A 131347-nucleotide genomic window follows, 5' to 3' on the forward strand; every position below is an offset into this window, starting at 1 on the left:
AACACATTTTAGGTAGGTAAATAGCAGTGAAGGCTTAAAATTTAACACGTGGTCAAGTCAGGTGTTCAACCAGAGTGTCCAGAATAAAACTACGGTTACAATTCCCAATTTCATCTTTCACATATCATGGACAAATTGTATTGCTGTTGCTTGAAAAACAAACAAAACAACAAAACACTATTAGGGAACTAGAGCACTGAAGCTATAAATTACCTACTGGGTGTTGCTGTGTATTATTTCTTGATTTCACGGGAAGGATAGAGCCACGAGAAAAAAAATGAAAAAAATATATAAATATATACACTACATCTACTTTTGAAATAGCGATATCTAAAGTTAATATGTAATCATGGACACACAAGAATAGCAGAAATTTAAATAAACTTGCTTACCAAAACAAAGCAACTGAAGCTTTATTTCTCTATATAGAAAGATGAGTCCTTATGTGCATTCTTTTAATCTAAGGAAAATGAAAAAGCCATGCAGCCCTTGCAAGAAATGAGTCCTAAGGTGGTGTATATATATACGTACATACACACACACACAACGTTTCCCCTTTAACAGATGATTCCCCTCAACATATTTCAAGTCACTTAAGAAAGCAAAAGTCATGACTATTAATTACTTTATAGTAGAATATTCTACTACAATTTTTTCAGTACAATAGCAAAATCATTGTATCAGCCACCATATTGCTCACATCAGTTAAACAAGAGCAAGGAACAAAACTTGAGCAGATAAACATGTATCTGGAAATCAGACTCCTTATGCAAAATACGCGCAATGAAAAGATATAGAACACATGAAAGGAGTTTTCTTCAAAAAAATTATCTTTCAACTTTCTGCAACATCATGTGTCATATGGCTTTTGAATGGAGGCATTAGTTAAAAGAACTTTCCCACCCATAGTCAAGTATTCACTGTATTTAAGTACAGCAATGCAAGGACAAACAAGTTCAAATTTAGTAAACTGTATTACTTTATGTAATACAGCATTAAAATTCCTTTCTCTAAGGCTACAAAGACAGATTTACAGTAATATGAGGTACCAGCATTTATGGCAGGAAAAGTAATGGAAAAGAATTATACAGCATTGTCATCAGACATTTTTTTTTAATCTTTCCCTTTTCTTTGTTTTTGCCTTTTTTTTTTTGCGCTTTTTTTTTTATTTAAACAAAATACATGTCTTGATGATCACATGCTTTAAGCTTATGCTCATTTATTTATTTATTTATATATATATATATTATTTGTAGGGGCAATTGAGAGAGAGTCACAAATAAGGAAAGGACACTAAGGTTTTAATAAGGGCAACAAAAAAAATGTTTTCACCAGAATAGATTCACATTACAGTACACCAATATTGACAGCATTCTCTTTTGTCTATTTTTGGTACATAAGATGGAATCTCTCTACATAACCTCATAAGGCTTCAGTAACTAAAAAGTAAAAAACCTATTAGTTTACAATTTATTTAAAAATTCTGAAAGACACAGCAAGTTCTAAACTTTAGTAGTGCTACCCATACACAACCATCCGGTTTAAGAACCCAGTAAAAGAGTGTCCTTTCAAGGGAGCTTGCAACAGCAGAGTTGTGCAATATGGATGTCTCTTACTACAAGAAAAAAAAATTACACATGGCACATTCTCATTCATATTTTTGCAATGTAAAAAGTTACAAACATACCTAATCAAATAAATAATAATAAAAAAAAAAGAATCTGAAATGTGTTTGTTATGTGTCCTAAAATCACTACGCAGAATAATGGAAACTTTCACTCACAGATTATTTACATGGTAATACCCAGGTGAGGGTACACACTGCTACAAAACTCATAAAACAAAGGGTAAACTTGAAATGTTCTCCATAATAAAGGTCTAGCAGCATGACTATATCTAATGCTGTTTGTTTTCGTGAATGTTTTTGGAAGTTTGTTTTAATCAATGTCCTCATCCAGTTCATAATTGTCTTTTTCATAAATATCTTTTACTAAAAGAACCCGTACAAGCATATTTTCCAAAGTGTTGCGGTCCAGTGAGGTGGAAGTGTACCAGATAGGACTATCCGAGGAGACAGAGCATTCTGGTTGCAAATAGAACATGTCCGTCCTCTGATTCAGATTCTGTGGGCTACAAGGTGGAAAACAAAGGGAGTTAGAATAACAGTTTCACAGAATGTATTAATACATTAATATTTCTGACATTGTGTGAACGAAATCCTATGTGTATTTAGGCAAGTTATGAAATGAAGATTAATGTGGAAAAATACTAAAATTCCTTCTATTTTACTCAGAGGGTTGGTCACTAAGCCTTAAAATCCCTTAACACTTGACCTGATATATTTTGGAGTTCACATACATGCTTAATCCAACTCAGATATACCCTCTAAACCACTAGGAAATTCTAGTAATTTGTTCTTTTAAGCAAGTCTTCAGAAATAATTTTCAATCCTGCATATACAAGTGCTCATTCGTGCTCTATCCTTCATAAATGGATGCCCCACTTCTACAGGCATTCAAGACCAGGCTGGATGAGGACTTGGCCAACCTGATCTAGTGGGTGGCATCCCTGTCTACGGCAGGGGGTTGGACTTAGATGATCTTTAAGGCTTCCCACTTCTCCTTCCCACTTTTTGGAAAAGCCAGCGTTTTTATAGGAACAAGCAATGGTATATTGTGCACAACTGTGAATGAGAGTATCCCTCAGGTACCAGTTGCAATTGTCAACTGTTTGGCAAGTATATTTCAACCACAGTTTGGCAAATATATTTCAAAAAGCTGACATTACCTTAAATTTTGCAATATTTCACATACAATAGATTTTAAAGTGTTAAATATGTTAATTACATGATTTCATCAAAGATGCAAAGTACATGTTGTTAGAATTGGAACCAGGAAAAGCAGTCTGCTGCTCTAGACAGCAGTGGTGACCAATATCTCAATATCTGCAAGACAGTGGGACCCTAAACAATGTTCCAGATGGACGTATGTGAGTTCTTTTTCACAAACTTCAGAGTTTTCTACAGAAAAGTGATTTGATCCCCACTAACCCACAGTAGATAGTGGAAAGGTGAAAAAAACAACAATCCACCTCACAACACTCACAACTGAATTAATGAAAAATGAGGTGCTTGCATTAACAGACAATCACAAGTTTCATCATATACTTTACTTCTGTCTACATCTTTCTTCATTTTTAAGAGTAAAACATTGTTTCCTAACACATCAAGTGTTATATTTCCTTTGATCTACTGTCTACTTTTTCTTCTCCTGTATCACCTGCCTATTCCACTTACAGTTACATAAAAACTCTACTAAAATCCATTGCTGTGGTGGCTGGTCCAATTAATGAAAAACATTTTCCATGAAATCCTGTTTTCAAACACTTCCAAAACATTCAGCTACTAAATTAATTTATTTTTTTTAATTTTCCGTATTTCTTTTAATGTATTAATTTCTGAGTGGACTGGAAGGAAACAAGCTATTTCTAAATAATGGGTCACTGCCAGTAATATTTTTTCTTCTACAAAAATACTTTAACTTACTTTAAGGTACCTCAGAAGTATCTACATTTCAAATTCCTGATGACTTAACATGAAGCAAATCTATTGTCTTGACCAACTTCTTACTGAAGAGACACTGACCTCACAAACACCCTCAGCAGCAAAACCTACCAGATTCCTTGTTGAATCTGCAGAGATGCTTGATGTTGCTTGGTTAAGAAGACAATCATATTATCATTCCCAGATGGAGCCCTTAACAACCAATACTGAAGTACTCCACTGCTCTTTTGCAGGTATTGTCTGTTTACAGGAGTGGAAATTTCCATGCCTTCATTTCATATTTTTTAGAAGAATTCAATTCATTTCTTTTGCTTAAGCATATTTCATCATCAAAAAGTATCCCTTTTCTATCAGGTCTACTCTGTATTACCATTTCATACATACCTTTTAGACAAATAGCACTCAAACATTTTCACAGGACACCTAGCTGGATCAGACGTGTTTTCAATTTGTTCAAATATTGGTTCATCGTCTTCATGTTTCCTTTTTCCAGTAGTAATTTTATCTTTAAGAAGAAAACAAAGAACATCTAAGCCATAACTTGAGGTTATTGCACATTTTTCAATAAAACCCACCAGGTACTGCAATTCAATCACCAGAGCTATGTATATCTGCACACTGGAAATGCAACCCATAGCCACAACAACATCCCAGATGTAGCATGTAGACCAGTGAGCTGAAAGGCATCATTTACTGCAGATTATTACTGTAGTCTCCACAGACAACACGCTCCCATTAAAGATCCAGGAGCCAAGAGCTGCTAAACTCTACGCAATGGCAGACCTCTGGCTCCTGGCAAGGTGCCCAGATGTCCCTCAGATGAGTGAAACATGGATGCAATGCTTATATACTCCTACAATACTTATTCCGAAACTGTCATAGTACCTTCACTATCAGCTCTGCATAGGGAAGACACTTGATATCGAAGACAAGCTTTGCTTTCCATTGTTAAAGGATTTTTCTTCCACTGTCTAAAAACAGTGCCAAAAGAAAGTCTTAAGTGCTGCTCCACTGTTTTCAGACCAAAATACTTGGTGTTAAAGTAGAACAGTGTATTCAGAAGAGCAACTGGTGAATGTGATCCTAGCTGTTTAATCCTCCATAGATAATCTTCTTCAACTCGAGAGAATATCGACCCTTCAGGAAAAAAATTATTAGAGAAAATGGATTAGCCCATAAACTGTCCAGATGTAAAAGAATAAAGTTCTTGCTTGATGTAAAATTTAATAAAATGCTCATGAGAGAAGCCTCTCATATTTCATTATACACCCAAGCCCACAAAAACCACCCAGTAAGCACACAAGCACCCATTGTTTCAGGAAGAGACAGTCCATAAGGAATATAAGTATATGCAATTTTATACAGAATACATTTCTTTAATTATTTCAACAGTATTTCTTACAAGTGACTCCCTCACGTTATCATATAAAAGCAGATGTTCAAGGGGCTAATCTTAGTCCCTTCCAAAAACCATATTTTTTAGTTTTCTGTATTGTGCTCACACAAGGTTTCTGCATAGCTGCACCTTCATTCTTATTGCTCATGGATATCTCACTTGGAAATTATTTCCAGGGCATATGTTTGCATAGGGAGGGCCAGAAACAGAGCCCTCCAAATCTATACAGAAAAAGAAGACAATGTCAAGTAGAGAGAGGAAAGGGGCTGGTAAGGAGGAGCCCTCACTCACAAGAAGATTGTGGCAGAGATGGAAGAATGGATTCTGCAGTTTAGCACCAAAATTGATCTGCCGGGAAAATTTTCCTAGAATACCACACTTCTGTTTCCTCCATGAACCAACAATCTTCCTGAGCAAAAGGCTCAAAACTGAGAGTTCTCCCAGTCTAGTTAAGCCTTAATATATAGCTCATTAGCCCAGTGCCCACCTGCCTGTTTCCCATTTGAGAACTCACTTGGGCAAAAATAAATCCAGCTCATGTAAAAAGTCGAAAACAAGCTGCTTTTTCTGTTTTCTCTCTCCTGAAGATGGATAGCCAATTTAAAATTAACAGGTGGTGGCAAAATCAACTCTTGCAACATGGATTACCAAGAAAAAAAGGTAAGAATTACAGGTACAGTCTTAACTGAAATCTTAGATGAAATCTTGGTGATTTTTAATCAATGCACAGAATGTTTCTATGTAACTACATGCTTAAGAAAACAGAGCTATTAAGAGAGAAAAAACATACATGACCAAAAAGAAAATTACCATCTGGAAGTATGCTTGGTTGCCAACTTCTAAGGATTTTACTCAATTCCTGTTCAAACGTCTGGTAGACTGGATCAATAAATATGTTGTCTTTTCGATTACTTCCATATAAATACTACAGAGAAGAGAGTAACAGACAATATTTACAATGTCAGATTAGACCAAACCCTGTGCACTACAGGGTTGTTTGTCAGTACAATATTTGCACTCTTAAAAAAAAAAAAAAACTATCTGAAAATAAAATGAAAACCTACTAAATACTGGAAAAGTTTTAAACTCCAGTGCAACATATATTGTAAATTTTTAACTAGATATGAATCATAGATTAATTACAACTCTAACATTTTTCTCTAAAATGTTCTTGTATCCAACATTGTATCAGTGAATGGTGAGTCACTGAAAAAATAATAATAATAATTTATCTTTTCCTCCAGCTATGTCTTCAAAGAAAAAACACATTTAGCAAGAAACTGCCATTTTATTCATGAAATCTGGTCAACCACAAAAGTATCTCCAACACAGACATCAGAGAAAAAAAAAATCAGCAGTGCAAGAAAAATGATAGGTTGATGCAAGGCACCTGCCTATTCTGCTGTCTATCTTCACCCTCCTGACCTTACAAACAGAAACTCTTTTGAACCTTTACCAAGAACTCATGGCTGAAGGCTATGCTAGTGTTTGACGTTATCCTCTCTGGAGACATTTCTAAGAAATAGAGGATTGGATTCTTAAAATTTCCACTCCAGTGTTATCTTTGTGTGAACAAGCCTGTTAGTGAACACAATAAACGTGACAGACAAAAAACGTACTCAGTTCTGGCAATGGCATCTATTTCTGTACACATACTTAAGATAATATTAAACAGCACTCATTTTTATTAAACAGTTCAGCATATCTTGATTTGCTTATCTTTGCACTTTACTTTTATAATAAGGAAAAATGAATTAACACACTTCTTAGAAGCTTCCAGCACATCTTCCTCCAGGTAGGTATTCTTCAAAGTACAATATTCCCCAAAATGTGATTGTTTCTATACACATTGGTTTTGATTTTATAATGCAGTTCCAAAGCAGACAGTACTGCTTACTATAAGCATCACAGGGTTTGCTCCTCTCTCCCTTGAACGTTTTTCCTCCATGAGTTTCCCTTTTCTCTGTATTAAACACTCCCATAGGTCTCTATCAAACACTGGCAGCAATACTGAAATCAGAGCAAAAACTCATTTGAAACCAACTCCCACACAAACCCAGTGACAGTTCAACTAAAAACGTTTCTGTTTTCTGATTCAGAATATGTTTGGCTAAACCCTGATGTCCCCTGTAAAAATCAGTGAGACCATTAATGCTGCAGGGTCTACGCAATAACGCCACAGTAGGGTCTTCTCTGCTACACAACTACCAAATACACATCATCACACCTTCATTTCTATACCATAGTGCTGTGCTCTGCTACGCTGCAAGCTCTGGAGGGGACACGATTAGCATTAGCAGCTTCCAAGTGAGATGGTGGTAGGGTGATGGTTGGAACAGATGATCTTGAAGGTCTTTTCCAACCTTAGTGGTTCTATGAGCTCTAAGGAAACCAGAGCCACCAGGAAGGCACTATGGGGCATGCTGCTTTCTGCAATGGAAAACAGCCTGAATTACAGCCCAAAGCACATTCAAATACCTGCTTAGCAATATCAGCCTGAATTTTGCCCAAACTATCCCATTATTAGACTTACTATTAGATTATGGACTCTTGTTTCACTAGCATTTTGCTGAGAGTATGCAGACATAGATTTATTAAGGGGTGGAGGAAAAGGTGACCAACTGAACTGGCTTTAATTCCACCTCTCCCAGTGCACCAAGATCACTTTTTATGCAAAGATATCCCTGGAAGTCTTTAAAAGACGTTTAGATGTAGAGCTTAGGGATATGGTTTAGTGGGGACTGTTAGCGTTAGGTCAGAGGTTGGACTCGATGATCTTGAGGTCTCTTCCAACCTAGAAATTCTGTGATTCTGTGATCTGCTGCAAATACCACACTCTTCCCCTCAGTGCCACACGTGCAAAAAAACATCTTACACTGGGCAAAGAATGAGGGCCATGATGCAGCAGGAGTGCAAGGCAGGCTAACACCTTTTCCACAAGACTCCTTTCTGCTAGATAGATGCCCACCCCATCATGTGACAACCTTTACTTTGAAGTGTTGTATTTTTCAAGAACGGTACTTCAAAGATGCCAAAACCTCACTGAACCAATTCTGGCCAGAAGCAGAACAACTTCAGCTGCAAATGAACCAGAACTGAGAAAATGTACTGGTTTGATTCTAGGACTAGTACACTGTGACAGATTTTTCAAGTGCTTCCTTTAAGAAAATAAATAAATAAATAAATTACACAGTCAGAAAGACAGCTGAAGACTTGATGGACTCCTCAGCACTTCCACTGTGCTACAACCGTGCCACTGCCAAGAGGAAAAGCTGCAGCCTGAGCCAGTGCCTCACCATAGTGAGTTTGGTAACTTTGATGGAGGAGGAGAGTGCTCTATTTCTGACTCACGTCTTCCCCATTCTCTTTCTTTGATGTATTACTCCAAGTTAGTAAACTATTGCTGGTCTCTGGCATAATTTTATCCTTATCTGGCATCATTTAATGTTCTGAGCCCCTTCTGAGTTAAACAGAGCCAATAACTTTTATACAGTAACAGGCAATTTATCCAGTCTTTCAGGGGTACCCATAAAGGGGTTGTCAGATGGAAAGAAGGGGTAAGGACATACCAGAAGGCAATGTGTTTTGTGGTAACTACACTGTGTTTAGAGTACTACTAACTTCTTTAAACCTCTTTCTTCAAAAGAGGTTTAAACCACATATACAATTTGCATTAGCACACAAATGGCTGCAACCTTTGCCAGATCACATGCTTACATGTTTCTGCTCCTCTTGCCTCTGTGAAATGCAAGCTCTTCAGAAAAAGGGCAAATATGCCTATCATTCTGAATACCAGTGGCACAATTGGGCCAGACAATGAAATGGGGCTGTTAACACCACCTATATTAAATACTGGATGCTAAATATAAGCAATAATTGCATAGTCGTATGAGTACTAGTTATTACTTTAATGTTTCAGCATTGTACATGTGTTAGAGCTCCTGATATTTGTATTGTACAACATAAGCAACTGGTTCTGATGAGCTAAAAAAAAAAAAACTTATTCTACGTATAATTAGCTTTCACAATAGGCAAAATAAACATTGTCAATGGCACAAAGACAAATTGAAAAAGAGAAAAGCTATTAGTCAAGTTCCATTTTATAAACACATCGCTCCTCTATGTTTATCAGCTCAATATGAGTATTTTCTATTCAACAGAAAGATACAGAGAGACAGTAGATCATGCAAGTGCAGTGGCAGAAAGCTAGCTGAATTTGAAACATGCTTTGTAGCAATATTGACTAAAATGCCAATGAAGGATCACTTCTGAAATTTCAACCATGAGGGAACGATATCAACTAACTCTTTAATTTTGTATATGGAAAAGTTACTGGAAGCACTAGTTCTTTTAAAAGATTTTGATTAAAATATTTGATTGAAAGATTTGTTGAATATTTGTTATTCGAGTACTTTGCTTTAAATGTAAAAAAGTTTAAGCAGGATGACAAAGTTTTGTGAACATCTTGCTTTCTACATCATATGCATTTTTATTGCTTTTTTAAATTAAATGAAATTTTCTGTGTTCTCAGCTCTGAACATGGTTTATTTTATCTATGATTTGACTTATATACCAAAAAAATAAGACATTCTCTGCTTAAAAGATAAGCTGTGGAATAGTTTTCTTTTCCATATCTAGTGATGTGTTATTGCCTTCACATAAAATACATCTAAACTGACTCCCTTTTGCTTTGAAATATGATGTAATTGCAATTTGGGGGTGGAAGGCAAAAAATACAGCACAGTTTCTTGCATTCCAGAAAAGAAAACTGGAATGCTTTTCTTTTTTTTTTTCTATTCAGTAAATTAGGCTCTCCCAGAACAACACTTCAAATAGCTTGTTTCCACTATCTGCTAAGTAACTGAATTAGTAAAACCTTTACAGCTCATTCCTAAATTTCATTCTTCTTTTACATTAAGCCATCTTTAGCAGTCAAATGAAGCACAGCATTTGGAAAAATTATGTCATTTTAGATTGCAAATTCCTTGCTTCACCCCAGCAAAAAGCTTAAAATTGTAATATACCAGCTTACATTTGAGTTTTCTGCATGGGTCTGCAAACTCATTTTCTATACAGACAGCTTTCTATAATGTGATATATACTGCAGCCTCTCTGTGTTCCAGATCATAGCCATTATATTAAGAATAGCTCCTAGCCTCTTCTCAGCCAATAAATCCACATTATCTCCATTCTCCCACTGAAATGGATTAGAGTGAAATCAACAGCTCCATTTCCCATCTCTACAGCCTCTACTAACCTCCTGAATCCCAAGACACAGATAATAGATGCTGTCAGGTGCATAGTTCTCTCCATTTGGCCTTCGAATTTCATTGACAAAATGTGCCAACCCATAGTTTAACTCAGCTGAAGTATGTGATAATAGATCTTCCTTTAATTTCACAGACTTTGCTGTAAAATAAAGAAAAAACGCTACATTATACAACAGTATTATTACATGCTTGGGGTGGGATGGGGTATTTTTGGACTGAAAGGGGAAACCTGGCTTGTTGTCCTCTACACTAACCAATGAATGAGTCTGGATGTAACAAGTAGTTCAAGTGTTAGGTCTATATTGAAATAGGCAAGGCTACCAGAGTAAAGTCTAATTAACTAAGTGCAGCATCACCCACTGAAGAATTTACAGTCATGCACAGCTGAGGATGACACAGAAGCAGAAGTAGCCCAAGATGCTGAAGTGAACACAGTGTTGTAGAGGGAGACCTTCAGGGGAAATGACAGTTTCCAAAGATCCAACAGCATAACACAACAGTGCTAAGATGCATGCGGGAACTGAAGAACAGCAAGAGTACCAGCAGTCCCTCTTTCTCCCCTCAGTGTAAATAAATGTCCATACAGCAGAGCTTTGCAGAAAGAGAAGCAGCGCTCCACAGGAGTGAAGGCCACACTGTATCAGAACTCCAAAGCCTTGTAATGCCAGCCTCTGTTGAAGATCTCTTCATCCTACAAAAAGTAGGATGCCCCCCCTTGCAACTCAGAAGAAGCACAGAAAAGGTACAAACTAAGGCAAGTTAGAATACAAGGAAAATCAGGATGCAAACAAAAAATTTAAATGGTCACAAAGAAAAGGTGAAAGGTTCTAGAAAGGTTCTGTCCCGGCTTGCACTAGAAGTGTAAGTCACAGAACATTGAGCCAAGTAGGGAAAATTTCTTTACTAAAAAGAGTGTGGCAACTCTGTGGTAAAATAATCCCAGTTATTGTAGGAACATTAGGGACATGTGAAAATTTCTAATAATAATTCCAGCTGAAAATCAGACACTATCAGCAGTTCTCACTACCACATTAAAATCTGGATGCCAGATTTTTGGAAATACTTACTTGATTTCAGTTCCTCTAATTCTGGCAGCTCTTCGTTTAAGTGCCGAGACTTCACCCAGTGCTTCCACGCATTTACACCATATGCATATTTAAATGGAAAACTACACTCTGAGTTTTCAGAGCTATCATCATGAGACTGGTACTCTGAAACCGCTTTCCTCTTCACTCCCTGCCATTGAAACAAAGTGGTTAATGCTACTAATAGCTTCTAACAGGAATAACAGAAGCTGGGCAGAATAAGCAAGCTGCAGGCCAAATTATAAACTAAAGGTTCAGTATAAAGGAACATACGTTTCCTTCAGCTAGAGCCAGCAGGTAGTTTCTGTGTTGAATATACTTCTAAGAGGAGTGTTTACTTAAGCTGACAGTCATTTCTAATTCACCTTTCAAACTGATTTCTAAAACAGACAAAAGATTTTTGATAATGGATTTGCTGCATTGGTTATATCATATTAAGCAACAAACATAAGGCACCCAATAATTCAGTGTGTTTTTAGGATTTCATTTTGTCAATGCATAGGATGTTAAAGATGCTATCAATCTGTCAGGTCAACTTTTAGGCTTAGCTGAACTCATCAATGGGAAAGCCAACACGGGCCCAAAATTAAAGCATGCTTAACAGTTAAAGGGATAGTACCATTAGTACAGACTCGAAATCTAAAACCAGATCCATTCATTCTTAGTAAGTTTTATTACCAGCTTTGCACCAGGCATCAGAAACTCTATTGCCTGTTAGCTTCCTTCTAAATAAAAGAATAGGGCTAATTCGTTTGCAATGTCTAAACTAGCATTTTAACTGAAAATAAAATCTAGGAAAATTACAAGCAAATAAAAAAGTAACTTCTTTTAACCATTTTATACAGTAGGTGCTATTGTCTCCCTATAAGCCATGGTAATGCCAACATTCTTCTATTTGACTATCAAATTAAATCATGAGAGTTTTGTTTAAATTCAAGGTAGAAAAACATTATTGAGAATACAGTAAGTATATAAAACAACAGGTGAAGCACTAACTATATCCACAGATCTATTGATGTGAATCCTTTATAGCAAAATTTAGAAAGCAATTTTAAATTCTTTACAGCAGAATATAGAAACTGCACCCCTATTAAATCTAACAGTTAACTGTAACAGTCGAGGACTAAAATAAAATGCTTATTTTAAGTATCAATTTACATCAAAAAGATAGGGTCCTACATACCCTAGGTACATACGCAGTAAGAGCCTACGAGCAGTATGAAAATTGAAAAAATCATGGCATATTTTTGCCCACTAAAATTTTGTGCCTTTTTAATAGCATTATATGATTACCTTCTTTTTGGAGCGAGGCCTTGGCTGTTCCTCATATTCTTCCCCAAAAACGGGAGGCAGTAAAAATTCATTTTCTGTATCAAGCTCCTCAGTTGCTGAAAATATATTAACAGAAACCTAATTTTTAACTCCTTTTGGAAAATACTGGTTTGAAAAGACAATTAACTATATCAGCATGCATTAATATATGGGGTCTACAAAAGGCCACATGAAACGTTAACGAGGACAGGATTTTACTAAGAAGGAATAAGCCTATTCTTACTTTAAAGGTAAGGCAAAACTACCAAAATGCTTTTTCTAAATAAATTGCAAAGTACACGATGCTGAATATTTTCAAAAACTATCTCACATCGCTATGACAGCATTTCTTCTTATTCCGGTCTTTCACACAATTTTTCCTGCCTAGGCAGTCTTTGGTATTAATAAGTTTAAGTTATGGGGAAAATGAGCAACTATGAATGGAAAAATACAAATTAACTTAACACAAGCACTATGTTCATTGACTGCTGTCTTTTGTATTCATGTTTTGTATTTTATATAGCTACTGTATGTGATTAAAAATGCATCAAGAATGTCAGTTCTTTCACAGAAAAAGTTCTTTCAGAGACTGGTTTTAGTCTATATTTACAAGGTGGAGGCCTAGCTTGTGACGGATGATACTATAATACAGGTATACAGATAAAAATGCATTACAATAAAATACTATTTATTTAACATTTCTGGGTTAGGATGAAGGTCTATTACATCAGGCAACACAGCAGAATGAGAGAACATACAAATAGACTCAGTGGTGTAAGTTCCAAATTTATTTACTTTACTGAAGATGGTTCATCTCTCATGCAACTATCAAACAATGACTTCATTTGAAACAATGTTCTTCTGAAGATTTCACAATATATATTAAAATTACATAAAAAATACCTCTGGGAAAGTCTATTTCAATATCAAGGTCTCGTTCATATGGAACATCTGGCAAGCTTCTCTGTGCCTCTGTTTCTGAGTTTAGTAGATTTGACTCAACTATCATACCTGTAAATAAAATAAACAAAGAAAAAAACAAACAAACAAACACATTTTAACTAATGTGCATTAGTCAAAACTGGACAGGTTTAGACTGTTATAACCTGATTGGTTCTAAAACTGCATTTCTGCTCATCACAATATCCTAGATTTTGTTGGTTTGGAGATCTCAGATTTATGTCTTCAATCTGATTTCCTTTAAACAGGAAAGATACTTATGATCCCATCTGTCCCTCTTCATTAAGATGAGTCTCAGTGTATAGAATACCAGATACTGGGGAATCTGAATCATATCAACCAATCACAGAACACAGATAGGCTTGAAATATGTAACTACTTTTCTACACACTTTGGCCAGCAAACAGAACAGACTTTCAAGTCTGTGAAAGATATCCTTCAAAAGCAAACAAGGAAGGGAGGCTGAGAGAAACAAAAGCTTGACACAGAAGCGCTGCCTGGTGCTGATGTGTTACTATCTTCAGAGAGATGATACTTGCATGTGAGGATCAATCAAGAGCCAAAGCATCATTAGGTAATCTGGTTTTGTTGACCACAGTTCCACCTCTGAAATGTATGTTTCTCTAAGTTTTAGCAGCCCCCTGCTTCCACACACACAACGTAAAACGTGCCTAGTAAAGTATTACCACAAAGAGAATGGGCCCCTGCTACATCCCACCATGATCAGAGGCAGCTGTTCACACCCATGTGAGGTGTGAACCTCAAAGACACAGCTATGGAGAACACTTCCCCTAAAGCTTTGACTTGAGCGTGTCTGGAAGGAAGAGTGGTCTGGTTATGACTTGTTTTGAGTTACACTCAGAAGAAAACCTGTGAGTGCAAACATAGATGACTGCTTGCTATCAGCCCGGATGCTGGTATAAGCAAAGAGAACGTTTATATTTTTAAAGACAAAGGTAAGACAAATGACTTTGCCCACCAAAGTCATGCAAGAGACTTCAGAAAGTTTTTTGTACTTTAAATGTATTAAATGTTCTAAAGTATTTAAATAATTAAGATTTCAATTTAATATAAGAACTCAACAATAGCACCGTTGCAGTGAAAGAATATTCCCCTATCATCAAAAAAAAACTCCATTTATATATACCCCATCACTCCAACGAGTCAAATACATGGTAACTAACTCACTGGCCATGTCAGGAACTTCTGTTTTTCCATCATGTTCAGGCAACATCCCCGACAAAGTCATTAGCTCAGATTCCAGAGGATTTGAGGGCACTTTTCCCCTCAGCTCTTCTATTGCTGCAAGGATTTTCTCTGTGCTATCCAGAGTAGTGGGCAAGAAAACTGGAACTGGCACCTGTGTAGACAGGAAGGAAGAGATGATTAGAAAAAAATTTCCCGCAACAAAGCAACAGCAGCAACCAGCACAGGAACTCCAACTCTACACCCTTCTAGAAGACCGAATTAAAGTGGATTAGAAAAATATCACTTCAGTGTGGGTTAAAAAAAAAATTGCTGACAGGTTAAAAAAATGAATACAGATGATTCAGAATGGAAGGGCGAACAGGAAAGGACACAAAAGTAGATACAACAAACTATAGTGTGTCAAAATCCGAACAGAAGGAATTTTGGAGCTCTACACCTCATTCTGACTGTAACTTCAGACTAACTGTTTGGACAAATCAACATCCTCTTTTCGTGACTTGTTTGTGAAAGATGGAATTTCAGGAATTCCTTTTTTTTTTTTTTTAACCACTGTTTGGATGAGATTTGGTACATAAATGATAACAAATTTAACTTAGAGTTATTTTCTTTTCCCAGTACAAGATTCTTTTTTTTTTTGTTTTCTTTCTTGCTTATCCTGCTCTGCCATCCCTCCCTAACGCAATCTTTCAGTTTCTCTATCACAAACAACAACAAATCTAGTTGTTTAATGGTTATTCAGCAAACAAAAACATCACTCGGAATTGTTTCTAAAATGTTCAGCAGTGCAAGATTTTTACACAAGCAGGCAGATGGGTCCTAAAGAACAATCGGGAAATTACATGCCACTTGCCAGATTTCTGATCCCAATTCAATAAATAGCGCAGCAATATCCTGCAGTCATTTAGATGGAGCAGAATGATAACAGTCAGCAGTACAAAGTGGTCCCTTGCATGCATGTGAATGGATGCCAATTTAAACATAAAGCTGGTCTGACTTACCGGAACAGGAACTGTTGTAGGAACAGGAACATTTTGACTATACATGTTCATAGGCACCGGAACATAGACAGGTACAGGAATAGGCACTGGGACATACTCTTTTTTCCAATCATCTTCTATTAAAAGAAAAAAGAAAAAGGCAAACACTGCCAGGTACTTAAATATATTTTACACCTGCAGGTTAGGGAAAAAAATCAAAATATTTGCCATATGTTCCAAGAGAGTAACATTTTTAAAAAAGCCTGTAACAAAGAAAAGAGGTTCAAGAGTTACCTGTCTGACAAGATTTTGTCTGCATATGAGGTTTACAGTATGTGGCTTTCGTCATTGTCAAAGGTTTGCAAAGAACTGCCTTGTTCTTCATTTCTCTGTTAGGAGTTGGAGAAGGTGGTGGCGCTGAGCCCTACAGGCAAGCAAATACAAAAAAACATATTGAAGTCAACGTAGTGCAACAACACAACGTTTTTTGATGGAATCTATCAGTTGATGCTTTCCATGCACAAGATACTGAAGAGAAAGCTCAAGCACACAACAGCATTAATTATTATTCTTTAACTGTGTGTTATTCTGCATTTGTAGTAATGAGCTGCCACTAAAATGGATGTAACACGGCAGTGTTTTGCTCATTCTGGGCTAGCACTTCAACTTTTTTTTTTCTTTCTTGTATACATGGAAGTAAAATGTAAGCTATTTTATAACATTAAAATAATTTTAGCTCTTAAAAATAATTCAAAATGAATAGCAAAACTATTTTTTGGCACAAGGTCTGATTTTCTTGAAGTATGCTATAATCCAAAAGTCACTTTAAAAATGAGCATTTCTAGATAAAACATTATCTCTAAACAATTTTAATACTTAAAGTATAAACTTTGAGCTCCCCCTGCTGGCTCTATAATAGCGTCAACAAATACTTGGGCATATCACAATGCTCAAATTGCATTCTCACAGTCAAAAAGAAAAAAAAATCTTGCTCCAAATGTTTTTTTTGTCCCCTGGCACCTGTTTTAGAACCTGATTTAAGAAACAGAGACTGTCACTTTTACTTGGTCATATGTTGTAAGACTAGCCCCACGTGTTCTTTTAAATATGGAAAGAATGTAAAATCATAACAGGCAGAACACCTTCTAAAATGTAAAAAATAATTGTATCACATTTATTTATTATTATCATAGCTTTTATATGATCTTTTAGAAAGTTATAGACCATATTAATATATTTGGAAGCTATTAAACATAAAATACCAGATGTTTTTAATGTGATGGTTTAGCTTGCTAGTATTTCCAGTTACCCAAGTTCCAGTTAACTATTCCAATTATTATTACCTAGGTATTCAGTTATTTTCTGTGTTTTTCATTAATGTGTTTTATAATGCCATCAAAGTACTTTCACTTAAAACTAAGAATTGCCTTACAGAACCATATTTTCATTAAGTTACTTCTTTCACAGAAAAGTGAGAACTTGTGACAAAGCAAAACCACGTTTCAAATCAAATACACTAAGTTCAATGAAAAAAAAATATTATTAATAATGGTATTTGTGACTAGTTGACAAAAAGTGATAAACTCAAAGTAAAGGCTACTGCTCCGCTCATGATGTCCACCCTCACAGACAGCAATCCTGCAAAAGGTGGTGCTTCCATACTCTACCACTGGTAGCGAAGTCAGTCAGGCCCTGTGTACCAATTATTCTACTCTTAGCACTTAGAATTTAAGAACTGATGCTTTGTTTTCAGCCCTTCAAAGCTGAAATACAACCTTAATATTCTAATTGATTGAGGAAATACTCTTCCCATTCTGTACTCATTAATATACCTAATTAGTCTAAACACAAAAAAATAAGACACACTTATGGAGTAACTACACTTTCATGCAGCACAGATGTGAAATAAAAGGTTTCAATGTCAGAAGACATTGAAAAGATAAAATACGAATATTTAAAAGTTAGTTTCAACTACTGATGTGACAAAGACTAAAAAATAACCACAAATTTAGATTGGTGTCATTCAAAGATACTAGTTTGCGGTATTTTGAACAGTATCATCTTTAGCCACCAGGATCTCACATTTTAAATGCCTCCAATTAGGTTATATGTATGTTAAAAATATGTACTTACTGTTATTTTTGTTCGAGGAGTTTGACAGCCCTGATCTAAAAAATGCAAAAAAACATTTTTAGATATTTTCCCCCTTTTTCATGATCATAACAGATTTCAGTAAGCAACGCAGACAACACGTATCATCAGGGTGATGTCAAATTAACAGCACTGCTTAGCGCTGTACCCCAGGTGAGAACTGTACTCAACTCTGCTTCATCACAAACACCGCCCAACTCTGGCATCAAACCTTACACAAAGCCGAAAGCCAAATCAGTCTGCTGCAGTCAGATGTGACTACGACCTCATTCATAAAAGTATATATTGAAAAGTTCAAATATGAAAATGGCCATACAAAGAAGCTGTGTTGGTATAGTTACATTAATTGAAAAGGTGATTCACTTGCATGCTGATGTGCAATTTAGATCACTATAAACCATGTGAACATGCATTCTGCCCCTATCAGAAAACATATAAGGTACCTATTGCCAACAGGGGGAAAAAAACAAAAGCAGTGCATTGCTCACATCTGCATACTTCTCATTTTCTTTGAGTTTCCGTCTCATTTGTTTCCTTTTAATTCAATTTCTTCATTTCCTTTTAATTCTGAGTGCATTTATCTGGTCTCTTTGACCAAAACATGTTTTGAAAAGAAATGCTTCCACAGAGCCAGTAACAAAACACTGGAGCACAATGAAAGAGGAAGCCACTTTCTATCCCCGTAAAGGCAAAACACTAAAATTATGCTTAACCTAAAAAGATTTAGTTTTTGAAAAAAAGTGATTGCAAAAGCATTTGATTAGCTGAAAATGTTTCAGCTCTCAAAAGAGCATTAAAATACAGAGTTAAGATTAAAAAAAATACCTAGCAACTCAATAAATTATGCATCTGGTGATAAAATAAAAAAGGGCAGTCTCTAACACAAGCAAGTTTATTACAACAAATAAATAATTCAAGCAGCTTTGAATTTTTCACTTAAAAGCAGCATTTTGTTTGCCATTTAGCAAGGGTAAGGCAGCACGTACCGTATTGTAAGTTCTCAGGTCCTTTTTGGGTTGCCAGATTTGGTTCATTTTGTTGACAGTAGAAACGGAGCAAACAGTGCTGATCACAGAAGTGTTTCATTTCTCCACGCCACTGCACCTTCTCTTTGAGATTTCCTTGAGACTTACAACAGTCACATCGCGCAGCCTTAATGCAAAGAAAGATTGTGACATTTTAAATAAGCCTTGGAAAAAAATTACTTCTACATTTTAAAAGGTTACATTTTTGAAAGTACTGAAAAATCGTTACTGCTACACAGTTAAGTCTCACTCATGTAGGCTCTATATTTATACAACCCTCTAACCCACATTTATACACATATTAGTCACTTTACTTTCAAGTGTTTGCTGAGGGTTAATACCCAGAATTAATATAATTAACATGCTGTGTTTCAATTAAACTCTAAGTCCTTTAAAATTGCTCGTTTTTGCATGTTCAGAAAAAAAAAAATCCAACAATTTTCATTAATTCCACTAAAATCTTCTGCAAACAAGAGCAAAAAGCAACACTCCTTAATGACTTGCTTGAACCCAGGACAAGTAGGATACTTCCCTCCCTTCCCACCCCCCCCAGTTTGGTGTGTTATTTTTTCTTTTTCCTTCTGTTTGTGACTTAAAGAAAACAAAATCACTTCTCTAGGTGTCAGATCATGGCCCTTTGGTGTAGATAACTTTTCTATTTTCATTATTGTGGTAGTTTGACAAAAATTTTAGATTCCGATTATTAATTAGTTCCTTCAAATTTCTCCTCTCACTATGATTTAAAAGCAACAAAACTAGCTCTCAACCTAAAGAGAATTCCAGTTAGCACACAACTTGAAACTCAAGACTTCGTTATTCACCAGACTACAGGATAACTTCACGAGGCACCACTAATAAAGACATTTTTCTACTAAATTGGTTCCACAGAATTTAATCAGCTGTGCTATAAAATATTATCTGAAGAGTACTAGCCCCAGCTTCAGATCTTTAGTAAGCGAAGAATTGTTTGCAATGTTGTTCCCCTTAATATTTTCTTGTAATCTCCATCCCAAAGTGGTCTTTAAAAATAAGCCAAAAAATAAAAAATAAAAAACAATTTATGGATGCTTAGGAATCTCAAATAACTCAATCTAATAGTATAGCCTGAGGAGGAGGAGGGAAATTATGATAGTGTGCAACATAAAACATTAATATACAAAACCATACACAACACTGCAGTTATGCACAAGGCTCTGATGGCTGAATAAAATGGTCCAACTGTAGTTCTTACAATTCCAAAAAACATACCAAAAGGCCAATTAGTTCAAATGTAAAAGGTAATTAAATGTTAAGTCCCTTCACCGTACTTGACCAGTCCAGCACCATTCTCTGGCAGTGCAGGAAATTCAGCTTTTAGCTGTAATTTTCAAATATTCAGAATGATATACTGAGAGAGTTGATTCTAACAGTATAACCAGCTTTAAGTATAAATACATATACATGTATTTCCTTTAAATAAACATGTTTCAACCTGCCTGGGAGCAATTAAGGCAAAGAAAGCAATTAAAGGTGCCATGGAAAGGGCAGGTGCTTCCCTTCCCTGGTGCAGGTGCCAGCAGTAGTGCTCATGCACCTGCCTGGCACACAAGCAAGGGCAGGGGCATTGCAGCATTACCCCCCCATCCCTTCCTTTTGCTTACATTTGTTACTTTGACTTTCTGCTGATGATGGCCCACAATTCATTCTGCAACATAAATGTTCTCAGAGGGACAAAAGAGCAAGTAAATTGCATTCTTGTAAGTGAGTGGGGAAGCAGACGAAGCATGGAGTGTTGTCAAAATAGCCTAGGTGTTACCGGTTTAGGGAAACTGTGAATTCACAACTTCAGTGCAAATGCATCTTTACAAAACCACCAAAAGGCTGAAATACCAGTAGGAAAAAATAAAATACAATTGTGTAATTCACTCTAATTTTAAATCTCAAGCCCCTCTAACAATGGTCATTAAGAATGACAGCTGACCCCCACACAGAAAAGCCCACCTACTCTCACCTACTGCACACAGCTTGGCTACCAAAGTGCCATTTTCTTCTGTTTTCTCTGTCCTTCAAAGCAAGAAGGTGCTAAATCTTGTAAAAAGCAGCAACTACAGTCTTCCTGCTATTAATTGCTTTCTCCCTCTATTTTCTGCTCTTTCATTTAAGCCTTTGAATAAGTGAATTAATGCCTCCCCTGGATTGCTACTATGGTATTTAGCTGAAAAAAAAAAAAAATCAGTTTCCTCAGACATGGTAAGCCACCACTCCTTAGCAAACCCAATATTCCTCTGTATGGCTGTTTCAGTTCTCATCTCTGCATTTATTACATTAATTCTAAATATTTCCATAACCATACCCGCAGTCAATTCTATAAACCTTCCCATGCACTGAAGCTTCCTACGACCTGCTTACTCTCCCACTTCCCTGACCATGAAATTAGTGAAAGGAAAAACCAGAAATCATGATTTTCTGCTTCTTCCTTCCTTCCCATTTGTTTTCATTTAAGATACTGGAACTACTCATGAACTGAATCACCAAAATCCTTGCCTTTGAGTCTGTTCTAACACTGTATGTCTAAAAGATCTACCTATACCCTTAGTGCTCCATTTGCACCTAACTCCTTTTCCACTCATGACTGCTTTTTGGTCCAATTCCTTCCCCAGGTCTGACTTCAACATGCTCAAATTGCTAGCACCCACCTAAAAATGTATCAATCAATTCTGTTTGCCCCAAAGTTGGTTTGAAATATAAGTTTCCACATGTGGGGCTTTTTATTTACATTTTTACTCCTCCATTGACCTGTTCCCAATGTTCTCCAAAGATCTGGGCTGACCTTAATTTGGCCTTATCTTGGCTGTCTATTCCAAGCTACTTTGTTTCCATCTGCAAAAGTAGAAAGCAAGAGATGTTTCCAGAGAGTGCCTGATTATACAAGGGTAACTGCTTAAAATTGCGATGTTTAACTATACAATGGCTAAATTTGGATGAGATAAATTTCAGAAGGGTGTCTTGCTGCCTTTACCATCTAGATTAATGTTGGATCCATCATCTCAAATTTTACCATGCCTGACAATCATTGTTATTTGCTTATGCCTCAGACTACAGCTCCTCACCTCCAACTTCGTTTTGGCTGTAGACATCTGACCTCCACTGAACACACAATTATTACCATACATGTTCAATCCAATCACTATTCCACTGCAGGCTGGAATGACCTATATTTGCACTTGAGCTGTGGTATTTTCGGCAATGCTTCACAATGTATATTTTAAGAAACCAATTTCTGTACTGTTCTCAAAACTGTATAATCTTTGTCGAGATACTTTCAGTTCGCTAGTATGAGAAACATCAAATGATTGAAACTGTCATCAAACAGGCTACTAAAATATTTATATTGAAATCTGAAAAATGACTGTGAAATTATGATGCAAACCACAGCATGCAATTAAAGTTTACGAGGAGGAGCTCTAATAACATAGGGAGCTAGCCTCAAGACACCAACTTTTTTGCTTCTCTTCTTAGAAGTGCATTGGACACCATACTACAAAAACGTCCTCAGAACTTAGCACCAACTAATTTCAGCTGTCATTCACCAGATGATGATGACTGAACTACTCTTTCACATTTCAATCCCTTGCATTAGGTTTGAGGAATACTTCTAGATAAGCCTGATGTGCTTCTACATCTGCTATCTTTTCCTAGCTTTCCATAAAGAGAACTTTTGCGTTCAGCTAAACCCTCCCATAAATACTTAATTATTTTTTAAATGTTAAGATGTTTTCCAGATAAAACTACATGAGAAAAATGTGTCCATAAAAGAAAGTAGACAAAGAAATGGAGACAAACATTTGTTTAATGAGCACAATGCTGATGTTAAAACATTACTAGGTTATTACTACTTATTTCTCTTTATGTATACATTTAATTGAAACTCCAAAATAACACTAGACATTACATAAATGAGACAACGCTCAAACATATGTATCTATTCTTTCAAGAAGCTAACAGACAAAACAAGAAATGAAGTACAAATCAAGGGAAGGGGCCCATATCTGTTCTGTCTCTCCGTATTTTGATCATCACCTATTTATGACTAGGTAAGAATGTTCACTAACAATGTGCTACCAAACCTAGAATACCTGGAATGACTTTTATAAAGAGGGGGAAGTTACCAGCAAGAAAGTAAAGGAAAAAAAAAAGTCAATTTTAACAAAATACACATACCCCAAACCTAACCTAGTACTTGTCTTCTCTATGTAGTAAATCCCAAACTTCTATAACCAGAACTTTAAAAAACACCAGCTTCTTTAACCTGAACTTTAGGCAAAGGCTTTAAGAAGTATTTGGAAAAAAATGACAATCAACAATTCAACATCATCTAACACTAGTTCCACAAGGACAAGATTCAGCAAGTAAAAATACCTAACAGTTCAGTGTCATCAGAAGTATCAAAAGTCACTAGTTGCCAGTAAGTCTGCTTGAATTACTTTTTCATGGCATCATATCTTATTTTCCCATTCCACAGTATCAACGCCATTTCTTAAGCAGACTTAATGTGCTAATTCAGTTATTGCTTTATCCCACGGATCAGAAGGATAAACTGAAGTCAGAGTTTTCAAGTGTTTCCCAAATCTAAATCATAGTACAAACTTCCACAGAAGTTTATTATATGATACCAGTTTGGTACACTCATCCCCAGACTGTTATTTGCTGAATCATCAAGAGGTTTCTAAAGCACACCAAAGCTTTATTGAATTCTCTATTAGGAGGCATTTTTTAATAAGGGATAAACTTCATCCCATACCTGAAGTTTTAAGGCATATTGATATAATATAATTGTATGAAATAATATTTTAAGTCTAAGAACTTTGCAGCCAAACTTCATCACCCTATTATCACAAGAGACATAAGAAACTGATACTGGTCTTCAGTAGTTTTCTTTCAGAAAATTCTAAAAGGACCCTATGTACATTATTCAAAATAAAGACAGTGTTGGGCTGTAACACTTCTGGAAACAGCCATTCCAAAATATTAGATATTTCTTCAGGTCTTTTATGGTAGATAGATCATCTTGAATTACAGGACTTTGATCTAGCCCTCTAGCATTTCAAGCTTTTTATTGCCTTCCAGGCTCTGAACAGAGTTTTGGTAAGGTGACGAATTTTGTATTGTCTTTTTTTTGCAATTGCATCCACAAGTATAGTCCTTGTTTTGGTATTATCAGTGTAGCTTTCCAGGATGTTCACAGAGACCAAATATTTTGTCCGTGGTACTAATTGCAGGTTAAACCCAGTCCAATTTCACCTTTACTTCTTTCAAAAAAATGAAAGCAAAAAAAAAAACTCTTAACGTGAACTCTTTGCTGGTTGTGCTTCACAAGGTAGTTAAGCTTCCAGAGATTTAGAAACAGATGCCATCACATTTGATTTAAACTTTTATTAGACATCCATTTGGTCTTGCTTTTCCCTTTGGCATCCTTTCCATTGGGAAATAATCAACAGTGAAAGCCTCTGCAGTTCAAACTGTGGGAGAAGGGAAAAGGCAAAAAAGGAGGCAAAAGCAGGAACAGGATAAACTCGGCCAACCTAGTTTATCATCAGTAAACTTAAAGTATCATCCAGCTGCTAACTAACAGTGTTTTCAACATTCTGAATACATATGTAAGTAATTTTGACAAGAAAAATATAGTATCAATTGGGAGGGGGGAATTAGAATTGTAAAGTAACAAATACATAGTAGGTTGTTTTTTTTTTTCCTGTGACTCAAGATTGCTTTGCCAAATGAATTAATAAATCAGATCATAGAAATGCTGCTCTATGTTCTAAGAAAAATTCAAATGATGTAATTAATACGTTTGCTTTTCGTGTAGCAAATGCTTTACTGAAGTAAGCCGTATTTGCTGCACAGTCCTTGAGATATCCTCACATGTGCATTTTTGTTTTGTTAAACTCTGGAGCTCTTGTCAAAAATTCTGAGTTACTTGCCTTGTAGTACCAGTCCTGAAATTTTTTACAGCACTCTTCACTGCAGAAATCTCTCACTACACCATCAAGTTCCTTAGTTGCTCCCTTTTTGCACAGCTGCGAGCAGTAATTACAAGTAACACATCTCAGTCCTAACCGTCTTGCAAAGTCTTGTTTATATAGCAGCTTGCAGCCTGGAAACAGATTTTAAATATTAGGAACAAAGTAATTTTTACAGAGAGATATCACAATTAAGAGTTAAATATCGAAAACTAAATGAATACAACAACAGCTAACAATCGGGGCTTCAGACAAATTCAGGTTGCACAATACACTATATTTCAAGACATTTTTACCTGAATACCTTTCCTTCACAACCCTATGGTTTATGTGGTGTCTGCATCTCTCTCAAAACACTATGCTTAAATCTATACTTATCAAATCCCTGAATAAACAGACGAAAAAAAAAATGCATAATTTGTTTTTCATATAGACCCCTGCAGAAGCATTGACTTGGAATTACATATCCTCAGAATGCTAGATAGCCAGATAATGACAAGCAGAAATTGTAAGCCAGGCAGCGCTGTTCTCTAAAACAATAGCTATCTTCAAGGATCAACCTACTTCTATTACTACTTTCATTCATTTAAGTACAACAAACCACTTAGACAACTCTTTCATTTTTAAGAACACTAATAGGTACAAGATCTAAGAACTGAAGAGTTCTTAAAAAAAAAAAAAAAAAAAAAAAAAAAAGAAACAACTACAAAGTAAGCAATGAAGCGAGCAGTTCTGAGAATGATTATGCAATGATAGGAGCTTACATATGAAATTTGTGTAAGATCTCTATCTTAGATCTGTATCATATTTTTTTCCCATTCACATAAGGTGGGTTATTTTTTAAATTGTATTCGCTATGCAGTCATAACACCAAGGTCATCATAATGAGAGCTATATTCTTCAATAATCTGATCTTCCCTCAAGCAAATTAGAGAAGATATTCTAACGCATTAAATGCATTAAAAAATGAATACTCTAACTATTACATAGGCTATTTTGAGAATATAATGTATTTAAACTATCTCAAATCCGGTGTCTATTCAAGCTGATGCCTAAATCATATTCCATACATCTTTATAATTGTGCTAATTTTATAGAAAAGAACAGTATGAGTAGATGAAGCGACTGTCCATATAAAACACTGAAGAAAAACACTGAAGAGACAAGATAACATCTACACAGACTATTAATCTAAGATACTGCAGCTGTTTTTACGATTTCCCAAACCACAGAATCACAGAATTTCTAGGTTGGAAGAGACCTCAAGATCATCGAGTCCAACCTCTAACCTAACACTAACAGTCCCCACTAAACCATATCCCTAAGCTCTACATCTAAACGTCTTTTGAAGACTTCCAGGGATGGTGACTCCACCACCTCCCTGGGCAGCCCGTTCCAGTGCCTCACAACCCTTTCAGTAAAGAAGTTCTTCCTAACATCTAACCTAAAGCTCCCCTGGCGTAACTTTAGCCCATTCCCCCTCGTCCTGTCACCAGGCACATGGGAGAACAGGCCAACCCCCACCTCTCTACAGCCTCCTTTAATGTACTTATACAGAGCAATAAGGTCACCCCTGAGCCTCCTCTTCTCTAGGCTGAACAAGCCCAGCTCCTTCAGCCGCTCCTCATAGGACTTGCTCTCCAGGCCCCTCACCAGCTTCGTCGCCCTTCCACAGTAGCACCAAGACCTGAACTCAAGTCTTCCTAGTACTTGCCCTGCTTGGGTATATTGCCTAGTATGTGCAGACTTCGGTACTTCTGGTAAGTTAGGAAACTCAGTATGCAATATATACTTCCTCTGGAATACACAATATGGAAATAATATAATTGTAATAGACCCAGTAATTTCAATTAACTGTCTTGTGCTGTTGTCTATTAGGGAAGAATTTGGTATTCTGAATTTCAGTTAAACAGACTCTAATTTTAAAAACCACTAAAAGCACACAAATACAAGTGGAAGCTGCAGCAGACAGCATCTTCCAAAAACAAAAGGTTATTAAGAAATTTTAACTTGCAACATTACAAGTTCTGCTAAGAAATTAAATTTCCTAACAATGTCAAAACAATACAATTACAGGATATCATACAAATGAAATACATGTAGGTAATAACTGCTTTTAATTTTTTTTTTCTTTTAGTCTCATCTCTCTGATTCTTTAACAACAGAATGAAGAAAATTACTAATACAAAGCACAGAGTGCAAAAGGTAAGGGCCAAATGAAGCAAACGTCCTTGGAGTGCAACTAATTTGGATGCAAAATACATTGCTCTGGAGGAAGTAATAATCCTGAAGGTACCAGTGCGTGCAAGCTTCAAAGTACTGGTTAAAGCACTGAAAATTTCTTGCCAGTATTTTTTCTGATGGACATATTTCTCATTATTGTATGTGGCTTTGGATTCTTTTGACTTCTTCACAGTTCCAGAGACAGGTCAGCACCACAACGTATCCTCCTCTTGAGCTGTGCCTTAGAAGAGCCATTCATTGCTGTGTCCATCTTTTAAGACCAAAGCTAGTAAAAGTAGTCTATCACCAATCAGGTAAGCTAACTGGCTAAATAGCCTACTAAATAAACTGTTAAAATTTACATTTTTCTTGGCTGATAAAACAGTAAAACCGAAGAAGATACTGCTGTTACATAAAAAAATCAAGTAAGAAGTTTTCCATTCTACAGTCAAACATCTCCCACATCTCTGTGACTCACAGAAAATAATGAGCAGTGAAAAATAAGCAGGGAGAGAAAAAGTCCAAAATTCAGAATCCAGAATCCAGCCCTTGAGAGCAAGTGCCTGAAAAACATATTTGTTTGTATTTTATAAATCACTGACTGCAGAACTTCTTGCTGAAGGATGCCTCTACAGAGGATTCAGAATCCATCTTCATAAAACTTCAGATGTTGATAGAAGACTGTTATATCCCTGAAGACTTTTATAATGGAAATACAGGTTTTTCTTTCTGCATCATCATGAGAAAAAATCTTCAGAAATAGATGTCTGATGCTTTTTGATGCTTTTTTTTTTTTTTTTTTGGTAATGTCTTCGTAATATGTAACATAATCCACTTGACCAGGGAACCTTTGGTTGCTTCAAGATCACGTTTCAGACAAAGGGAAACAGAATGCCTATTTAAAGAGCTATAAATACTTTTTACAGGATGTATTTTAATTAGGTCCTTGGTACTGTGTACATACCTAGGATATAACTTCATGGAAAGAAGTTATGGTTTTGATTGGAATGGTAAGACTTTCTTTAAAGCACAGAGAAAGGTGTTCACCTTTGGCAAACATATCGAGTTCATTCAAATAACTTGGTCTTCACAGTACACAATGCAAACCCCAAATCAACAGAGCAGTAGCTCCCTTGCTAATTTTGTGGATGTGACCAAGAAGTGGGCTCTAACTGACAAAACACTGTAGGTGAGTAATACAAAAAGCACTGGTTGTCTATCATTCCAATATCAACACTAGAAACCTAAGGGCTTGGCCAACATATCCACCCTACAAATTTGGGCTTCATGAATAAGCATTGTCTGAGACCAACAGCTGTCAGCCCCGGAATTTTGAATGAAGATACACAAGTAATTCCTAAACTCTTCAGAATTTTTGCTATTACAACACACATACCAGCTAAAGTATGACCAGATAGAAGCCTCTACTGCTTTAAGTGATTCTAAGAGATTAGCTGCTGGTCAATCAAAAGAAAATTGTACATGTAGATCATTTGGTTCCAGCTACACAGGTAACTGAATATATTCTTTAGTGAGGTTTTAACACAGGACCACCCTGTGAGTCCATTACCTCAAAGAGATCACTAAGAAGCATTTTAAGATGAGATCTCTCCAATGCAAAATTTGAACCAGGCAAAAAAGAAGTTGCTAATATCTGCTAAATCAACCTAACACATCCTCAACTAAGCTATTAAAATTCTGGCTTCCAAACAAAAACCATTCCAAAACTCATCCCTTCTTGCAACCCTAATCCTTCCCACATCAACTAGAGAGAGAATAAGCCTCTGAACACATGCAACACAGGCTTACTGACAGGATGACACAGAAGCAGTTCCTCCAAACCTTCACTTCAAACAAGCTAAAGGTCAAGAGTTTCCTTTCTTTCAGCAGCCTCTAGAACTGCCAGATCCAGCCCTGCAGAGCTATCCATGACAGAAAACATGTTTCACTTGATGTCAGTAAACTAATGCAAGCAAGCTACCAAGAACCTGGTCCTATTCTACCAGCAGCACCTACCCGAATTACTAGAAGTTCAGTACACTCACACATGCAAAAAGCCACGAAAAAGAAATGCTGAACTAGAAACACTTCCTGAGTCATTGCCAGTTTCTTATTATCACAGACAATAACATCTTTTATACAACACAATTATTCCATCTTAAAAGCAATTACTTTTTTTAATTGCTGAAAGGCTGTATTTATTAGATTATCTTTCTCCTTCTTCAAGCTACATACCCAGACTCACTGTTCTATCATCCTGTAGTAACTTCAACAGTTATTTGTAACAACTTCATCTAGAGAAGAATAGCGACAGGCCTTTAACATCACAAACCTGTAATATCAATAGGTCTGCAACATCACAAGCAAGGTCTTGATGAATTCTGGAATTATGTTCCAGTTCACATCATTCTGCTGTCATCTTCTGTTCTCTCTGTATCAATTCAAATATAATAGCCACCTTTTCCATACCCTTGCTCCTACCGTTCTCTCTGTCTCTGGCTTCACAATAAACATCACTATCCTTACAAAACCAGATGCAAAGCATCCAGTGTTGAGTCCTGGTTGGATTACCTTTAAAGTAGATCCCATTTTCTCTGTGTAATAGGGAGGTCGTGTATCTCACTTCCTTCCTTGTCTTCTGCTGAGGAATCTTTTATTACTTTACTATGCCGATTCAACTCATCTTCTTACACATCCTAAGTTTATCCTGATAAAATTTCAGATCTCTAGGTACTAGCTCTTTCCCTTCTCTCCTCTTACCTACCCACAATCCAGTTACCCAGTTCCTTCTTGTTCTTATTCTCCAGTTGATTATTATCTCGGGTTAATAAGAAGCATCTTTATAAACTTTCTTCCTGTTGTGACCATAATTTTAGCACCTTAAGTTATCACCCCTTATCTGCAACAGCCAACACAGTCTTTGCATAAAGAACTGGTTAAAACCTCTTCAAAGACATAGAAGGGGAATTAACACTGAAAAAAGCAAATTTAATGAAGACTGCTATAGTCAACCAATGGCTCGGGTTTCAGGTTTCACTTCTATATTCTTTGCCATTTTAGAAATTATATGATCTAAAAATTTCAGACTCAGCACAACTTGTACTCAAAATTCAAATGGCTGTAACAGTATCAGTGTTTTCCCTCTGAAGAGCGATAGAAGATTACAGAATCATAGATGTCGGAAAAGACCTCCAAGATCACCTGGTCCAACCACCCCTTATAGTGGGTTTACATGGCAAAGTTTTGGTAGCAGGGAGACATAGGGGTGGCTTCTGTGAGAAGAATATAGAAGCTGCCCCATGTTAGATAAGAGCCCTGCTGCTGGCCAGAGCTGAGCCAATAAGCAATGTTGTTTGCAACTCTGGGAGAGCAGATTTAAAAAAGGAAAAAAAAAAAAGAAAAAAAAAAAACCAACCTGCTGCTACACAGCAGCTGGGAGAGTGAGAGGAGAGACAGCCTTGCAGGCACCAAGGTCAGTGAAGAAGGAAGGGGAGAGGTGCTCCAGATGCTGGAACAGCACAAGTTCCCCTGCGGCCCATGGAGAGCCCCCGCAGGAGCAGGCCCCGGGCCGGAGCTGCAGCCCGTGGAGAGGAGCCCATGCAGGAGCAGGGGGGCTGGGGGGAGCTGCCCCCACCCGTGGGGGACCCGTGCTGGAGCAGTTTGCTCCTGGGGGATGGACCCCATGGGATGGAGCCGTGTGGGAGCAGTTCCTGAGGAGCTGCAGCCTGTGGGCAGCCCCCGCAGGCTCAGTTCGGGAAGGACGACATCCATGGGAGGGACCCCACGGGGAGCAGGGGCAGAGAGGGACTGCGAGGGAGCGGCAGAGACGAAGCGCCAGGCACTGACCGCAGCCCCCATTGCCCTGCACCGCTTGGAGGGAGTGGATGGAAGAGGGTGGACGGGGGGAAGGCGTTTTTGGTTTCTTCTCTTTGTTTCTCACTTCTCTAGCTTGTTGGTAATAGGCAATAAATCTTAGTATCTCCCTACTCTGTTACAGTAATTGTTGAGCGATCTCCCTGTCCTTATCTCAACCCTTGAGCCCTTTGTGTTGTATTTTCTCCCCCTTTTCCTTTGAGGAGGGGGAGTGAGAGAGCAGCAGTGGTGCAACTCAGCTGTCCACCTGAGTAAAACCACCACACCCCCCTACCACCAACATCACCCTAAACCATGTCCAAGATAAACATAATAATCTCCTCCTCAACATATCTCTAGCATTCAACATTTTTGACTATAAGAATGCTGTCAGAACAATCAAAATCCACAGCAATATGTTAAAATTGTCAAGTCATTCCAGAAGCTATGCATACAGCCAAGCACTAATTGGAAACTACATCTACACAACCAGACTCTCCCACTTGTGGCATACCACAAGAAACAAGCCTTCAGCTTTTCTGCATGCATTTGTCTAGAATGTGCAGATCTGCTTTCCTTCAACACAGCCAAGAGCCTTTACCTGCTACTTCTGCAGTGAGAGCACTTCTTAAATATTTCATAAGGGACTTCTCTGATTTCAATATGCTGTCTTTCCTATCTTAACTCTTTTTTATTATTATTATTATTTCAATCAGCTGAATAGTATCTTAGAGCTTTTACAATAATAAAATCTGTAATAGTTGTCTGCAAATTAAAGATATAATACCAGACGACTAAATAAGAGCTCTTTAACAAAAGCTGCCATGACTCAATGAGGGACGTTCCATTACGACTTATGTCCATAAACGTCAAAGCACATTGTATTCTTTCAGTGTAACTCAGGCACTACAAAATCCCTCTGAAGATGGCTTCCACTTTTCTATTAACCTGATTTGTTGGAAAGAAACATTTTCCCTCATTAACAACACGATTTGTACAATTGCAAAAGGGGATTTTTGTGCATCATACATTTTACAGCATTTAAGACGTTAAGCTTTTCATTTGTTCCATTTTGCCATGATATTCCAATTCATCACTGAAGAAATCCTCAAAAGCAAGCCACAAGGAAACCAATATTTCAGGTTCGAATTTATCTTAGGGGGGTACATTGTACATTGCCAAAGGAAGCAGCCAAAAGTAAAAGCAAACTAACGTGGCTGGCTAAAGATGAAAAGGCACCACACTGAGCACAAGTTATTTTGGTATGGTAGGACACTGTCAGAGCTGCAGAGAGGGAGATAACAGCTCTATGAAGCACAAACCTGAGAGCTTGCAAAAGAAAATTTTTATTATACAAAGTAGTTAGTGATATAAAATTTTACATATGCTAAATAAGTATCACTTTTTTTTCTGTCACTACAATCTATACTACTCAGCAGTGCTTGATAACTTTATGAGGTCCTATTGCCAAATAGCATGCAATTAGGAAGTCAACATTTTGTCATAAAAACGTGTGCTTTACTACCGCCTGAAGAATTTTCTATACATTAGTCCAAATTCCGTACATTGTACTTTTTAAGAGGTGTATCTATATCTCTAAAATAGATAGCTGATAACATAAACTATTAAAAAAAAATCCTTTAAAATAGTTTCTGTATGTTTAAGAATTAAAGCAAACATCAGCAATGAAAGGGGCACAAGCAGGCTTGACCCACCTAGGGTATGATGTTCAAGAACAGGGTATGTTGAACAGGTGATGTTAAAGTTCTAGGGTATGCTGTGCAAGAACATCATACCAACTGCTCCTCAGTGCAGCTCCCCACCTACTGGGGAAGCCCAGCAACTCTAAGCAAGTCTCCGTGATGTTTCATATCACTTAACATTTTGGAAATCCAACTGTTAATGTTTCCAGCAATAACAGGAATCTCTGTAATTTCAGGTTAATTTCTAAATTGGTGGTGAAACATTTGACTGTAAGCACTTGTAAGTAGTTTAAAACACTTGTGTTTAGGCTGTTCCCAGTATCTACAATGTTTTCTTATAAATCTAAAAATCAGCTAAGCATTTAACAGTATACTTTATCTAACGATCTACTGTCCAGAAATGATTGAAAAGATGTCAATCTACAATACGCAATGCTTTAACTAAATACTTATCTTTCCTAGACATACTAAGATTGAAACTCATGTAATTTCCTAAATTCTTTTTCTACTTGTCAGCTCTATAATATTTCAAAAGGGGTTAGATTCTACTTAGATGAAATATCAGAACTGTTTAAATTTAATTTACAGCATCTTGTACTTAGACCTACATTTCTAGAAGCATGTAAGCATCCTGTCAAGATCATAATATAGTTGCTGCTTTCGTAGTTGAACTTTCTGTATTATCTATTTGAAAGGAACTTCCAAGCTACTCCCAAGTATCAAATAACTGAGTTACTCCACAGCTTACTGACCTTCTTCCAAGAAGCAGACTACTGCTGCATATGAATCAACATTACTAAAATTCACACTACAAAATCATTACAATGCCTGTATTATTTAAATTATAGCACTTACTTCTATTGGGAAAGATTAATTATATGCCAAATGAAGAAAAAAAGTGATGGAGATACTATTCTAAAACAGTTCCATTGCTGGATTCCCAAAGACTGACTACTTTTGTACATGAGACATGAAAAATCCCAAACTCAGGATCTCAGGAATAGCAGCTTGCACAGCCTATCCTCAGTTGTCACTCATGTGACTACATATATCTAAAATTTCACAAGCAACTCTGACTATCTTGTTTTAGCATACATGACATCCATTTTATTTAATTTAGATATTGGTATTTTGGTATGCCTCCCTAGTCATAAAATGCCAGCACAGTATAATTTCCTAAGTCTCAGCACCAGGGGGACAGATGAACTAGTCAGTTCAGGTTGCTCATCCTCCACATAGGATCTGAGTTTTGGACAAAAACAGAAAAAGCATACTGTATCCCATGAAATAATTAATAGCTAGCTTTAGCATGAATCATTTCTAATTATACATTATTGCAACAGAAATTTCAGCTGTTCACTGCACATATTTTCAAATAGCTCGATAGACATACTAAGAAACAGAGTTGGAATGAAACTCCATAGAAATACTAATCCCAGAGAATTCAATGTGGGTTGTCAGGGTTTGTCAATTTTATATGTGTTTTTAGAAGTGCGTGCATGTATAAAAAAAAAATCAAAACAACAAAAAAAAACTCAGGTCTGAAAAATGTGAGCAGAAGAATGATGGCATCTTCATTACTCCAACTAGGTAAGCGTAAGTAGTCAAGGGGTATTTGTGGTTGATCTTATATATGTTATCCATAAGTTTCCTTAAAGATGAACAAATAAGCATTCTTTCTGAAATTTTAATACCTGTTTAATTTCTACTGATTTTTACTCAGGAGCCTTCATTTATAAATAGACACCTGAAATTTGCCAGTATTTTCCACAAAGAGTTTTATTTCTTCCAGAAAAAACAGTATCTTTTGTAACTTAGCACCTCTGGTATTACTTCTCAAATCATAGTATATTGTCTCCTGGTGAAGAAAAACTACATCCTCACCAAAATGGTCTATGTTGGTAGAATTTCTTGAAGAACAGTTTGCAATATCAGAACCAGCATGACCCCCATATCAAATTAGTTTCTTCCTACATCTACTAGCTTTTCTACTTTATAAACAGTTGGGCAGGTATTTCTGGAAAAAGGCTATGAGATCAAAGAAAAATTAGGGTTGTTTGGGTGCCTGGAAAGTGGGGAAGAGGAATTTATCACCTCTGATGATGGAACCTTTCATTTGTTTACCTCCACTCAGTCCAGCTATAGACCTTGACCCCTTTCACCCACATCATGTTCCCACTTTTAACTCCTGGATTCCAAAATTTCTAGAGTAATCTGTAACAATTGTTATTTCTCCTTTAAAAAAACAGGACCTAGGACCTGTTTCTACAGAGCTTCTGTGCAGATCAGCAAGTCATTTTCATCAGGTAACACAGATTATATTTTCTTTCATATGCATCACAAAGCAGGCCTAACCTTCTGCTAGCAGATGTGTGCCATACTTGTTCAAGCTACATCTTATTTAATGGTGCTTTTCACTACCGTCTCTCTGTTATTCAGTGGTTCAGATCATCACACTAAGACCATAAAATTCATTTTAACAGTAAAATTTGATATATTCACCCTCACAAAGATCACCTCTGCTCTCAAACTGGAATTCCAACACATGCAAGCTTGGGACCCACACTAAGACTTTTAGCAATGGATTTCCCCCACTCAGTAACTGTATTCATGCAGGAAAGAGTATCTCCTTTCCTTCCTCAAATTTTCCAATAGGAATTACAAATCCCCTCATGCCAAGCCTCCTCATGAAGAATTGTCTCTGTAATCTAATATGGTATAGTTTACATTATGAATCTTCTTGATTTCACTGTGACAGCAGCCAGGATTTGAAATGAGGAAGTCCAAAGTATCCACAGTAATACCAGCATACACTGCAATCTCCAGGCTCAAAGAAGTTTGCTCTTGTCTTTGAACATATTCTGTGGAATTGTTTATTCACAGAAACAGTATCTAGCTAGATGTTACTGAGTGTTGCAATATACTGTAAAAACTCTCCACCTATCACTTTGCAGTCCAGAACACAAGAAAGTAATGATGGTGGAAAAATCTACGCCACCACACTCCATTCATCAGAAACAAGAAATTCCAAAGTCCAGAGCTACAAAGGAATATTGTGGAAGAAAGGATGCCTCCAGCCACACACTCCACTCCTCTTCAAGCTAACAGGACCCTGATTCAAGTAAATTAGTACATTTGCTGTTTAATCTGCTTGAAAGCAGATTTAACATTTATCAAATGATAGTGAAAGCATTATCATATGAACTAATAAAGAAAAAATACATATATATACTCAGTACATCCCCCAAATATAGGTCATCCAAACTGGTAGTTAAACTTCTAAGACTGGGATTAAATATCAGTTATCAAAGGATAGCTCACCAGAAGTGGAAGACAAGACCGTACTTTTCTGTTTCTATTAAGATGTTCAATATTTTAATGCAACTTAAAAGAATATTATGCCAATATACCACTTTGCATAGCTTGTTGTTTTTTTTTGTTTTGTTTTGAAAATTCTAATCATTGATCAGGAAAATTACAATGACTTTAAGCAACATATATCAACAGGCATCACTGGAGCTATTCCTTGAATGACCTTTTTAAGCTAAAATAGAAAGAATTTCCATTGTTGTATTAAATTTTGAAAATACTAATCAAACAGAAAGCTTGGTATTCCTCAATGCAGGTAGTGTAGGAATAGGCTTAGCTACATATATTTTTTATTTTTTTAAAAAAGAAGAAAATATGTAAAAAATTTGTGCATATGCATACACGTGTATGTATTTACACACACACATTGAAGAGAGATGTCCAGTTCTCCTAACCTGAAGTAAGTGGTCAAAAACTCAACAGAAGACCAGAAAAGCAACTCTGATGAATTAACAGGCATATGCATTAATGATGAAGAAACTTGTGTTTCAGCATCAAATACAACAGAATGAATGGGTACCTTAAGCTTTAACATGAAATATGAACACAGTATGTCAGCTGCAGTAAAACTACAATGACCAAGACCTCAGAAAAAACAAACACATACATACCTTCACTACAAAACGGTCTTTTGATGCCAGAGAAATTCACCGTCTCATGCAGCGTTTTTTCCTCTTGACAGTATTCACAGTATGTAACTATGCAGTGCAGTTTCTTATAATCATCAGAACATGCTCTGCTGCAGAACTGATACACTTTGTTCTAAATGCAAAATTGCAAAGCATCATGAAGAGGGTTAACATTAAGTTTTAACATCTGGGAATTGCAACTTTAAATAATAGTTTGCCTTTAGGACAAAACTGTTACATGCCATGTAAATAGATGAGCAAGCACACAATTAAAGTATGACTTCTGCTGCTAAAAACAAGTAACTCTTTCTCAGGCTCATAGTGAGTCCTACAAATATGCAGACAAAAAGTCAGCATTTCATATGAAAATGCAAAATATGAAAATATGCCAATTGACTTATCCAGAAAAATTATATTGCAGTTATAGGTTTAAACTTTTGTAAACACTTAACCATTCTAAAAATAGTGGGGGAAAAACAAAACAAAACAAACAAAAAAACTTACCTCCCATTCCAGTACTTCTGGCTTTGAACAAAAAGAACTTTTGCAATAATTGCATTTCAACTGAATATCAGTGGGAGAGACAAACTGACCATTTGTTGAAGACTGCACACTGAGAGTCTGAAAAACAAAAATATATACATATACATCACAAAAAAAAAAAGTTACTTTTAAAATGTGGGTTTTTTTCATTTAACCCACATTGTTTGAAAATCTAGGAGTTTATAAATAAAAGTCAGCAGCATTTCTAGGCAAAAGCACAGCAGGTTAGTCTCTTCCCTTGACATCTTAGATTCTCCAGTCTTGAAACTTCACCCTCTCTTTCTCAGTATTTCTTTTATCTTACCTTTCTAATGTCTGCCATTTGAGACAATAATGTATAAATAGAAAAAAAAAAAAAGTCTCCCAAAATTGAACACCTGTTAATCACAAAAGATGTATTTTCAGAAAACTATAATTCACAGCTTGCCTTATTCTGGTCACAGAATTTCAAACAAAGACCTACAAAAAATATTTTCAAATCCAAACCTGACCAAAACAGATTATCATCATCTTACCTAATCATATCACTTCAAAATACAAATACTAAAGTAAAAGGCCTTCAGCAATAATTTGAGTAAATGCAGGGTTTAAGATTAAGAAAAAAACTAGCTAACAGTCCTAGCTGGCCTCAATCATTGTGGCTGGAAGATGCAACCATTTAAATACCTAAGCCCTAAACAAAGGTTTTCAGATCAAGAAAAATAATATAGATTTCATGCAGGAATGAGAATTTAATTCTGTAACTGAATAATTCACTTAATGTGTTTCTGCAGCAATCAATAGAACACAATTTTATTGCACTTGCAGTCTTCCAGTAGGTTTTTTATAAATCTCCAAGACAATCTTTTGCATATCCTTAGATCAACCAACTACTGGCATATTACCCATGCAACTTTCAAGACAAGGTCTGAATAAGTAGTGATCACGGATGCCCAAAGAACCCAGAATATAAATTTCTTATATTCATCTTCTCTGCAAGCTTTGCAACAAGACATATTTTTAGAGACATTCTCTTCACATGAGATGAAGAGGTAGTAACAAATCTATATTAGTGAAAATATAAAACATTTCTGTTACAAGGTACTTTGCTTCAGGCTGCTGTGTTACTAAATCTTCATCTATACTAAAAAAATAAATTGTGTTAAGACTGGTTATTGATGTAAACCTTCACATAAGCAGGCCAATACTGCTGAGTGTTAGCCTGCAGAGCCAACAGTATTGGTTTATGCAGATGCACAACATCTGCAAACTGATGCAGAAGTAAAGTAGTCATACACATTTCCCAATCATGGCCAGAACCCTGGAACTAAACAGCAGAAAACACGTCACATTTATCCCAATGGTCCATTATCCTATAACAGCTTGAAGTCTGATGCCTACATACTGCATTTACTGGTTTTATCCCTCTATATCCTGCAAACTTCTCTGCTGTTGAGAGAGATTTACTAGATTTTGGCTGCTCTAAATAGGTTGCTGAAGACTTGTACTAACACAGGAGCCACAAAGGCATTTTGACATCAAAAGTCCAACCTCTGTATTTCTCCATTTGTAGGTTTCCCCAAAAAGCAAACACCATTCTCAACACATGCTGCCATATGGATTATGAAATTGCAATGAAAGCCCTAGAAGCTCTAGTTGAAAACAAAGGGAAATCAATAAGCAAGTACACCCATCACACCAGTTTAGATACGAAGGAAATATTTAAGAACTAGCAGTTGTGACAACCTGTAGCACACTAAAGATAAAGGGAAGAATGAAGATGAAATACATCAAGCGCTCACAAAAAGAATAGCAACTGTATTTTTCCATGTCTATAGTTGCAATTAAACGTAGTACTGCAAAACCCTATCTAGAGGGTTACAGCATAAAATACTGGGTTTTGCTGTTTTCTGATGTATGGCACTTTCAACTTCTTTTCCCTTTTGCTGTGGTAGAAATGTAGGCCCTACCAAGTCTAGGAGACTGGTAACTGAAGAAAAACAAAAGCTGAAGATAAGAGAAAATGGAATTTTAGACTGTTAAAAATTCAAACTTGTTTTAAAGAATATTTACATCTAATTATAGATAAAAGCTAGCTATGTCATTAAGCATTACTGCTTCTAAAACAAAATCAGGTTTGTTGTTTGTTGTTTTTTTAATCATAAACTTCTATAGTCAAACATTTTCTACATAAATCAGTAAAGAACTGAATTCACATTACTGGTAGCTATAAAACAAGCAAAAAATAGCTGTTAAACCAAGAGTTAATCACAACATGATTTAGTTGCCTTCTTAAAGTTCCCATTATGCTGCAATTAAAGGCTGCTTCTGCATAGTATTTTAATGAGTCAAGATGTCATGCATGTAGCATCATCCTGTCTTGCCTCTAAATTACAAAATGCTTAGAATAGAGAATATCTTTAGGAATTTTCTGGAAGCATTCTTACACGAAAGAATTGATAAGATCACAAATTTGTTAAAGTCTTTCACAGATCACCTTGAACATCAAGGATTTATTGATGTTATGCTTTACTAAAGATATATTTGAGATCATGTGTGCGCGTATGTGCACATATGCACATACATCCTTAAATGGAATCTTAAATTCAATCCCCAAATAGTTATCTTTAATTTGGCTTTTCTTGAGTCTGAACAACAAGAGCATGGAAAGTGCCAAGCAAGATTAAATATCATTATAAAGCCGTTTTCAGGCTTCAATGCAACCACCACAAACTGCTCTAAGCTATCAAATTACAACTGAACGATAGACAAACACAGCTCAGAACTCTTCTGAGCAGACCAGTGCAGAAGCACAGATTCTGGCCTGCCCCTGTCATTACCTGCAGCAATAAGTGACAGAGGTGGTATCCTTGCTCATAGCAATACAAAATCAAATTGTGGAAACATTTCTGTGTGTAAAGGTGTAATAGGCAGCCAAACATTTTCCTTTTACTAGTTCAGGAAAAAGAATTTTGTAAGAATTAAATTGTTCTTTGTTAATATGAAGAAGAAGCAAATATATATGAGGCAGGCACCCATATGGACTGTATAGACACCCATATGGCATCATATGAACTGTGCCACGGGGAAAGTTAGGGGCAATAAATTAAATAGGGAGGGAACTACACATTCCCCTTGCCCTCACAACACACAGAACTTCAACCACCGCACGGAACCCTCAAATATTTGTTATTATGATCAGATCTGAAACATTATTTCTCTAAAAAGCATGCCAAGCATCCCCCACATGCTTCCCATTTCAGAGAGACAGAGAGTGAGACAGAGATGTAAGGAATCTGAGAAAGAACACTTACAGACATCATAATGACGGTAAGGGAGAGATCAACACAACCATGGAAAAACAGAGAGTAACCTGCTAAAAAATGTACTTTTAATTCTTACACATACTGGTTCTGAAACTCTTCAGATATATCCATAAATTGAAAAATAAAAGCTTTAACAATAGTATTCTGAGAACTTTGTATAGACTTGTGGTTTGGCAAGATAGCTTGCGTTTTAAGACATTTATACTTGTACTTTTGCTAACTTGGGTAAGACACTTGTACCACAGCCTCCATGTTCACAAGAAATAAATTAGCAGTTTTATTTTTCCTGAAGAGACAAGTTCAGCACAAGATCTTCAACTGACCCAGTAAAGTTACTGACAGCAAAACTGGATTTAAACAATACAGTTTTGGAGCAGTTCTGTACTTGAATCTCCAATAACATCTTCCAACATGAGCATGAAAGAAGACAAGATACAGTCCCACTACTCTAATACCAACTACCAAACAGCAATCACATTGGCCAGGCTATTTTCCCTTTTTTACTCTCTTTATTACAGGGATGAATGCTCTTGCAAGTTGTTTGCACAACGAGGAATACAGATATAGATATAAGTTGCACAACAAGTACCTCTGCTGAATCTCCCAAGCGTTTGAATAGATTAAAACAACAATTATCTAGAAACATAAGGTTATCCATAAGGTAAAACAACAACCAACCCAAAAATACTGCAACCAAATTAGGGATTTAAACACTCCAACCCATCTGTAAACCAAAAGGAAGCTTTTGCAGAAGGGAGACACAGAGCTCAAACAGCAATTATTCTGCTGTGAGAAAGGCAACTTCTAACAAAGAAAAAAGTACAGGAAAAACAGGCACAGTAAGAGAAAGGGATGAATACAATGCCAGAAAAAGTACAAGAAAAAATATCTTCATTAGTAAAAAGTGAAAAACGTGGAGAATCATGATAAAGCAGTTTTTGTTGTTGCTGTTGTTTTATTTTGTTTTCCTTTTTTCAAAAAGATCATTGCAGAAAGCATTCCAATGTGACTAAATGGAATAAATTGTGATCTCAATTTAGGTCCAGTTCCTATGTGTCACTCAGGTATAAGCCCCCCCCACGGGAACACAGAGTCCAAAGCACACATTGCAGTATACTGTCCCCTCCATCTAAATACTAAACAAACAGAAGAAGCAGTTCTTATATTACCAACTCTTATCTAATAGTGAATATAATTTTATTCTTCTAGACAGTGAACACATGAAAACCATCAAAAATCAGAATCAAATAGAGAAGATTAACCAAGCGACCACCTAGCTGTCCTTGGTGCTGCTGAGGACTCACGATTGTACGCTACAACTTTGAGGAGAGACTTCCATGTCTTACTGAAACTATCAAAAAAAGTATTAGCCAGGTCTCAATAAGACCAAGAACCCACAAAGGCATCACTGATCTGCTGTTATATTCAACAGTGTTGCTAAATATTGATTTATCTGCGAATCCAAGAAGGCCCAGGTTGTACTTGTCATTCACTACCTTTATTTTTCTGCCTCAAATAGCAGAAAGTTTTCATTTTGAGCACTCTTGGAGCTGCAATCAATTCTAAGACCACGTAGAATGAAGTGGATGCTGAATGAGTTTGCAAGAAGTCCAACAGATTTGTCATTACCTACTAACAATCCACATCTATTTTGTTAATCAGTTCCATTTAGGTCGCACTGACAGACATCTACTAAGTTGGTTAGGATGAAAGCACAAGAACAGGGCAACATGTTGGAGGTCCCATCCAGGGAATGTTAAGGAAGCAATTAAGAGACTGATTTGCTTTCCAGTAAACTTAGAAGTTTCATGACAAATGGGTTAACCCTACACGGGTGTAACTGCTTCCTCACATGGTGTTGAACAATTACCAAACAGCACACATTTGGGGAAGCTCTTTTTACATACACAAATTGAAACAGTGTCTTTGAAACATTCTTTGATCATTTAGACATTAATCGCTACAACTCATTTTGCAAATGCTTTAACTAAGTCATATTAAAAAGATGACATTTTTAAAAAGCGTATCAGCCTCTTACAGCGTGCCTACCATCAGGCTTGCAACAATCCAATTTCTGGACGTAATTTAAACAACTGGTTTCATCCATAAAAGTTGTAATGACTTAGAATATAACTTTCCATTTCAGAGAGTCACTATTCCCCATGTCACAAACCTTTTTTCAGCACAATATCCAACATGAGAATGTTGTTACTGTATTTAGCATAAAAGAGGTGAAAATTGATGGTTATCAATGCACAGCAGCAAAACTCATCTCCATATAGAGGCTGGCATGGGAAAAATAAGATGAGTAGTGGTATTGCTTCGGGTTCACTTACAGCATCAAGGAGAAATGGGTTATTATTATCCTGTAAGTTTAAGATAGTAACTAGTGTTATTATTATGAAACAGCACTTTCAAAAGAAATGGTTATGAGCCAGAAGCATCTGCTATGTTAATCGTAAGTCATAAGCACGTACGTAAAAGCAAGCTTGCTTAATACGCAAATATTTAACACAAAGACAGGTACACAGATATTTAGGGAGGAAAATATTTAACACAACAGCTAACCTGAAATTTAGCTACACAACTGGAACTGCAAAAGTTGTACAGTTTTCCATCAGGCATTGTGGCTTGATACTGAGGTAAAGAGTTTCGTTTACAAAAGTGGCAAATAATTTCCATACCTAAAAGAAAAACGTAGTTTACAAATAAAGTAAGTATAAAATAGTAACACAAAAAATACTGGGTTACAGGTCAGCTTTTCAATGTAAAAAGCTAAAATTTTTCTGTTTTCCAGCCAGCTTCAGTAAGTCACATAAAACAAAAGAAATTGCTTTTTTTTTTTTTTTTTAATTCTGCCATTAAAGCTAAGCACTGCATGTGAAACAGCAACTTCTACAACATTCAGTAGAGCATTTTCATCTTAAGTTTGATGCATTAAGATCTATGTCTGCTTTGCATACTGAAGAACATAAGTTTTGAATTGATTTACTCATTCCTTTCACCCAGATTAAACAGTTTACCTAGAGAATGTTTCTATACAGTATAACTACCTCTATCCTTCTGCAAAAGAAAAAAATTATCAATTATTGTTTGAGGAGATAAAATGGGGTGGCACGAAGACAATAAAATATTATTTCACGTGTGTGGAAGTTGCATTGCCATTCTGTGGCAGAGAGCACTTTACGTTGCAACATTTTTTTCCCCCCTCCGGAGACCTTAAGACAGATGAACCGTTTCAGAAATCAAGCAAAAATACTAGTGGGGAAAATGACCCCTCATGGTTCCATCTACTAGTGTTCAATATAAGATAGTCTTTTCGAAATCTACATTTAAAAACCTATTAAGACTCCAAAAATCTGCAGAGATTCATTCTACAACAAGTTAACCCACCCCCACTGTTCAATCTTGGAAAAAAAAAATCAGGTCTACTCTTATCAGTGACGAAAATCCAACATCCTTGTCACTTACTTTGTGATTTTGGATATTTTGATTTTTGTGTATTCATGCATGCAGTTGAGCAGTATGGCTCCATATATCCATTAGGTCCTATGCACTGAGTCATGTCAAAAAACCTGCACTGAGCTCTGCAGCCAGTACAAGATGTTAATTTGCCATATTTCTAAAACATAAAACAAAGCAAAACAATGCATTAGTTAAAACCATGTTCGGCTTTTGTTTTTAAATTAGAGTATAACAAACAGAAACTTATTTATTTCTGCAGTTCTCTCCCCCATCAGAACCTTCCTATACTGTCATTTTCTCAAGCGTAGTCAGCACTTGTTTCTCCCTCCTGGGACCTGGCTAAAACTACATTTCTGTGTAAAAACAAAAATAAATAAATATTTAAAAACTACCCACCACCTACAAACTGTGACAAGAGTATATGACAAGTTCTGCTGAGTTGGAGGGCTTGAAACTATGTTGTTTCTCTCTCCTTCATGGTTATACGGACAATGGTTTTATGACAAGAAATGGGAGTTTGGCATGAGGAAGGATAAATAATGGTGCTAAACTTGGAAGAAACAAAGTTGTACTCTCCCCCAAATAACATCCTTAATGTTACCATGTATGAGTTAGTTGCAGCACTTTCTTGGTAACAGCACTATTTGGAGAACTTCTCTAGCTTCTGAAGTCTTCTAGTTCTAGTCTACCAGGCAGGGGAAATACACTGCAGAGTTCCTATACTCCTCATTTGAGCCAGTGAGGAACCACGACTCCCATTAACCTGAAAACAGACTCAGTTCTGACATCTCTCAACACAGCAGTCAGTCAGTCAACAGTGTCCCACAAAACAGAATAATTGTTATATAAAAAGCATGGAGAAGTTGCACTGAGCAGAAATACCAGTGACGAAGTGAGTAGACAAAAATTAGTAGTTTTGACCTGCCACATCTATTATTTACCTAACAGTGAAGTATGTAGCCTACGCACCATAAAGCCAGTATCAGTAAAAATGTCGAAACATCTTCCCTGGCCACAGAAATTTATAAAGGCTTTGATAGCAATCACAATAATTCTCAAATTTGAACAATCACGAGTCTCAGATCAGACAATCTCTTCTTATTGGGTATTAGAAAATACCCTTCTGACACTCTGGCATGAAAGATTTCTTCCTGCTTTCTGTTCAGGAATGATTTTGGCATTGCCTCTCCTCTTTTTTTTTTTTTTCAAGGTTTAAGGGGAAAAGAAATGCGAAGAATCTTTCACATCTGCTCCACCTTGATCGAAGTAACAGAAGCTTAAGTGGCTATCTTTAGTCTTCCCACCTCTACTTACATTTGAGAACTAGCTAAACCCAGTCTCATAAACACAGAAGACACTTAGGGTAGCATAAGATGACATCTTCCCTATATTAAAAATGCATACATGTAAACATACAAGCTTATGCCACAGATTGGGTGTAGCATCTTGCATAGACTAGCAAATTTTCAAGATACCTCAACAACTTCAAAATTTGCACAACACTTTGATGAAATCTTTGCTGTGGATTTCCTCCAAAAAGGAATCTGTGCCAAGCTAGCAAGCTTCTACCTAGAGAATAATATTTTATATGGGTCCAGGATCCTTCTTTCCCATTTTTTCTTTAAAAATGTTCCCCAGTACCTGCTAATCAATCCTCCTAATGAGCCACAATAATGGAAAAAAATCACACTAGGTACCAAGAGCTAAATGCACTAAATGCAACCATTGTACTGTTCTATGAGCTGCAGCTATTCCACCAATATTCACTCATCTCCTCTGGCATGCTGAGAAGACACAAGTAGAAAATTGAGAATCCTTCAAGTTATACCATATATATAGGAGATCACACTTTACATAAGACTTCTCTTGAAAAAAGTTCAATGAACAACCATCAAAAAATCTGCACACACATATAGCCTTGGTACCTCTAGAACAAAACGAAATATAAATCTAGAAGCACTGGTACAATATGCTGACATAGCTTAACGAAGAGCAATAAGGAATATGATCAAAAAACAACGTACAGGCAGGTGGAGCTCTCACAAGTTCTTGGTCTGAAATAAAAATCAAAGCCATAACAACTTTATATCAAGATGAAAATATAATATATTATAAAAGAATTTATAGTAAGCTGAACAGAGTGTAACTGGACACGATTCACTGTATCAAAGTACTTCATGTTTGGACAAAACCCCTTGGAAGTAGAAAAAGCGTTTGCTAACCAACATCTCAATACATCAGAATTTAACTGGTATCAAGGAAGGCTTATGCACATGAAGTACAGTGCACTACCACGTCCGTTATTTCTGAATTTCAAACATCCTTGTAATACTGGAGTTGTTTACTGATTTGACACTAGATCTTCCAGATGCTTGTTGCTTTTAAGTCTATTTTACTATCTGTTAAAGCTACCAAATCTAGATCCGAAGTATCAATTTGCTTATAAATATTCCAAAATTAGAAGGGCAGGGTTTTTTACCTTTTTTTTTTTTTTTGTATCTGCTGAGTATCCATAGAACCTTAAACTACGCTAGCAGTACAAAGACCATGAGTTTCACCAAAAGAAAAAATCAAGAATGCAGAAGATTCTCACACGATTATTGTTACAGCACTTAAGAGAATTTAAGCATTTCTGTATTACTAGCAATTTCAACATATGTTGTTACAGGAGTGAAGGGGGGACAGCTGTGAAGGAAAAAATAAAACTTAAAAGGCTCCAAACCTCTTCAAATTTATCACTCCCAAGGACTCGTCATCGTGTCCTTCAAGCTGAACTTTCGGTGTATTCTTTTTAGCATTCCTCAAACTTCTAAATTTGAATATTAAAACCATTCAAAAACTAAAAAGTACAACACTGCTATAAAAGAAATTAAAGCAATGATAAAATACCTGAAAGTACTAATCAATCACCATTATACAGCTGCATTGCACTTTTTTTTTTTTAGTAGTCCAACAGAAACGCTTTCCCCATTGACAATATCAACAGGCATCCTTGCATTGTCCCATGTTTTTAGACAGCCATAATGCAAAACAAGAATTTTCTCCTGTTCTCAAGTGTGAAAAGTCAAGATGAGACTCTCCCCACAGTTTTGTACTCTCACATTCATCTCAATAGAATCACAGAATGGCTTGGGTTAGAAGGGACCTCAAAGATCACCCAGTTGCAACCCCCCTGCCATGAGCAGGGACACCTCCCACCAGACCAGGTTGCTCAGAGCCTCATCTAACTTGGTCTTGAACACCTCCAGGGATGGGGCATCCACAGCTTCTCTGAGCAACCTGAGCCAGTGCCTTACTAACCTCTGAGTGAAGAATTCTTCCTATCCTCTAATCTAAATCTCCCCTCTTTTGGTTTAAAACCATTCCCCCTCATCCTATCATCATCTGACAGACATAGTTTGTCTTCCATCTCTAAGAATTTGTAGTATTAATTTTAACCCATAGAAAAAGTAAAATTTGAGAATCCTTTCTCTGGAAGTATTCTTGAAGCTGAACTAAAGCAAACAGAAGCTTCATGGAAACTAAGTAGAACTACATTAACATATTGGGTAGAAGAGCAATCACGAGGCATGGATTTATGGCCTGAATGCAAGACAAATTATGGTAACGACTGATCCACAGAACCAAGAATGGTATGAGGGTCACTACGACTCAGCTGTTGTCTTGTCCAAGATGAGAACTACAGGAAGTCATATGAAGTTCAACAGAACAATAGTAAAACAAATGGAAGGAGATTGTTCTTCACCTAACAAGGTCAGCAGAACTTCTTACTGAAGAGCGTCATGGATGTTAACACTGTACATGTGTTAACTGCAGAAGCACTCAGGTTCATTTTAAAAAGTGAATGGAAAGTTATTCAAGTTTTAAGTGATCCCTCGATCTAAAATCAGAAGTAAAAAAAAAAAAAAAATCATTTAGGACAAAATATCATAAATATACCCATCCTGTTCTTACTGTTCCCTGTATGCCCACCTACATACACTGCAGGCATTGCAATTCCTACTCTGAACCAGTAGTTGTTTTCATTCTCTTACTACGTAAGATTTTTCTTTTTAGTTCAACTTGAACATTTTAACTCTTCAAAAGGAAAAATGTGTTCAGAAAAAAGGAAATGAAGAAAAATGTAAAGCTGTGTCAATGTTGTTAATGTGTCATGGTCATGAGACAAAAAAACTTTACTGGTAGAAAGAAAAATGAAACAAGGAATACCAAAATCTTCATTATTGACTAAGAGGGAAGGAAACACAAAATACAAGACTTCATGATTTTATTTTGAACATCATTGCTTCATTCCTCATTCCAGAAACACAGCATCATGAACGGACCTCCAAAGATCAAGTCCAACCTGAATCTCCAGCATGAAGTCCAAAGCAAAAGTGGAAGCCTGAATATTCTTGTCTTCTTCCACTTGATTCCAAAATCACTCACTCTTTCATGACATTTTTAAACCCTATAACAGGCTTAATCCTATAAATCAGATCTACTTCTCATGGTAAGTAACTAATAATAGAAATACAATAAAATACTTCAATTCTTAGGAGTCATTAATTCAGTATGCATTTCAAGTCTTCATTCTGTCCGCTAGGATAGTATTAAACTCCAACTGACAACTACAAAAATGGCTATCAAGACACAAGACAAAACAGTAGAATTAGATATATTCCAGAAATAATGGTACTGTGGCAACAGAAATCCAAATTCCTAGAAATAAGAGAAAATTCATTTGGAGGCTTTCTGAGGAATTTGCTCGTGTCATTATTAGCAAAGGTGTCTACTGAAGGGATGATGAAAGCTGAAGTCTGGAGCTCTTCTTGTACATACCATAACTAAGAATAAAGATCAAGCCCAAAAACAAGAATCAGACCAATACTACAAATTCATGGTACTTCAGAAATAATGTTCACTTCTGTTTGCAAACTATAACTTATTACGGTCTCCTTTCTTGAACCTTCCAGTTGCAGGAATATCTTAATAAAGCTATTAATGCCTAAGATCTGGGTACCTGCATTACTAGCTTTTGTTCGCCACTGGGAAGAGCAGCATGGCCTCTTTCATGTTCCTTCAAAAGGATGACAGACGTATCTGCAGCCTAAGAGCATTCTTGCTACAATCTCTCCCATGCAAAGACCAGTTGATTAAGAACATGAGACCAGCTGATTGCTACAATGCTATACAGCAGCCCAAAGATCTGTTTAGAGCTGGAGGAAGTCCCTTGCAATTCAACTTATAGAGTCCGCATAAGAGACCTGTACATACTTCTCAATCCAGGCAAAAGTTTCTCTCCACTATCTTTACAGAGTAACAGTTTAGAATTAGAAATATGATAAAAATAGGGAAAACTTCCAGAAAATATTCAGTGACAGACACACAGACAACCTTTGTTCAAATAGAAAGTAAATGAGAAAGAAAATGGAAAATTTCTGGAAGTAGAAAAGCTGAGATATTCACTACATGGAATTCTACAATAACGGAGATGCACTAGAAAGGCAATCAAGCAAGCAGCAGCTGAACTGCTTCAGATTTATTTGAAAGGATGGTCCAGATGGATCCAGAAGCAACACACGTCTAAGAAAAGAACCAGATGTCAGCAGAATCTGTAACAGTAAAGAAAGAAGAAACCGTATTATTTATTGAGCCTTCTGAAATACCACACCCATACCGTCTCTAACCCAAAGAATAAACTCTTCCCTGCTCCAACTTAAGGTTAAGATTAGTGACACGTCAAAAGCATTTGCCCATGTCTTAAGAGCAAAGGCTCTTAAGTAGTTGCTTTTGTGGTTCTTGAACACCAAGTAATTGGCGTTTCAGCTGAACTACACAAACAACCAAATCATTAACACGTCCACTAACTTTCCTCTGGCATCTCCAACTTCCAGTGCTCCCTCTTCTTGCCAGTTTCATTCCTACTCCCCAGACATTTATCTTCATGAATTTAAGGAAGGAAGAGATTAAGAATCCCTTCTTCCCTTACCTCATAAAGGTTACTCTATCTATATGAAACCTCTTCCTTCAGTTTCATGTTTATTCCGTTTCATGTTTATTTTGCCTTTTCTTTTTTCCCCTCTACCTCCAATCATTCGAGGTGCAGCAGTGCACTGACGTGGTTACATCTATGTCAACTCCAATACCTACTTATATCCCCTCCTTGCTTCCTCTTCATAACCACTTCCTGTGCTCCCATACAGATTACACCTCACAATTATGCCTTAAGTATTTTTTCTTCAGAAGTACATGGCTGTTTTAACATTTCTGATGAACCTACCTCATTCTATCTACTAAAATAGGAGTGAGACAGAATGGGAATATCCCTAACAGTTACTACTAACAACTCTGGTGCTTCAGTAGCCTGGTTATATAGTTGTAAGGGTTTGTTTATTTTTTTAATTGGAGAGCAACAGGTTCTACATGTGGGGAAAAAAAAAAAAAGAAAAAAAAACATTTAAAGCAGAAATGGTTATTAAATGGTTCCAGAAACTCAAGTAAATAAGATTTACTTATTTCTAGAGGGATTTGGCTTGCATCTGAGACACAAGAAACTGGAGGTATAAATATTAAGAGGCTTCAAAGAGAAACCTCACCCCAAACAGATCAAGAATGAAAGGAAGTGGACTGTCTTGATTGGTAAAGATTTATTTCATCTAGACCATGAGAGATAAATGGAAATAGCTAGATGCTACTTTTTAGTCTGGTACTAAGACATAGTACGTGAAGACAGACAGAAGTAGTTTACTACATGAGGAAGAAGTTCTGTTATCAAATCACAGTTCAGTTGAACTGGCTGAAACCTCAACATGGTCTCTTTGGAGAGACCAGAAATAAAAATTTAAATTGAAATATTAGAAATACTGACTTTTTTTTTTTTTGAAGAGGCTGCTCAGACCTCACAGTTACTGCTTTTATCAGCTGTGTTTATTGAAACACAGACACTTGCAAAGAGTTTAAAAAGCAGTAACTACTGCAGGAAGCAGGAGATTTCATAGCTAACTGTACTACCAAAAAAAAAAAAGAAAAGAAAGAAAATAGGACAGATTCATCTTAATAACAAGAGCACAGGGAAAGAACAGACACTGCATGGGACAAGTTAAAAACCCTGAACACTTCCACTGAAGCATCATGCAATGAGACATTCTAGCACAGCATTCTGTATAAATTTATACTAGTAGATAAGATACTTCTTGTGAGAGTAAATCCAAGCTCTATATATAGTAACCCTAAATTGCAGAACTGACATGCACGTCATCGTATACAACAAAGGTTCCTAAACCTCTGCATCCAGGTAAAAACACAATTTCACAAAAGAAATTGCTAAGCAAGAAGTAGAATGTGAAACATCACATTTGAGTCACAGCTGCCTATGTTGGGCTTTTTCTATTGCCTGTCTGTGAGCAAAGAGCTTGTAGGGATGGCATAGCCTTGTTAGTCTTAAAGGACATTCAAGGAGTCTTCATCTAATCAAGGAAGACAACCCAATGGCCTTTTTCATAGAATCATTAGAATCACAGAATTATTAAAGCCGGAAGAAACCTCCAAGATCATCTGGTCCAACCATCCCCCTACCACCAACATCACCCACTAAACCATGTCCCCAAGCACCACGTCCAACCTTTCCTTGAACACCCCCCCCCAGGGACAGTGATGCCACCACTTTTTTTTTTTTTTTTTTAAAAAAGTGCAGAAGGAAAATTAACACTAGATGAAAAGACACTGCAGCATCCTCTCCAACCAGGAAAATACCCATTTGATTTGCATTCACCTGGTATTCAACTTCATTCCAAAACTATTAAGAAATCATGAAGGGGAAGGAGCTCTAGCCGTTTCTTTTTTGACAGCAGATGAAGACCATTGCTTTTAAGAAGAACCCGAAGGAATCAAGTTCAAGGACATTCTAGCAATTATTTTGTTGAGGGATCAAAAAAGACAAAAAAGGTGAAGCATAAAAAAAAAAAATTCAACTAGTAAAGTGTTAAACATGTTTCATGCCAGAATCAAGAAAACTGTGGACTGATCAGGCCAGTAAGCAAAACAGTTCAAAGACTTATCTATAGAAGAATATGCAACCAGACTCAGCCTTATCTTAGTTGAAGAGCTGAAAATTAAAACTTATGGCTGGTAGCACAAGTCAAGTCACAGACTTCACTTGATCCTTCAAACAAGGTTGTCAGGAATGTACCCAGCTCGTTGTACCCAACCAGGGTACAACAAACATCGTAACTGCCTTGAAAAGGAAATGGGCTTATTTTGTGGATATGGAAAATATCCAATAGTAAGTGCAGCAAAAACTTTGAAATGATGGTTGTAGCTGCTTTGGATAATATCTTCATGGCAGGCATACATGGGGTTTCTTTCAATTTGTTGCATATACACTGTATTTTTATGTGTAAATTCTCATTTTAATTATGAGATGCCTACACAAAGAAATCAAAATATTCTAGGATTTCCAAAATTACATAGGCAATATGGTATCTGACAAAGACATGACTACCTAATTCACCTCTAGAGTTGTGTTTTCTTTACTTCTTTTGTTCAGCATCATTCTTCAAGTCCTTCTTGCCCCCCTAGATGTGAAGAGTTCGAACTGCAGTGCAATAGGTAAAGAATTTACAATCTAGAAGTAGTAGTCACCTTCAGGTTTAAAAATACCTGCTTCTTGTACGAATTTTCTTCTGATCTTTTTATCTGAACTGTCACAATGACTTCGGTTTTGGAGGAAGGTTTTAATGTTATTTTCTCATTATTTTTTAAGAGCTTCATTTGCACTTAGCTGTCTTGATGAATGGCTGTTGTACTATCAGGATAACTAATTTTTTTCTTCAGAGGCTACGCCTATGTAGTTTTTTTTCTTAAATTCTAACAATTTATTAGTCTATTTATCTTTCATAAGTTTCTTTTACTATGACAAATTTAAGCTCTGTAATTGTATCAGTTGTAGATAAGAAAGAACAACCATTAGGAAAGCAGAACACAGGACATAATATTCAGGATCATTTGTCTCAGTTTTAAAGCAGGTTCTGAAAATAGTCCATAGAAAGCTATGTGCATCCATCACTTTCAAGTGTGACTTAGGCACTTCAGAAGACCTACTCCCCATGCACTCCCATATCCCATAACACTTGCTTATTTCCCTGCCTCCCACCAACGCAGTCTAGAGCAGAGGAAAGAAACCCTTCATCAACAGTGGATTATTTGCACTCGGTGGCCATTCCAAGAGCCACAGTAATTTTTTATTGTGCACAATTTTCATTTCTCATTCCAGGAAGAAAAAATGTCCATGATAAGTTAATGAAAATTAATTGTTCAAATCAGTGTAATATTTATTTAAAAAATATGGATGAAGTATATAGATAGGTACAAGTAATAAAAATCAGTTTTCATTTATTACTTACTACTACAAATGTATAGTGATAAGCTTATGACATTTACAAAATAAACTGCTTAATACAAAGCTCGTACCAGTAAGACCTATTTATTTTACAATTTTTTGTAAGAAAACATTTGCTAAAACTGTTATGTCACACATGGTAATCAGTTGCACAACACAACGTTGTAATCAAATGACACATCAACTTTTCCTGTATTATTGGCTCCAGTGTGTTTATTTCAGCATGTAAAGTCTCCCGTATTGTCTCCTTCACTAGTTCTCCTTTAACAGCCATATCTGAATCAAAGATTTCCAAGAAAACATTGTTACTACTGAATAAAGCAACCTGTGATTTACCAATTGTTGCCCAATGATTTACCAGTGACATTTTCCAAAGTCTAAACTTCTTTTCAAAAATAGAATTCCTTGAATATGTTCAGTTCAAAAACCTTAATGAAAATGCAAGTTCAAATCTAAATAAATCTTGCTAGACAACTAGTTACTCTAAAATAATTGTACCCTGAGCAACTTTGACACCTACAACAACATACACTAAAAAAGCTCCTAATTTTATAGTTCTCTTAATATCAAAAATACTCCCAAAATCCACAGAACTCCAGGAACATTTGCAATCTGCCAGCTATGAATTACATTTAATCACCAGTCCAAACTAGATGCCCATGAGCACTAGAGTTAAGCTTCTCACAGCCTATTACAGTTCCCCAGTACCAAATATTTCCAAAAAACTTGTTTGAATAAAAACTGCAAACTGCTATCAGAACTGAATACACCAAAACAATGCATGTTTCTCAATTTGAAAAGTTCTCTTAAGGATCCGCACAATAATGTACAACATCCACTTACTATTTATGAAGATTTCCTGGTACTGCAAACTGCTCCTCCTCCCCAAATCAAACTAGCATATACAACTTGCTACCCATACCTTTCTCAAGTACATATCTAAACACAAAATACAGAAATATCTAAACAAATAGCGTACAGTCTGTAATGAGTTAAGTACAGATTTATCATTCAACCTCTCAAAATTCCACGTTCATTTCTTAATTCCATATGCAGTGCATGTTATACTGGTTGTGTGGGAATGTCTCAAGTTCAAAGTTAATCTCATGCCTTTTTGTTTCTTCGAGAGACAGTATTCAACGTTTCTTCAAGTCTTGCCATGGCTTCTGGGTATGCCTATGTTTTTAGTATCTTGGAAACCTATCCTGTCCCTTTTGGTTTCGCTGTGACAAAAGAACAACGCTTAAGTTACGTTTTCAGTTATGCTATTTACATATGCACGTTTCCAGAATTGCTCTTTGCACATTGCATATACACAAGAACAGCCAACCCCAAAAGTAGCAAAACTGAATGTTCAAAGAGAAAAAACAAACAATGTTAACATTAAGCAACTTATATAAACATTCAGTGCTGGGCTCATTGATTTCTCAAAAATGGAAAGAGATGAAGGAAGAACCCAAAGCAATATTCAGCACATTCAGCACCGGGGCCAATCACATATTCAAGTTAATTAAAAAAAAAAAAAAGAAATTCCTTGCTAGTAAAATAGCGATTTTGCATTTCATAACACTATCCCTGAAAACTCAAAGCAATGTGGACCAAACAGTAAAACTAACAAAATCCCCAAATTGCTCATTTCCCAAAACATTTAACATTTCACAACTATGAAATTGTTATCATAGCATAAATACTGTGATTAATGTTTAAACCTTCCAACCAGCATTAGGAATGAACGGTACTATGTAAAGTGCATCACTACTCGCCATCAGATTCTTGATTTGAAACCATTTTGAACCACAACAAGTATTAATATCTTAACAATTTTAAGAATAAATAAAACCCAAACCAAGTAACGAAAACAAAAACACAAAATTTAAGACATGAAAGAATGAAAGTAACTATCATTTTCAAAATCATATGCTGTACAGTGAAGAGACATAGTACAGGTACATAGGCAACATGTAAGCATATTCTCACAGCAATGTCCAACCTACACATCCTGTATATGTTTGGATGTTTTAATCGTGTAAAAGTGAGCTTCTAAATCAAAAAAAGTTATCACTTATGAACCAGTAAGCTTGTGTGTCAGCCTTGCTTTTACCATACTCCTAAATGATGTACCCATTACGAATGATGCACCCATTAGAAAAAAAGAAATTATTAACAGAAATGTTAATTGCAATGATATTTGGTTCATAACCAATAAGTATTGTTATTACAGTAACAACAAAAAAAACAGTAGTAAAAGGCCCATTTGGGTTAGTTTGCCCACACTTGCATTAATGCCATATTTTTAGAAGTCTTTGTTACTTAAGTCTTCTAATAAAGAATAAAACCACATTATGAGTAAGAGGATAAATTTAAAGAGTATTAATGCTTATTTAATTTATAGATTAAGAAATAATTACCTGCTTGTATTCACCAACGCAGTTCTGACAGCAGAATCTCTTCTGCTGACCATCAATAGTAAGAATATTGTTTCCAGCTCCTTTACTGGGTAAATACTCCCCACAATGCTCACAGCAATTCATTATTAAACCATTTGCCATCCTGTATCTATTGAAGCAGTGGTCACTGCACAGCTTATGAGTCATATTTTTAAAGCTAACTTCATGACGAATCTGAAAAATAAGAATAAAAGTATTCCATCACCACAAAAATACCAACTTGCCTAAGACTACTAGAGAAGTCAAAAATCTTGCATTCAAACACAAAACTATATAAAAAACACCACCGATTTTACTAGCTGAGTAATTCAAGGACAAATCATGTCGTATAGAAGTTTCTTCTGTTTCCAAAGTTATAAGCAAAATCTTGGACCCATTTGTTCTTGCAGCCTAGAAGCCAAGATCACAGGGAAGGATGTAATAATTGGGTACTAGAACAGAAGGTCAATTTATGCAACTGTACAAAATAAACATGCAAAGACTGTCCAGACACACACGTACCAAAAAATGTGTACATTAGCCTGAACTATAGTGTCCCCATTAATGGCATCAAGAGGAAATACATTAATGAGAACTTAGAATGAAGTATATGGTATGCATCTCAAAATGTTGGTGTAATATTTCAAAATATACAGTAAAAACTAATTCTGTAAATTGTGACTTTTTAATGTTAATTCTTCTGCTTGGGAGATCCATGTTATAATTACAAGAAGCAATGCTCAACAAAATTCTTGACAGTAGCTACAAAAATATCAGCAAAGGCACTTTCTTAGAAGTCTAATAAAGTCAACAAGAGTAATTTTTCTCTCTTGTTTCTTTATTTGCTCTTCATATATATTAAGCCTATCTCAGTGTACATAAAATGCTGAATCATTTTAAATTTCCTTTTTTTTTCAGTTCTCTTAGGATATTTATAAACCAAGATTATTCTGACTATTTTCATTACGGAGAACAAGATGGAAAAAAACAAATCAAGCAGACCTCAGTTAGTTTACCACAGATAGTGCATCTTGATTTATTCAAAGCTCCTTTTGAGGGATTCTGTTTATCTTCATAGAATGATAGACACGATGTACTGCAAAACTCCTGGAAAGACTCACTTGAATCAACTTGAGCAACAATGGTACCTTTCATTGTTGTTATATCTCTGAAATAGAAAAAAACATCTAGAGTGTATGTGTATAATTATATATTTAAACAAGAACACTTTACAGCTTGTAACATGCATTCTTCGTTTAAATGCTTGTATTTCATATTTCAAAACAGCTTTGTGGGTGTAGAATTGTTAGTCACATGTCAAACACTAAGTTTAATAAATTTTTCTATGACTAATGTCAGCACTCCAAATACAATGTTTCCTGCATAAAAACATATTCCCCTCCACTCCCCACCTGGTGTTATTTTTTTTTATTATTATTTTTTAATTACATCATTCTAGAACTACGTAACTAATGCATCATTGAGCTTGCCACAACTGGTACTTAATCTTAAACCAAAAATGAACATGGTGAATTTAAACTAGCTCTTTGGCAACTTCACACAAAAGCTGTTCTTAAATTTCATACGAGAAATCCAGAGCTACATGTAATAGAGAAGGTTGTTTTCTCGTATTTAGAAATGTAATCAAAATTATTAGAACTACACCACTATAAACCCTAGTTTTATCACTATTTTAAATGTTAACACCATTAAAGTCCCACAGCACCTTAACAGTTAACATAGTTGCCCACGAAGCTGCACCAACCTAATGCATAAAACCAGACAAGTAACAACCAATAAAATTAATTAGAAGTAGAGCAAATCCTCTTCTTTTTCCACTAAAGTGGAAACTTTAACTTTCCTGATCAAACTTTCTAAACTTCTCTGATCTTCAACTGAGTGCTGCACACAGAGCAAACTGAAGATAGCTACCACCACATTCATCAGTCAGCCCTTGGATTCAGGTCTTCCAAATTTGTAAGACCATCTCACTGGTGGTTTCACTCAATCCCAAACTATCATAGGCTGTAAATTAAAAGCACTAAGGAGAAGAAACAGAAGTCTCCCTGTCTGCCTATTACGTAAATAAATAGTCAGCATCCAGGAAGTGCTATTAGACAGAATAAATAAAAAACTGATTGGGCAACTCTGGCTCTTCACTGATATTATGATCGATCATCAGCTAGAAAAGACATCTCCCAGACACTCATACATAGGAGCTCTGAAACTAGGATGAGTGAGAAAGTGCTGTATGGTCCCTAGACAGGAGGAAGTTCTTATGGTGGTGAGGCCCTGGCACAGGCTGCCCAGAGAAGCTGTGGATGCCCCATCCCTGGAAGTGTTCAAGGCCAGGCTGGATGGGGCTTTGGGCAGCCTGGTCTGGTGGGAGGTGTCCCTGCCCATGGCAGGGGATTGGGACTGGGTGATCTTTAAGGTCCCTTCCAAACGAAATCATTTGATGACTCTACAAAATAAACTTGTACCACCCCTGTATATTATTAACATTTGCAAGCCTGTCTCCCATCAAAGGAAAGTCAGCAGATTTTGGCTTGCCTTTTGGCAAGATAGAAGGGATTTAGGCTTGGGACTGCTATCATTTCTGATCTGCAAAACAAAGCCAGAGCTCCTGCCCTGAGCAGCTTACAGTTTCTGGCTGGATTCCATAAGGACTTACAAACACTTGTAATTTTCAAAGCGTAGGAGTCTGAGGTCAAAAAGAAGTAACAAAGTCAATAAAACTTGAGTTTTATAAACACTAAGGAGAATGCCAGGCATTTCTTACACTTTTCTTCTTACTAACATTCCTATGCTATTTATCTAGTTTCAAAAGGGTTTATTTCTATAGAGTGTTATTTTAAAAAAGATTTACAATAAAAAAATGTGGAAGCTTTATTTCTGATGAGGGTGTGTATCTATATATCTATTTTTTCTTCAAGTCATCTTAAGCTTCACCTTTTCCACTTACTCTACACATTTGAAGATAAAATTGAGCATTACCTCTGAAAGTCACCTGTGACATATCAACTACTATCATTGCTCCAGTCTACATTCCACATCTCCTACATTTTGCTAGAGTTGACATATTCTTTCACTAAACTGCAATCTGACAATACCATTTCTGCATTAGTAGGAAAGGAATGCAAACACAAATTCAGAACAGAGTACCTGGTTTGCTACAATGGGGTAGCAAAAACTCAGCAATAAAGCAAAAAAGCTGGATAATATTGGCCTTCATAATAAAGCCATACTAGTGAGGAACCATTTAGTTCATGTTCCATCTTCCATCTAAGTGTGACTGAATGAGCAGCTGAATGCTAATGGAAGAGTGAAGATCAACATCACCTCAAAAACAGTCTGAAGATGACTTCACAGATGTTCTCTAGAAATCAAACACTATACAAACTATTTTATAAGCAACGAAGCTAGAAATACTTTCTCATCATTTTCATTTGTATGTATCCACTTAAAACTCACTGGCAAGTACATCCAAAGACACAGTTATAAGAAAAGCATTGATTTATCCATAAGCTTTCAAGATTTCAGTCAGGAAAAAAATAAATATTAATCTTCATCTTCACATATGATACAGCTAGTGGAGCATTTACCATGCCAGATCACTTCTAATAAAAAGAAACAGGCATACAAACTGATAGAAAGAATACAGAGTGCTCTTAGCTAGCACTAGAGGTAAAGGGTTGAGAGAATTTGAGGTTTTATATGTATGTTTAAGAAGAGCTAACATGTTAGATTTGAAATATTTACAGTGTACCAAGGTAAGAAAATGCAGGATATAAATACTTCCTATAGTTTAATTTTACTGAGTCTCAAGAGAAAGACAAAAAAGAGAGATCTGGATACAAGCCATTCATCCACCTCATTGCATATTAATATAAAACTTTTACTAGCTTAAATCTGTGATTAAGCAGAAATAATCCTCTCCAAAACATGTATTAATAAAGGCAGTCCTTAGTGCAAGATATTTTTTTTTGGTTCAGTAAAAATTCATCATTTAATTAGTGTCAGTGCAGGGTGTACTAGACTGAGGGACTTTTCTGGAAAAAAAAAAAAAAAAAAAAAAAAAAAACACACAAACAGTCCAAATACCTCAGTTATCAGTATGCCGAAAAAAACAAGATAGCATAGCTAGTTTGTACACCTAACACTACAAGAATGGTATCATGGAAGGTACTTCTTTGGCAATTTTAAGTTTTGGAAATAATGAAAAATTGCAAGTCAAACCTACCCAGTAATTTAGAGTAAGCCTCTTAAAAGTATGCTTATTACTCTTCTACTATCTGCTCAAGTTATTTTCAACTTCCAGTGTTGCCATAGTTGCACCTATTCCATGGGACAAGCCCAAAGCACCTCTTCCCTACAGACTACCAACAGTGGAAGAACTCCACTGAGCTCCAGCTGCTTTCAGTTCCTACCCCATTTTCGATGTCTTGATTTTATATCTTTTGCTATCAAAATGAAAGCTTTTTCTTTTAACATAAGGTCCACTTTTTAAATGAAAAATACTGTATCTAAGGAATCTATCTTGGCATGGTATACAACTAGACACCTTGTCTTAAAAAAAGATCTGCAATTTTTAGATTTTACCTTTCATAGAAAATCTGCCCTACTCTGAACTCGAACACTGATAGACTTGTTTTGTTACAGTGTACACAGTGAATTCATTTCCAAACATTAAACTGACACTATATAAAGCACTTGAATAGACAGATTTTATATCATTAATAGAGCAATTCTCATAAATGCATGAGAATCTCAAGTATTACTGGATTTAGCTGCTAATATGAAACAAAATAAAAAAATCCCTTACTTTCTGCACATAACACAAAGTTTCTTTGGAGTGGGTTTGTGTGAGAATGATGAGAGGCAGGTAGTAGAACAAAAAAGGTGAGCTGATCCTTTCCGCTGATACGCAGTCTGTCCCTTTTGTAAAGGCTTTTTGCAGTTTGCACATGTGACTTTAACCTGTTTAGAAGGCTGCTGCTGAGCAGAAGGCTGGAAAATCTGTTTAGGAAGTGATGCTACTGGTGACAAAGAATCCACACCTGGTTGCTTCTGATTCCTAGGGAATGAAGCTGACTGGGATATCCAAGAATCTTCAGGTAAAAAAAAAAAAAAAAAAAAAAGGTTAAGTGAACATACATGTACATTACATAGAGAGAGAATAATATCCATAGATTTTTTTCTTATTGGAACTGACAACAGAAGATAAACGGTATTTTAAAATTTGAAGTTTAAAATAAAATGCACTTTCATTGTACCACTCTCCACTGTTGCAGAAAGCTTCAGAACACCCATTAAGTCTCAGGATGGTCCCATTCTACACCTTGAAGCAGGTTTTGCAGACCTCAATTCACTTGCACTGTGTTTGCAAACTGGTAATTGTATCTCCAGACAAACAAAACTGTAATTACCAACTGCAATTAAAAAGAGAGACCAACAGAGAACATGGAATTTCAAAACCAACGTTTGAGATACAAACTTCTCAAATGTATCTATAAAACCATGAAATGTTATGAATTTCATTAGTTATTTTGTACTAAAGCAAGCTTTTAGCAACTGATGTGTTTAGCCTCAGGTATAAGTCCTAGATTTGGGGTTCCCCCCGACTTGTCTTTTAGTCTTGTCTCCAGACAAGAGAACTGTACTGCAAAGCCAAGCAGAGTGGGTCCACATCTGGGATCTGCATCTACGTCAGTGGTTATTGCAGGAATTTGTTTTTAACCTTTTCAACGCAGTGAGTACCGCTTAATCTACAAGATGGCATAGTCGTGACTGTTTCACGTCTTCCTCAGAAGAAACCAATACACCTAAAAAGTAAGTCTCCATTACGTTCATAATTCCATGTCCTTGTGCTCCAGACCTGATTAGCCCTCTACTTGCATTTTTGTACAATAGACTACTACAGAACCATGCCACTTTTAGCCAATCTTTTATGGCATAACATTTTGCAGAACAACTTGTATAACAAGAACTTAAGTAAAATTTGCTATTGAAAAAGCAATGCATCTAGAAATATCACATGCGTCTGTTAAATTACATGTTCAATAATCTGGTTTGGACCAGAAAATACAGTTCTAATGAAAAAGAAAACAAACAATACAGCCCTTCAATAAAATCGAATTTCTAGGCTTTTTGTTGGAAATGTAAACTTTCATTTTAAGTAACTACCACCACAATTCAGGAACTTTTAGCTTCTGAAGGATGCCAAGAGTGATATATTATGTAAGAATGAAAGAAAACCTGAATAGAAACTTCTCTCCGCTACAACAAACCATTTCACACATTTCCAAAAGCATATATCAGCTATCCCAAGTACCATCAAAGCACTTGGGACTTACCTTTCAAGCCTGTTACTCCAAACATTTACAATAATATTTCACTACTGCATACTGTTTCACCTCATAGCTACAACTGTATTTGGTAGTAGTTGTGCTACTATTTTTAAGTTTACACTGAATTTACCGTAAATAAATGTAGATAAATAAAAAGTCTGAAGCCTTTAATGTCCTACTGCAGCAACTACTTTAATGTCCTACTTCAGTATGTTCCTGCACTGCTATTAAACTAGTAACGACAATGAAATAACAAAAATTATTTCAAATCCTACAACTTCAGACAACAAAACCTTAACCTACAGACTCTAGTAACCGCCCATAGCTTGTAATTAAGGGACATTATCTCAGTCCATAATCATTCATTAAACTATATGAGAAGGTGTCTTCTATTTTTTTTGAAGTATTTTTTTCACAAAGGTTTTTAAAGTTATTTTATTGCATAGCTTTAAAAAAATTGTGACAAACTTTCAAGATCTCATTACAGCAACAGATATTCTTCAACAAGTGGAAGATCACTTCCCAGCGTGACTTTGCAGCTGTCAAGGCTGTCCTATTTCTCAGACATGTAATACAAGTTGGAAATCAACTTGTTGCAATGCTTGAGGGTAAAGAGAAGGGGCTACAACAAAGAAGTGGGGAGAAGAGGGAACAGAAAGAGAACAAAACACATTCCTCTTTAAACCATTAAACATGTTTACTTTTTAAAGCACAAGTCTTTACACTGACTATCTAAGTTATGCTAGCACAGTGCTCAAGGTAAAATTCACCTGAGTGCGCTCTTCAAATTTTTCTATACTGTTACGTGAACTACCTCAGACAGCTGATTATATCCTGACAGCACCTTAATACCTCACAATATTTTCAGACCCTCCTCATAGAAAGAGGTTTCAGGTTGGAGCACATAGTTTGTGTCTCCTCTATCAGGAACACATAGCATGTGCTGTAAAATTACATGCGCTTGTAGTTCCAGTAAGCACTCAACTTCCACGCACCAAAACATAAGCTTGCTAGGCCCATTTGGGTTTGAAACTTTTAATCATGATTTCCTAGTACCTCTTTAAGATGATTTTACTATTTGCTTATTATCTTACCCTTCAAAAGGCCTCCCCTAGTTGACATCTTGTTGCATTCCTCCTTCCACAAACATGTCACAAGAACAGGTATCTTATTGCTTTCTCTTTTCTTACTTTCACTTTTTCCATATCACTCCTTCATACGTAACATTTTTGTCTTGTGACTTTTCCTCATGTTTCATTTTAACCACATTTCCTCCTCCACTTTGCATGCTCTACAAAAGACCTCTAAAATCTGTCTTTCATGTCCTTGAACTGAGAAGTGTCACACTTCCTTAGCTGATTCCTGATCAGTTTCCATGCCCCATTGCCCTTATGTCTTCATCCTTCAGGTTTCTATCTGCAGCTCTCTCCTCTAATGGTCACGTTTATGAGACCGTACAGTTTCATGTTCAATTTCTTAACTATAATGGCTGTTCAGGGTGTTCCCATTCTTCTTCATTTGTTCCTGCTCTAAATTGCAATAAAATTACTCCTTACCCTCACTCACACCCAATACGTTTATCTGTAGAGCCATCTTGAAAGCAAAAAGGCTCAATGAAATGCCTTTAATTTTTTATTTATTTATTTATTTTAGAAAGCAGAAGAAACTCTATCAGCACAACTTGGGGCAGGAGTGAAGGGGAAAGTGGTTATAAAGCTTTGTAGAGGTATGCAGCTCTTGAAACATACTCAACTACCTCTGCACTGGTTCAGATAAGGACGATTCTAAACTGCAGCCCTCAATTTGCTGTGTTGGTTCTGTTTCTGGAGCAGTTTTGATGCACAAAAACAAAGTTCTGTTTCTCTGAATGGAATCCAAATTTCATCCTAAAAGCATATGAAATATATACTATAGCCTTTACTGGGGACATTAGGATCCGAATTAACGTGTGAGACACAAAGTTCTCTGTTATTTACCTACCTCTTCCCACATAGTGGAGGCACTTAGCTCAGGGAAACAGACTAACACTAACCCAGAAGAAATCTTCCAAACAACCTGTAGTGCATTTGTCACCACATACAGTGTTTTTTTGAGGAGCCTCATTAGCAACAAATTTGATCTACTATTTTTCTAATATGTAGATGTCACATGTCCTTGTTCCTTTGCTAATAAGGATCAGGAAAAATAGTGCTCTTGGTTTTCATCTTCAAGACTTCAAATCCTCCATACAGGAAGCAAACAAAATCACAGTATCATGGAATGGCTGAGGTTGGAAGAGACCTCAGGAGCCCATCTAGTCCAACCCCTGCCCAGGCAGGGACACCCAGAGCAGGCTGACCAGGCCCACATCCAGGCGGCTTTTGGAGCTCCCCAAGAAAGAGACCCCACAGCCTCTCTGGGCAGCCTGTGCCAGGGCTTCCTCACCCGCCCAGCACAGCAGTGCTGCCTGGTGCTCAGAGGGAGCCTCCTGGGTGCCCGGCTGTGCCCATGGCCTCCTGTCCTGGCACTGGGCACCACTGAGCAGAGCCTGGCTCCGGCCTCTCTGCACCCTCCTGTCAGGGATTTGCACACATTGATACTTCTGCTGACAAGCACACGCTCAGTCCCTAAAAGAAAAGAAGGCAACTTCTGGGAAAAAAAAATAAAATTGAAATACGTATCTTGAAAATCTTTCCTGTACGTGTCTGTAAGTACGTAAAAACTGTAAATGATCCAAACCTACCATTTTCCAGGCTTTTCCTTGAATAAAAGCCATTCCCACTATAGCTGTCTTCCCTCTTCTCTCCTCCTTTTTTTCCATGTTCCTGGTCATTTTTCTCATTTCTCTCCCGCGTTGCATTTTTCTCCTTCCTTTTTACCTGTGCCAGCCCTTCCTTTCCAGTTTCCTTTTGAGCCTACTACTCTTTATAAATATTCACATACAGAGACCACAGGCATAAGAAATAAAATCCTGCATTTACACACCTTGAAATAAATCACTCCTACCCTTTCTCAGGAAAAGTACATGCTTATTTTCTTAATAAGTACTTTCCCTAAAAAAAAAAAGGGGGGGGGGGGGGACAGGACACTATTTTAAGGTAACAAAAACTACAAAAACTTTAAGTTCTCATCCGCAACTACTTGACCATCTGCTGTGTCATAATAATCATACCCCATGTCTGAGGAATCAACTATCAATAGTGAGAGTATTAGTTTTCAAAGATGAATTTTTAAGTTACTCAGTGAGACATCCAAACTACAAAACTTTCCCAAATTTCGTCTCCAAAAGTCAAATCTTGAAGTTAGTTTTAAGATGAATACAACAAAAAGAACACAATGTAACATCTGATTTAAAGGATTAGTTTCAATACTGGCATTTCCATAGTACAACACAGAAGATATTAACACTTTTGCAAAAGTATATTTGGTGATTTATCACCAAACTGAAGATCTATATGATTTAAATATTTCTTGAAAAGCATATTAATTCACAATTTCTTAACTTGCTAATAAGTGCCTCTTGCATCTGGATTCTAATTGTTTTAAATTTTCCTTTTAAGATGACCCTGACTAGTCTGAAGCCGAATCTTTTGCAGAAGTGGTAATTCTCCCTCCTCACTCCCACTTCTAGCCCAATGGGCCAGCGGAGTATCAGTATACAAACGTGAAAGATTTTAAGTTAAAAGCTTAAATGTGCAAGCTTAAGTTCTATAGAATAGCAATTCAATAAAACAACTTACAACTGCCCCATGTTATTTTTTTTTTTATCAAAACCTGTTTACTCGCTAAAACAAGAGACAATATACTGTAATTTACAGAGATACAGAACAAAACCAGCCAACTCATAAACGTAATTAATAGCGTATAAAACAAATGCATATTACTACAGGTGACAAAATAGCAATTATGATGTGCATATAACTTATTGGAGAAATATGAAAGACTACAAGATTTTTCCCATTTTGTTAAGCACTGTAAAAAATGAGAACTGCTCAGTATGCAATGAATTATGACAGTTAACTACTTTTGACTTAACATCAGACTTTCAAATTTGTTTTTTTGCATGTCAAATTATATTCAGATGGCACAACAACAGATCAGTAAAATAAATCTTATTTAAATAATTTTGATGCATTATACTAGTTATAGAACCACACAAAAAAGTGTAGAAGTTCTATAGATACACTTACCTTTTTTGTGTGAATTAAAGGACACTGAAGTCATAAAGAAAACTTTGCTCTTTAAATATTTACATCTCAAGACATCTAAAAGCATCACTACCTGCTAAACTGGGATACTGTACCTACGCAACATATCATGTTATCAAGCATGTTTTATTCTAGAGTCACAGATAAGGTTGTCATAGGGATGAAGAGAACCAAGATCTTTCACAAGAATTAAACTAAAACTAAAGATCAACTGCCAAAAAAAAAAAAGAATAAAACATTCTATTATGTATTTTCAGATTTTAAGGAAATAATGAGAATTGTAACTTACCAGGATTATGATGAGTCACAGATTCTCCATTTTGAAATACATCTCCAGCCACACTCATTCTACCAGGATTGAAAGGTCCTACACCAGTCTTGGTCTGTGAAGTTAAAGATGGGGTGTATGTTTGCATATTAACACCAAAATTACTTGACTGCAGTCCGTTAGAAACATCTCCCAAGTTGGCATTCTGCAGTGATGTTACATGTGTAATCATTAAGTTCATGTCACGCCCTTCAGTATTTTCTAAATGACCATCACTCACAGAGCTCATAGCACGTGTTTCTAATGTGGTAACATTAGCAATCTGAATTTCAGAGTCTGGTTCTGTGGTTATACCACTACCACCTATTCCTGAATTTACCTTACTTCTTGAAAAACTGGAAGCTGAGAAATCCATATCGTTGGTTCTATTTTTACACTCTGGAAGTCTTCGCTCATTAAAACTGGAAGCATTCTTCTCTTGTCCTTGATTTGTTTCAATATCTTCTTCATCATCAATAATAATAGTTTCACTTATGCTCCCCTTTTGTGAATTTAAGTCTTTTGGAGGAGGAAGCATTTTGCAATCTTCCCCTTGAAGTTCATCATTTTTGGATGATGTAAACGCAGTGTTCCTTTGTTCTGTTATCAGTGATGTAGAATTTTGAGGAGGTTGTATAGGTTCAATAAAAACTACATCATCATCATCTTCTATAGGCGAGTTTTGGAATTTACTAGGTCTAGAAACTAAAGAACTAGGTGGACCTCCAAATGTATTTCCTACATTTGCAAGGCCAGCTGCCATGGCGGTATTCCCTAGTAGACCAGGAGTATGTTCAGACAGTTCTAATCCTCCCAGAGAACTTGTGTCCATTCCAGATCTGCTGTTTGAGGAAAAACAAAACAAGACAAAACATACCCAGCTTCAGAGTAAGATATAACTTTCCAGTAACGGTTAAAAAAAAAAAAATACAAAAAAAAAAAAAAACTACAGCATTAATAGTTTCAGCTTTTACTTTGTTTTCTTCCTATATGGAATCACACAAATGAAAAAAAAAGTTTATCTTAAGATACTCTTCGGAGTATCTTAACTTTCTAATCCTGTACTAGCAAGAGATACTGCCATTCCTAAGATTTTGCACTAATAGCTACACACTGTTATGTTTAACAGAAAATGCGCACACACGTCAGAAACTGAGTTTTTGTTGGTATTTATTATAAAATCTTCATTTCTCGGTCCCTCTCTTGAGGGACTCCTTCCACCCACACATACACACAGTGATCCCGTAACACTGTTTTTGCTAGACTGCAAAAACAAGATCAAGATCTAGACAAGCAGAAAGAAAATTTAAATTCCTATTAAATTTCATTGCTATTAGAAATGTTACAAAGTTACAACATTAACAGATTTATACAATAAAAGACTGAAGCCAGATCAACACAAAACAAGTGCCTAGCCAATAAAAAGAAAAAAAAAAAAAAGCAGAAGCAAAATCATTTTGCATATTAACAACTTTGAAAATCAACTGATGTTTCCCCACCACCATACACCCAAGCTCCTTACATGGCCTCAGCGTAAGGGGCAGAAAATGAAAAGAGATATGGAACTGCTGCACACAATGAGAATAGACACATTACTGAGGGTGCACAGCAACTACTCCTTTCTAGCCACTATCAGAGGTGGCTCATCTGAGGTCCTAACTTACTACCTCAAGTTCCACTGCAGCTTTCAACAGCTTTTATCTCCTTTCTCTCTAACAGCAAGCAATGTTTCTTCAGGCTCCCTCCCAAAGCTACTTTGCTCATGGGTTTCTGTTTGCATGTAGGGATCGTTCAGTCTGGGGAATCTCCTGTTTATAATTGTCTATTTTACCATGAATTCAAAACTGATAAAAGGCAGCCTGGATATTTAATTTCTGTACCTGTAACTCCAACTAAGTGTTAAAAGAATTAAAATCTCTGTAAAAAACATGTGTATACCAAAGTGATCTTGATATATATGAGAAACACAAAAATAACATGACAGAGCATGTCTGAGAGTATACACTAATGCATGATATCACTGAGCTTTTGTGAGAAGCTAGACGTAGCTTTCCATGATTTTTTTTTTATAAATCCTTTATATACAGCATATAGAGGAAGTTGAAATATCCCACTCATCAATACTTACCCATCCAGAAATCCACTGCAATCTCTTTACCTTAATAAGTTGCTCCAAGACCTTTTATTTCCTTTCTTGTGAGGAACCTGCACTTCTTGTATCAACTTGCTGCCTTCTGCAAAAGCAGTTTTCTGAAATAGGGTTGAAACAAATATTAGATACCTCAAACAGTTTCTGCATCTCAGACCTCTTGTAGTGAGCTCTGATTCATTGATGAACTCTGTTCATTAAGCTGAATTTGCAGTTTAAGTTCAAACCTGACTTTTAGCACTGTTGTTCTATGCCAGTAGAGAATGTTAGTCTAGACAAATATTGCCATGAGCAAAGCAGCAACAGGACTGTTTATTCTACATTTTCTAATCTATGGCACTACATTTCCAGAATCTTTTGTTTGATGCTTTATAGGTACATGAAAAAAGTACGTCTCTTAAGAAACAGACAGACATGGCTCCAATTACATAATCAAACACTGGAATTAAAAAGTGTATCTGTAAAAGAACATAAAAAGAAATAAATGGTTCAAGTAAACCAAGCTATTGACAAAAGAACTGATAAGTTTCTTTGCTTTTTATGGTGTCAACCTTCCCAGTGCCTGTAGCAGAATATACAACATTAAAATTCAGACATGGCAAAGGGAAAATTACAGAATGCATACTGCAAATCAATCTTACAATGCAATACAAACCCTACATTGCTAATCATTTTCAAATTGTATATACGCACTGCAGTAATACTGAGCACAAGTTCAGGCATCCATAGCTTATATTAACACATATGCCCATTTACAAGGGACTGAAAATGTTCATAGCTCAAGTCTGAATTTATTCCTCAGGTTTTGCAACAGTCATTAGGTTTACCAAGCTTGGCAGCATTTTTACAATGCAGTATCAACTTAGTATACTGTTTGAGAACTGCCCTTAAAATCCCCAGAAAGCAAAGAGGCCTGAGGGAACAAAGCACAAAAATTCTTCTAAGCATGTACAGCATTATTCAAGCCCTCGTGTCCATTAACTGAAGCTGGCAAAGCAGAATCCAAACAGCAAAGCTGTGAACCAGATTAATCCTAGAAGAGCGGCAACCACCTTTTAATTCCTTCATATGTTAGCCTTACAGCCAAATGCCATTATGTAAGAGCATCTGAACTGTAATAAAGGTAACATTCAATTGCAATGAAGAGTTTTCTTACAAAGAAAAATTATCAATGCAGTTGGCTTGTACCTCCCTGGAAATCCGTCAGTTACACTGAAGATTAATTTAATCCAATATTCTCTTTTACCTATCATTTTTTTCCCTCTAGGGCTGAATAATTCAAAAGTTAGATTTCCCTACATCTAAGCTTTTGCTGAAAAGCATGTATTCAGTTCATTGACTCTTTAAGTTTCCCAGTTTTATTTCATATATTTTCTTTCTCAACAAGGAGAAAAGCCTATCAAGCATATAAAGCTTTCAATAAAGTTTTACATATACCTGAACAGATGGGAGCAAAGAGGAAATGAGAATATGCCAAGACAACACCTCAGGTCTGACTCAAACCTTTGCTATTCCAGTAAATAGCAAAGTAAAGACGCTCAGTAAAAAGGTAGAATTGCACATAATATACCGCAAAGGTAAGCCCACGTATTATAACATAGCCTGAAAGGTATCTTTTTGCCTAAACATACTTGTTTTTTCCACACAGGCTCTTTAAAGGGTTTTGTGACCTGTACTATTACGTATGACATAAAAGAAAGAAAAACTTATGAGCTTAATCGTTTGTGGACAGTAATACCTGCATGTATTTCCTCACAAATATCAGCTTCTAACTCTGCAAGACTCAGGAAAAAAAATCAAAAAAAGTTTTAAAAAACTTGGAAAGTGAGATAGCTAGTGCTCTAAAAATGCCAATATTGAGGAGAAACTCAGAGACTACACAGGCAATGTTGTGGTCAATTATTTCTAAATGAAAAATACCAAAAAAGTAATATTCTACCAGGTGAGAAGTATAGGCTTAGAATGGGAAAATAGGAAAAACTCCACACTCTGTAACTTGTTAAGCATCTCCCACTGCTACCATAGAAGCATGATTGCTAAAAACCTCTAAGATTCATTCGAGTGATGACTGGATGAACTGTTAAGACTCTATAGAGAAGGATAAAAAATAAAAACAAAAAAAATAAGTAACAGAGAGCCTGGTGAGGCCTAGTCTGCAGGCAGTGTGCGGTCAATTCTGCTGTGCCATGAGCTCAAGGCTTCGTGGCAGTGCACAGGCACCACGACTATAGCTGGATAGGAACGTGGGCATTACCAACATACACCAGCCCTTCCTGAGCCAGGCTTTGCATGTCCTCCTTTTAAATTAGGTTACATCACTCACATATAGAAGTGTTCATGCTGAAATAAATTACAATCCCATGGCTACATTCAAGACTTAATTGCTGAAGAAATAAAAGGCAAAATTTGGGCATTTCTTCAGAAAGAAGTGACAGATACGACAGCTTTTAAGACAGCCAGCCAGGCAATGCTTCATAAGCCAAGTCTTAATTCCACAGTTGAATAATAAAATAGTTTTAAATTTATTAGAAATTGAAGAATTTTTGGAATGGGAGGAGGGTATACCTAAAAGTGATTAACTAACCAAAATCTGGAGTTTAAAAGCCTTTACTGGGTGGCATTGATAACAGCTGGGATGCAGGTGACAGGTACGGAAGAACACAGCCATGGTTATGCAGCCCTCGATCAAAGTCAGAGCAATCAAAATTAATCGCTGAAACCCCACCAAACCAACATCAAAGCACTTGAAACAGACACCCAAACCAAGACCAGCATGTGCAAGTGCTTCCATATAGAAGGCTAGAAGCCTAGAAAGGTAAAAGAGGAAGTTTTTCCTTTCTAGGCTTCTAAACATTGTAAAGGAAAAGAGAGCACATAACTAAGAGATCTTCAACACTGAATGGATGAATCAAATCCTAGGGGTAGCGCTATACCAGGGTACAAACACCACAGGAACAACAACAGAATGACTCATTTGCCCCCACGAAGGAATACTACTTTCTGTTAGGAAAACCACAGGATCTTAACTAAATTATTTACCTCAACAGGTGCTGTGCTAACATTTACATTCTACACCCAAAATAGAAGAAACAGTGTATTAATGCCATAATATCAATCACTTCCACTTGACGGCATGTGTGAGATAAGAGGCACAAGAAAGACTGCAAAAGCCAGACGTGAAGTGAACGGAAAAATTCAAGCACTGTTGTGTAGACTATGGGAAAAGGGCAGACAAAAACCAGAAATGGGGATGCAATGCTGCCAACTGCAACCAGCTAGGAGACCAACAAAAGGAAAAACAACACGTGGTAATTCTGAGCCATGCAACATGGTCAAGATGCAATTATCGGAACAGCACATTTAAACTCCCAAGGGAATGAAAAAATAATGTTACTTCACTGCTCGTCTTCAAAATGAAGAACAACCTAGAGTATGAGGAACCCAGTAGAGGGAAATGAAATGGAGCAGCTAGAAGAACAAAAAGCTTTTTGACAGCATGAAGGCTATTTAAGAACTCACCATATTAAGCATACAATCAATCTAAAATGACCCCCAAAACCATAAGGACTACTACCAAAAAGTCCCTGAGATAAGAAGATGCTGTAGTTGTACTAGGGGGAAGTCTCACACAATTGTCCAATTCGTTACCTTGTGCTAGGCATGGCTTAAGACAAGCCACTGAGCTATGTCAGAGCAAAGGTTTGCCTAACACACCTCTTCTTGTACAACAGTACAGTTTTCCAAAACAGGAAGAGTACCCAAGAAACCTGAACCACAGCAGAAAACACAGAATAAGGTGTTAGCACTGATGTTCATGAAGGAAAAGATCAGGGAAGACCACATCAAAGCTCTCTTTCTAGGGGTCAAGTCAGACGAAAGACATCCTATCAAAGTGCTACCAGAAGAGACTTTCAGAACAAATCACTAGGGCCGCATGACATTCACTTACGACTTCCAAAGACAGTCGGCAATTTTGTATTTATGTATCTGCAAGCAATTACTTAAACAGAAGGTGATAATTACCCAGATAATTACAGATTACAATCCTATATCCATCACTAGACAGATTGATGGAAACTACGGCTGAATAAATACACTAAGGAAAAAATATAATGAAGGGGAAAAGAATTAACAGGGATTTTGCGAGAGGAAGTTAACATCTCACAGGACTACTGTAGAGGTCTTCTGCAGGGTTCACATGCTCATTGACCAAGCCTAATTAAACCAGTATACAGCACTCAAGATTTCCAAAGACATTCAAACATTTCTCACTGAAGACTGCAGTAGAAATTATCCATAATTAGATTCAAGATAGGGTCCTCACAAGGATTTGCAATTATTTGAAGAGAAAGAAGTATTATGTATCACTTGCTGTTATCTCAATAAAGAGGAGTTATTAATGGGATCCCAATATAAAATAATACAGGTCAACATTCATAAATCAACCATAAGAGATGGAGACTACCACAGGGACGTTTTCCTAATTGTGCAAAATTATTCACAGGATCTGAAAGCAGAAGAGTATCACAGTGCTGAACGATCAGACAGTGTGATAGGCAAAATTCACTTGTGATAAAAATATGACAGTGAACAGGGAGAAAAGGGTAACACCACACAGTGATTCCTCTGAATTAGAAGTCAAAGATCCATTCCTTCAAACCAAATCTACTCAACCACCAATGACCAAAGAGGAAAAACCAAGTATGTTCAGACTTTCTAAACAAAGAATCAACAATACAGATATCTGTATTGAGATATCTGTCGCTGTAAGGAAGATGCTGGTGAACTATGGTTGGGGGTGGGAGGTTTTTGTTGTTGTTTTTGTTTTGTTTTTTAATTATGAGATTTTCAGGTCACCCCTTTTCAGAGAAATAGAAAAACAGGTGAGATGCTGAAGAGTTTATACTAAAGAAGAGTTTTCTCTTTGGAAGACACAAACAAAGGAAGATAACTCAGGAAAAAAAAAAAATTAAAAAAACATGGAGAAGATCGAGAGCTACACCCAGTGTCTCATAACACACAAACAAAAAGACACCCTGTGAAATAATTATATAGATTTAATAATCTGTTGTGCAGGAAACATTTTTTTCCCCTCAACTGTGAGAACTGCCATCATATAATGATGGAGGCCAGAAGCGCAACCAGTTAAAATAAGGATTGGGCAAAGCTGGAAATAAATACACTGATGACCATCAAACACAGTAGTTGAAAGACAACTACAGAAGTACTTAGCCAGGCAGATACTGAAAATCAGGAGAACTCACCTGCAGAAAAACTGTGCTGTAACTGCCAAGTTTCTATCCCTAGACATTGCTGCTGTTAACCAGATTACCAAACTGTCTACTACCCTAGTACAGTAATTACTTTAACCTAGTAGAGGAGCAATTCATTATTAGATCATCATTATTAGATGTACAGGAGATGTCACTAGCCCTCATGGAAGTCTTAACCACTTATCCACATCTGAATTTTGACCTGTGGCTGTTAGGTTGACTTCAGTTTGAATGGAGGGGGAATAAAAAAAAAAAAAAAAAAAAAAAAAAAATCAATATTTAAGCAAAATAAGGAGCTACAAGACTAATCTGAACACATCTCAACGCTCTGTGACACTGTATGGTTCTACTGATTAATTCCTCACCTTGGTGCTTGTTTGACCATAACTTCATTTGAATTCCTCAACTCAACTACTTCCTGGAGTTCATACCCTTCCTTCCAACCACAACACCACAGAAATTCATTTTTCATTACCACTTGACTTTTTGTAAGTCTAATTATCAAAACCTCAGCCTGTTGTGAGGACTGACTGCATACAGCTACGAGGAAGCTGTTTCACTAGCTTAGCAGGATGCTCTAACTTCTTGCTGTAACTCAGGACCACTACATCCCCTACACAAACAGGTGCAACCTACACCCCATGGTACAAACTATCATCTGACCAAGTGTGTGCCAACAATCACCCCCAAAACAAAGTAAAAATCATTTCTAAGTGGCTGTTTTACTCAGCAACCAAGATAGTCTGGCCCAACTATACCCAGACAGGAAGACTGAAAGCGCTAGAAGAGCAGCAATAATCCAATATACTTTAAAGGGTTGCAATTTAAACCAGCTGTAGGCTAAATCTGAATGCTGCTACTGCAGACCCGTCTCAATTTATGCAGTGAATAAAATACAGCGTGTATGGACAGCCAGCTACCTATGTGAGCAGAAACCCGCATTGGGTAGGGTTGAAGGGCCCTTCTGAGTCATCGGATATAGAGCTCCGTTACCGCAGACGACCACAATAAGATCATTTCTGTGGAACAGCCTTACTATAAACATTCAGCACTTTTGTGTTTTCTTCTTACATCCTTCCTGAGGGCTATCTAGCCAACAGTCCTAGCATATTAAGCAAAGATATGCCTCATACACAGTGGCCCTGAGTTACTGTCAACTTTTACAGGTTTGACCTTACCAAAAACTGTAACATTACTGAAGGTCCACAGGCTCATTTCATGATGCTACCACACTCATAACCAGACAAAAGCTGATCCGGCTAACAAAGACTTTCCTCCTAAAGTCCTTTCCAGCCACATCAGTTCCCAAAAACAAATTCTCTGCACACCACCACTAGCAGCTGTGCCAGACTGTAACAAGGTTGGTCAAGGCCACTTCAGCGGATAGGATAGGGAGAGGAAATTGAAAGCCACAACTGCATGACTCTGACAGCAAACACATCCCATACTGAGTGAAACACGCTTGCTCCGAAATGCACATGCCATTTGACAATTAAGTGAGTGAATACTAAATTAAAACATGTGTATCTACTGATAGCAATCAGTAGGGTACTGGAAATCTGTAAGTAAGCCTAACATACTACGCCGAGGCCACAATGACAACTATTTAATTAGTCAACCAGCTTCACACACAAATCAGGCTACTGAGTTCAACATACTTGCGTACTTAGAGCTAAAATAAAGTGCAAATATACCTAACACCAAAGCAAAACAAGGTCTTTCTTAAAATATTATTCAAGTTGGTTATAAAGATTAACCAAGAGTCCGAACAACATGTTACAGTAACCCATCAATGTGTTCACGTTGCAGTTTCTCAACCACAGGTAAGAATTTTCAGGGACAGGATACTCAGTTTTGACAGATTGTATTTACAAGCCTACAGTCCAAGTATCATCATTACAAAAGCCTAAGATCTCATTTCTTCAGCCTAAAGATGGTATTTCAGAAGAATTTATTTTCCAGTAGGTTTAGAGCTGCCTCAAGTTCCATTTTTTCTTACAGATCTGAAAATTTGAGGGAAACTTACTGAAATTCATTATATAACATCCAAAATGTGTTTGTTACACGTTTCAAAAAATTGAGGAGAAAAGCATATGCATGCGGAGACCTGCATTCCAGCAGAGACAGCAACTAAAAACAGTAAGATGGCAAGAGTTATGCAGTGAAAGAAACATTTTGAAGCAGCTGAATCAGTAAGTTGTTTTTCTTCAGAGGAGAAAGTATTTAAACACAAACTAAAGCTTACTGAGAAGTGACAGGTAGGGACATGCAAACTTCAGTACCTCCTGAATATCTTAACTGTACTGCAGCCATCAACGTCAAGTGTGAATGCTGATATCTGGTTTCCATCTGACACTTCCAGGAACATCTGAATACCTTTATTTAACACAGCCTCTTCCCTTGGTCTTACTAATCAACCAGTGCTGAGAATTGCTCCCTCGTATGGATGAACAGCATCAAAATTCTGGATCAATCTCAAACTTGATCCTATTCAACATCAATCTTGAATGGAAGAGTATCCACACCAAGCACCTTGCATTTTCAATATTACTCACAGGGGAATAAGCAGCACTTGGCATAGCTATTCATGGCAAATCAAAATCATACTGTTGACAGTGTAGAAGTTTTAGGACAGCCATACTGACACGTATCCCACACACACTCAACATATTTCATACCTGTTTAATCCTGAAAAGGTGCTGATCAGCAAGAACCCAGTACTGCTTCTAGCCTTAAAAGCCATGATGTGTAATGTGGCAGACAAATTCTCTCTCTCTACTAAAGCAGCAACATGTTACTTGAGGATATATGTTGTTATAAATGGAATAGAAAGGTGAAACAAGACAAAGAACCCAAGGACCCACAAAAGGAGGTATGTCTAAATGCTTATCTGTTACATCGAAATACGTATCTCTTTCCAAGAAAGTAACACTAGACCACAGCAACAGACTTGAAAGCTGACCTAAGTCAAAGGGAACGTTACAGTAACAGAAGAGAAACACTAAAGATATGGAAATAGCAAAAGGACAAGCACAGTGCACACACGAAAGAAGAGTAGAAGTGTACCATGTCAACTGACACAAATTAATTTTAAAAGTACACATAATCTAGTTGGGTAAAATACATACTCAATGCCTAGATCAGAAACAGACCTCAGATTAATAAAATTATTTAGATGCCTAGACTAGGACATGGAATATAGGCTACTGATTACTAAGGATCAGTGGGTCACAGCACTCATTTCAAAACCAAGCCTCACACTTGCTCCACAGGTACCAATAAAGATGATTAATCCAGATTTTAAATCTGTCATGTCCCTGTATTTTACTAGCATTCAAAAAAATAAATTGAGTTGGTAACACACAAAGTGTATAATCCCTTTAACACACCATTTAATTATTACAGGTTTGAGGAAGCAGAGTGGGAAGTACTTGGGTAACATTATGTAATATTCGGGTAACAGAGTCGTTACAGCAAATGCTACAGATTTAAATGTAATACAGATACTAATGAGAAAAGGCTACAAGTAATAATCTATTTCAATATATTTCATACAAAGTATAGTCTCCCTCCAGCCTCTTCTTCCTTAGGGTGAGCAAACCAAGTGATTTCAGACACTCCTCATACGTCTTGTCCTCCAGACCCTTCATCATCTTTGTAGCCCTCCTTTGGGCGCTCTCTAGTAGTTTTAGGTCCTTCTTACACTGTGGTGCCCAAAACCGTACATAGTACTTGAGGTGAGGCTCGAGTAGAGACTGCTCTCATCCCCCAATCCGTATATATAGCTAGGGCTGCTCCTTCCTAGGTGCAGAGTCTGGCTCTTGCTCCTGTTTAAACTTCCTATTGTTGGTGATTGCCCAGCCCTCTAATTTGTCGAGATCTCTCTGCAAGGCCTCTCTACCCTTGAGGGAATCAACAGCTCCTCCCAGTTTAGTGTTGTCCACAAACTTGCTTAGTATGCACTCGAGTCCCGCATCCAAGTCATTTATAGAAACACTGAAGTCGGCCAAGTTCGTAACATTAAAAAGAATTGGGGGTACAATCAGTCATGTATAAACCACTGAAATCTGAAAAAACAACCAGGGACGGGAAACAGGAAAAGAAATCTCAGCTGTGGAAGGGTGAGATCTAGTAGATTACTGTATCCTGTAGAACTACGCGTTCAGAAACAGACCGATTTAATAGAGCAATGTTAATTCTCATAACAAGTTAACCTTCCCTGTATTTTTTTTAATTTAGTACATTTAAGGTGATTTTAATAAGTTTTTAAACCATGCTTCACACATTTACGTTATCGATTTTATCTTACCAGCATCATTTTTTGTTATAAAAAAAAAATTAATGTCCAATATAACTTACTATAAAGCCCTGCTTATCAGTTGAGAGCATTTTTTGTCTCTAAATGATATCGGACTTCGCTTAAACGCTTCAAGTTTAATAGAATCATAGAACAGCAGATTTCAAAAGGAGATGATGGATATCACCTTTGCAAATTCACTCCAGCTCAGAAGGGTGTCAAATTAGAAACAAGACGCACATCTGAAGTTAAGTCAGGTTTTGAGGGTTATATCCAACGTAGTCCGGAGTATCTACAGAGATTTCCCAACCTGTCTGGACACTCTCTTCTAGTGCTGTCATCTTAGCTATTCACAACTTCCTGGTTGCAGCCTGTACCCATTACCGGCCATCCTACCAGCGTGTATCTAGCTTCATCTTTACACTTTCCCACTAGCTATCTGCAGACAGTTACATGTCCCTCTAGCCTTCTCTTCTTACGGCTCAATACACCCCATCCCTCTTGGCCCCCGTTTGTTACATGCTCCAACTCCAAGCACATCCCGGTGGCCCTCTGCTGGACTCAGCTCAATATCTCACTACCTTTATCATACTACAGTCAACCCCAAACTTGACCGAACACTCTAGATGTCGTCTCAAGTATCAAACCGCGTGGAACAATCATGATCCTCAACCTGCTGGCTATAGCCTTGCTTCATTCAGCCCAATATGCTGTTTTTGTTCATCCCTGCCAGAGCACATTACTCATGTTCAACTTAGTGTCCATCATGATTCCCAGCTCCTTCTCTGCAAGCTGCTTCCTCTTAGTTTTTCTTTTTTTTCCCTTTTTATAATTATTTTAAAACTAGCATGCAATCTACACTTATATATGTATTGCCCATGATACAAATAACTCTGGACAGGTAACTGATAAACATCATATCTTATGGCACGCCCAGTTTTTCAGAGCCTAGGCTCACAAACATTTTTACTACAGCTTTTAAAATCCATTTTTATTTTTGTATGTGCTCAGGATGAAAAAGTGCCATTCAATATAGCTTATAAATGAAAAAGAAGTTTACAGATAACCTATTTTCCTCTTGTCTTTAGCAAAAAGATCAACTAGCAATCTTGAACAGATTTTTTTCATCTGAGAAATACCCAAGTTCAATTAATAACCTACTGTTTTGTGGCTGGGTATGGACAAGCCTCTTCAACACATTACCTTCAATGATTAGCATTCAACGTATCTAAGCAATTCAGAAAAAGGAAAAACTGAATTTGAGGTTATATGAATACTACACTAAATATAGCAAAGAAACCCACTATGGACAAAGCGCCAATTAAGCCAGTGTTTCAAAAGAAAGAAAATCTTAACATTATGCAAGATTAAAAAAGAAACAGGAGGAAAAAAAGTAGTTCAAGTTTGATGCAGAGGTAAGGTTGATTGGAAATGGGATCCAAGGCAAGAATGGATATGGTGAGCATGGCTAGCATGGTAAGTTTTTCACAGCTGCACTCCCTGACTGCTTGTAAATAACATTATGCAGTCAAGACTCCAGTATATTGGGCACAAAAATTCAACTGGTTTTAAGAAGTTGAATGTAGCCTTATTTTTAACAACAACAAAATGCATACTATATTTGCCATGGTTGCTGTTCCACAACAAAGAAACATATCCAGAACAGGACAAGAAACACATCCAGATTAGGACAGGACTGCTGTGATCTTGGCTTCCAACTCCTCTCTCCCACTTTCTCGCCTTCTTGCTCTTGTACTAGGTAATCACAGGTCCCAGCAGTCAGTCACTTACGGGGACTAAAGCGATAGAAAGCTGGAAAACTCAAAACAGAACGAAACCCAATAACTGCACAGCTCCCCTTCAGAAGAAACTTCACTGTGAGCTGAACTGATTCCCCAGAAGAGACAGAAAAGGCCGCTGTTGGTAGAACTGAAGAGGACAACAGCCCTAAATTTGGGTGGCTTACACAGTCATGCAAACAAGCAATATATGTCTATTTGAATGAACCCAATTAAAAAATAATAAAATACTGGTTCTAAACCAGTATTTTGTCTTTTGAGTCCAAACCTGTAACTTGAATAAAGACCTGCAGAAAGTATATTCAAAGTCTCATATAAAAAAAAAAAAAAAAAAAAAAAAAAAAAAAAAAAAAAAAAAAAACTTTGCTAATGGAGAGCTTTACAAGTCCTCTTTAAACTTTTGCCTAAGCAGGATAAAGCGGTGCCTCTATCAGTTATTCCAACTCTCCGTTATCCTAGATGCTGAAAGGCTACCTACCCAGTGTTCCCCGAGTTTGTGTTGCTTAGCCAATAACCAGCCCTCAGGAATGGGGGCTTTAACACAGAGGGCAGAAAAAGCACCCAATTATCTCATACGCTCTTGGGTGCGCAGTCTGGCTCAGACCAGGATTAAGTCACACCCTAACCTATCCTCTCCTAACTGAGAAAAAGACTGAATTTCTAAAATCTGTTAATACAAAGCGTATCTTCCACTCCTCCCTAAGTCATTCTTGTAGGTCTTCTCCGAACTCTCCAATTCTTTTTAATTATTAAAAAATGCTGGACTTCACTCAGATCATAATTGCAGTCCTACACACAATATTAGGCAGACCATCTCAGTGTTTCTATTTGTTAATTCTTTGGAAAGAAGTGTACATAGTGCTAGCCAAACACAGTGATAATGGCAATAATTTCAAAATATATCCAACATTTGCATCTGATAAATTAAAAAAAAATAAAAATCAAAAAACACCTTTGTTGTACTCTCCATTTTCTGTCATTTCCAAATAGCATTTTGTCTTTTTTGTATGTATTGCAGGGAACCTCTTACCTGGACTTTCTAGATAACATTTGGCTTCTTTAATGAAGAACTATCTACCAGAATAAAACGTTACCTTCTGTATTAAATAAATAAATAAATAAATAAATAGAACTAACCACCGTGAACACAGATGTATCGGCTAATAATTCAGGAGATGTCTGATAAATTCTTCCGCCTTAATAGCAGCTCATATACAGGCTGACATATCAATTCTTGGTGAAATAAAATTGTGCCATGGTTTCAGGTATCACAGAACACTCTAGGTCTTCCTTCCCTAGCTACAAAAGAAAAGGAAGGAAAAAAGACACTGATACCACACCCATATATTACAGCTCATATCACGGGTTCCTAGGAGCCAAAGTTACAGACCCCGTTATGCCAGCCACTGTACAAACACAGAATAGGAATGTCTGTTCAAAGAGCAAACAACCTAAACATAAGGGACAACAGATGGAGAGAGACAAAAAAGAGAATCCAAGGAAAGAGCACCACCATAAACAACAGTTTGAATTAGCTCTTGTTCCAAGGATGGAGCGTTTGGGTCCCAGGGTAATGGGAAAGGTGCTGGCTTGTTTTTTTTTAGTAGGCTTTGTTTGTTGAAGTTTGCTTCCTCTGCATTACTAGATTGCACCTGCTTTAAATGATGCACACAGGGAACCTCCCTGAGCATGAGGAGCATCACAGGAGAATGGACAAAGGTGTTCAACTGCCCCTGGTGTCACTGTCTGGAAAGCCCTTAAAAAAAAATCTCTTTAACAACAAAAAATATACATATAATACTGGTAATACTTTTCACAGCTAACCCCCAACTTTAAATTAAAGGCTGGTAACCTGTTACTTTTACATCCATAAACTGTAAGGTGCAAAAAGATCCGACAGTCAAAGCCAAGGACTACGGAATCGCTCTTGAGGATTCTGAATCTAGATCGACAGATCGGGATCATTTTTACTCAAACTGTAAGAAAAAGTGTTACTATAAGATACAGGAGATCAAAAACGAGGTATGAGATGTGTTAATGGATCATATAACTAAATAAATAACCATTTACGTGTTTATTAGCAATTAAGATAGAGCACATTATCTGTTCGAAGAACAGTGTGCTCTGGGTCTAAAACAATAGCTAGATCACAGGCTTAAACCAGAGGTCCCGTGACAACACAGCCCACAAGTGACAGACAGCCCAGAGAGCTTTCCTTCTGGGGAGGAAGGATTGGCTTTGCGATAGCAGCCCGAGCTAAAGGTCAAACATCCACAAAGGGATGTCAGCGGCACACACCGCGATACAGCGGGTAGGAAAAGCAGCAAGTCTGGAAGAGAGAGATTGGAAAACCCTCCACAGAGAGATGACAGCTGACTTCGTGAATGAGATTAGCGAGATAACTTTTAGAGGAATTGGGTGTTGTACTAGGGGCAAACACCGAACCGGAGAGGTCTTACAGAGATGCAAAGAAAAGGAACTCAGAAAGAAGAAAGATCTTCACTGAGTCTAAATTTTATTTTATTTTTTGGGGGGTGGGCATACTTGCTTCACGAGTGGACTTTTGTCTAGAGCAAAAGTCCAAAAACAAAACAGGTCCATATTTCTAGTGACCGAGGCCCAATGGGATTAAATCAGAAAATCTTGTGTATATTGCTATTATATGGATTGTACCCAATTTGACTTTCTTCTTCCAATGCTATAACAACAAAAGAAATGAGGAAACTATAGAAAGCTGAATGAGCTCTTCCATAACGCCACTGTTCTCTCTCCAGTAGAGGACAATGACCTACTATATTGCCACCCCCCAAGAGTTAGATTGGTGAGATACAGTGCAAATATCTGATCAGTTATCATCAAGTAATCATCAATATCTAATTAGTTCTCCAATTAATTAACAGCTCATGTAAACAAGTGAGTATCAGTATTTTACACCCTTTCCAAAAAGGTGGAATTAAGATGACTTCCTGCTCAGCACTTGTCAGTAAGTGTTAAAGCTAACAGTTCAGGGCTATGTTTCGATAGCTTTGTACAGTATGAGGTACACAAATTTAGGCATTATGCATTTTAGGAGCGACAATAACCCAAACAAAAGGATTCTGATAATTCTTCTAGGAGTTAAAAGATAGAGTTTATGAACCTTAACACGGTTAACTACAGACTGCCTAATTCATTTATTTATTTTAGGTAAAGCATTAACATTTTATGTGTTAAGTATTCCAGAGATCCAGAACTATCCATTCTGCCCAACAGCAATGCATGCTTATGTAATCTCATCTCAGAAAAAGCTTAAAATCCACGATCCTCTTGTGTTACTGATGCTCAGTGTGGTTGGGGAGAGCACCAGTTATGTCCAAGTGCGTATCAAGACTCTACTCCATCTACTCTATTCAAAGAGTTGAGCACTTGCCTCTGAGTCCCCCACCCCAGCACTGATCCCAACACCCCCATCAGATTATGCTCCCGTGGCCAACAGCAGCAGTGGAAAATGAAGTTATGGTGAAAGGTTGCTCCAAAAAGCTTGGAGGAAGATGGAGTGCTCATGCATTAGCAGACACAGAAAGCATTAACGCCCTTCAGACAGTAATTGCAAAAACACGCTGGTGGCAACCATGTCACCAGAGGCTCCCGTTTGACCACAACACTGAATAATCTCTGTTCATTTTGAGTTCATTGTCTGTATTATAACCACTGACTGAAATAACAACTGTTTTCTTACTCTAGTGTGCTATCAGAACAGAACTTGAATCACTGACGTGCCCGATTCATGAAATACTTCAGGGGAAGACTTCCTGAATGGACAGGAATGGGTTATGACCTAACCCATCCGTAAAAGACAGGCACCAACCCCTACACAACTGCTGATGTTCTCATCCAGACAGATGTGCAATCTTTTTTTGTGTGCGTGTATCAATCTTACCAGAGTCCAGTGGCATAGAATTACACAGAACAATTATGGCTTTTGTCTTAAAATTGATGATTTCTGGAAACTTAGGAAAGACAGAAGTCTTAAACTGCCAAAACAACGTAAGCACAAATACGTGGAGTTTCAAGCCAAGCAGCCCACGTGGTTAGTTAACTAAGGGGACATGCCAGGGAACTTCATTTCAGAAGTCTCACACTTCTCTCTTCTATCCAAAAATTTTCTCACAAGTACCAAACACTGACAAGGTCACTAATCCTGCTCCAAAATGAAGAACTTTAATACTAGCAACTAAATTGAGTAGATCGTTTTACCAGGGTCTGCAGTAATACAACAAAGGGTAATTGTTTTAACCTAAAGCAGGTTAGATTAGACACAAGGAAGAAATTCTTCACTATGAGGGTGAAACCTCACCCAAACCATCCTGTGATTCACATACCAAGTTAACGCCTACTGCCAGCCATATCCTCCAGCAGCACGTAGGGTAAGCTGCAAGTATGGAAGAAAAGTTTCTTCTGAACTCTACCCTCTCAGAAACCCAGTTATTTTCCTGAAGCACTCACCCTGTAAGATTAAATCATAGAAACAAAGTTCAAAGAAGTTGAAAAAAGCGCTTCTAACTGCAGAGATAAACCCAACAGTTTCAGCAGACAACAACATTCCTACTGCATACAGGGTTTTAACAACCTCATGAGACAATCATTCGTTACCTTCAACTTCTCAGAAGGGATAGCTTACTTCTCAAGTTCCCAAACTTTCAATCTCAATCTCTTTCTACAGATAGGTAGAGTTTATTATTATTTGTGATGTACATGCCTCCTAGAATAACAAAACAGTTCTCCATGAACAATGGATTTTCCATCAGTAATAATACTTTATATAAATTATTCACAGAACTCCTCATTTTGCTTTTGTTGCTGAGTGTACTGACTAGTTGTGAACTCCAATACACACAGATGGAACTTCAGTAATACTTTACTTACTCCTTGAAACAAAAACGAAAGCTCCTGTAACAGTTCAAGGCTGTTCATGGTGTTGCTGGACAAAAACACAAAGAAAGCCAGCAAAAGTCTCTGAGTTTGTATCAGCTTTGGTCCCACATCCCTCTGCATACTTGAACAAGCTCCACAGAAGACAGTAAACTTGCTTTCATTATTTCACTGGCATTTGTACATTCTTGCCAATGCAAATCCCTCTTAGCATATTATTTCAGAGTAAGCAAGAGTAGAATGGAATTATATTTAGGGTCCAAGAGGGTCAGTAACAATCCACAGCAAATTTAGTAGATACTCTAATTAAGACAGTCTGTTATTAAATTCAAAAAATAAGTGATTTGGTCTAACTATGTCTCATCATCACCTTCATTTCACAAATTATGGCTGAGGAGCCTGGAGTGCTCATGCAGCCGCAGGCACTGAATACACTCCCATCACACAACAGCCTGGCCTATCCATGCCATAGGACACACTGCTTTCCTCCAGCCTCCTAACAGAGAGAAGTCTGTACCACCACCACCACAGTTGGTGGAGAACAATGTGCCATCTAGTAGGATGCTTTCGTGCAAGACGTTCGTGTAATTCACAAGCCAGATGGCAACTACTCATTGAGGTTTGCTGAATCTTCGCTATACAGCTGTTCTTGGCAGTGTTCTCATCTTTTCATAGGCAGCCACACAAAGCTGCAATATTTTTTTCATACCAGCTCCAGCACAAACCTTTTCCGCTCCCTTCCAACACAACAGTCTCCCTCCTTCCAAAGCATTACTTGCCTGGATCACTCTTAGAAGTTACTTTTTTAACATGAAGAAACATCAGAAAAAGCAGAACAGCTGTTAGACTGGAATGTATAACGAATCAGAAGTAAAATTAGATGGTAGCCTTCCTCCCAAGGCATGGTGAAAATGAAAGAGCTACAATTAAAATTATACAGTAGTAAGTCAAGGTTTAGAACAGACCGCTTTATTAATGACAACAAGCCATACAAACTCCTAAGAGTCTTTCACAAAGTTGTTAGTTTTAGAAGCTCAGAATGAATTCAGATCTCATGTCTTCCTCTTTAGCAGTGGCATTTCTGCAGAGAACCATGTATTCCTTCTACATGTACGCCATCAAAAGTACCAAAGTGGCAACCTATGTAAATCTGGGCAATCTACTACCTAGAATGGTAAGGGGAAAATAACAAGAAGACTTCAAGATACAAGCGGTGGAGAGGACCTGAATTCCTCCTGTGCCCAACTCAAGAACCTAGAGCACAAGACACACGCTCCCTTTTTGTTTTGTTCTCTGTGCTGCACGTTATCAACCAGACCTCCCAAGGCAAGGCTACGCTTTTTGCAGTGGCCTCTAGCGGCGAGAGCCTGCAGACAACAGTCGCATCCAAACTCATGAGCTCCTAAAACGTGCATCTGTACACGCCAGGTTACTTTCTCCTTCACTGTGCTACTTCGCAATTTCAGAATCACCGTTTTCCACAGTATACAGTAAAAAATGATATTAAAAGCATATAAACTAGAGTCAAATTACACTGATCTTACATAGAAGGTTTGGTAACGAGCCTCCCATTAGGTGGCCTATCACCCAGCAGAGAACACAGTCTGCTTTGAAAATCCCAGAGATACACCACCAAAACCGGTCATTATTAAGAAGCTGAGGGTTTTTTCCCTAGTGACCTTTAGATTTCTGGGGAAGGGGCAAAGCAGATGGTCCAGGAGCACTGCCAAGGCACACAAAACACCAAAAGCACCCAACGAAATCACCCAAGCAAATGCAGAGGCGTTAAGACCCAACCTGACCGCACAAAGACCAGACGCCGGCGCACGCTCCGCAAACTGCTGGCTTATCGCAAAACCTCCCGTACCTCTCCTTATCTTCGAGACGCGCAGCACGCGGGCTTGGAGGAAGAGGAAGCAAATAAAGATGGCCAAAGGCGCCTCGTTACGGATTCCCATTCTCGCTTTGAGACTCTAGAGGGCACCCGAAATATGCCCTCCCCCTCCCTCCGGAGCCGGGTAAGGCGAGCGGCGGCAGCAGCCCGTCGTCTGCTTGCCGGAGTTGGTATTGCAGGAGCGATGTCTGCAGCAGCAGCAGCGCCCACCCCGAGGAGGAGCCGCCTCACAGCCATTACCGGGGCTTCGCCCCAGGGCAGCAGCTGCTGGACCCAGGAATTTCCCCACCCCAGCCCCTTCCTTTTTACCCCCGGAGGAGAAGGAAGGAAGGAAGGAAGGAGGAAGGAAGAAGGAAGGAAGGAAGAAAGGAAGGAAGGAAGGGGGGGGGGGTCAAGCCCTCGGTGAGCAGGTCTAGCCGATAGATACATAAATAGCACTCACAATGGAGCTCCCTCTCCTCCTCGCTCTCTTGCCAAGGCTGCACCAAACCGGGCTGGAGCCTAAGGGAAAGACACGGGGTTAACACGGGGCACCGAGCAGCGCCCCCAGGCAGCGTCTCCTCAGCCCGAGCAGGGCAGCAGGTTATCTCCCGCATCCCTTTCGACCCCAAACCCAACACACCGAGCCACAGAGGGGACGGGGGACGGGGGGGGGACCCTTCCTACACCCCCCACCCCTGCGAGCCGGGCCCCACCCGGGGCTCAGCAGCGGCGGGGGCTCCCCGGGGCGAGCGTGGGGACGAGAAATCAGCCCCCAGGAGCCGATAACTTGGCCGAGGCGGCCCCGAAGCGGCCCCCCGAGGTGTGTGTGGGGTGGTCCGGGACCGGGGGGGGTCCTACAACCCCACGGGGGTTTGCCCCCGGTGCGGGCTCTGCCCCCCTGCAGTCGGCCGGCAGCACCGCCGCCTCCTGTCCGCCATTAGAGGGACCCAGCCGAACAATACGGGAGGAGCCGCGCCGGGCACGGGGGAGGGAGGCACCCGGGGGGGCTGGGGGGGAAGGAAATTTGGGGAGGGGGCTGCAGCGGTGGCGGTGGTGAGGGAGGGAGGGAGGGGGGCACGGCAAGGCAGCGGGGCACACAACAGCCGGCGGCCACCGGGGGGAGGGAGTTAAAATAGGAGGCGCTAACCCAGACCCGGCCCTTCCCCCAAATACCCCCAAACCCCCCCCGACCCCACAGCGCTGCCCCCGGGCTCCCCCCGCCGCCCGCCCCCGGGCTGGACCCGCGGGGCTCCCCCCCCTCCTCCCGCCGCCGCCGCCGCCGCCGCCACCCCGGGAGCGGTGGCACCGACGACGCCACCGCGGGGCACTTGGCCCGGGGAAGCTGCGAGGCACGGCGGCGGCGGAGCCCCCCCCAGCCCTCACCCAGCCCCCCGGGGCTCAGTGGGCACCCCAAAACCCACAGCACCCCCCACACCTCAACCCGCACGCACTCTGCGCTACTCCTCCGGCGTCTCAACTCTAACTCGGTCCAGTCCCGGGCTCAGCGCAGCTGCTAACGGAGGGGAGGAGGAACCGGGCCGAGCCCGCCTCTTCCACCCCGGCATTGGCTCGCCCCGAGGGCGGGCGTTGGCGCTGGGAGAGCGGAGTGGGCGGCGGGGCCGCCCGTCAGGGCTGCCCGCAGCCGGTTGCCCCCGCGGGCTGCCAATCTTTGCCGCTGGCCGTGCCTCGAGTGCTTCCCACTCCGCTCCATCAGGCTTCAGGAGCCCGACTCGGTGCTCACCGGCCGGGCTGAGCCGCCCCCCCTTCCCCCTCCTTATCGCCCTTCCCCGCCGCCGTCTGACAGCGGCACCTCGCACAAGTTGGCCGCCCCTTCCCACACCCGTCCCCGCCTTGCGCCCGCTCCCTGCGGGCTCCACAGCCCCCGGGCACGGGCTCAGCTTCCCCGTGAAAAGGGGGGGATTTTGGGGGGCTGGCGGGGCTCGCCTCCTGCCTCCCCCAACCCATCCCCAAGAAGATACCGCCCCCCGGTGGTGCTGCGAGCCCGGGGCCAGCTCCATGAGTGGAGGAGGGACGGAGAGTGGATAATGGGAGCTGCTCCCCTAGGGGACAGCCAGGTTGTGCCCGAAGCCCCGGGGAAGGAACCTGCCCCCGGGCAGCCGCAGCCTTGCCCCACCGAGCAGCGCCGCCCCGGCTGCGGGCACCCTCCTGCCCCGTGGGGGAGGGAGCCGTGTCAGCAGCCGACATGGCTCCTGGAGGAGCTGCTGCTGCTGGTCGTGGTGGTGGTGGTGGTGGTGGTGGTGGTGGTAGCAGTGGTGGCGTCCTCCATTTTGTCGGCAGCCGCTGCGGGGAGCTGGGGACCAATTCAAACCAAGGGGAGGCGCAGCGGGGCGTCCATTTGAGGCGCCCCTGCACGGCTCCCGGAGGGAAAAGGAGCCCGGGGGCCCCCCTCCGTGGGGTGGGGAGGAGAGCTCCGGGGCTAGCGACGGCAGCCGGGCGCCCGGAGCCAAGCCGCCCGCCCGCCCTCTGCCAAAATGGAGGCTGCGCACTTCCCCTGCGCGCCGCCGTGCCCCCTATCCGGCCATGGCACCCACGCCCGCTTGGTCGAGGACCTGGCGAGCCGGCCCCGCTCTGCCCCATCCCTTCGTCCTCCCCTTGCCCAGAAGGAGGAGGAAGAAGGAGCGAGCACCCACCCTCGTCCTCGCCAGCCCGGATCGATGGGCGGCGCGGTGTTGTCCCCCGGAGAGAGCCTCCCGCGGGGCTGAGGGGACGGGTTCAAGCTGCCGGCGCCATTTCCATGGCGGAGCCGGGGCCTCCCGCGCGGCCGGCCCGGGCAACCGGCGGAGGAGCGAGCCCACCGACGGCGCTCCAAGTCGCCGAAGGGCGTGCTTCTCCCTCGCCACCCTTGGTGTGCTCGGTTAATAATTTTCATGTGTGGGAGAGACGAGAAATGTTCTATCTTCTATTGTCACAACAATACATCTAATTCCTTCCCAACCGTCCCACCCGGAGACACATACTGAAGTCAACAGCTCAAGCCAAAGGCTTGCCCAATGCTGTTACTGTAAGTTGTTGACAGGAATTAATGAATTTTCACACCATCCTACCTCTCTGATGAAATTTGGAGGGCTGCTTGGTGTTGGAGTGACAGTTACCTGAGGGCTAGTGGCAGCTTGTGCCACCATTGCTCATTCCTTGATGAAGGAGGTGAGATGATGGTGGGACATGCCAAGGAGAGTTATTGCCACTCATTTTGAAGGTCTCTTCAAATAATTCATAAGCATTGTTCTACATGACAACACTGTCCAACTAACTATGTTCATAGTAGCCAGACAACCATTGAAATCTCAACACTAAATCTCATATGGCACTTAGGGACATGGTTTAGTGGGTGACATTGGTAGTAGAGTGATGGTTGGACCAGATGATCTTGAAGGTCTTTTCCAACCCTAATGATTCTATGATTCTACATGTTCAATCAAGTCAGCTGGTTCCTAAGCATTTCCTTTAATCGCCTTGAAAATCTTCTAGGTTTGTAAAAGTCAAAAACATGTTAAGTCATCCTCTGCATTACACGTTTTCCCACCTTTCCAGTTGCATACCTCTGGAAAACATCTTTGGTCTACTATAATGAAGTTCAGAAAGAAATTCAAGAAGACTTAAGTCCCAGGTTTTGAGAGCTTTGATGCACAAAGATAGGTGGTAGAGAACAAGGGGTTTTCTCATTTAGAACACATTAAGTGAAACTCACTCACTCAGTTATTCTAAAAAAGTAACCAAAGAACACCTTCCTTTTACTACCGCCCTTGCAATAAACATTACCTAACAAAGTTATCTAGGACTTTTATATAGGAATGCAGACCCTTTCCATTAATGCTTTAGCTTATACAGTTCCAACAGAAATTGTAATGATTTTGCTTGCAGTTTTGGAACTGGACTGAAATGTATTTATATATAAAAGTCTATGAATCTAGAGAACCATAGTCCCCATGTAGACATATAACCCCATTTTTGAATTTGTGTGTTCAAAAGTAGACAAAAATAATGAGATACAGCACATATTTTTCTATTATTTTTACATGTGACATCAGGAGAAAGGAGAAATACGTTCAGACACCTAGTAAGCTCTTCCTCATCTTTAAAAACATGTATAATTCAGATTATTTTTAACAACAACACAGATCAAGTAATTCTTTTTTATGGTGAGAAAGCTAGCATTAGTTCAAACACTAAGCAGTAAAATCTCTTCATAAACTCCACTGATTCAAAATGGTTGTACTTACAGGCTCCACACCACTGCTTTCATGGACAGGCCTGATGTCAGCAACTTCACTAAAAAATGTTTAACATATTGACTGGTAGTAGACAAATTCAAGAAAGCTGAACCAATGGTATGCTCAATGACTTACACTAGTGACATCCTTCTATCCGTCACTGAGTAAAATTGTCTTAAAAAGCAGTCAACAGTATTTGATCTGAGAAGGAGTAATGTGATATATTTTGAAGTTTATATTTCAGCAGGAGCCTTAGGAACACTACCATGCAAGCCTTCAAGTGATGCATAGTAAATTGCAAGATCAGAATGTACATAGTTTAAAGCTACCTCCTGCCATCAGCAGTGTTTATCTATGATTATAAATAGTGGGATTTGTTCCAGAAGTAGAAGTAAACATATTCCATTTCCTGAAGGACTTCTTCTTCAGCCTGAACACTGTTTAGGTTTGCATCAATATAATTGTCCCAGTGTCTAGAACAGAGTTCTGAGGACGGAAGAGGAAGTACTTGAACAAGATGTCTTTCACCACTTCATATATGCATCACTTCAAAAGCAGTGGTTCATGGAACCCTTCAAAACACAGACTATTACAGCTGATTTGAAGATCGGCTTGGAAAAAACTTGTGGTTGAACAGCAAATAAATCTTGGGTTTGTAGAAATGTCTGTGTGTTTCCACCACATGTGAAGCGAAAGTGGAGACTAATCCTTTGTAAAACGTGACCCCAAATTTTCTCTTATATCATTGTTTGCTTCCATACTGTACTGTCCCACAAACCACGTTTTCACTGCCTTTTACAGTTTTATTTACCCTCTATCTTGTTATTTTCTCTGCTTTCTTCCCCTACCATTTCTGGCAATATTTATTTTTCTTTTGTCCTTAATCTCACTTATTTGCCTCTATATAGTCTCAATTCCCTTTGGCATTTTCCTTCACCATCAGAAAGATGTGGAAAAACTGTAGTTGTTGATGGAACATGTCATGTTTGCATGGTCATGGTATCATGGTCTACTAGCTGGTTCATCAACACAACTTCAAGAAATAGTATTGCAAGGAAAAAGATTAAAAAACAAGAACAAAACTGGACAACAACGACATCAACAAAGATTTTTTTTTAAACACCTATGATCAGTAACATCTTGATCATTCTATTTTTATTCTATAATATTCCCCCTAATTGTCCACCAATTTTGGAGTTTCATTAGGTATTTCAGCTATATTTATAGACTAAAACTCTTAAAAGAAAGAGACCATATGTGTGTATATGGTTGTACAGTGCATAACATACCCCACACCATATAAAATTGAAAAAAATTTGCTTTCTACAAAATATTGCCTATGGTTTTCATTATGGTTTTTGAGGTATGTATACTTCTCATAATATTTATAAACAAGTCAATATGTATCTATAAATAAATTGCATTCAGATGTTTAATTTGCAGCTTATTTGTCCAAAAGTGATCTTTCAAAAGGTCAAATAGTGAGAGAATATACACTATCCTATAAGATTACTCTTCATTGCATGATATAATATGTCTTGAAATGACCCTTATGCCACATCCCATATTTCAGTTTTGAAGAAGTAAAGGATGACAAACTGGGAAACCTCCACACAGAAGTCATTCCAATTGTCCATGAATGTATTGCCCAATAGTGTTATTCTGAAATCACTTTTTTTTTTTTTTTTACAATAATCAACATTATTTTTACTTGCAAAATATTTTTATTCTTTTTTAAACATCTGAAGGATTTAGATGGATAAATGTCTTTATGGATAAGAAATGACAGTGTAAAACAGAATACAGGACCTTAAGACTGGAAGAGACTTCCTAGGTCACTGAATCCAGTTCTTTGCTATTACAGGAAACTGTGTCATATAATCCCTTCCAGAAACTTTTCAAGCTCCATCTTAATGGTAGTTTGATATGTTTACCCCCTACTCCTGTTGCAAATCTGTTCCAGAATTTCATTGTTCTGGTGGTTAGAAACCTTCTTCTAATTTCCAGACAAATTTTATTCAAGAACCCATTTGTTTTTGTGCCAGCATTTGTCCTCTGGCTTAAATAGCTCTTCTCCCTCCCCAGTGTTTACCCCGATATATTTATAGACAGTAATCATATTCCTGCTCAGCCTTCCTTTTGCAAGACTAAACAAAGATCTTTTCGTCTCTTCTTGCTCAACAGATCTTCATTCCCCTGATCATTCCACTAGCCTGAGCAGATCCCTCAGTCTGAACTCATCTGTCTTAAATATGGGTTCAAATTCCCATTATGTTGCATTTTAAATTGAACTAGTACACTGTACAATACATTAATATTTCAATATCTGCAGAAAATATCTCAGACTTGGGTGCACACTTACTTTTTTGCATAACTGCATTAGGTAACCACCATCTATTCTAGCAATACCCGTGTTATTTTCTACCCCGCTAGTTTATTGGAAGAGTTCTCATTAACAGCAATATTTTTATTATTATCCAGGTGCATGACCTTGCATTTTATATCATGGCAGTTTTGTTTCCATTAGTTCAGTCTTCAGGGTCATTCATTGTTTTTCCATATAACATCCCACTGCAGCTCTCGTGTTGGTGCTGCTGCCTGACTCTGTGAAACCAGCCAATGCGATAAGCTTATTTTCTCTTCTTTGACAAACAAATAAGATCAATCCCAAGAATAAATCCTGAAGAAATCTACTAGCAGACACCGTCCCATCTGACACTCCCCTGTTCGGTACTTTCAGCTGCCATTTCCTTCATTCTGCTCTGGCAAATAACATCTTATCTCTGTGCCTCTTTATGTTATCTTAAAAGATGCTGATTTAGAATGGACCCACAAGGATCACCAAATCCAACTCCTAGCTCCACACAGGACCACCCAAAAGCCAAGCCTAGCAAAGTGAAGCAGTCCTCCTTTCCATGAAAGCTCTCTACACATTCTCAATTATCCTTTAATGTGTTGTGTTTGTACCTCCCTCTTCAAGTAACAGCAAACCATTTCCATTTCAAACTCCCAATCTCCTCAGTCCAGTTGACTTGATTATCTGGGTCCTTTAGTTTACCAAGAGTTGCCTTATGAAATCAGGGGGCTTAGATACAGACCTGCTTTTGTTTACTTTCCATTCATTTTACACTAAATCAATTTCAGGATAATCTTCTACAGCTAGCTTTTCTGTACTGTCTTCGAACTGTATGTCCAGCCCTAAAATAGCATCCTTACATGTTGGTTTAGTGACCTTTTGCTGAGAAAAGCTGCTAGTCTGACATTCAGCTGTATTTGGGGTCCTGCCACCATTAATAATACTTATTCTCCAGCCTACTAAACCAATCAGGGGAACAAAGTGAATTTGTTATTTTGCCACCTTAGTGAGTTGAAGTGACTTTTGGGTCAGTCAGGTACCCCCACAGACAGCACAGTAGACTGCGCAGCCTAAAGAAGGGCGGAATTACTCCATTTCAGCAAGAGGGAGTTGTTACATGAGCCTAGCCTCTCATCTTACCACAACCTAACTTTGGAGCAGTGTCTATATATGTATATGTATCTAGAAAGAAAAATCTATTTTCTTTCTAAATCCAATTTCTCTGTAGGTTTTCAACAGTGGATCTCAAATACTATTTGATCACAAATATTAAGTACTGGGTTTGATCATTCAAACCTTTTTAAGTCTCCTCCTAAACTAGGTCTTTCTACCTACAGCTCCTGTGGTATCTGTAAGAACAGCATTGGAAAAGGAGGCTTCAGTACACAAGAACCTTTAACTCTGTTTCCTCCCATTAAACCTAGCAGATACTTTTCCTTTATTTTCCTGGTATTTGTGAAACCAAGGAGCTTGAATGAGATCAGTCTCCATGAGGTTAGCCTGTGGTTTTACCACAGGCACGTTGCTGTGTGAGAAAGCCGCTGCCTAAAGTTCCCTTCTCTACAGCTGGCTACACGTTTCTGTCACCTTTCTGTGCTGACACGAGTATTCATGTGGCTAAAAATTGGCCAATTTTCAGTTGGATGAACATGTTGATCTCGCTGCATGTGCAACCAGACAAGTGATACTGCCAGATAAGGAGGGTGCAGTGGGAAGCACAGGGGAACAACGCATATCCCATCTGTGAAACCGCACTGCTAGCCTGCATAAATCAAAGCGATGCTATATATGTGAAAAGGAAGGAGTATGTTTTGACTGGTTGCTGTTTTATCTCGGTAGGATCTACAATGTAGTTTTTAATAAGTTATTAACATTGTTTAGAACCGGCTGAGTGGAAAAAATGCACAATATAAAATTGTGAAGTTAATTCTATTTCATCAGGCTTAAATTTGTCAGCTTTTGAAATATTAAAAATTATGGTAGGATATTCAATTTAAGAATAAAAATAAAAAAAAAATAAAAAATCTACAAATCATTGTGATGATGGTTTTAACAATATTTTGACACATTTCATAGAAAAAGACTGGGGAACAAAAGGGTAATTTTTTGCAAACCTTTTCATTTTCACAGCAAAACCACTGTTCTTCAGTTTCATTCAAAGTGTCTCAGCCCATTCTAGCAGTGAACAAGGATGCTTTTTTTGGCAATTTGTCCTTTCCTTTTGGATGAGGACTGTGCCATGGTCATCACTACCTTCAGATTAAATTAATGCATTGCTGTTTTACAGGCTAAAAGGTCATTTGGAAAAATCAGTTCAGGCAGGATGCAGCCAGGAAATTTACCACAGGATCTTTCCACCAGGGCTTCATTGAACTTTAGGGTGGATGGGAGTGTTTGCTAAACAGCACCATTGCTCATTTGCCATGAGATTCAAATCATGTGCCACACAGACCCATGTAAGTGGGATGGACCCAAGCCTGTTTTCCACAAAGACAGTACTGTGTGATGAGACTCTTACAAGGCTCCTTGCGGACCTTACCATTTCTTCCTTTAGAATGACTATAAAATACGACTTTCACTTGTGGCCAGGAAATTAAAATTCTTGTTCGTTAAACATCTGTCATCATATTGCAGCCTCTTTTTCCACATTTACAGAATTTTTCTTCCTTATTTGTTTTTGGTTTGGTTTAGTTTGGTTTTGCATTAACTGATGCTTGATCCTCATGTTCAGTCCCCTCACTGGTGACATTCCCTCTCTCCTCTGTCCCAAATTCTGAATCGGTTGAGTCTTTTCTTTACTTTCGTCATCTTCTAAAGGTCCATCATTCCCTTTTATTTTTCTAGTATCTCTTAGGGTATCCCTTCAATGCATTGCTCTTCCTCTAATCACCTTTCACAAACCTTTTTTTCATGTCGTTCTAAACCATTCTTGAGCACTTTATTATAAATAAATAAATGTATCGCATATATAGAAAAAGATAAGTGAAGCAATAGTAAGTTTGCCAAGTCAAATACCTATAGGTTAAGAAATGCAACATTCCCTACTTGCCCATGCAACTGTGGATTAGTTCAGTTGTATAAAGCCAACTGTAGAAATCACAGCCAATTCCCAAAATGGCTCCTGAGAACTGCCTCCTATACCCTCCACTTGCTGGAGCTGCCTCCTATCCTTGAGTCACACAGCTTATGCTCAGCTCAACCAGCAGCTCCTCCTCACACTCTGTCAGCCCATGCTGAGTCAGACTCAAAAATCCCACCCTGTGCTCCCACCTTCAGACCTGCTCCTATGCTTTCCACCCCTTGAGTTAATTATTAATTGGCAGTGAACATTTCAGCATATGCATTGCATCATACTTCCTAATTACACTAATACTCTTTTTTTTCATATCACATCTGTCTCATTCAGTATATAAAGTGAATGGCATTGATGAATGCTGTTCAACATTTTGTTTTATTCCCATGTTTGGGTATTTAACTTGTGCTTTATTTAAGCAGCTCCATGCTCTAAATAATTTTCTTTTGACACCTGTCACTGGCAGATGAGAGCTTCACAAACACTAGTTCACTTATCCACACAGAGAACTAAGGTACAATTAGATTAGCAACAAAACTATATGTTAATTTTGGGTGCCTGTTTTGGGTGCCTGCTTTTGTCAAGGATATAGCATTTATTTTTACATTTTATTTGGCAATCACATCTGACATCAATTTCACTTTCAGTTGAGAAGTCTCCAGAGCATAAGCCTGGGCAACTAGGAGCTGAAAAATACACATCTTTCATCACCGATCCCAAATGTGAATTAAATGAGTTTCAGCCTCATGCAGGATTCATTGAAATGAGACAAGGTTAGAGTCCAGTTGTTCAGAAGATACTCATTCTGCTGTCCAAAGCACACAGACAACTTTTTCTTCTTGAACTCTTCTGCCTCAGTCACTGCACTGCCTGGCTTCTGTACTAGATGGGCAAAGGGTCACATAAACAACAAGCAACTTCATGACTCCATACTTTGAACACTAGGTATCCTCTGTACTGCAGGAAGGAATGGCCTGTGGTAAAAATAGTATGTGATCTCAGAAGTAAAAGACTGCATCACAGTACATACATTCCAGGAGTTTGAATTAAGTTTTTGCAAGCAGCTTGAGATCCAGTGTTTTCTACTTCTTTCAATGTTCTCATTTCTTGTAATCTTCATACTCTCCCAATCACCTTTAGGAGGCAGTCTAGAAAAAACAACCATCAGAAATTCTGTCTTGATGAAGCAAATTGACATCCTTGGGGCTCATCCAAGAAGTTCAAAACTCAGGAGTTTATAGAGCAAAGTCTGGTGACATGATCTAATAGCAAATAAAAGCAACAGAAAACTATCATCTGTGAATTCTGTGCAAACTAATCATTAGGGAGAGATAAACTAATATTTTATGTTGTCTCTTTGCCAGCTAACTCATGAATCCTGGATCCTAATCTGCATTCAAAAGCATGATGCATTCCCTTTGCTTCTCTGTCACTGCCTGCCATGCAGCCTATATCTCATCTCCCATTTTCTCACATCTTAACTTCCAGTGTAAGGACATACATCTTGGCACATCTGAGGCTTACATCCTAGTCCTGTATCTCTTTGAAACCTTGTTCCAGCTCCCGTCCTTTCCTTGTCTCAATAATAATTTAATCCCTTCGAGTTTATCTTCTCGTATTTCCATACTCCAGCACAGCTTCCCTGCCCTCAGTTCTTGGCATTATAGCAAGCTGTTGAGGAACAATTGCAAAGTTTGCACTTCAACCTGGAACTTTAATTACATGGATGGAATCTAAGAATTTAATTACAAGCTATCTTGGGCAAATAGAGAATTTTTAGGCTTGCAGGAATATAGAAACATAAAAGTCAAATCAAAGGTCTGTTAGCCCAGGATCCCATCTCTAACAGTGGCCAGTAGTGGATATCTAGAGAATAGCAGAAGACAGCTACAGGGTGATACCTCTCTAAATATTCTGTAAGCCTCCAGCTTGTATCTTTTCAAATATAGGTTAGTAGATACAAGTTAGGAAGGAGGGAGGTGGGACACAACAGGTTGCATATATTACCATTGATCACAGTTGTTAAATAAATAGGTGTCAAGGTTTGTTTGGAACACACGGGAAACATTAATGGATTTATTTGGGCTCTGATGCTAGGCTTTGGGATATTGTAATTACCCATGTGACATATTTTCAAGATTTGGGATTTCAAGATACCTAACATTTACTGTATTGTCAAAACAACCCTAACCTGTCCAAAGTCACTGTTTTGCTAGATTATGGATGACCCACTGAGGTAGGTGGCTTTTTTTTTTTTTTTTCTTTCAGATAGAAGAGAGATGCCAGTTATTTGTGAGACCAGGGAGCAGTAGACCTTTGATATAACATGTGAAAGAAGAAGATTGCAACAAGATAAACTGCAGGAAAAAGCTTAATCTGAACTTTAAATATACTTTATTATAAATACCTTTACAACAAAGCCAAAGGCTATACATTTTAACTCTCTACACTTTATAGACCTTTAATTTAATGGGAAAGTATCAAAAGACATTTTACAGATCGAAGAAACAGAGTACTTGTCTCTATTTCTATTTTGTTAGTTAAAAAAAAAAAAAAAAAAAAAAAAAAAGCTAAAAGTATGGATCAGAAGTAAAACTATGAAAACATCTGTGAGGAAAAATCCTGGACTGGAAATTTTGTTCTACAAAGTCATTTTCCAACACAAAAAATTCAAAAAGGCTAGAAATAATCCATGCAAAATGCCCCTTATGAAGACATCTCCAGCAGCAGATGACTAGGGAGGCAGACAGGGAATTAATGTAAGGAACAATCTGTGAATGGGACAGGAATGAGTATCAAAGAGTTGTCCTGCACTGTATCTGTTGGGTCACTGATAGTAACAACAAACTCACACTGATGGCATAATATAAAGGAACTCTAGCACAATGTGATCCAGTAATATATTTTGTATCAGTAAGACAGCTTTGTAGGTCCCTTCCAACAGAACTATTCTATTTATAAAATGTAGTATGGAGTATTCCTTGTTTTCTGACTATAAGGTAGTTGATATATACAGTTACTCTGTAAGGACGTATCACATATAGAATGATACGATCATTTAGTAAGGGGGTCTGAGGAAGAAATATACATTTTATTACTTCTACATGCAAGCTTATTAGGCTGGAAGAAATTTGACAATCTCAAGCAGCCAGGTGGCTCTATCCTGGCCAGAGCTAACTGGGTCACAGTGAAATATGATCTTTCAGCACTGTCTTGTAGGCAAAAGGACCGCTATAATACTTAAATATATAAAGGAAATATTACTTAAATATATAAAGAAAATAATACTAAGAGGTTGTAGTGAAGTTATATTACAACTGTACTGGACAAAGTACTGTTCTTGCTGTAGTACATGGTCCAAAATATGCTGCAAAATTAGAGCAAATAACTGAGAAAACACGGAGAACAAATAATAGAGTGAAAAACTGGACTTACTCTGTTGTTTTCATCTCACAAAATTGCACTATCCTGTAGACAGTACAGTATTTTTGCATGTACTTTTCTCTCACCATTGACTGCTTGCCCTTCTTGAAAACTGGATTACATTTGCTACTTTCCAGTCCACTGGGACCCCTCCAGATTACCAAGACTGTTAACAGATGACTGAGAGGTCTCACAATGACATTGACCACCTTGTTCTGTACCCTGGGATGGACGCCATCAGGCCCCATAGATTTATGTGTATTTGATTGCACCCAACTTTTGGATGTCTGAAATAGCAAAGCCAATCTGCAGTGGGAGACACCATTGCACTGAGAAACTCATCTGGCTTCATACAAATTCTAACTTTAAGATATGTCCCATGGAAAACTTATATTTGGTAATACTTGTGCTCCTCGTTTATTGCCTAGATGTTGCAGTCAGACATATTTGAACAAAATAAAGGCTTGAGTTGCACTGGAACTACTTACCAATGTTTGTTACAGATTTTTCATCACCACAAATGTTAAATCATGTTTATATTTTTTTTCCTAAAAGTTGTAATATAACCCACATAGGAATTCATTCTGAAAAAGTCTTTCGGTCTGTGCTGATCAGGCAGCCAAGGGTCTATTCTAGAATCAATCAGGAGAGAGGACACAATGGTCCTTTCTGGCTGTCTGATCAGGGAAGCTATCATGAATTATCCTTTTGTCATTAGCAGGGCCCAGGTAGTTTAACTAGATTCAAGAATTAGGAAGAAAAATGGAAAAACATCCTGTGACAAAATGTCCCATGACACTTAAACTACATGTGGTCTAATCAGTTTGTCAAAGGAAGGCTGATGAGTTTTATGTTGCTAGTCATTTAGATGTGATTATTCATAAGTAGATGGCACATCAAAGAACTGCAGAAGAAAGAATTTAGAATGTAGAACTGCTAAAGAAGAGTTACCATCACTTTTTTTTCTTCTCCTATGAAATATAAAATTGTTTTTATATTAATCATAATGTATTTTTTATTTCTTTGGAAATAAGTGGGATCGCACAAAGAAGTAACTGACTCTAGTATCAGTTTTCTTCTGGAGGAAATAAATCAAGACCCAAAGTTGGGATAACTACTGAAACTAAATAGTGGCATTGTGTTTTCCACTCAACAGGGTGTTTTTTTTTTTTTTGACTGGTTTGTAGGGATTACTCATTTTAGTCTCATTTTAGTGAGAGATCCTGTTTCAAGGATGATTAATTCCAAAATAAGCACAGCAGGAAAAATACATGTGTGTTTATTTACAAAGAATGTTTAATAATAATTAGCAAGCTTTTTGTTTGTTTATTGTGGTGTGTGGTTTTGTTTGTTTGTTTGTTTGTTTTTCCCATAAGTGGGTTGCATTCATTTCATTCAGGAGAGATTGGCAGGGCAGGTGAGGAAGAGGAGCAGCACTGTATGTAAAGGAGGGGGTGGACTGTACCGAGCCTGCAGTCAGGGACAACATGGTTGGGAGCCTCAGGGTAAGGATTAGGGAAAAAGTGAATAAAGTGGGTGTTGCTGTGGAAGTCTACTATGGGCTGGGTAATCACCCAGCCAGGATGATGACACTTATGTATTATTCTATAAGGAATTAAGGGAAATCTTTAGGTCAATTGCCCTTTTTAATAAGACAACTTCATAGGCAAGTTTAGCGTCCCAGATGTTAGCTGGGGGCTATCACACAGATCCAGGAGATTCCTGAAGCACTTCATAGATAACTTTGTGATACAGGTACTAAGAGGGACAACTAGGAAAGCTGCCCTCCTTGATCTGTTGGTCTCATGGGTGAAGGGATGATTGGTGGCTGTCTAGGCTGTAGCAATCATGAAGGGGTTGAGTTTAAAATCTTTGGTGATATGAGAAAAAGTGTGAGCAGAGGTAATACTCTGGATTTCAGGACAGCAAACTTTAAACTGCTCAAGGAACTGGTTATTAAGATTCCATTGGAATCTGCTTTCAGGGATGCTGAGGTCCATACATGCTGGTCACTTTTTAAGGGCAGAGGAGCAGGCAATTCCAATGTGTCAGCAGTCACTCAAGCAAGGCAAAAGATTGGCTTGACTGAACAGGGATCTCCTTCTGAAACTTAAGCAGAAAAATAAAGCGTATAGACTTTGGAAGGAAGGTCAGGCTGCACAGGAGGTCTACAGAGATGCTGTTCGCTGTTGAAGGGAGAAAATTCATATGGCCAAAGCTCAATGAGAGTTGAAGCCGCCCAGTACCATGGTGGATTAAAAATAATGATTCCCATTAATAATAATAATAATAATAATAATAATAATAATAATAATAATAATAATAATAATAAAATAAGGCTTTCTAAAATACGTTAATAGCAAAAGGAGGAACAGATTAAACATTGGACTGCTATTTGTTGAGGTTGGTCACCTCACAAATAAGGATAAAGATAAAGCAGAAACATTTAATGGCTTCTTCACTTCTGTCTTTAACATCAGTGAGGGGCCTGGGAACCCCTGGAGCCCTGGGCTGGAGGACAGTGACTGGGGGAGTGATAAACTCCCAGTTGACTTTGATCTTGTATGGGGTTTGCTGCTGGAACCAAATGCGCATAAATCTATGGGGCCTGATGGTGTCCATCCTAGGCTACTGAACAAGGTGGCCAATGTCATTGTGAGACCTCTCCCAGTTATCTGTTAACAGTCTTGGAAATCTGGAGGGGTCCCAGTGGACTGGAGAGTAGCAAATGTAATCCAGTTTTCAAGAAGGGCAAGAAAGAAGATGTTGTTAATTATAGGCCTGTCAATCTCAGGTCAGTGCAAGGGAACCAGGGACAAGACGTGCAGAGGGGCAGGCGCTGAGCTCTGTTCTCTGGGGACAGCGACAGGACCCGAGGGAACGGCATGGAGCTGGGACAGGGGAGGGTCAGGCTGGGGGTTAGGGAAAGGGTCTGCACCCAGAGGGTGGTCGGGAACTGGGACAGGCTGCCCAGGGATGTGGACATGGCACCGAGCCTGCTGGAGTTCAAGAAGTGTTTGGACAGTGTTCTCAGACATCTGGTCTGATTTTTGGGTGGTCCTGTGTGGAGCCAGGAGTTGGACTTGGTGGTCCTTGTGGGTCCCTTCCAACTGGGAATATTCTATGATTCTGTTTTTCTTCCAGCAACAACAACAAAAAAAAAGGAGCCTAATTTTATTCATGATTACCCAGATGCAAACTCAGATAGGTATTTTAAATTAATAATTATGTTGTTGTCAAATTCTGTATTTGCTAGAGAAAAATAATCAGATTCAGGCATTTGGTGTGGATTAATGGGTGCATTCAAGATTTGTTGCAGTTCTATATCAAATCTGTCACTGCTGGGAATATCATTATCACAATAAATATATAAATCCAATACGATCCAATGCTCTCAGAATTAAAATGAAACTATTTCACTAGAAGGAGCAGTGAGGTAAGCAGAAATTTGGCCTGTACAAATTTTGTACAAACGTTTCTATACTGTAAAATGTGAAGTTTTGTAGTAATAACTTCTCTCTATATAGAGTAAAAGTCTGAAATATTTTAATTTTCTTTCTTTCACTGGATCAGTGGAGGGTTCAGAAGCTTCACAGAATAATGAATACCTACCTGTCCCAATTCCTGCTGTTCTGGAAACTCTAAAGCAGGTGTTTTTTGGGCATCGATTACTTTTAAATTTCAGACTAAATGTGAATCACGTGTAAATTAAAAAAAAAAAAAAAAAAAAAAAAAAAAAAAAAAGTAGAGATATTGCAGCATTTTCGTTGTTTAATTTTCTCATTTTCTTTGATTTTTTTTTTCCTCATTTTTCTTTGAGCTTTTCTTTGAGCAAGTTGATGTATTGAATATTCCCAGGTATATACCGGCCAAGGTGGTGGTTGTTGTGTACATTTGGCATTGGCACATGAAACCATGATTACACTCACATCATAGGAAATGAAGGAATTGTCTACTACTTGATAGTGAATAGCTGAGGAATATTCAGCTACGTTTGCCATATAAATAGGAAGGAAGAAAGGAAGGAAGGAAGGGAGGAAGGGAGGGAGCAATCTCCAGAGCAATACAGAAGTAGCTAACCTTTTAGAAAAGATCACTATGATTTTTTTTTTTCTGCATAGCATAAGACTTTTAAACATGGGAATGCAATACTGGAGCAAAGTTAAACCAGGATATTTTGCACTATGGAGAAAGAAACATAAAACATAAATTCTCACAGAGTTCTTAATTTATATCTCAGGTTAACTAACACTGTCTTGAGAACAACCCTATTTGTCTAAAATGCTGCATATATTTGACTTACTAGCTGTTGACAAGCATTATTCCAAGATCAGTCTAGCCCAAGGAGATAAAAGCAGCATTTTGAAATTAAAACACTTAAAACAATATATATATTAATTACTCAACAAATAACAGACCATGTAAAACAGACCACAGCAAAAAACACAGAGTTTCATTGTAAACGAAGAAGCAGATGCTGAACTCAGGAAGCCAGAACTGTTGAAGGATTTGCCAAAATGAGTAGTCAGTTAAGAGTATGTCTATTGACAAAGCTAAAAAGAACCAAAGAAAGCCCTTGTGTATGCAGGGAGCTGGGGTGATCTGGTCAAAAGCAAGTGCCAGTTTTGGAGTGGGAGGAGAAAGATCACACAACAGAAAGCAGATCTCAATAATATCATCCATAAGGACTCAAATCAGGAGCATGATTACAACTGAAATACACTTAAGGGACAAAGTCCAGCTAGTAGAACTACAGCGCACGTGAAATGTATGAGGTAGATCTTTAAATACAGGGGACAACGTTTCGGGGTTGGCTTCTACCTCCTCAGCTTGTCAAGACTTGTGATCAGCTATGGGTTATTAGCCCAGAAAGTAACTACCAGAGCAATCTGACTGCAGGACAAAATAGTGTACAATCCTCAAAGTGATGATGCTCTTTGTGCCGTTTACTCCTCAGTAACACAAATGAAAAACAGCACCTCTTAACTCCAAAATGCATCTTGCAGCTGTGTGTGGTCTTCCAGCAAACAAAGCAAAAGGTTTCAAACAAAACAACAGTTCCACTGTGGACTGTGACAATAGCACTGATAAAGATGAATTCCACCAGTGGCAAGCTGTCGTTAGTCATTTTGACTCTGTAATATGATTTGTTTAGGTTCATTTCTGGGTATTTTAGTCATTGCCGCATAGCCCAACACTGGGACAGAGTAGCTAAAATCAAATGAAACATTGCACAGTAGAGAAAAATTTAGTTGGTCTCAGCAGACCAAAGTTTTCAATTATCAATAAATTTTTGTAATCTATACCAATTCTTTCATGTCATATTACATATTTGCATATAACTTGTCATTTTCTTCTGCAGACAAGCAGTATTTTTGAATATCTTTGGTTGATACTGAAAGTTCTTATAGTTTTATTTCTAAACTTCCTACCTGTGTAGAAAACACATGGAAAACACATGTTTGCATTGATAAGAGGTTCTGGTAACTGGAAAAGTATCACCCATACTGATATGAGAAGCAACTTACTTCAGCTGTAGGTAATATCAACAAGCTTTAGTTTTCAGGATTGGAGACAGCTCCTATGTTGAATGGGGGCTGGATCCAGGTGCCCCCTTTTATCTACCATGTGATGAAGACTGCACCTTAGCTATGAGGGACTGGGAGGGAGGCTAGGAAGGATGTGGCTTGGACCTTCTACCCTGATGTGTAATCCAGAAAATGAGTGCCTACAACAGCAGATGTACAGTTAGAGGAAAAAAAGTGATGGTTCTGGACACATACTGATTACGATACAGAGATCAAAACTAGCAACCAGCAATGTGGACTTCTCGCTTTTGCCATCAGTGGTGGCAGGTGAGGCTATCAAGAAACATAACTAGAAGCAACTTGTCATCTGTTGTGTATGGCACAAGCTGAATCCCATGGAAACAGTAAGATGCAACACGAAACCAAAAGTGTGCTAATCCTGGCTGACATGCATGGTATTACAACAAGAAAAAGGACTTAGAGTAAGTCAACAGAACTGATTCCATCTTTATTTGCATAAAATAGTTTAGCATATACCAAAGAAGCACCAGAAACCTACTTTATTTCTGGGAAATTTACTATTGGGAGTGGTAAAAATGACAATCATTGCCACAAGCATGTTCCACAAATAAGAAGAAATGACAGAGTCAAGGAGAATATGGACCACAACGCATGCAGAAGAAGATGTGTTGCACCTTTGGGAATGGCTGATCACCCTGTAGCAACCTGTGCACGGTGAGTGATCAGGATGGGTCAGCATGTGACAGCATGCCATACCAGCTCTTTTTAGAACATCAAACAAATATCCTGGCACTTTCCAGATACTCACTGGAGAATGAATAATTAATTCAATTTCGGCTACTGTGCTGAATCTTGATGTGCGAAAGGTGTCTAAAATAGTCCAAAGTATTTTATGCAAATTCAGACAGTTAGCTGGAAATAGAGAAAGTAATAAGGCCCTAGAACAAGAATTCCCTGAACAGACCATAAGTGGCTATGGCTCAGTTCTCATATGAAGAGTTCCAGCTGCTTTTCAAGGAAGTGGTATCAAAGTGACACATCAGCCTCTTACCCTCCTGCCATGAATGGGTTAGTGAAATGATTCATTCAGCCATTTGACAAAGCAATCTGTGCTCCATTCCTGTGTAGTATTAAGCTAGCCAGCTCAAGCTAGTTAACAACACAATCATCTTCTGTCTGTAGAAACACACGCTAGTACTACTGCTTATAGGACTTAATTTAAGGCCTCAGCAGGACGTCCTAATCCTTGATCTACAGAAGGATACTGAAAAGAAATATTATGACTGCCTGGTCACAGCTAAAATCATTTGAGAAAGCAGTTTTCTTGTTAATAATAATAATAATAAAAATCTGAAGTAGTTTCAAAAACTGGAGTAATTGGGACAGAGACTGGTCTTCTGCCTCACTAGGCTGAAATCTCATAGCATTAATTAGGTTGTGTAGAAGACCTGGAAAACTAAAGCTGAGAGAGCTCTCAGTGTCACATAGTCTATCACTCTAGCCCAATGCAAAATTATTTACAACTTCATCATTCCTGACCTGCTCTTTAAAACTTCTCAGCTTGTTTTTAAACAACCTCTACCACCATATGAATTTTATTCCAACCCTTCTTTAACTTCAACATTCAGAAGCCTTCCCTAACATCCATTTTGAATCTTTCTTGCTGAAGAACAAGACCATATATTTCTTACCTTGTAAAAATGGACAGAGAGTATTGCCTTCCTCCAAATAGTGTCCATTAATCCATTTGAAATCTTACAACAGATCTTCATATCTTTTTCTCAGAACAAATATGATGAGACTATATCCCTGATTTCTTTCTGACCATATTTTCTACCCCTTTAATTGTCCTTTTGGTATCCTCTAGACACTTGCTAATTGATGCACGACTTTGCTGAGTGCCCAGAACAGGACACAGTATCCCGCTGGCATCTCTAGAGCCACATAAAGTGGGATTATTTCCTGTATCTTGTAGACTGTACTCCTGCTTATCCATCTCAGTGTTGTGTTTGGTTTTGTTTTATTTCAGCTTGGTTTTTGTTTTTGTTTTTGTGTGTGTGTGTTTTTTTTTTCTAACACCACTATATATTGATAAGAAGTCCAACATCCTTCTTCACAGAACAGTCACCTGAGCATGTTGTTGTTCTCCATCCTACATTTGATTACTTTTGCCCATAGGTAGCATCTTGCACTTTTCCCTATTGAATTATATCCTTTTTTTCTCCAGGTTGTTTCTGTGATTTACCACCACTCTTTTGAATTCTAATCCTTACTAAACATAGTTAAATTCTCTCCTATTTTTGTGTCGCCTTCAAAGTTGGATTTTCTATTTAACTACTCAGGTGGTTTTTGAAATAGTGAACAATACCAGCCCCAGCCCCTGCAGAACTCCAGTCAATACGCTCTCCACTCTCCCACTTGGACAGAGAACAATCAATAGCAACTCTATTAGTACAGTTTTGCATTACAGTAGTTTGATCTAGGCCATGCTTCTGTAGGTTATTTATTAGAATTTCACTTACAGGAGTATCAAAAATGTTAAAGTCAGCATACAAAAGCATACACTGACTGCTTCTTCATCTATAAAACCAATTAACCTGACATAGTAATTAAATTATCTTGGTATGATTTGCTTTGTGCTGGCTGTTACTTTTGTTCTTTTGGTTCTTATATGTAGTTTGTTCCAGTATTTTTACACAGAAAGGCATTAGGCTGATTGGTTTAGAATTCACTAATTTCTTTTCTTCTTTTCTTTTCTTTTCTTTTCTTTTCTTTTCTTTTCTTTTCTTTTCTTTTCTTTTCTTTTCTTTTCTTTTCTTTTCTTTTCTTTTCTTTTCTTTTCTTTTCTTTTCTTTTCTTTTCTTTTCTTTTCTTTTCTTATCACCTCCTCTCCTCTCCTCTCCTCTCCTCTCCTCTCCTCTCCTCTCCTCTCCTCTCCTCTCCTCTCCTCTCCTCTCCTCTCCTCTCCTCTCCTCTCCTCTCCTCTCCTCTCCTCTCCTCTCCTCTCCTCTCCTCTCCTCTCCTCTCCTCTCCTCTCCTCTCCTCTTCTCATTAGACTTCCTGGTCTTCAAACACAGTCATTTAGAACTCATCTGTATTTAAGTGAAGGGGTGAAGGAAAGTGGTGTTCATCTTCTAAATATCAGTGTTATATGTTCTACAGTGGGGATCAGCAAGTTCTCAGCCTAAAAGACATGACAAATCTTTGTTGTACTATCCATACATTTTTTTTAGAAAAGGAGACTGAGGGAAAACCTCATCTCTCTCTAAAACTAAATGTAAGGAAGGAGGTTGAAGCAAGGTGGGTGTCAGTCTCATTTCTTAGGTGGGACAGGATAGGACATGAGGAAACATCCTTAAGTTGTGCCAGGAAAGATTCAGATTAGACATCAGGAAGAATTTCTTCACAGAAAGTGTAGTCAGGCATTGGAACAGGCTGCCCAGAGAAGTGGTGGAGTCACCATCCCTGGAGGTACTTAAGAGACGTGTGGACATGCCACTTAGGGACATGGTTTAGTGGTAGACTTAAGTGTGAGGTCATGATTGGACTTTATCTTATGGGTCTTTTCCATCCTAAATGATTCCATGATTTTGGGGCATCTTCTTCTAGCCTTTGAAGTATGCCCATGGACTCAGGTATATCATGACACGAGGTTACCATTAGCTTCACTGTGGCTACTCGACTGGGCTCGCCTTTCCCACCAGCCTGGCACACAGTGGCACAGATACCTTTATCCCCTCCCATACAAGCCTCAGGGGATGCCTCCTCTCAGGAACAATACAGTGACTACAGGAATCCATGTTTCCCTCCAGGAGCAGGAAGGGGTATGCAGAGATAGACAGTACTTCTCTGTAATGCTTTGCATGTTTCTGTGTGTGAAAGAAGCCATCTGTGACTCCTTTTGTCTGTTCAAAGAGTTCTTCCTCTAAGTGGTGGTTGTTGTTCACACTTCTTATTTAGGCTAGGAGATAAAACATCTCTATCGGTCATACCTAATTTATGATTTCGATATTGCCTTTGCAACCACAAGGCCAAAAATGTGCATTTTAAGTTGTAAATACGAGTCTGAGATTTATATGTAAGTACACTCTTCCAGGAGGTAGACAGAAAGCACTGGGATCTAATATAGGGTTTAATCCCTCCCTAGATAAGTTTAGCTCTCAATGTCCTAAAAAAAATATTACAATGCACTGTTCAAATCAGGTAAATTTTCCATCATGTTATTTGATAGCCTAACAATAAGATAGTAAGATAGACATTGAATAAGTAACTGTATTTTCAGAAGTGACACACCTCTGATAGCTCCAAATGGACTTAGTGGCAGTTATTTATTGGTTAGTGTTGTCCAAAATCAAGCTATATATTTAGTAACTGAAATATGGACATCGGATAATAATTTTAGATTTCCATCAGAAAACTCATATTTTTAAGGCTCTACTGTGTGGCTGTACAATCAGTTTCCAGCATACCAAAAAACTTCTCCTGCACCCTCAGATTAAACAATGGCCTTTGCATGTGGCACATTCTATTGTAAGAATGAAAATTTACTTGGAAATATCCCTATTTAAGTAATTTTCACAGTGCTCTTGCTCAGAATCATTCTTGCTAATAATCTCTATACAGTACAGTTAAAATTGTTACTCAGGTGCTTTAACTACTACTACTAATAATAATAATAATAATAATAACAATAATAATCCTTTAGTTGGTTTCTGAAGACATCCCTCCTCTGCTTGGTTCATAGGAACAGACCATAAGACCGCAGTTTCACATGATGGTTGATCGCGTTTTAGGAAGTCTTGTAGTATAGGATTAAAAGCATTGCAGCTACATTATGCAAAGTCCTGAATTCATACAATCTCACAATGCAACTTCAAGTGTATGTAAAAAATGTGAAGGTTATCTTTGTCCTAGAGGATTTGATATGGGACCAGGTATTATCTCACCAAGCTACTTTTGACTTCATGCTGAATCAAACAACTTTTGTCCTGCTGTAGACTGTATGAAAAAGGATAGCCACTATAAAAGTACCATAAACACTGTATCAAGTGCTCTTGAAGTGTGATAGAAATGCCAGTCCGTATTCAGGCTTGACCTAGATTAAATCTGTAAGGTAAAGTGATCCAGTATGTACAAGTTTGGAAGCAAGTCCTAAAACTTCTCCCGATATTTTTAAGTGGGCAGTACTCCAGTAAGTGTCCAGGATACTTACTGCTCTTGAAATACACTTGTCATAATTATTTATAGTTTTACTTAATTACAACCTCTGTTCCAGTAAAACATCCATTCAGCAGTAGTCAGTATAACTACTCTGACTAAACATTTACTAAAATAAAATAGCATAGGGCTAAAGACAGAACATAGATAGAACCTTATTGGTGCTGACAACAGTTCTAGAATTGTAGGAGTATGGTTTCTATAGATAAGATTGAACAAATTGAGATGCACACTTAACTACAGGAAAAGAACAATGTATTGTCATGAAATTGTCAGGAAACTGGGAGACCCATCCTAGCTTCAAATGAATAAATGGAGATTTAATGTTCTGCCTTTTAACAATCAATTAAGTAACCACAGTTTCTTTCTACTTTATAGTTATCACCAAACAGTCTCTTTACACAACTTTAAATGGGAGATGAACAGAAATGGATTTGTATTTGCAACTAAGAAGAAATGCATAACTTTGAAAATCACATTGATAGGAACATCTGGCGTATGGCGATATTAGGATTGTCTTTCTAGGTTGATAGTTTTGTGACCGGCTCCCAAACAGACCCACACAGCAGATCTTTAAACCTGTTGAATGGAGAAAAATGCAAAAGCAGGACATATAGTCCTATAAAAACATAAACTGGCAGCATCTCTAGCCTCTGAGAGCAGCAGCTAAGTTGGCTGAAGGATGTTTTTCTTTCTTCATTTTTTCACTGTGTTACACAGGTAGCTGAGTGCATAGTGATGATCTCTGAACCACTTTTCACTGTAATTCCTGCCATTCTACATAAAATAATTGCATGTCAAGAAGACCTATATAATCTGTCATTTCTTTGCTGAAATTTCATTCAGTTTTGATCCCTCTATACCATTTATCCATTCATTTAAGCTACCCGGAGAGTAAGTTTTGCAGTTCTGTTTCTTACCACAAGTTCAGAAAAAGAGTATTAGTTGCTTCTGATGGTCTTATTTGATTCCTCTGTATGATATGAGCCTTTTCCACATTTCTACAATTTCTACAATTTCTACAGTTTTCCTTTTTGCATTGTTTGCTCCTCTGATCCTTGAACATTTCTGTTGGGAGATGTAAGGGATTCCTACCATAATATAGAAAATATATTTTAAATTCTTGATTAACTAAAAACTTTTGTCACACTCTCAAAACAGCCTGCATCTCAGGATGTTGGAATAGGCTTCCCTGAAATGATTTTGAAATATACAAAGAATGTTTTATAACAGTAAATACAGTGCTTCTCACAGGCAGCTCTTCTCTAGGTTAAACATTCACACTGTCTGGATGGACTGCAGTCTGTGTTCACAGATTTATGCTTATTTTTTCAAATACAGTATCGCCCATTTTGCACAGTATGGTCTCCTGAAAGTTCACTTGGCAAGAAACAGTTCTTGCTAAGTATAAAGCGTGAAATCTGGCAATAAAGTTTTAAATTAAACCCAGTGTTTTTCAGCCTACATCCTGGCAACTGTTTCACTAAAAAGCAGCAATTTGTAACCAGCATTATCTGTAGAGTGTATGAGGGTACAAAATGAATGCTCATCTTTCTGCATTTAGTGATCTATTTATTTATTTAATAAATTATAGGGTTGTATAATACAATATTCAGTATTTGTATTGGTAACAGGATAAATCTAATGGTATAATGACATACCTAATCAAATGTTCTACATTGCAGTATCACTTGAATATACATTCCACAATATCACTTAGTCCCACTATGTTACTGACTTCATAAACATCTTAATATCTGTTTCAAAGAATTTGCATTTTAAGCATGTTCAGTTTAACTTTATATAGTCTAATGTACTAATTAATATTGAGTTTTAAATGAGTTCCAAGAGATCAATCAGTATCTGCTGTAAAACATATTGCAATTGTAGTTTGAAATGAAATGAAATTATAAAAACTGTATAAAAAAGGAGTGCGCATATTGACATCATATCTAAGGCAGACTTTAGAAGGAAACAATTAGTTGAGAATACATATATCTACCCAAAACGTTCCACTTAGCTTCCCTAGCACACACATTGCTTTTCCTTCCACTGTCAGAATTAGCTTGAGGCAATCTTAAAAAAAAAAAAAAAAAAAAGAGAGAGAGAGAGAAAAAAAAGCATGAAGTTCTCATTAGCTATTTGGATAAATATTATTGAGGAACATTATTGAGGAACATTTAATATATTTCTTTGTCAGACTTTTAAAAAATGAGTTTGTGCTACTATAGCTTTTCTGAGATAGCTAATATTACTATTATCTATGCTTTACTTCAAAACATCACCCCAACTCAACTCATTAACTAAAAACTAATTAAATAGTACACATATAGTACTCTACAATTTATATTGTTTTTGGAATTTTAGAAGTATGAGTAGCTTGTATGATTTACTAGTTTGAAAATCACTGTAGAATATATGCAAGTTTTTAGACAAGAGTATAAATATAAGCCCTTCTGTTGGGTCAGTCAGTGGCGACCTAAAAACTGTAGAAGTCTGAAGTCCAGATTGTAAGTGCATTTATTTATTAAAGATTACTGTAATAAAGCAATATCCTTTAAAAAAAGATATTCTGATGAGCACTTGAGGGAAAAAAAAAAAAAAAAAGTGCTTCAAGAGATGATATTGAATTAATAAAAAGTTATTTGTTTCATCTTCCTATACCTCACTTTCTTGTTGCAGGAGCAACCACTAGTCTCAGAAAGCAGTGTGCATACAAGGGGACATGGCACCGTCAAGCCAGGTGACACCGAGTACCAAGGGCTGAGATGATCCCGTGCTGGGAGATGGACCCAAAACTTCCAGACCTGAGCACAGGCATCAGTGTAGTCACCTGATTTACTACACACAAAAATAGAGAATATACTTCTGAAGATTTCTTCTTGAGTAGAAAGTCAATTAGAAGATTATGTACATCTTAGCGTAGCACTTAAAATTGATTGTATCCAAAGTGTATCTGTATACACTTTGTCCTCTTATGGGAATGCACGGATATCTCAGACTCCAGTGCTGTTGCAAATGGCAGGAACCTCAAGCTCCGCTAACTTTTAGGGTGACACTTGGAGGTCGGTTTTACTTCACGACTTTCCCAAACGACTCGGAGCTTCACCCTCCACAAGGGTTTAGGCAGCTCGGCGGCCCGCGCCCTCTTTAAAAATGGCGGCCGGCCCCCGTAGATCCCAACGGGAGTGAAGTCGCTGTCGCCCTCCGGCCGCCATTTTGAGAGCGGCGGCTTTGTGGCGGGCTGGGCCTGGCGGGCTGGGCCTGGCGGGGGGCGGCGGGCGGGGAGCTCGGCCCGGGGAGAACAATGGCACGGGGTGGTTGTTCCGGAAAAAAAAAAAAAAAAAAAAGAAAAAAAAAGAAAGAAAGAAAAAAAAAAAAACATCAGCCTGTGATCTCAGCCCCGTTGAGAAAAATGGGAGGTGAAGGCTTTGTGGAAGAGATCAATTATTCATGAGGATCCTTACAGGAGATGTGTGTCAGCCAGCCGCTGCTGATTGATAAGCTTCCAGTTACAGGGGGGAAAAGTAATAATTAAAAAAGGAATTGCGCCATCAGTGCAAAATTAGTGTTTTAAAAGACAGTCTACAGTAGTACATCTGCTAAAAAGATGGTAAGAGATTAGAATGGGGGATACATGGTGCTATGAACGGTTTTGCAATTGTAGACTAACAGAATTACCATATACATAACATGCACATGTGTGTATGTGTAATAATATTAAAGCAATTCACACTTTGAAAACCAAACTGGCCACTTACTGTAAATGCAGCTAAATCCATTGCTGTTCACATAGCCCAACTCTTCTACTTCGCCCTTTCAGCTGTCTACTCTTCCACTGCCAATTTTTGTGCTGATTGCAAACTATTTTACTCTTCACACCATCAAACCTGTCTTTTATGGAAGCTTTTAATGGTTTCCAGGTGGTAGTGTGATACCATGCCAGAGAAAATCACTTCAGCCCTCAATGTATTTTGGTCTTTTGACCAACCATTGCCGTGTCCCTCAAGCGTTCTGGCTTGGGATTCAACTAACAACAGCAATATGAAGCCATAGTGATGTTTCCCTGCTGTCTGATGATGCACTTCCAAGCAACTGCATTTGCTCAGCTGGTCCCCAGCACTGCTCATGCACCTTCTCTCTTCTAGCCTTCCAAACCAAGCAGATTATGGTGCATTTAAGTTTTGTTTTATCATCCATATTCTAGACTTGGCCATATCTGTTTTGGTAGGTGGGCTGGACACCACCAGTTGTTTTCGATTTTTCCCTTATTATTGACCTGTATAGCTTCATATGATTCACGTGCAGCTTGGAAAGTTGCCTTTTGCCACTTTTTAATGTAACAACATGGTGGTTGACCTCACCATATGCTCAGCTGTATGTAGTAACATCAGGTCTTTGTCTATGATTATAGCAGAAAGTCTCTTTTGCCTTGTCTTCTCAATTCAAACCCATTCTTTATGGTTCTTTTGCTGTTCTCAAATGTAGGGGATGTGTTCTTTAGTCCACTGATTACCAAGTTAGGCTAATTTTTAGATCCTGAAAGGATGCAACCTCATGGCTTAAAACTGCCAAACCAGTGCTCCATTTCTGCACTTAGCTTTTGATACTCAGTCTTGCAGCTGTCTTTATGGCCAATTTTCCCTATGCTCAAATTATCTTGAGTGCAAGGCCACTTAAACTCAGCTGCAAGGCATGAGAGTAGTTTGCCTGAGTGTGGCCCTTCTGGCCCTGGTCACAAGCCAGGCTGAGGTGACATAGTCCAGGGCTGGGTCACATAAAGATTTCACCTGGTCACTTGGGAAAGCAAAAGTGACAATAAACAAAAGGACTTTATTTCTCATTTTCTCTTGAACTGTTCCAAATAGTGAGGGGAAAAAAGAAAAAAAAAAAGCCATAGAGAACTCAGGCAAGAGTCATCAAGGTATTAGTAGCCAAACAAAGCAACCTTCTCTCATCAGGCCTATTGTCCCTATGCAGGCTCAGAAAGAGCAGTATTCTTTCACACCTGGACTCCAGCCAGTCTATTTTCCCCACACCCTGCCAACTGAGTTGGCCTCTCCATTTTAAAGTTAACTGAAGCCTGTCCTTGAAAGTGTGTGACATGTCCAAGGAAAGTCTCCTCACTTCTTTCTACACCCTGTCACACTCAGCATAATGTGTGAGCGTTGGGCTAGTTCGAGAAAAAGTGTCTCCACTAGGTCACAGCTGTCCCTTGAGTATCCATCAAGCCCATTTGCAAAAAGCTAAATTACTGACTTTTTGTCACCATACAGTTCCAGTTTGATTTGTCCATTCCAATGGAATTGGACATGGGTCATTGGATACTCCAGGGTCCTGGAATACCACTGAGTTCCAGGTGCTTCTGGGTCATGATTTTTTTTCCCCAAACTTCACACTGTTTTACACACACTCTAAACTAGGCATTGATCCCTAGCCAGTAGGCGCAGATCCTTAACCAGGCTTGAGCATGTGTGCAGTGCATCCCATTGCCCATATTGCAATGGATGCTGCATTGAGGATGCCTTATTGTGAGGCATCATGTGGTCACATGAGCTGATTTGCAGTTTATAACAGGGGTATCTGGCTTATAACATTTTTATTCTTTCAAGTCCTGTTCCTACAAGCAGTACCTTCAGTCCTTTGCCTGATAAATCACAGTGTCCCAATTGGAACACCTAATGAACAGAAGTTGCTTTGGGGATTTGTCCTGCTCACATTTCTTTCATAGGATAACTGGGATTTTGTGTGTGATAGTATACTGTTAACCATGGGAATTTATATTTGAAGAGTTCCTTTCATTTGAGGTTCCTTTCATTTGATTCAGAGTGCTTGGAAGTTAATTCATATTACATTATATTACCCTTGTGGAGCAAGTAAACATTTTCCCCAGTGCAGAAACTGAGATATTAAGAACATCAAGAATTTGTAGACTGTATGTCCTATAGACACCTACATAAAAGGGGCCTTATTTTTGAATATAGTGAGTACTTATGGCATTCACTAGGTTTAGCCTCTAACTTTTGTCACCTGCTATTGAAAATACTCAAGTAAGTTGCCCATGTTGACAAGGTAATGTGATAAATGTGTTTGCAGGAAGTATCTGCCTTTGCTCTTGGTCTGACATTCAAACAGAAACCCAATTTTAGCTCCCTTTTCAGTCTTTACTATGCTTACGTACCAGAAAGGGGAAAAAAAAAAAAAGAAATAATAATAATTAAAAAAAAAACTCATATGTCTATCTAGAAGCTGGCAAAATGTGATGTGATTGTGATGTCTTAACTTCTATGTGAGACAGTAGGTACAATTCCTAACAGATTTCTTCATTGCTGGGCAACCAAGCAATCTTGCTATGCTACAGATTTAACCAGTGACTTGCAGTAACTCTCATGCAATGTAGCAGCACTGTAAAGACCCACGGGAGCAGCTCAGTACCTAATGTGGTGGCAGGGAAGCACACAAGGCAACAAGTCCCCACTAGAAGGCTTAAATGTCCTACCCAACAAAAGTAGGAATTGGCTAGCTACAGGAGGGTCATCTTTAAGTGAGAGACATTTTCCTTCGAGAACAGGCTATCACGACAAGGTTGCCTGACTTGGAGGCATGTGGAGTGAGCGGTTGGTTGTATTTGTTTGTTAAATGGCCTTTCATTTATTTAGGGATTAAAGCTTGCTTCAGAGACTTAACTGGGGCACCTGTGGCCTTCTTTATTCTGTTCTGGAAAGAAATAAAATGGATTATGCTGGGCTATTACATGGACTATAATCTTTGGGAAAAAAAAAAAAAAAAAAGAAAAAAAAGAAAAAAAAGAAAAAAAAAAGTGGGTCTAGATTTAATTTTTTCATTAGTCTCAAAGTTTTTGGTTAGTTTTACTATAGCAATTCAGCATGTTAGTCTGCTGCCTGCCTGTTGGCTGAGCTATCTCCTTGCCAAGGTAACTTTATCTTAGTCCCAAGAAGAGCTGGTAGCAAGAAATACGTATCCATGCCTCATTTGCTCCAGTCCAGCCTTCTATTTTAGCCCATGTCCACTTCGAAGAGCTGTGTACCAGAAAGCTGGCAAGACTTGGAGGAGAGATGGCTGACACAGGGACACAGAAGTTTTGAACTGCAGCAGGATGTGTTGGGCTTCCTCCACAAATTCCTCAGGTGAAGTTGTTACAGGGACACGCTCTTTGTCATGCTCAGGCAGATGGATACATCCGAATTCCTGATCTCAAAGGAGATAGTATTCCCGGGGCGTGTTTACTTTAGGGAGTGTTTCTTCCTTGCCCTCGGGGAAGATGAAGCCTCTTAAACAAACGCTGTTTGAGACTAGCGTAAAATGTGGTGCTACATTTATTTGCTATCAACACTTCTTGAAACAGCCATTCATTTGCTCCTCTTCCCCCCACCCCCACCCCACTTTATTTCTTTAGCTGGATTAGTTACCCAATCCCATTCATATGTGGCTGTATAAGCAGCTGAGAAATGTGTTAAAAAACGAACGGGACAGCAAAAAAATGTCAGGGGAAAGAATGGAGCAGAGGTTCTTTAAAACAGTGCAAGTGGTGCTGCTACACATAGCCATAGTCACATGAATTAGATTCTCAGAGTTTGACAAGAAGAATAAATAAATAAATATTTAAAAACTGACCTATGTGTGTATAATTCTAGACATACGCCCGAATTAGCAAATAATATGAAAAGAAACTTTATTTTCTGACATCTAGTTTAACAACCATACACATTTTTCATCGTTTTTGTTCGCTTTTTTTTTTTTTTTTAAGGTAAAACTGCACATCTACTTGCATCTACTCCTTACACAGGTCAAAGCTTTTCTCTTAAACATCTGGCATCAACTGATTTGTGGAAATTAGTTATAAAGCCTGTATGTTTATTCAATTCTGCGCACACATGCTGGGCTCAAGGGGGATAACTCCACCCAGCTTGTGCACCAACAGTTACTGGTAGTGTGCTTGTATTAGTGGGATATGTACATATTCATTTCATTTCATTTCATTTTGTTTCATTTCATTTCATTTCGTTTCATTTCATTTCCTTAAAGTCTCTTGCGTATTAATCAGGTCTCCGAAGAATCATTAACGTAGGTTCCTGCCCCTATTCTCAGGAGTACTGGAGGCCTTGGGTGGTCCTTCGGCGTACTCTGGTGGTCTTTTGTTGAAGGCCAGAAGTCTTCCTCACTGCTAATCTTCTGGCCTTTCCTGTCTTCGACAGATTCAGCAGTCAAGCTGGGTCTTGCTGGTTCTATTATCTGTGCTTACACTCTTTTACTCCTTTATCTTTGGGTCATTAACCTACAATTGTGCTAGCTAAGACCTAGGAATCAACCTCCTTGATCTTGTTCCCGGTTCTCACAACTACCTGTCAAAGATAGCATGGTGAACTAGTCAGGCTTTGGGGTTTCTCTGTTATGGCAGTTCCTGAATTCTTGCATGCTAAACTACAAACCACAGCCTACCATACAAAAATAAAATAAAATAAAATAAAATAAAATAAAATAAAATAAAATAAAATAAAATAAAATAAAATAAAATAAAATAAAATAAAATAAAATAAAATAAAATAAAATAAAATTTATAATGATAATATTATTAAAATAATAAAATTAAAAAATAAAAATGATTTTTTAATGTCAAAATGTTTCAGCTCACCTAATTTCACGTTAGTTCAGAGTTTTGATTAGGTAATTGTTAAGTGATTAAATTTTCAGAATATTAAAATATTTTGACCTGAAGAAAATGCTCAGAGATAATAAACACTATTTCTTGTCTAGCTGTAAGGGTGATTGATGGTTATGAGTGAAATCAAAGAGGTTTAGATAAAAATATCAAATAAACTACTGAAAACTGGATTTATACATTCCTAATTGGAATAAATTCCTTTCCTTGCTAAACACAAAACCCAGTGCTAGTCTTGAAAAGGACAAATAAAAAACACAGAGAAATGTCTCATACTTTTCCAGATTACAGTCACCATTGTTATAAATGAAGTCTCAACTCAATCTTAATTTAGTAATATTTATAAAAGGAATATTTAGAAAAGGTATAAAAGGCATGTAAACTGCGCTGGGTGTGCGGGGAGTCTACGCTCCACCAACACGCACACACAAACATCAGACTTTCTACATACTAAACCCGAGTATGCCTATACATATGTACAATCAGAAAAGGTAACAATCAATCCTTTAAGTTCCACGACTTAACAGTCTCAATTTTCCATTCCTTTTGAACAATATGTCTCGCTTTAAGTTGTCAAGCAACTCGGCCTTCGGGCCTTATGTATCCCGTTCTTCCTGCATTGAAGAAAAGCATATCCATCATATTTCGGGCTCATAAACTGTCCAATTGTTAATAAGGAGAATAAGCTGTAAGGTTACCAGGACAGTCTTTGTTCCTAAGGACGTATGATTCCCCATAATGGGCAGCTGTGTGCACGGCTCCGCTTCTCTCAGCTCGAGCTTCTTTCCAGCTCCAGTGCGCCCATTCCCAGCGACTTTCTGTACAAGCTTCTCTGAGCGGTTTGCTGAGTCTGGCTGACCCTATCTTCATGAGGCGATCAATGTGCCTGTTCCCGTCCGGGTCTCCGTTCTGCTAGCCGGTCCCTATTCATTCTTTTTTCCTGCTTCTTTATTGATGATGTAACTTCATGGTGTTGCCTTTTTTATCTTGAGGGCAGGCTCCCCTCTTATACCCTTCTCTCCACAGCAGTCCTTTTCAAAAACAACTTCTCATTGGTCAAACAACTTTGCTCAGCAACAGCAAACACCCAGAAACTTCCATGCCTTAATGGCTGGAGAACAGGAAACCCATGGAGTCTCCTGAATCACCGTTCTTTGTTCCCTCTAAACTCCTTTACATTCCTGATGGCCTCATCCTTAGGAGTCTGATGTTCTCACCAACCATGGGGCTTCCGACCCCAATGGCCACACTCCCAAATCTCCCCCTTCTTTATTAATATCAACCATTTTCTCGACACGAATTACCACTCCGTATATAACACCATCTATTGCAAAGGTTCTCAAATATTTCAGATTATAGAATATTTTCAGTTGAATTGTGGAAGAATTGGTCAAATCACAGACAGGTATTCTTACGTCTCAATTAGGAAATGAAATTACTGTAGAAGGATGAATTATGTAAGAAAATTTATACATGAGATCATTTTAATCAGAGATTAGAGAACATGCAAATAATCAAAGGCAAGATAGGTATTTTCCCACAGATTATAACAGAGATGATTTGGAGTAAAAGACAACATACCCCATGCCATCTACCACATTCTGTTGGAAATCATATGAATGTTCCTTCAGTTGAATGGAAACCTTAAAAAGCCAAATTGTTCTCACAGCATCACAGAGTGGTTGAGGTTGGAAGGGACATCTGGTCCATCTGACCACGTCCAGCTGGCTTTTGGAGATCCCCAAGGAGGAGACCCCACAGCCTCTCTGGGCAGCCTGTGCCAGGGCTCCGTCACCCGCCCAGCACAGCAGTGCTGCCTGGTGCTCAGAGGGAGCCTCCTATATTTCAGTAGATGTCCATTACCTGCTCTTTGAATTGATCCATTTCACTAACCCAGCATAAATTAATTCAACAGAAAACTGTGTATGGTTTTCTGTTGGTTAGTGAGCTGAATGGATCATGGAAGAATCTGCTGGACATGAGAGCCAGCACGAGCACCATATGGCCGAGGGGGAGAGGAAGGCAGGGAAGAGAAAAGCAGTAGAGGAAGGAAGGGAGTGTTTACTTCCCCTTTGCTTTGTTTACTCCTGTGACAGTGAAATATTAGATCAGCTTGGCTGTTTGTGGAAATATATCTTAAGCACAGTGTGAGCATTGTTACTAGATCACTATATGTGCAGATTGTGAATCCATCACTTTAATAAAGTAAAGAGTTCATGGCTCATTCAAAGCCCAGCTTCTTTGTTGCCTGCTAATACAGTGAAATCTTATTCACAATCCTTAGGACAATAGAGAAGGCACTGGAAAGAATTGTACACAATCTCCAGAAAAATCTACAGTAAGAAACTGAGATAGCCTGTGCTTGGAACTACATTACCTCAACATCAACAACCTAATTGCCAGCTCTGTCTCCTGCTTATCTAGAATTTGAGCATTAGCTATTAACAGCATCTCCAGCCTTTCCCCTGCTGCCAGCTACACTAAGTTTCACACATTTACTGTGATACTCTCACAATTGCCTTTTGGACCAGAGGTGTTTTTTCACAACCTCTCAGTGAGATGCCACAGCCCTCTCCTACTCTGTGAACCCATGCTCCAGATGGAGTGGCTCAGCACTTCCCTACCACTGGCACCTAAATGGATCGTGGAACAGAGGAGAGGTGCTATGTGGGTGAGGGAGCCCTGGCACAGGCTGCCCAGAGAGGCTGTGGGGTCTCCTCCTTGGGGAGCTCCAAAATCCGCCTGGACATGGGCCTGGGCAGCCTGCTCTGGGTGTCCCTGCTTGGGCAGGGCTTGGACTAGATGGCCTCCAGAGGTCCCTGCCAATCTCAACCTCTCTGTGATGCTGTGATCAGGGTCTGTCCTACACTTAGAGGGCTCATCCTCAATAGTTGGCAGCATACTCCTTCCTCAGCTTCATCCCAGTGCTTCTCTCATACTGATGTGATCCCAACAAATTCTTCCAGCATCATGAATGTGTCACAAGTATCGAGGAGTAAAACAACTGATGGGTGAGGGGGTTACTATTTTTAAGGCCCTAGTGCTGTACCAATAACACGTCTCAGTTTTGAGTGATTCCACTGCAAAATTCACTGTTGTATGTTTCCATCACCGTCGCATGTGATTATTTGGATGGTAGCTGTTCTGCAGAGGCCATAATCACGGACAGAGTGGTGGTGGATCATTTGCACGGTGTGCAAAGTATGGAATGAAGAACAGCAGGCAGTTCTGGGACTTGGAGCAGCTCCTATCAGGGTTAAAGAGTCTGGTTAAAGTTTGCCCGTGTGCAATGTGACTCTGGAGGACTGAAGAGGGAGAGATGGGTTTTGGGGCCAGAGAAAGGTAAATATGCGCAGTGGGAAGTGCAAAGAGGAAGGCCTCCGGGGCCTGCAGGCTGTTTTGGCTGTGCTAATTGCTCAGCTTCATGGTAAATTGCAGCTGCCTCAGTTTGTGTTAAACTGGTCTGAAGAAAATGGCCTGAAAGAAATGCGGGTGTGGCAATGTTTTCTTTCAGTTTTTGCAGCCAGTTTATGTCTCTGCCAGCCACTTTGTTCCTCACAAACCTCTCCTATTTCCAAACATAATCCCGGGGACTCTCAGGAGCCTTTACATATGATGTGCTGACAGCACGCTGAATAATTGCTCGGGGATAAATTTAGGGCTGAATATTTTGGGGGGATGCTTCCTTAAGGCTTTAACTTCCCACTTTGCTTAGTAGTTAACTGTCACTCTTCTAGAGAATAGGCGAGGACTATATAATGAAAAATACTCAAAAAGAATTGCATTGTATGCATTGATTATATGAGTGAGGAAAGTAGCTTTGAGAAAGTTACGTAAATTTTGTCAAGCTTAAATGTCAATCTGACATGTATGTTTTCACAGACAAATGTGTATACGTATATTTTCAGTCCGTGTTTCCCTGAGACACTGTTCCAGTGTTGTTTTAAAGAATAATACTGATGTCTCAGGTAATTCTGAAATACTGGCTTTTCTTTCATTTTAAAAATATATATATTAATATTGCATGTATAGAGGTGTCTAGTAACTGTATTAGGTTATAATTTACAGATTATTTTACAAATGATATTCATACATTTTTCTCTCCATGTAAACACAATAAATTTGTCTTGTTGAATTATGCTGATATTGAGAACAGAGAAAGGAGACCTGCCCACCAGGTTTAAAAATAGAAAATCCAAGTCATCCTGTCCATCTGGGACCAACGAGGTAATTTTATTGTAGGTTTTCTGTCTTTATTTTCACTTGATTTATTCTATTGAAGTTCTACTGATAATACCGGTATTTGTCACCAGATGGCACTGCAATGTCATGATCTTGTAACCACTCTTAAAGCCCGAGTACTAGTCGAGTATTCATCAGCTAATTACAAAGAATGCGTACAGCATTTCGTCGGATATCATCACTTCTTTCTCCACACAATCATGTTAATACCCTAAGGCTTGCTGGCACAGCTACGACAGCTACTGTTTTTAATATACCTAATTTAACTTTGTAAAAATAACTAAATAGTGTAGACCAAAACCTACACTAAGCTTAATTGTCCAGATATTGCCATGAGTAATATTTCAGGCAAACATGGTCTTTAATTGCAAGAGGTGACCAGTGGCAGCAGCAGCAGCTCCCACCTGTGGCAGGTCTTGCACACCTGAAAGAGGTGTGCCTCAGTTTCCTGGCCCTGCCCTTCCGACTCGGATCCCAACTTCAGGCCATCAACCACTGACTATAGCACTCCCACTTTGTCATTGAAGAATTTCATGCTTCCCCTTGTTTCTCTCTTCCAGCCATGTGCTCCCAAATGCATCGTTCCCCTCCATGCCCTACTTAACCTCTCAGTTCGAGTGCTCCCTGGTATATTCTGTCATGACCTTCCACTGCAGATTGAGGTACAAGTACAGATCTTAACTGTGACTCATTGCAGGAATAGGGACTAGACAACACAGAGACATTTAATGCCTTCTTCACCTGTCTTCAACACCACTTATGTTGGAGGACTCTGACTGCGATAACAAAAAACTCCCAGTCAGCCCTGAACTTGTGCAGGATTTGCTGTTCCAGCTGCATGCATATAAGTCTATGGGTCCAGTGGGATTCATCCCGGGGTACTGTGGTGGTTTTACTCCGGTGGGCGGCCGAGCTCCACCACAACCACTCTCTCACTCCCCCTCTCCTCAAAGAGGAAGGGGGAGAAAATATAACACAGGTTGTAGTTCCCGCAGGTTCTGGAGACCTTTATCCATAGTGGTCCACTTGCCTACTTGATATACAACATCTTCCTTATGGGGATACCTTTCTTTCACAGCTGCTAGGATTCACCTCCAGAGGCTGAGAACTTGTGCCTCTCTCCAAATTACTCTATCAATGAGCCTTTCTCTAGAGAGGGATCCCAGCTGCTTGGCTTCACTGCCTTCTAGTTGTTGGCTGTTGGCCCCAGTGTCTCACCGCTGAAGCAGCCAGGTGAGGATGTGCTCACCTGGATGATGACTGACATCCCTTCGTATTTCTCACAACTCACTCAAGGATAGAGATCGAGTGGTTTCTGATTCATTTATGATTTCAGTCTCTTCTCCCTGATGTTGCTGTGATGCTGCTGCTTTAGAGCTGCCTGCCTTTTCCTCTTCTCCCTCCTCCTTTGGAGGAGCTTCTTCCCTTACTAAATGAGCTGACTTCCATTTCCATTGTTTTGTCTTGACTATAGGGGTGACTGATACCATAGACGGTTGGTCCTCTGGGGTGGTCACAGTGTGTGTTATCTCATCATTGAATTCAGGAACTTCCCTATCCCCCTGAGGGTGCTGGGCAGAATTAATTGACATTTGATAGGCGTAAGCCAGACCCCAGCAGAGTGCAGCAAGCTGGTGGAGTTCTCTGGTATTGCCAGGGTCAGGGCATACGTCTTTCAAACATTCTACCAGTTTTCTTGGATTTTGCACTTGTTCAGGGGTGAAGTTAAGAACCATCAGAGGAGAAAACCGTGACAGGTACCTGCCCATATCCCCACACACACCTTGCCACCCAAAACTACTTTGTCTCGGGGCAGGTCCTTGGATGATATTCTTAATAAATTGTTTGACCTTAGGGAGGAAGACTAACACCAGAACTAGTAATAGGAGGATAACATTGGACCTAGGGTATCCAAAATATTCAAAGGCTGCTGCAATTAGCCCACAGGGAGAGAAGAAGAAGGCACCACCCCCAATATTATTCACAGATTGGGAGATAGGGGAGAAAAAGAAGGAGGTGTAATTCTTAATATTTCCAAAAAGATAATCTCCAGGAGACCAGAATGATAACAATGCAGGGCCTGAGTACCAGACAAAACTGAAGGCCAGCATGTTACAGCACAGCATGATAAAGAAACCAAACACAGACTTCAACACATTGTCCGATCAGATGTAGAGGAAAAAAGAGAACAGAGAATGGACTACATACAACATAGTCACACAGAAAAATATTAACAGAAATCTGAACATTGTGACTAGCAGTATGTTAGTTGTAAATACTTTAATCAATTCTACTATTGTCTCAACCCTCAAGCCCCACATTGGGTGCCAAAAAGGTCTGTGGTGCTTTTACTCAGGTGGGTAACCGAGCTCCACCACAACCACTTTTTCACTCCCCCTCTCCTCAAAGAGGAAGGGGGAGAAAATACAACACAGAGAGCTCGAGGTTTGAGATGAGAATGGTTTAATTAAAGGGAAAGGGAATGGGGAGAAAAAGAAACAAAAGAAACAATAAGGCTGCAGGAAAGCACAGAGAGAAGGAAAAAAATATTCTCTACTTCCCATCAACGAGCGATGTTCGGCCACGTCCTGGGAAGCAGGGCCTCAAAACGCATAGTGGTTGTTCAGGAGGAACAGCCCCCTCCCCCACGAGAGCCCACCTTTTTATTGCTGAGTATGACATCAGGTGTTATGGAATATCCCTTTGGGGTTGGTTTAGATCAGCTGCCCTGGCGATATCCCCTCCTCATCACTTGCCCGCCCTGCCATAGCCTGCTGGCTCTTGGGAGCTTGGAAGGAGTCCTGATGCTGTGCCAACACCATGCAGCAATAGACACAACACTGGAGGGATACCAGTGCTGTTCCAGCTACGAGTGCAGAGCACAGCACTGTGTGGGCTGCTGCAGGGAAAGGTGACTCCGTTCCGGACAGACCCAACACAGGTACTCAGAGAGCTGGCTGATGTCATCATCATGAAACCTCACCCAATTATTTTTCAATAGTCTTGGGAATCTGGAGAGGTCTCAGTTGAACAGAAACTAGCAAATGTTGTTCCACTTTTCAGGAAGGGCAAGAAAGAAGACCCTGGTGATTACAGGCCTGTTGGTCTCTCTTCAGTGCCTGGTAAAATTATGGAGAAAATTATTCTGGGTTATTGGAAAGCACCTGAAAGACAATGCAGTCATCAGTCAAAGTCAACGTGTCCGTGAGGGGAAAGTCCTGTTTAATGAAATCAATTTCCTTTTATGACAAGGTTATCCAACTGGTTGACCAAGGGAAGCCAGCTGATGTAAACTTTTTGGATCTCAGCAAAGCTTTCGATACTGTTTCTCACAGTACCCTTCAGGACAGAATGTCCATCATAGAGCTAGACAAGTACTTAATGTGGTGGGCGAATAACTGGCTGATGGGTCAGGCTCAAAGGTTTTAGTAAATGGGGTTACATCAGGCTAGCAGCCAGCGGGGTGCTGCAGGGCTCCATTTTAGGCCCAGTTCTCTTTAATGTTTTCATAAATGACAGAATCCTAGAATGGTTGAGGTTGGAAGAGACCTCTGAAGATCATCTAGTCCAACTTCCCTGCCAAGCAGGATCACCTAGAGCACATTGCACAGGATGGCATTAAGGTGAGTTTTGAATATCTCCAGAGAAGGAGACTCTAAAGCCTCTCTGGGCAACCTGTCTCAGTGCTCTGTCACCCTCACTGTAAAGAAATGCCCTGTCATATTCAGATGGAACTTTCTGTGCTTCAGTTTGTGCCCGTTGCCTCTCATCCTGTTGCTGTGCACAACTGAAAAGAGACCAGCTCCATCCCCTTGACACCCTCCCTTCAGATGTTTCTATACATCGATGAGATCAAATGACTTGGATGCAGGACTTGAAGGTATGCTAAGTAAGTTTGTGGATGACACTAAATGGAGAGGAGCTGTTGACTGCCTCAGGCAATAGAGAGGCCTTGCAGAGAGATCTTGACAAATTAGAGGTCTGGGCAGTCACCAACAATACAAAGTTTAACAGGAGTGAGAGCCAGATTCTGCACATGGAACATGGCAACCCTGGCTGTATGTACAGACTGAGGGATGAGAGGCTGGAGAGCAGCCCCACACCAAGGGATCTGGGGGTTCTGGTTGATGACAAGTTGAATCTGAGTCAGCAGTGTACCCTGGCAGCCAGGATGGCCAACTTGGAGCACATCAAGCACAGCACGGCCAGCCGGTTGAGCGAAGGGATTGTCCTGCTCTGCTCTGTGCTGGTGCAGACTCACCTCAAGTACTGCAGGCAGTTTTGGGCACCACAGTAAAAGAAGGACATAAAAGGAGGGCTACAAAGATGGCGAAGGGTCTGGAGGCCAAGACAGGGCCAGTTCTCATCAATGTTTTTATCAGTGACCTTGACACGAGTTGAGTGCACACTAAGTAAATTTGTGGATGTTACTAAATCAGGAGGAGCCATCGATTCCCTTGAGGTCAGAGACATGTTACAGATAGATTTTTATAGATTAGAGTGCTGGAAAATCACCAACCATATGAAATTTAACAAGAACAAATTTTGGATTCTAGAGTTGGGATAGTGTAATCCTGGATGTACATATAGGCTACAGGACAAGTGGCTGGAGTGCAGCCCTTCTGGGTAGGACATGGAGCGTTTGTTTGATGGTAAACTCAGTGTCAGCAAAGAGCTAACCATATTGCTGGACTGCACCAAGCACAGCACAGCTGACCAGTTAAAAGAAGTGATTGTCCCACTATACTTAGCATCATTGCAGCCTCACCTCAAGTACTGCCTGCAGTTTTGGGCTCCACTATATAAGAAGGATATAAAAATAATGAGCGTGTCCAAAGGAGGGCAATAAAGATGGTGAAAGGTCCAGAAGTAAGACATATAAGGGGTGGCTGAGGGCCCTTGGTTTGCTCAGCCCCGAGCAGAGCAGGCTGAGGGGAGGCCTCATGGCGGCCTGCAGCTCTCTCACGAGGGGAGCGGAGGGGCAGGCGCTGAGCTCTGCTCTCTGGGGACAGCGACAGGACCCGAGGGAACGGCATGGAGCTGGGACAGGGGAGGGTCAGGCTGGGGGTTAGGGAAAGGTTCTGCACCCAGAGGATGCTCGGGCACTGGGACAGGCTGCCCAGGGCAGTGAACATGGCACTGAGTCTGACAGAGTTCAAGAAGCATTTGGACAATGCTCTCAGACAAAATAGTTTGGGTTTTGGGTGCTCTTGCATGGAGCCTGAAGTTGAACACAGTGATCCTAGTGAGTCCATTCCAAATCAGGATATTCTGTGATTCTAGGAAGTAAAAATAAATAAACCTGTGAGTCCAGAAATGTGTTGAGTAGTAAGCTACTACTAATCACCTGATCCAGGGCAATTGCTTCTGTTGAGAAGATGCCTTTACCGTTAATGCAGCTGTCACCACTGAGGTGCTGTTATCACAGCAATCCCTTTGAAATTGTTTCAGGGGTAAGTACATGTAGTTTGAAATTTTTATTTGAAGGTCAACTTGTATAACTCTTTGACTTTCATCAGCAAATGCTGAGATATAGGAAATGAAAACTAGAACAGTAACTTCTGACTGAGTCTCATATGGCACAACTCTGGATGGTGCATATCTTGGAAATACATTCAAGCCTCTTGTTAGTGTTAAAACTTCAGCATACACCATGGAGATAAAATGAAAAGTACTGGTGATTTTCACAGTTCTAATTCTGTTTTCTGCAACTGAAATGTTCTTGTCATCAAAGGAATACCAATTGTACTATATAGACAGTAGTGCATATGCAGAATATTGTATTTCTGTTAAAAAATAAAATTAAATTAAATACAGAACCATTCACGAAATCATAATATAAAGCTTCAGAAAAGGGAGCCTAGTAGATGTAAGGGCAGTATATTACTAATCCAAGATGTTGTAAACTTTTTATAGTCTTAAAAAAATTCCATGCCAAAACCAACTTTGTTAGTACAAAATCAGGTCTGCTCTGTCCTTTTGAATGTCAAGCTGAATAAACTTAGGCTTACAAAAAAAATCTGAAGACTTACAGAGGGAAAACAAACTGCCATGTAATCATAACTATTACTCCTCCATTCCTCTGAAATGACCTTCATGTAGTTCATCTGTATTCAGCATATTAAATATATTAATACCTAATTTACAGAGAGTGTCTGGAAGAGTTTGGCAGAACTCACATTTTACAAGCTGCACCTAGTAAGTCATAAAAATGTTAACGAATGTTTATAACAGAAGGAAAACATTGGAACAAGAACTTCTAGGGATACATTCTGTCACTTTCAAAATGTTTTTGGTTAAGTGGTGTCAGTGCTAAGGTGTAGCATTAATCTTGCCACAAAGACTCTAGACCATTAGGTACCAGATGAACTATTTAGGGTTGTCCTGATGAATGAGCAAATTGTTAAATGATACAGTGTAACACTGAGTAAAGAGATGAGTCAACACAGAAGAAATTGTCCTGTTTTTGTACATCACACTACAACATTTGACTGTAGGGCATGTGCAAACAGCTCCTCGTCAATAAAGTCTAAAAACAACACGAATATATGTGTTATAGTTGTACTGTGACTAACAAAAGCAGGTTATGGATGCCCGAGCATATTAAATCCATGCATATATTGAAGATATATTTATCATTTTCTTGTTTCTGGAACTTGGAATGTTATTGAGCTATTTTGTTGGACTATGATTTACTGTTGAGAGCTACTGTTGTTGTAGCTAGGGAAAGGTAAGAATAGCATGGAACTTGTAAACATGTCTTGTTCCTCCTATTGATTTTTTATAGTGAAATCATTGTTGTGTATTTAAATGGTTGAAGCCTGTGTTACTAAAGTGATTCATAAAACTCTGTCTGAAAATCATGGCAACTTTACTATACAGTGTTGGCAATAACAAGTAATTACTACATTATCTTTTTTTTTTCCTATCTATTGAGCTTTCACTGTCTACAATGCATTGTCACATCATTTCTAACATATGTTCCATTCCCTTTACACAATTACCCGTTTTTTTTTTAATATATTTTGTTTTGCTACAAGTAGTTCCTTATTTCGACTCAACATTTTTATTGAATGCTAAATACATTACAAACCATACCTCTTTGGATCCCCCATTGATACTCTCCCCTCGTGTTCCTACACCGCTCAACTTCCTGCCTTTGCTGGGAGTAGATACCCTCCTCCAGTCTGTAGTTTCTGATTTTCAGAGCTTTAAACCTGGGTTCATTTCAATGCTGTGTACCCAAGATTCTGCTTCAGAAACAGGTGGGCTGAGAAAGTGATTCCTGATGTTTGGGAACTCATGGGTTTTTGTTTGTTTGGTTGGTTGGTTGTTTTGTTCCAGATTTCTGGTACATGCTTAGAGGTACCTCAAATGGAAAACAAACAAACAAGCAAACAAAACAAACAAAAAAACAGAAAGAATATCCTCCATCTAACATGGAAATCCCTCTGTAATGGGTTTGTGCTTCTCTGCGATACCACGCAGCGGCTGGATTCCTGGCTGAAGCACACACATGAAATTAAACAACTGGCAAACCAGATGCACAAGCATCTGATAGACCATTAGGGGGATTAAAATATACCC

The 131347-nt window shown here is 38.5% G+C and overlaps 1 protein-coding gene across 17 annotated transcripts; it reads right to left on the reverse strand.

The window, feature by feature from the left end:
• Positions 1 to 388: 388 nt before the first annotated feature.
• On the reverse strand, positions 389 to 89772 carry ZMYM2 (zinc finger MYM-type containing 2). Of its 17 annotated transcripts, none has more exons than XM_072032700.1 (26): positions 88440 to 88771; positions 87449 to 87507; positions 86980 to 87012; positions 68842 to 68933; positions 66666 to 67522; positions 60665 to 60950; positions 56842 to 57007; positions 55822 to 56034; positions 44041 to 44191; positions 43138 to 43253; positions 37226 to 37342; positions 36704 to 36854; positions 24907 to 25079; positions 18908 to 19073; positions 17904 to 17938; positions 16065 to 16194; positions 15792 to 15907; positions 14773 to 14944; positions 13528 to 13635; positions 12607 to 12701; positions 11296 to 11464; positions 10216 to 10367; positions 5769 to 5883; positions 4448 to 4699; positions 3947 to 4067; positions 389 to 2130 (listed from the first exon to the last, which is right to left on the reverse strand). In XM_072032700.1, exons 5-26 carry the CDS (start codon positions 67513 to 67515, stop codon positions 1938 to 1940), a joined length of 4047 nt encoding a protein of 1348 aa, XP_071888801.1. In that variant the 5' UTR covers positions 67516 to 67522; positions 68842 to 68933; positions 86980 to 87012; positions 87449 to 87507; positions 88440 to 88771; the 3' UTR covers positions 389 to 1937. The 17 variants fall into 17 exon arrangements, with proteins under 17 accessions (XP_071888801.1, XP_071888800.1, XP_071888799.1 ...); XM_072032699.1 differs by having other exon boundaries at positions 68812 to 68933; XM_072032698.1 differs by having other exon boundaries at positions 66666 to 67525; positions 68812 to 68933.
• Between the last annotated feature and the right edge of the window lie 41575 nt (positions 89773 to 131347).

The sequence above is a fragment of the Anas platyrhynchos genome, chromosome 1, assembly GCF_047663525.1.
Source record: "Anas platyrhynchos isolate ZD024472 breed Pekin duck chromosome 1, IASCAAS_PekinDuck_T2T, whole genome shotgun sequence".
In the NCBI taxonomy this organism is placed as follows: Eukaryota; Metazoa; Chordata; class Aves; order Anseriformes; family Anatidae; genus Anas; species Anas platyrhynchos.

Bases quoted from the DNA above. Each gene is read 5' to 3' on its own strand.
- ZMYM2 (XM_072032697.1), bottom strand. From the start codon at position 67,515: ATGGACACAAGTTCTCTGGGAGGATTAGAACTGTCTGAACATACTCCT. The intron at 56,035-56,841 runs GTCTGCTTGATT...CTTATTTTTCAG, and splicing joins TCTGTGGTAAACTAACTGAG to ATTCGTCATGAAGTTAGCTT. The intron at 44,192-55,821 runs GTAATTATTTCT...TTTATGTTTTAG, and splicing joins GCGTTGGTGAATACAAGCAG to AAATATGGCAAATTAACATC.